The 136888-nt window shown below is 53.5% G+C and overlaps 5 protein-coding genes across 8 annotated transcripts in view; 3 read left to right on the forward strand and 2 right to left on the reverse strand.

Annotated features, from left to right (window-relative positions):
* Positions 1 to 519: 519 nt before the first annotated feature.
* On the forward strand, positions 520 to 12816 carry ANP32E (acidic nuclear phosphoprotein 32 family member E). Of its 2 annotated transcripts, none has more exons than XM_032204397.1 (7): positions 520 to 765; positions 2631 to 2780; positions 3142 to 3264; positions 4639 to 4804; positions 6342 to 6502; positions 8097 to 8151; positions 9973 to 12816. In XM_032204397.1, exons 1-7 carry the CDS (start codon positions 712 to 714, stop codon positions 10035 to 10037), a joined length of 774 nt encoding a protein of 257 aa, XP_032060288.1. In that variant the 5' UTR covers positions 520 to 711; the 3' UTR covers positions 10038 to 12816. The 2 variants fall into 2 exon arrangements, with proteins under 2 accessions (XP_032060288.1, XP_032060287.1); XM_032204396.1 differs by having other exon boundaries at positions 522 to 765; positions 9970 to 12816.
* A 26553-nt stretch (positions 12817 to 39369) lies between these two features.
* PLEKHO1 (pleckstrin homology domain containing O1) lies at positions 39370 to 56262 on the reverse strand. Of its 3 annotated transcripts, none has more exons than XM_032204467.1 (7): positions 55912 to 56262; positions 54955 to 55101; positions 47978 to 48118; positions 47329 to 47433; positions 46479 to 46580; positions 45244 to 46010; positions 39370 to 41483 (listed from the first exon to the last, which is right to left on the reverse strand). In XM_032204467.1, exons 1-6 carry the CDS (start codon positions 55939 to 55941, stop codon positions 45246 to 45248), a joined length of 1290 nt encoding a protein of 429 aa, XP_032060358.1. In that variant the 5' UTR covers positions 55942 to 56262; the 3' UTR covers positions 39370 to 41483; positions 45244 to 45245. The 3 variants fall into 3 exon arrangements, with proteins under 3 accessions (XP_032060358.1, XP_032060359.1, XP_032060357.1); XM_032204468.1 differs by lacking the exon at positions 39370 to 41483 and adding an exon at positions 44292 to 44967 and having other exon boundaries at positions 54955 to 55092; XM_032204466.1 differs by lacking the exon at positions 39370 to 41483 and adding an exon at positions 44292 to 44967.
* A 5844-nt stretch (positions 56263 to 62106) lies between these two features.
* Positions 62107 to 82782, reverse strand: VPS45 (vacuolar protein sorting 45 homolog). The gene is made up of 15 exons (XM_032204584.1): positions 82626 to 82782; positions 82022 to 82156; positions 81781 to 81841; positions 80648 to 80727; positions 80200 to 80268; positions 79789 to 79926; positions 79270 to 79380; positions 78458 to 78592; positions 78010 to 78123; positions 77324 to 77491; positions 73802 to 73960; positions 73045 to 73152; positions 72607 to 72728; positions 68004 to 68135; positions 62107 to 62479 (listed from the first exon to the last, which is right to left on the reverse strand). The coding sequence occupies exons 1-15, from the start codon at positions 82716 to 82718 to the stop codon at positions 62392 to 62394; spliced, it is 1713 nt and encodes a 570-aa protein (XP_032060475.1). The 5' UTR covers positions 82719 to 82782; the 3' UTR covers positions 62107 to 62391.
* A 25315-nt stretch (positions 82783 to 108097) lies between these two features.
* OTUD7B (OTU deubiquitinase 7B) lies at positions 108098 to 126490 on the forward strand (the record flags this gene model as incomplete). The annotated part of the gene is made up of 11 exons (XM_032204660.1): positions 108098 to 108227; positions 111466 to 111636; positions 111847 to 112062; positions 117046 to 117147; positions 118152 to 118279; positions 120817 to 120929; positions 121708 to 121835; positions 122428 to 122577; positions 122945 to 123059; positions 124103 to 124187; positions 124991 to 126490. Coding segments are annotated over 11 exons (2646 nt in total), but the record flags the coding sequence as incomplete, so codon positions are not given.
* Positions 126491 to 132613: 6123 nt separating this feature from the next.
* MTMR11 (myotubularin related protein 11) overlaps positions 132614 to 136888 on the forward strand; it is a 6200-nt gene continuing 1925 nt past the window's right edge. Inside the window, exons 1-13 of the mRNA XM_032204316.1 lie at positions 132614 to 132773; positions 133030 to 133160; positions 133875 to 133947; positions 134047 to 134189; positions 134300 to 134562; positions 134659 to 134746; positions 134848 to 134936; positions 135063 to 135184; positions 135297 to 135360; positions 135619 to 135689; positions 135772 to 135944; positions 136022 to 136192; positions 136399 to 136593. Coding sequence (XP_032060207.1) covers positions 132614 to 132773; positions 133030 to 133160; positions 133875 to 133947; positions 134047 to 134189; positions 134300 to 134562; positions 134659 to 134746; positions 134848 to 134936; positions 135063 to 135184; positions 135297 to 135360; positions 135619 to 135689; positions 135772 to 135944; positions 136022 to 136192; positions 136399 to 136593 — 1743 coding nt within the window. The remainder of the gene's footprint in view (positions 132774 to 133029; positions 133161 to 133874; positions 133948 to 134046; positions 134190 to 134299; positions 134563 to 134658; positions 134747 to 134847; positions 134937 to 135062; positions 135185 to 135296; positions 135361 to 135618; positions 135690 to 135771; positions 135945 to 136021; positions 136193 to 136398; positions 136594 to 136888) is intronic.

Below are 136888 nucleotides of genomic sequence, written 5' to 3' on the forward strand. Positions count from 1 at the left end.
CCCCCAAACACCCTCGTGCCCGATGCAACGGGCCACGCAGCCCCCCGTTTGCAACCTCCCACGCGTGCAACGCTCCCCCGTAGGCAAACAAACCTTGCAAACCTCCCCCCCCACAACGTGCAACGCTCACCGCGCGCAAGCGGGCGAGCGAACAGCCACGTGCACGAGGCGGCTTGCAGCGCGGCCCCTCGGTAGGCCGCTCCTCCACGGGACACGCGTGAAAAACGTGCAAAACCCCCCAAAACGCCACGATCACGCGTGGAAAACCCCGCGTGCAACCGCCCCGCGCGTGCAAACCCCGCGGCGCGCGCGCCGTTCCCGCGCGCGCGCTCGCCCGCCGCTCCCCCCCCCCCCGCCCCTTTAAAGCGCCGCGCCGCCAGACGGACAGCTCCCCCAGCCAATCGCGCGCCGCTCCCCCGCGGCGGCGGCGCGGGGCCAATGAGAGAGGCGGGAGCCCCTCGGAAGCCCCGCCCCTGGGCGGGGGCGCCGTGCGCCATGTCATGGAGGCTCAGTGTGCGAGCGGCCATTGAAGGGCTCGGAGCTGCGCGCGGAGCGGGCCGGCGGCGGCGGCTGCCCGCGGCCTTCCCCTGCCCACACGCGGCTCCCTCGTAGGCGGCGGCCGCAGCAGCAGCGCCGGGGACACCCTTCCCTCACCGCCGCGGGGCCGCTAGGAGGAGAAGGAGGAGGAGGGCGAGGAGTAGGAGGAGGGCGATGGAGATGAAGAAGCGCATCAACCTGGAGTTGAGGAACCAGGCGCCGGAGGAGGTGAGCGGCCGGCCAAGGGGGGGCGGGGGGCGGCCGCGCTGCCTTCCCCGGAGGCACCAGGCCGGGAGGGGCCCGGCCTCGCTTCCCCCTTGTTGCTGCCGAATCTGGGTCAGCCGTGGCGCAGGAGCCGGCCCCGGCTTGGGGGGGGGTTGGGGGTGGTGGCTGGGCCCCCCCCCCCGGACCCCGCTTCTCGCCCCCTGAAGTTTGCTGAGGGGGTTTGAGGGGGTTTGGGGGGGGGGTCGGGGCTCGCCGCCGCCTCCCCAACTTTCCCCCCAGTTGGTGCCCCGGGGGGGGGGGTTATTTCTTTATTAACGCTGTTTATTTATTTATTATTTTTGTTTTAAATGTTCCTCCCCCCCCCCCCCCATTCGCCTCGTCGGGCTGAACTTGCGTGTGCGCGGCTGTCGTAAACAGGGCACAGCCGCACCGAGTCCATCTTAAATGACATCCTTCCCCCCCTTGTTATTCCTATTAACGTTTATTTTTTTAAAAAAATTATTGTTCCCCCGCTGTTCTGTGGGTTTTTTGCCCTCCCTGGTAGCTCCCGGCCACCTCCTGCGACCCCCGGGCTCGGGGATGTTTTCCGGAGCTGTTTTTAGGGGGATTTTTTTTGGGGGTGGAGATTTTTTTGGGGTACTATTTTTGGGGTGTGGGGGGGTCCCAGCTGCGAGCCCCCATCGGGGCTTTGAGCCCCCTCCAGCTCCGCAGCGAGTTGCCGAAAGTCCCGAGCGGCGTCGCCGTGCTCTGCGCCCTCCCTCCAACTTCCCATTTCTAAGGAAACGTCTTTAAAAATAATAAAAAAACCCACAAATTTAAACCCCTCAGCGTTTGGGCCGAAGCCCTGGGCTGCTGCTCGGCTTCCCCAGCTGCTTTTTTTTTTTTCTTTGGGGCCGTGGGCCTGGGGGATGCCCCTGCGTGGAGGGCAGCGAGGACGCTGCGGAGCGGTGCAACGCGCTCGCCCCAGGAGTAAAGTCCAGAGCTGCAGGGAGAGCCCGACCAAACCTTGGGGGGGGGGGAAAAAAATCCACAAAAGTGCCTGCGAGCGTTGCTCAGGCTCGCCAGCACGTGCCTCGGTGGGTTTACTGGGGGCAGATATCGCTAAAGGCCTGGGTTTGCACCGCCGGAGGCATCGGGGGCTCCCCTCTGCCCTGCTGGAGGTTTTGGGAAGGGTGCACCCAAGGGTTCTGGGGTGCTGGTCCCGGAGGAAACCCAACATTGGTGCTGGGATCCGGGGTGCTGGGACTCCACGTGAAGTTGACAAATGCTCCTGCAGCACGAGGAGGCAGCCTTCAGGTTGCTGGAGTTGAAAGCGTGCAGGAGGAGGGGACGGTGGCCTTATTAATGTCCTTCCTAACGAGGGGTGTGCTCCACAAAGGATGAGATGATTTTAAATTAATTAGCTGCTCCTCGTTACTTCTTCTCGAAGCGTGCGACCTGCATTGATTATCTGGTTGTTTTAGCGGCATCGGCACGAGGAAGTTATTTAATTGGGCTTAATTAACCTGCGGAGCTCGCTGCTAAAATAATCCGGAGCCAGGAGGTTTTGGATCCCAAACGAAACCGAGCGCCTTTAACGATTCAAATCGCACAAATAAACGTGTGGAAGTCAGGAGCGAGCTGGTGGGCTGCTCGGGTGCGAAAGCAGCGACAGCTCCTGCCCCGATCGAGGGCAGGAACCGGGTGGTGGTGGCATTTTTGCCACCTTCCACGCCAGCAGCTGAAGCCCAGGTGCTCAAACACCGGGGCTGCTCCTCCCCTGCTGGTTTTTGGGGGCCGAGCTGGGGCTCTCGGGTCGCGGTTTGGGCGCGATGCGCGGCTCAGCGGCGCTCCTCCGGCTGCCGAGTGACTCGATATCCTGTTTGAAGGTGACGGAGTTGGTGCTCGATAACTGCCGGTCCAGCAACGGGGAAATCGAAGGCCTGAATGACTCGTTCAAAGAACTTGAGTTTCTTAGCATGGCCAACGTCCAGCTGACGTCGCTGGCCAAGCTTCCCACGTTGAGCAAGCTCCGAAAGGTAGGTGTTGGCCCTCACCTGCTGAGTGGGGAAGGAAAAGCCCTGGGCTGCTCCTCGTGGGGCTCGTGTACGGCCCAGGCTGCTTTATGAGGGTTCAATGAAAGTTTTTCTAGCTAATTATGGCCAAATTGGGCTTGGTCAACGACTTCTAGAGTGGTAAATGCTCAGCTGGGAAAGGGGTGGTCACGTCCCTGGGTGCTGAGGGAGTGCTGCGAGTTGCAGTGCTTTGTGCTCTGCCAGCCAAAAACTTGAGATTTCACAGGTTTGGGTATCTAAGGAGTACTTCTGTAATTATCAGCGTAAACTTCAAGACATTTTCAGGAGCCAGCCCTTTAATCACTTTGCTTTCCCTGTGCGCTAGCTGGAGCTGAGCGACAACATCATTTCAGGAGGCCTGGAGGTCCTTGCGGAAAGGTGTCCGAATCTCACATATCTAAATCTAAGTGGCAACAAAATCAAAGATCTCGGCACTGTGGAAGCTCTTGTAAGTATGAAGCGAGAGGGGGCAAACTGAGGATTTAAAAGTAATAAATGCTGGTTTTTAATCAATAAATGGCTGCAGTAGAGTGGTTGAAACAGCTGCAAGGGCTGCATGTGAGGCACCTTTATAAGTAGGAGAAATGAAACAGAAAACGGGGGGTAATGAAGTTTCCTTTCTTACCTGTCTGATGTTCTCTCCGTATTTTTCCCTTGCCGTCTCAGCTGAGAGGACCCTGGTATTTTAGGTTTGTCAGTATTCCAGCCAGTCCCGACTTGATTAACTCAATGTCATGCTTTTTAGAGACAGTCCTTGTAAACGTAGCGCTGTAAAATTCCTCCTCTGCTCGTAATGGGATGTACCGAGCAAGAGATTTTTGAGCTTCTGTTTTGTCTTTGATAGAAGAGTATCCAAGTTACACGTTGCTAATCCTCTTGTGTTCGTTTGGGAAGATATGGCAGTTGCTTATTAGACAAAATATAAGCTTTCATTAAACTGTGAAGTGATTAGGATGTGTGGCTGAGGCGGCTGGCTAGGAGCGTACCTGAACAGCGCAAGTAGTAGGTTACTGAAACGTGGGAGGGAGCTGCCGACGTCTGTCACTCCCCGATCTGTGCGCCCATTTTGGCAGCGTTCTGGTTTTTATTAGGATTTTGGTACAGCCTGCATACTTGTAAAACTTCTCCGAGGTTCTCTGCCTGCTTTCGCAGTGCTCTAACCTAGCGGTTAGGAGAGCAAGTAGCGTGGTTCCAGCGCTTTACAGAAGAAACGCTTTTATTTTGATCTTAGCTGCTTGCCAAGCCGTGCAGGTGGCTCGTTCTGTGTGTGTGTGTGTGTGAAGTCAGGAAGGTGAGAAGAATCATGATCGGTTGTCTAATTGTTCCTGCTCGGGAAGCAAATTTGGTAGTGTCATTATAAATCCTACCAAGTGCCTCTTGCTTGCTCCTCGCAAGATGCCTGTAATTAAATTACTCAAACTGTTTACTGAAAGGCTGCTGGAGCTAAGTTTTTGCCCATGGCTGCATGAACAAAAGCAGGCTATGGAAAAAAAACAAACAACCAACAAAAACCAACCCCAAATATGTGCTGCACAGTGTGTGCGTGGTGGTCTGGTGCTCCATGGATGTGTAGGGCATGCTGTGGAGTTGAATTCCTCGTGAGAATGCTTTTGCAGATCTGGCTACTGCAACCAATACGTTAAACTGAAATTTGTACCAAATGGAGAGCAAAATCCTGAATAGGAAGGGATGGGGATAAAATAAATCCTGTACCTGGCTGTGGGTAACTGCATTTGGGGTACGGCAGCGCTAATAACTTGAGGTACCATGTGGTTGTATCAAGAAGAGGAGGGGAAAAAAAACACTTTTCATTTATTTTCAGCAAAACCTTAAAAACTTGAAGAGCCTTGACCTGTTCAGCTGTGAGATTACAAACCTTGAGGATTACAGAGACAGCATTTTTGATCTGCTTCAGCAAATCACGTACCTAGACGGATTTGATCAGGAAGATAATGAGGCGCCAGACTCAGAAGATGAGGATGATGAGGGTAACTTCATGAAATCAACTGTGGATAGCAATAGCTTACTGTAATAAAGATGTAAATCTGGCACGGGGTATCGGGACTTTGGGAATGCTTGAGCATCATCCTGTGCTCTTCTTCTTGAGGCATGCTTCTGGAATGTGTTTGGTGTTAACCCACTTAAGGGAAGGAAAACTGATGTCAAAGGTTTGAGTGCTCTTTCGGAAGCCTCTTAAGTGTAAGGAAACATGAGTAAAGATATTGTTGCAAAGATAGAAACGTTCTCAAAATACATTATTGCTGGTAGTAACTCACTTTAGCACCACTGTTACAAAGCCAAGGGACAAATACGTTATTTTGTATGAAAAACTTGGTTTTACTGTTTCTGCCCACGGAAGAAGTGTAAGATGAAGGCCATGGTTTCAGTCCCATCCCACAGTAGAGGTTTTTGTATGAAAACCCTAGGGTTCCTTTTGATCTGACCTCAGTCCTAATCACTGATGGGGCTATTCCTGTGTTTTTCCCCGTTGTTCGATTCCAAGTGAAAGCCTTAGGTACAGGTCTGTCAGCGCCTGGCTGCGAGTCCCGCGTTGATACGATCGCAGGGATGGGGCACGTGTGCTCCTCTGTGAACGTCCTTGGCTCAGCAGATGACTGACACAGTCGAAGCTGTAAGGAGAAAATAGCTAAAACGTGTCTAAATGCTGCTAGCAAATAGGACAGGGCTGCTGTTACGGTGCAGTGTCGCACACCCATCCAGATACACAGAGGAAAAACTAGCCAGATTTGGGTCGTACCTGTTTATGACGGATTTCTCAGTGTTTTTTCCTGCCCTTAAGTTGTTAGCCAGTAGCTGCTGCTGCCAAGTAGTAGTCACCCATCAAAGTTTGGAAGTCTGCGCTTAAAACAGCCTGGTGAAAGCCAAGCGTCTGTACCTGGAATGTGAAAATAAACCCAGTAGTGGAAAATTGATTAATAGGCTCTTAACTGGAAACTGAATTGAAGTGTTCAGTCACCTTGTCACTTCTTCTAATTCACATCGCTGCAACTGTGAATGTGATTGTGCTCCAGACAGAAAAGAAATGAGAGATCAGCTCTTTGCAACCGTAGGTGCTTCATAGTTACTAGTGAGTGATTAAAAACCAGATAAATGTAATATGTTGTGCTGGTTTTGCCTTTAAATATTTGTAGGGTTTGATTCTACAGACAAGCTTCTCTTCCATCGACTAAATTTCAGCTCCCTTGCAGGAGTTTGCATACGCAGCTGCTTCAGGCATCGAGAATGTTGCCTGAAGCTCGTGATGTAAAAAAGTTGGTAGCCTTTCTTCAAGGGCGAAAAAAATTACAAAGATTAACTTTATTTAAATCATACTCGTTTCCCACATTACCTGCATTTAAAAAAAAAAAACCCTGTGGAAAAAAAAAGTTACAGCTAGCTTGGCCTGGCATATATTAACTTGCATAAAGAGGAGTTAATGAAATTTAATTTTTAGCATATATATATATATATATATATATATATATATATATATATATATATATATGAGCGTGTATTTCATTTCAGAAGGAGATGAAGACGACAATGATGAAGATGAGGATGAAGCTGGTCCTCCAGGAGAGTATGAAGAGGAAGATGATGAAGATGATGGAGGTTCAGATTTGGGGGAAGGCGAGGAGGAGGAGGAGGAAGTTGGTCTTTCCTACCTGATGAAAGAGGAGATTCAGGTAAAGTTAGTCGACTCTTCCAAATGCAAGAAATGAAGAGAAACTGCACACAGACTTCTGTGTTAATTTAAACGTGCAGGCACTGAGTGTGGTGTAGATGCAGGGAGATATTTTAGGGAGAATGTTGCTGAAATAGGAGGCGTTGGCTTGGACGTGAGCGGTGGCTGTCAGGTACGAAGGTGCTTCTGGCTGACTTCCCAAACGTGCCTCACTTCTATCCACCCCTTAGGGCTGCAGGATGCCAGAGCCTCTTTATTCTCTGTAAACTAAAGCATCGTCTTTCTCTAATGTTTTGGAACTATGTGCTACCACCAATTAAACTGTCAAAATAGCAATATAAAGTAGAATAAATTAACTTATTTTGGAAAACTGAAGCTATGTTAGTCTGGTAAAAGAAGAGAATGCAGCAACAACATGGAATCATGCAGAAAGGTTGAGGTTGGATCACATCACCAATACTTCAAGTAAGATGAAATGAAGGAAAAGTCATTATTTTTTTCTGTAATAAATACTGTTGTGTTTTTTTTTCCTATGTACTCGCTTGAAAACTTTCCTAGCGGTAGCGTTGAAAAGCTGTGAAAAATATCACTTAAAAAATCCTAGGGGATACTGTGCTTCAAAGTAAATGCAGGAATATTAAGCTAGGATAAGAAAACAAACACGCTTAATAAGAAAACAAACAGCCTAGGTTATGGATGGGTTCTTGTAGAAATAAGCTGGTCATGTAGAAATGGTTGCTTCACAGAAGCAAAACCCAGGAGCCCCGATTCAGTCCTCTTCGTGGTTCCAAGGGTTTCAGTTGGAGAATGCATCCGGCGTGGATTTGGCTTGCAAGTCTCCAATTTCAGATCAAAAACCGGGCATCACATCCTTTTCTCTTACTTTTGATAACAGTTTACATCACAGCAGCTGCGTTTGCAGCGGATGTGCAGAAAATCTCAATGCTAACTTTTCTTTGGTGTTCCTTGTTTGGCTCTTTTAATGATTTGCTGTCTCCTGTAGTGTTCGGAGGCTGTAACGCAATTCGTGGAGCTAAAACTAAGTCTGTTTTGAAGCTGAGCCCTTGGGATGTTCTTGTGAACACGAACAGTGTGTGATGAAGGAATACTGGGAATTATTTACACGGCCTATAGTGTATGTGCTCCGTGTGGTAGGTGGCTAGGAATAATCACGGGGAGCTGTGAAGGTGTTAGAAGTGCCACGGCTCTCAACTCCTCTGATGATGGCGCAACAAAACCAGATGCTGAGTTTGAATTTTGTGTTTATTTAGAGAAGAAACACTTGGCGGTCAAGGGGCTGTATGAAGAGCTGAAAGAAAAGAGTTGTCTCTAGACCAAAGATCTTGCACCACTGTTTAATGCTGGGGGATTCTGCTGGTCAATTGTTTTATGTTTTTTTTTCAGCAATGACCTTAAAAATAATAATAATAATAAAATACAACCCACCCCACCTACTTACATCATTTGGCATAGAAACCATGATTTCCTGAAGATATTCACTGTTCTGCTGGTTTTTGAATTTCTGCTCAGGATCAGCATTTCAGCCAAACCTCTGTACACTGCAATTTTAAAAGTATTTCACCATTTTCTTAAAGGATGAAGATGATGATGACGACTATGTTGAAGAAGGAGGTGATGAGGAGGAAGAAGGTAAGTCCTCTAGTAATTTGCGAGTGTCACATCCATTCAAAATACATTAAAATACCTTGTTTAACGCAACGGAGGCTTCCCTGGCGAAGCCCTAGCAGCAGCAGTAGCTGGATCTTTTCCCTTTATCAAACTAAGAGTGGCTTCCTCAGTGAAACCCTCAATTTAGAGGCAGCTCCTAGGATGCAAGCTCAATCCAGTACACCGTCTGGTGGCTTATACATTCAGCCTCGTATTTTTTTCTATCTAGTCTTTTTATCCGTGGTTGTAACTTCTTGATTTCACTGTGTTCAGTCCCTGTGTCAGACGTGAAATAGTTGAAAGCTTGCAAAAAAAAAAAAAAAAAAAAAAGCCAGTGTGTGGCATCCTGCTTTAAGAAGATATCATGTAGAAAGCTGATGTTGAAAAAGCGGCGTTCTTGTGGGCTGGTGCAGTTCCTTTGCTAGTTTTCAGATGTTCTGTTTGCAAGAAGTGGGTTACCTGAGTCCTTTTTTTCATACAATAACTAATTTTATCGTTTAATACTTAAAAAGGAGCTGTGAGAAAATAAACAGGACAAACACGTTACTCGCTCTGTGTTTCCACGTGGTTTGAGGTTTGGAAGCCTTTCAGGGTCAGGCCCAGCCTTACGTTTGAAGCTCCTAGTCTGCTCTGGCGGACTGGAGCAGGAATTGCTGTATTGCAGAAGGTTTAATCTCAAATCTTGCTCAGATACCAGGGTATTCTGCGTAGCGGGCGGCAGGAGGGGTTACCCTCCTGTGTGCATCTGTGTTACCAGTGGTGAGGTTGGCACTGGTTAGGACTGCCGTGCTATTACTGCTTGCTGAAGTCCTTTCAAAACTAAAAGTATCAAGCTTCATCTTAAAATCAGCTGGCTTTTCCCTTTTTTTTCTTTTTGGTCCTAGAAGACTGTTCCAGAACTGCACTTTTTTAATGGTTAGCAGCTATGTTCTAATCTCCCAGCTATCCATAGCTGTGGAGTTGTGTGTTGCCTTGTAGTCCTGAAGCCCTCTTCCGTGGCTGTGTAAAATGCAGATGAATCCTGGGATTTTTAAAGTTTCTCGCTAGGCTAGTCCCCACCTGATTTGTATGCTCTGCTTAATGGAGCAGTTTGGGGAGATGCATCTTGTGCTTGAAAAACTGAAATTCTGCAGCAGCGATGCGAAGTTCCTCACTTTGTACAAATGCAGCGTTCAGATCTATTAAGACAACAAAGTAGGCGCTCAGGATGGCTAATTAGCCAGGAAATGACTGCTGGAAAATAAATCTATTAGATTTGACGAAATTGCATTTCATGATTTCACCACAAGAGCGCACAGTCCACTGACTGAATTAGGCATATTTCTAAGAATAAGCTGAAAGATTTTTATGCAAGATGCTCGGAGCACTTGATCAACTGGAGAGAGAGAACAGAGCGGTTTCCATTTGGTATGGACAGGAGCTGATGGGTTTTGGGTGGAGTTTATGCACCTTTGAAAACTGAAAGTCAGGGAAATGTTTTTAAAAAAAAACTAAAATGGAAATTTATTTTTTTTTTAATATATGTTAACAAGCATTTACCAATATGAAGTGTATTTATAATTCCTTATGGAACATCACGTGCTTAGCTTGTATTTAGTTGAATATGGCCTGCATGAATTATTCAGGGTAATGTAAACTGATCTTTTTTGAGAGCCATAAGCAACTCAGGGATGTTGCAGTGGTGAATGCATTAACTGCAAACAGCAATCTGTTTCCATTGCCTTTTTCTAAATGCTTTAACGTTGTTTGTGATGTCTGAAGAGAACCTAATGAGATCTATGCCATACCTCTTTTCCTTAGCAGAGGGTATTCGAGGGGAGAAGAGGAAACGAGACCCTGAAGATGAAGGCGAGGAAGAGGATGATTAATTTGTTATAGACACGAGTAGGACCAGACTCTTAAGTTACAGAATACGCAATAGTGATTATGCAGATCTGTATGTCTCCATGTACCATAGATGTCCCTACAGAAGATATGTTAACTTTTTATAGGAGAGGTGTGGTTTTACTATTCTTGCCCTTTTTATCATTCCAAATAAGATACAATAAATAGCCTGGTAGTGAGCCTATATGTAGAAAACAATTTTCAGCCCTATAGACACTGAAGCCATTGTCAGGTTTTCCCCCTAGAGTTTTGTTTGGAGCTCTTTAATTTTATACAAGCTTGCTGTGTTGGTTATCATTTCCCCAGAGTTAAAACACCCATCTCCCATGGATTTAATATCATGTATTTCCTTCAAGGTTTTAAAGTTTTTATACTTAAAAAGCTGAACTCAGAAATGCTACCTGGCAAGTTCAGGTCTGATTCTGTTGAGGAGTTGACTAGAGTCTGAGTTCGCCAGGGATTTAACTATTGGAAACCAACAACTAGATTACAACTGATTTCAGCTTTTTAAAAGGTGACTCCTGTAACTTTTAAAGTCTTCTACCCTGTTTTGCATGTTAGCATTGCAAAGCCTAAGTGGGTTTCAGAAGATCTTTTTTTTTCCTGCTTGTTCAGAAGTTCAGTGTTTGCCAGGGATACCTTCAAGAATGTATCTTGGCAAACGGAGAGGGTTGTAATCCTTAAACTTTTCTCCAAAATACATGGTCGCTGCAGATATTAACAGAAGCAAATAATCCATAGCTTGAAACCATTTTTGCAGAAAGCGTTGGTTAAACTTTCACTCACTTAGCTCTTGCATTGTCACTTCAGGAATTCTGCAACAATCCTTGTGCTTGGCTATAAAATATATGCATTTCTAATGCAGAAGTTAACGGGTAACTCCTTCAAGCACACTTTTCCAACAACCCCCCTTACCCTTTTCTAGAATCATTGAAGGGGGAAAGGTGCACATAAGTTAGTCTTTCTTTGCAGGTCACCTTTTAAATTTTTTAATCTGGTTGTAGCCAAAACATTCAAGTCCATGTATAATACTAATTAATAGATTAGTTGTTTTTTTTTTTTTTTTTTTTTTAATATATATATGTAGAACGGCTGCAGAAACTTGTTCCATTGCAAGTTGGTGGCAAGTGCAGGAGACATGCAGACAAGCTCTTTTCTGGCAGCCTGGTTCTGACCAACAGGTCGTAATAATTCTGCCCCAAGGGATTCATGTTTTCTATTTGAGCCACTGCGAAACAATTTCAAACATACAGCATTCCTCTTTCAGTCGTGATTTGGATTTAAAACAGTAGTCTTGATATAAAACTAATTTACATTGTTTCACGTAGGTACTGAACCAAATATCACACACAGCTTTATTCAAGAGACTTATTTTTGTATCTGTCTTGGCTGACAATAGCTGTCATTAAACTGGGGAAGACACCAAGGGTGGGGAAGAGGGAGATTTCCTGGACCTAAGTAAGAGTCAGTCACCCATAGATCGGTTACTTGTGAATATTTAATAAGGTATTTCACACACTAGCAGACTTTAAATGTGACTTCCAGCTCTTAAATCAAGTTTAGATACTGCAGGGTTGAAGTTCTGCGAAGCCCAATTTCTTGTGTGTGTGTTTTTTTTCCCCCCAAATAGAGCCTTAAATCATAGTTTCTCATGTAGCTGTAAAGCATAGCCAGCCATTAAAGGCATCTGAATGAAATGAGTCAGGCAGATGGCAATATGCTTGGGAATAAACTGACTAAATGAGTTTTGCATTTTTTTTAATGAATATCTGTAAAGACACTAGAGAAGTAGTGGTAAAACTACATTTGCAACCACAATCTAAGTTCCTGTGTTTGTGTATGAATACTGAATGAATAGAAACCTTAGGTAAGTGCACATCCTATCTTGTCATGGAGGCTCTGTGTTCAAGGCAGTTGCTTTGTGTTCAGCTTTGAGATAGAGAAGTGTTTTCCCATCCTTTTTGCTATATTTTTTTAGCCTCAGCGAATGATTGAAAACTTATTTATAAGCGTGTACTTTTAAAGGACTTCGTTATCAGGGTTTTCCTTAACTATCTCTTACTGATGCATATAGAATTAGTTTTAAATGGAAACATTTACTATTTTGATGAATTAAAACTATTTCAGAACTGGTCTTGTTTCAGTAAACAAGTCCAATTTTAACGTTGAATGAGCTAATGTGACAAAAACAAAATGAACTTAGAAGGGGTTAGCAGACTTTCCCTAAGATATGCAAACTTACCGCTTCCTAAAGCCAACTTGCAGTGTAGTGCGTCGGCTGCTACATCTCAGAAACTGAGCCTCACACAAAACTTACTTCCTAAGTAATTTTGTCTTTTCCTCAGCGTTACCATCTAAGTATAGTTTCATATTTGTCAGCTTGGCATGCAATTAAACAGCATAGCATTTTTTAAGAATAAATAATACAGAGCCTCCAGATAACTTTTGAAACTTTTTTGCTTGGTGGGTGGTCTTTTCATGCAAATATGTAAGGGTGGGTTTTATATTTTGTAGAGGTTTTGTCCTATTTTAATGCTCTTTGTATGGCAGTATGTATATAGTGTGTTTTGGTTCCTTATCAAACTCTTTCCTTAAACTTTGGAGTAACAGATTTTGTGCAACTGTGTTTTGAATAAAGCCATGACAGTGTTAAATTAAAGAAAACAACCCTGCAGCACTCTTCTGATAACTTTTAGTTGTAACAAAACATGTTTCCTCCCCACGTGTGCTGTAAATTTTAAATTAAAAAGTTTTCAAACTGAATTATTTCAAATAAATTGAGACTATTGTATTGGATTACTTCTTTTAGTATGTACAGCTGTGAAGAGGAGAATACCGTCCGTCTTCAGGAACGGAGTAAGAGGTAATCATTCATTCCTGTTGTCTTTTTAGTTGCTGAAAAGCCTCCAGAACTGTGTGTCGTGGGGTTAGAGATGGTACTTAATGGTATTGGAGATCTTGGTAACATTGCCGTGGTCGAGGAAGGACGCAATGTACAACCCATGGTGATGTTTGCATGGCTCACTTAGTGTTTCCAGATGAGTTTAGTACAGAAATGAGTGCTGGAGCTGACAGGGCTTTTGCATACTCTATAAATGCATACTATTTGAGTGTAGTTTAGTTATACGAGTCTGGCGAGTCTTAAGAAACAAAACTGAAAATCTAGAGACTGCATTTTGCTCTTCAGAAATGGTGACTTGATGTGTCTGGCAGCCTGAGCCGCAAGCTTAACGCTGTTCCCTCAAAGTAGCTGCCTTGGTGTGTATAAATTACTTCTCATTCAAGAACAATGTTTAAAAAAAAAAAAAAATAAGGGGGGGAAGAGCTGCTTCTCCTATACAGCTAGACATAGCATTGTTTTTATTTTGGGATTAGTCCAGCATTCTTGGCAAAAATCCCCTGGACGCACTTGAGAAAGCTAGTAACTAAACAGGCTTTTCTTCTACCAGATGAGTGATTAGCCAAGAAATGGGTGGTTTTCTGTGTGTGCATTTTTTTTTTTTTTTAAAGGGGGGTGGGAAGGGTAAGCAGTTGTCTTTCCATCAGCGCTTGCTCCCTACGGAGCAATTTGCCCACTGGAGCAAGGGCAAACGGGCAAAGCGAGGCTTTAGGATTGTTTTTAACAGTGGAAGTTTAGCCTACTTTGGGGGGATACGGGTGGCTTTATGCAAACTAAACCCGAGTTACATCATTCTGGCACACGCACGACAAGGGAGCTTGAGAGGAAACTTGGTGCTGTGTAGGCATGCCTTCAAAATAGGCAAAAACTCGAGGCAAGGGGTGGGTGTGGGCTCGCTTTGGTGGAGGCGAGCGGCTTGCCGTGACCTGCACCAAACCACCTTCCTCCCTGCCTCAGCTCCCAAATGCGGGACGGTCCCTGCGGCCACCTCCCTGAGGGGAAGCCTTCCCCACGGCTGGCCGAGGGGCTGTTCCTGAGGGCTGGCAGCGCACCAGCCCGCACCCAGCTCCGGCGGAGCCCCAGGGGGACTCTGTCCTCCATTTTGTCGCAGTGAAGGCGAGTCCTGCTGGAGGCCGGCTGAGCGGCTTCCTCATCTTTTGTTGCCCCTTTTATCGCTTTTCCAGCCCCCTTACACCACCCCTGTGGGCTCTTATCTCCTTATTTCCACTATTATCGCTTCCCTCCGGGGCAGGGACGCTGTAAGCGGCTTCCCCCTCACGAGCTCTCCCCTCCCCCCCAAGGACTCTCCCTCAGCCCCGCCTGAGGCCGCGCGGGGCCCCCCGAGAGCGGGAAACCGGCAGCCACGGGGTTCCCCGGCTCCGGGCAGCAGGGGCCGAGCCGCGCGTCCCTGCCGCTGATTGGCTGAGATTTGCCGCAGTTCCGCCCCTCCGTGCGAGCCCGCCCAGTCCCGCGCAAGCCTGGGGGCGCTTTGAAGCGATACCCCGCCCCCTCTCCCCGCCCACCCCCAACGGTGGCTCCATAATGGCGGCTGCCCGCGCCCCTGGCTTGTCCCTGCTGAGGGAGGCTGGGTCCCCGTCCCCTCGCAGAGGCTTGTCCTGTCCGTCTGTCTGGTCACAAAGCACGTGGTGTTTTGGTGTGAAAAGCAGAATTTAGTACCGAGTCCGACCCCCACCCCCCCAATTAAAAAAACCAACAAAAAAAAAAACCAAGATTAAACACGAACCCCAGAGTAGTTCCCAATGTTATGCATGAGGGAGGATGAGTGTAGCTGGGCTTTGCTACCTCGAAGGAAAAAAACAAATAAGCTAGCTATAGATAATTTTTTTTTTTTTTTAAAGAGTATGTTTTCATGTAGCTCATGCTCCAGGTGCATCTTATGTGCCTGTTGCCCATATTTGAGCTAGAAGCATGGTGGATGTGGGGTTACCTGATGGCTTCCCCAGTCCTCACCGCCCTCCTCCTGTGGCTCTGCCTGATTTCATGTAGACCTCGCTGTTGTGGGGTCTGTGGCCTCTTAAACCATGCACCTTCCCTTAACTAGCTGTTTGAGCCCTGGTCCAGGGCAGAGAGGCTGCTTGTTGGTGTGTGGTGGAACCACAAGCTCATCTAAAACCATCCCCATCTGCTCCTGGACTGCTAATTATCCTTCTCCCCCAAGTGAAACTTAGCTCAAAAAGCCATATTGCTGAGAACACACCACCACGAGGGTCCTTCACCCCCTAGCCTTCAGGGAGCGTGCTTTCGAGCTTCTTTGTGTGTACTGTGTGATAAAGGGGAAGTGGATGGACATAGATTCAGGAATGCAGGCTTGGAAAACAGTGAAAAATACCCTGCGTTGTATGACGGAGTAGTGTGAATTATCCAAAAGAACATTTTGCCCCGTTCAACTGTAAACGAAATACTGCGTGTGTTGATTTTGGCAGCAATAGAGTTGCTGTGCACTAAAAATGTGCATACCAGTTTCACCAATCATAAACATTGCAGATGTCCGAACCAAAAGAATGAGGTCAGTTTAGAAGTTATAAGAATATTTTTTCCCTTTTCTGCTTTCTGAGTCTCTCAGTTTTGCTTGGGTTTGCTGCCTGAGTTGTAAGTATGCGCTCACGCTCGCCATTTGCTGTTCGCCGATCAGCAGGACTGGCAAGCGAGCAGCTGCCCATGGGTTGCAAAATGCACGGGATGGCAGCAAAAAAAGTCAGCGAAAGCAGCTGCTCGGAGCAGGATGGCAGCAAATTTGTTTCTGCAGGGCATAGCCTGCGGCAGTGAAAATTCTGGTGCTACTCCTCTTGGCAGATTTTTCACTGGAGTTATAGCTTATTCTTTTGGAGAATGCTTTTTTATAAAAATTTTAATTTTAAAGTTTATAGCATGCTTCGGTTTCTGCTTTGAGTGTCTCTTTTAAAAACAAACAAAATGCCCCCCAAAACAATTGAGGAAACCCTTCGGTCATGCTTCAAATTTAACTGCCAGAACTGAGGGAGAATCCAAAAATAAATGTATGGCCGCAACAACAAACCAAAAGAAAACCACATTGTACATAAAAGCTGGGAACTCGTTGCACTGAGGAAAAGCATTCTGTTCCAGAAAAAAAAATGACCACAGACTTCATGTTTGGTTTTGTGTTGGAAAAGAAGAGGTATTTTTCCTATATTAATATGTTAAAATGGTGCGTTTGATGTGCACGTCCTGCAGTAAAGCTAATTCAAATAAAATAATTGTATCGATGAGTGTGGGGGAGCAAATGAGAGTTCCTCATCGCCTCCTAGTTGAAGATTAATAGTTTCTGTCCGTTAAAACAGTTGCGCAAATAATCTTATTTGAGGTTCCTGGAAGTGTCTTCGGGAACTGTGCACCCCGGGGTGGCTTTGCCCCGATGTGCTGAGCAGGGTCCAGCACTGGCTCTGCCCCACGGGTGCTCACCGCATCCCTTTGTCATCCCCAGGGACCCCCACAGTGGGAGGAAGCACACGAGACAGGGGTGTAACACACATCATGCATCCCGAGGGTGGTGAGAAAAGGGAAAATGAAAGGAAAAAAGAAAACGGGCCTGGGGTAGATGAAAAAGAAGCTCTGCACGAGGTGCTCCTCCAGGCAGAGCCAGTGCTGGGTGCAGGGGCTCTCAGCTGCAGCCTGGTAGAGCTGCAGGTCTGGAGGGACAACCTCACGAAGTACTGCTTCGAAGGGGCTGTTTATGTATTAAGATTCGTTTTTTTGATGATTTTCAGTGTGGTATTTAAGAATAAAACTCTGTTTTGCTATTCTTTCTCAGCTTGCTTGGTATTTTTTGTTAGTTAGAACATAAGGAACATAGACTACAGGAAAACAAAACATTAATGTACTTTCTACGCAAGTAGATTTATATAAAAAGATAGAATTCTCCAAAATATAAATCTCCAAGTAATCTATCTCAAGATATTATTTGAGGGTGGAGGGGTTTTGTTTTAAATAAATTCTCTTAACAGGTTTTTTTTTTTTTGTTGTTTTTTTTTTTTTTTGTTTTTTTGTTTTTTTAATCCTGACTTTGGCAGAAGACTTGCTGGCATCATGTACCCTTCAGAACCACCAGGAAGCAAAACCTCTGCGGTGTGCAGTGGGCTTTAGGAAGGTGCCTGGTACCATTCCCACATTCCCAACCCCAGAGACCTCTTGGTCTCTTCTTGTGGAGGAGCATCCTTCGGGTGTTTTAGCTCAGGGACATTGGGAGCTTAAGGAAAACTGAATATCTCTCTATTTTTAAAATTATTATTATTATTATTTTATATATATTTTCTTTCCCCCAGGATGGAGGAGTCTGTTAGTTAGACCACTATCAGTTGACAAAGTTTGATTTCATTTGTTTATTTGCTTAAAGCTGTGTGGTAACTGTGTGATAAACTTGGGTGACGGTGTGTTTCCCCTGATACGCTCCTGCAAGGGCCTCAGAGCAAAGCTTGAAGGAAAACCTAGTTGAAAACCTGGGTGATGCAATGAAAATGGGATAATTTTGCCACGTCCTTCTCCCTTGGGAATCTATCTTTTGTGGTAGTACTGGGGACATGCAGAAATAATGTTTAATTAAGAGCCTAATGCTGGGAGAGAGCTCCTGATGATAACGATGCTGATACTAGCATGTCTTTGTAGCAAGTGCCTTTCTCAATACATTCTAGAACCGCATTTTTTTTTCCCTTAGCTTCATCACAGCGATGACTCATAATTGTTCTTCTGCCGAAAAGTACACTGTGGTATTTCTCCTCTGCTGCTGTTTGTTACTAATGAGCTCCCCTATTACAGTAAAAACTTATTAATACTGAAATACATAAATTCGGAATGCATGAAGTACCGAATACATGCCTTTGATAATTTGTGGTTCTGAAAACTAATAATATTTTCTTCTCTCTGTTCCTTCATCACTGTCAGATGATCTCCTCAAAAAATAGGATCAGCCTTGAAAATTAAACTAATTCATGTCTTTGTGCTGCCCTGTTTTGTACTAGAAATCATAAAAGTAATGCCGTATTTAAAAATGCCACAAAAACAGCTAATCCTTTTGCTTTTAAAAAGAAAGAAAACCTTATTAACATAAATGTATGTATATACACACGGTCTCATAGGTAGCATGATGAGCTGATAGCTCATCACAAAATATCTATGAAGACGGAAACGGGATTGAGCCAGTGAAAAAACATCCTGTATGTATTTTTAAATCAAATATATATTTTTAATTACACATAAATTAAGACACTCTAAAAACATGAAGTTGAAAGAAATTCTCATTCTTCAAACTTGCAGGAAAAAATGTTATGCTTTACAAAGATACCTTCATCTCCATTTCAGCTGCTAGCAGAGAAGAAAAGGAATCTTACTGCCTAATTTCCAGGAAACTAAATCATTAGTTTGTTTAATAAGAATTGCTATTTTGCCGACTAAGGTTGTTCATCCAAGTGAAATCAAGTTACACACCATTAAAATCAAGTATTTGAACTTTCCTACTGTTTAATGTACTTTTAGTATTACTGAAATACAGTTTTGTTTCCTGATTTTTACCGTTATATATATAGTTTCCACCTTCCCTGAATTCATTCTTATGGACTTACTAACAACACATTTTACAATTGTTGCTTGCATAAACTGACCCCAAATCAATTTTAAAATGCTGTTAAGACCACGTTCTCAAAAGATTCCTCGCTCTCCAGACTCAATTTCAGTCTTTAACAGACGGACGTACCTTTGGTCTGCTTTACAGCTCTGTAATTTTTATATGGCTTTCTGGCTCAGACTTAAAGATACTGGAAAATAAACACTGGTGATGAGAACAAAAGGGTGAAACTTCCTTTTTGGTTATGAACTCCTTGTCGTGGCGGAAGTTGTATTTGGTATGATCGGTTAGTCGGGGTGGTTTGGCTGTGTACGTACAGCCCTTGTTCGCTGGTGTAACGGTGTCTGCCCAGCCTATTGTCCGAAATACTGTACAAAGAGCAGCATTTAACAAAAAAGAGTGGTGGTGAGGGGCAGCCAGAATGTAGGGGTATCTCAGTGCTGAACTTTAAAGGGAAAAAAATGAAGCATTACACGATTACATTACATATTAACATGAGCAATATTCTATCATACTTTCTCCCTGGGATTATATTAATTGGAACTTGATTTTCATCAGTCGCCTTATCAACGTTTTGGCCATAAAGCCAAGTGTCACATATCTAAATGAGGCCTTGTGTCCAAGAAGCAGCCAGTGGGTTTTTGTTTATGCAAAGCCAGAGTCCTGCAGGCAAGTTAAGTGCTCTGCAGCATAACGTGTGAATTGGAAACGCTTCCCATGGCCACAATTCAAAATTCTTAATCTACGTAACGTGTAGGTTACTAAATGTTTTAAAGCGTGTCTTCAAGAAGAGGAATGTCAAGTGGACTTGCCTAATCGGATGAGACCACAGAAGAAATAATTGCCAGGAAGGAATTGGTAATCAGGAAGCTGTTAAACCACAATGCATTGTCAACTACCTTGCTTTTATTACTCTCAATCATGATTTTTTTCACTTGAGGAAAAATAATATGAAAAGATAAATTGAGTTTTACCCTACCGCAAAATAGTTTTCTTTATAGAACACACCATTAAACAAGAACTAAACATCAACAAGATGTTTTCATTCCTCAAAAGCAGAGCTCAAATTACATGAAATCAGCTTCAATATCAGCATTCTTGTTTCAAGACAGTGATTTACAGTTTAGTACTTTTAATTATTTTTAATTGCATATTGCAAAGTCTTTTTCTCCAATTACAAGAAAGCAATTTGCATGTCTACTACCTTTCACTTTGCGTTTAAAACTCAGCAGTGTCTTATGAAAGTCCTGGCTGATTCTTGACTTGGTGAATAAGTGTAGCTCCTTAAAAATATACACACAGAGGTCGTATTTTTTTATTTTTTTTTTACACCGGTGTGTAATCACACCTCCTGTGCACTCCCACCCAGTGCTCCTGCTGAAGTTAACACAGCTTTGTGGGCTGAGATCGTACCTCTCAAAATGCTTGAAGCTTTTGGTGTTAAAGATAAACGCATGCGTTTGGGGCTTTCTTTGAAGCACGGACTTGTTGAGATTAAAGTATTTTATCTTACGATATAATGAGGGGTATTTCCATCTTAATTGATGCATATTGCCAGGGGTAGGAAGGTTGGTTGTTACTGAGATCTCCTACATTAACATGTTACACAAATTAATGAGAGGCTTTTCCTGAGAGAGACTCTTAATTTTTTTTCTTACCAAGACATCTAGAGTTACTCCTCATTCAAATCACAGGTCTGAACAGACTAGTTGTACCTTTGTTAAGAATGAGGAGGGATAGAAGGAGGAAGAATATTAATCTCTCTCTGCTCTGGATTTCTGAATAGCTGTAGGCTTAAATTTCTGCATAATTTCTACATTAAGGTTAAGCATTTTCACTACAAAGAAAATTCCAGGAACATCATCCTATTGAAAAGCAAAAATATTTCTTAGAACAAAGGGAGGAATCATGAAGAAGATAGTAATATGAACCGCCCACTGAGACAACCATTTAAATTTGGAAATTCCTGCTGTGTGCCTTTCGCTGCAGGTCTTCTAAGGTGCTCTATTTGCAACTTTTGCAAATTCCCCGATAGATTTCTTTCTCCTTTCTCTAGTACACCCTAATTTCTAATGGCATAGGAAATGTTCTTTCACTAGGAATCAAACACCAGCTCTATCTGCAAGGTTACTGCAAATATTGGTGGCTGCAAAGACGCATGTGTCTTAGAATAGAACTTAGACCAGTATTATAGAAGAAGTTGTATTTTAAAGAGAGGGAAGAGTAGATGAGGGAGAAGTGGAAAGAAACAGGATTTCTCTTTGACCTCTGCAAGGGAGAAGCAGCAGCAGCCTACCTGTGTGGAGCAAGGCTTGGCCAGATCTGGAGAGGGAGGAGAAGCGAGCAGTGGGGCTGTGCTATGGGCACTGCTCCTCACTGAGCCATGGGCTTGGGGATCTAAGAGCCTGCTAAATCATTTGCTGAACTTGCCTCTGAGTGTTAGAAATCACTCAGTGCTTGGTAGTATTACGAGCAATAGTACTCCTAGCTATCTGGCTTTAATCTGTGTAAGAGTTGGCCAGGCACTTGAAGTGATGGAATTACTCATGGGCAAATCATGATACTTCTGAAACAGCTGAGCATAGTTAAGAAAAGTGACATCGTTAAGAAAGTGAAAGCAAATGCAGTTATTAAAACTCAATTTGTTTTTACAAGCAATTATGTTTACATGGATTTCTCATTTACAAGATACTTATTCTGGAAGGTATGTGAAAGCTGCGGTCTCTCAGATGCTTCCAATATGGCATAACTTAAAAAGAAGAAAGTTAAAAGAACACACAAGGGACAATCGCTCAGCTGCAGAACTTTTGGCTTATTTTCCCCAGCTCTTCACGACGACTGTTAGCAGCTCCACAAATACAGGGGGCAAGTTTTGGGGGTCTGACAGCAGCAGCACCCAGAGCCGGGCAGTTTTCTTCTGACCAGAGCACAGAAGCAAAGCTGGTAGAGATGTGCGAGAACACAGAGCAAGTCCAGTTGCCTGGCATCGTTGCGGTGATGGAAAGCAGCAATAAAACTGACAGAGCTGGGAGCACTCAAACCAACACCAAGAGCTGCATATTACAAGTTCCCGAGTCAGATGCTGTTATGTGCTGTGCTGATCATACGCTCAGTAGTCGGTGCCACTTACGCATCGTGCTCTTGGGGAAATAATGGCCATCAAAAAACGTCAGCTGCTGTGCTCTGGAAGGGCAGAACGAAACTGTATTTATTTATTTATCTAGTGCTGAGACACTTGAGGCTCTACGGAGAAATTTGTTAGTGAAAAGGCGAGGGAAGGCACAAGGGGGAGAATCTTCTGTATCTTGTTCTGGAGTGACCTCGTCTGGCAGCTGCCTGTAACGGTGGTGGTGGAGGTGAGGGTGCTGGTTATAGTGGTGCTGGTTATAGTGGTGCTGGTTATAGTGGTGCTGGTTATAGTGGTGCTGGTTATAGTGGTACTGGTGATGCTGGTGCTGAGGAGCCTCATCTGGGCTGCACCCACCGATTGCAGCGGGCACCAGACAGGGCTGGGGCTGCCAACTGCGACCCTCCCGTCATTTTGTGCTTTTGCTGCTCTTAGGGGCATTTTCTTCTGTTGGTGTGTGCCTGCACACCTCCGTCCAGGGCAGGGGAAAAGGAGACCACTCCTGGGGGCACCTGATGGCCTGTGCAGGATTCTCCTCTCCTTTGCTGCTCAGGGAGGGCAACGGAGGAGAGAGGAAGGGAGCATCATTAAAACCAAAAGCAATCAATCAAGCAAGCAAACAAAACCAGCTCCGTGCGTGTCTCCCGATGGGGATGCGGATTTCTTTCAGTACTTATTTTCGCGATCCTGCTCGGCCACCTGGAGGTGCCCAGGCCCCGCGGTCAGGATCTGGCCCCCGGCTGTGCAGGGACGAGCACCAGAGGGCACCACGCGCACGGGAAGGAGCCCGGGTGGCTCTTGGAAATGCCACTTTTTGCAGGGCTCTGGGCTCTTCAGCTGCATTCATCTCATTAAACTTGATCTTCCGGGGATGAGCATGCAGCAGAAGGAACTGCGTGCACGTCTGTCTGTAAGGAAGAACTCGGGGGAGTCTAAGAAACAATTTGGTTTAACGTGAAATATTCCTCCTTGCTCCAATTCTTCATCGCTAACCCTGCCTTTACAGCGTCCAGGAGTGACTTGCAGCAGGAATTATTTTGCCCTTCATTAAGGAGCTAGGACAGAAGGCTGCCTTCTGAAAATGCTTATTGCTGCCCGATTCACTTCGGGAGCGTTCATCCAGGATGAGGAGAAGTTACAGACCGACTTCTCGGCGTGTTGTGGGTTTAGGACACCCGAAGTGCGAGAGATTCCAGAAATTTGGGGTGCTTAGAGCTGACTTTTAGGGGATCCTGCCAGCTGAGCCCGTCAACCTCCGAGGTTTTTAATTTTGCAGAATATCTTGCGGCTTCATCCCCAGTGTCAGACGCAGCCCAAGTGCGTGGTAGGAGGTGCGGAAAGGAGCAGCTGGGAGGGCGCTTCCACTTTTCTTTTTTTCAGCTCCCAGACAAATGGCACCGGGTCCAGCGTCCTCTGCCCGTGCCAGCTGAGAGGTCAGCGACCAGAAAGCACTACTTCAGGGAACAAGCGCGGCAGTGTGCAGCGCATGAAAGACCTTATTCATGTAGCAGCCTGGAGGGGCTTGTACTGCATTGTCTGGTATGCATTAGCTTTGTGAAATTAGTCCTCCAAATTTTTTACAAAAGGAAAGAAAGAAAGTTTGCCTTCTCTTCTGCGTTCGCCCTTCCAAATGAGCCGTCCAAAAGATTTATTTGTCGGTCTCCTGTTTAGGAGTCCACTGGCAAAATATTTGGGGGGGAGTGTGCTGTGGATAGCCCTGTAAAAATGTAGCAGTCCATCAGAATTCACCTCTGAGGCAAGGAAAATTCAGCCTACACAAAAGGGAGAGGGAAGAATCTTCGGTCAAAAACATCATTCTTTCTGTTCTCCCATGTGTGCCTAACATTTTGAAGATGACCATATTAGATATCATTGAATGTTGCCTGAGCAGAAAAAAAAAAGACCACAGGATCCCCTGATCGTCGCACTGCTGTTTAATTTAACTTGCCCTTGAAAGGACAGAAGCTCTTTTTTGGCATCCTGCATGTCATTACTCACGTGCTAATGGTTTGGGGATGCTTTATGTGTAGCACAGTCCTGTTCTGAGTTAAAGGGGACCCCTTCAAATGCCCAGGTGTGCTTCGTGATAAAAATCCCCTCTTGGGTTAGAACCAGGCCAACCCTGTGGGGTCTTCCTTCCATAAATGCTTCCGTACCCTGCCTGCAAAGCACACGCTGCCCACTGAAATGACCGTAAAAGCAGCAAAATCCGATACCCTTTTCACAGGTATCATTTGAGTTCCTTGTAAACCTTCTATAGGTAGAATTTCCTTTTACCAGTCCAAAAGCTCCACAGCAGGAGGTTTTTCTGGTAGAAAAATAGGTCTGGTCATGTGGGAATTGGTCTCATACCTAGGATTCTTGGGTTTTGGGGTTCGTTGCATTCTTTTCTAAGGCCAAAGCTGGCCTTAGAGCTGTTTATAGTTTGTTTACAGTGAGGTTCTGTACCTTACCATGTTTTCTGGCCAACACACTTTGTATCCTATTACGTTTACTAAATTTAGAGGCTGATTTCCTAAATATACAAGTAATGATAGTAATTAATTGCATCCTTTGGGCCAGAATAACCTCAGTAAGTTGCAGTGGACGATCTGGTCCTATAGCTAACTGCTTTATGCCTCTCTAATTACATGAAGCAGCTGTAGTCTCAACAGATTCGGTCAGTGGGGGATTTCTACCTGCCGTGGAGTCTCCCCAAGCCACGTATAGCCACTTCCCTATCATCTTCTCTCTGAGTTTTCTGGTGCAGAGGCTAATTGGGAAATGGAGCTGTGGCTGGAGCAGCATTGTGGCACAGTAATTGTACCAATTCCTGATCTGCCGTTGCTCCAAATTAGACAGGAGCCAGTCCCCGCGGCACAACACAGCTGCAGCTCAAAATCTGGGCCATAATGCGCATGCTAAAATAAGATAATCAAATCTTGTGCTTAGGAACTGCTGGTTTCTAGGAGGTATTTCTGCTCTCCAGTGTCTGTGGACAGCATTACAAAAAAATAATGCATCTAGTGAGCCGCGTGTTAATTTGGAGCAGTGAGCAACAGCGGTTGCAGCAAGAAGGATGCTAGACTAGATGCTGAACGATAACCAAATGCCACAATGAGAATTTTTCTTTTTATTAAGCAGGACAGCATGTACTGACCTCTAATACAACTAAAGCGATCAGGTTAATTATTGGCCTCTGCTGAGCAGTGCCACACGCTGAGCTATCAATCTGTCTTTCTAGGTAGCTGGGGATTCGAGCGTCAGTGCCATTTCCTCTCTCATACCTGGGAGATCCTTGGCAGCTCCTTGTTCCCCTTCCAGTTAGGACCAGTGAAGCTGATTTCATAAACTGCAACGAGATCCCAGTTTAGGGTTGTGTGGCTGCAGGCCGTCGCTAATTTTCTTCTCTTTTCTTCTGTTAATGAATTTCCTTACTCTCGCACAAAGTCCTGAGTCAAGGACAGTGGCATTTATACAAGAAAAACAACTTTTATTTATTTATTTATTTGTTTGTTTGTTTATTTTTAGTAATGGAGCATGCAAGCAGAATCCCAGCCACTGGGTGAAAAGGGGGTTGGTTCAGTGGATGCGATGACCTTCTTGGAATCCCAGTGTTTCGGTACATTTGGGTTTCCTTTCTACGGTGTGGTTTTGACACTTAATGTTATTACACCGATGTCTGTATAGGGTTCATGTGCATGGGTTTGGTGGCTGGGGGCTGTGGGGCAGAACTGTGTCCCATAGGAGGGACCCACACTGGAGCAGGGCGAGGGGGGAGGCTTCTGGACAGCACTGAAAACTTGCACGGCCCTGGGCAGTGCCAAAGATCACGCAGACATAACTGAGGACTGCCATTCCAGCAACAGCATCTCCTCTTTCCACTCACCCCCCAGCCCTTTTATTGCATTAGATGCATGTCTTTGCTGTGTCTGGGGGTGTTTCTTCTGGGTGCAGCAGCAGAGGCAGTTTGGCACTTTTTAACATCCATCACTCAATCAAACGGGTTCTGGATTTCGAGGCACTGCCTTCACTCCGTTATTTAAGAATGTGAAATCTGCTGAATGCTTTCCAGCCAGCTAGGAAAGCTTGCTCCTGTCAGCAGGAGCTCCCGATATTAAGAATATAATCTCTTTTGCAAACGCACTTTCCTGTTCTTCCTGCTTCTGGCTGTCAGGAAATGCAGCTGGAGCCAGCTCCTGCACACGGGGGTCACGTCAAGGAGTGCTTGGGCCCCACAAGCCCCAGAGTGTGCTCACACCGGTGGATGGGTAACATACATCATGGGCAAACATATAAAAAAAATGAGAAATAGAAAGGAGGGTGGGAAATGGGAACAGGTGAAGAAAGCTTTTGGCTCTCTAAGCACGGCGCGATGTTTTTGGTGGTGGTGCGGGGATTATTTCCTTTTGGGAACATTGGGTAAAGGTTGAGTGCAGATGTGTTTAACTGATATGTTGCATGCATTTCAGATGGACACGAGCACCCCAGCATCCCCGGAGTATTTCCACGGATCTGATAAGAGAGCCCTAGAAAACACCTGGAAGTGCTGGAGCGTGGTTCAAAACTTGAGATACTGACTGCTGAGTTAATCAGGGAAATGATAGGTTAAAAGCAGTGAGTGGGAACAACAATTGCAACGCAAGTGTTGCCACACGCATCCATGTCCACTCCTTTGTGTCTCCCGTGAATAGGCTCGCCATTTCGCTTAATGCACTTAGGCATTTTCATAATAAGATTCCAGGGCTGAAGTCATGCTGCAACCATTTCCTTTGGTCCCCAGTGTCTTTACACAATGGGCTTGTATTCCTGTGGAAGGACAATGAAAAATGGACCACCTTGGGCTGCGAGTTCAGTGCTGCAACCTCATCAGTGTCTTCTGCAAGCTCTCTGGTGAGCACACAAACACTAGCTAGCAGCATGAATCACGCTTTTTATTCATTTTGAAACAGAGGAGTGTAAGTGCTGGCCACGAGTTCTGCACATGCTGTTTAATGCAATGTAATGTAAAGGATGAATAGGGGCCATGCCAGAAGTTGCAGAGTTTCTCTTCATTATTTCATCATTTGCGAAGATTTTTAGCCTCCTTTTGTTCTCCAGAGGCTGATGCTAGAGAGTTTTGTTTGTAAGAACAACACGTATGATTTAATTCATCTAATCCCGGCTTGTCTGCAACTCTTTGCAATCAAACTTTGTGCATGCCCTGCAGGGAGAGGGGGCTGCCTTGCTCTGCACCAGGCTAACACCGGGACTGGGTGGAAAACCCTAGGGGATTTGGCTCCAGGCTTGAGCTAACGCGGCCTCTGCTCTGCTGGGTGGGCTCCCCTGGCTCAGTCTCACTTGGAATATGACTTTTTTTTTTTTTTTTCGGTGCAGAAATGCTGTTATAAACCATTCAAATAATTTGTTAAGAGGAGGATTAAAGAAGGAGAATAAACAAGTGGGCAGTACAGGGACGTGTGCATCAATGCCTGAAGTCAACCCTGTTAAATACAGTCACTTAGACCTTAGCATCCACGCACATATCTTAGGTTTTAACGTGACAGCCTCTTAGCTGCAGCCAGGACATGGTTCATAAAAAACAGCTGGAGATGCGATACCATCATAAGAGGGCAGAGCAAGACAACTTTTCGTTCCCCTTCTGATAAGCTTCGCGCAGGAAGGGCAGTGTGAAGCCGAGGTAGCGCCCGCACGTTCCTCACGTGAACATCTCACTCGCCGGGAGCTTCGAAGCTCTGAAAACATGCAAAGCACAAGGAGGCGTGCTACAAAGTGAGATGTCCCAACAAAAATCTCTCCCCCTTTAGCCTTGGCTGCCTCCTGTGCTGACCAGCCCGTGGTCAGTGGCTGCAGCAAGCTCAGGTCGTTTGGGAACTGCGACCAAGCCAGAGCAGGCAGAGGCAGGACCAAACAAATGTCTTCTGGTGCGAGAGGAGGTGATGCCCAGAGGCAGACATGTCATCAGCAGCAGGAAATTGTAAAGAAATACTGAGATCGGCTCGCTAACCAGGACTGTCAGTACCTCATGGGCTTAGCCATGAGCAACGTCCTTGGAGGCATCGTAGCACAAGAGGCTGATTTTACTGTGATATCACCTAATTCCACCTGGTATTTCTCGTGGGAGAGATGGTACCAAAAGCCATCAGCTGGACTCCAAGATTGGGCGAACAAGGAACGAATCAAATGAAATGTAGAAAGAAAAAGATTTTGGCAAACGAAGAATGAATCAAATGAAAAGTTGAAAGAAAAGGATTTTATTTATTTATTATTATTTTTTGTAAATGAGTCAAAAAGATCAGGTCAAAATTAAGGAAATGAAACAGCTTTGGCTCAGCATATCTGGCAACATCCCATAAAAGACCAAAAAAAAAAGAGAGAAGTCAAACTTGCCAGAAGACAAGAAAGGAACTGTAATGGAAAGGGGGGCTGGGGGGGGGACACACACACACAAAAAAATACATCCATGCTGCAACACCCAAGACCTTATGCAAACTATCCAAAAAATAAAAGAAATGTATAAAAAGGAAAGAAATGCATTTTGAAAAATGTATTTAAAGAAGAAATCTGGCATAAATGGCTATAATGACAAGGATATAATGACTGGGAGGCAGAAAATGCTGTATAGAAGTTACGGCTCACTAGGAACACGAAGAGCACGTGGGCAGGAAAGTGAAAAGCAATTTTATTAAGTGTAGTGAGAAATCAAAGACGGAAAATGCAAGAAATCCGTGGTCGGAAGCTGACAGAACACGGTGTTCATTATGTCTGCTCTCACACGAGGTACCACAGAAACCTTCCCGATGACAAGCACGCCGAAGCCTTGGTTTGACATCTCACTCAAAACATTTGAACGCGAAGCTCCGTTGTTTTCCTGCCAGAGGAGATGACTTTCTTCCCTAGCCTCACCGCGCCGTCCTCAGACCTGTTCCTCCCCATCAGAGCTGCTGAGCTCTATTTAGCTAATGCTCGTCTTTTCTTTCTGTGCTGGGTATTGGATCCTGATTTAATTCTTGTTTCTGTGGTGCTCGTTTACAAACGGCTGCAGCCACTGTCCTGCTCAGCCCAGGGAGCTGCATTTCAGGGAGCAAAAGCAGAAGCCTTCTGAGGTGAGCTCCCGTGGCAATACCCGTGCTGCTTTGTAGCACACAGGGCTACAGGTGAGGTGTGCTCAAACCACTACGGAGAAAGAAAAATACAGATTTTACAGAGGATGTGACGGATACTTTGGTATCTGCTGTGGTACGTGAGCAACCACAAATGTCAAATTTTAATCCAGAACCTTACTTCTTACCAGGCCAGAACAAATAATTTGTCATTAGAGTCCAGTTCCCAGCTGAACGAGACTGAGACCAGGCAGCCCATGCTGCTTAGCTCCTGGTAGAAGAATAAAATAAAGGGCTGATTTGGGTACTTGCTGTGATCGGTTAATACCCTGAAGCATGAAATTTGATTACCCTTCTCTTAAAAGGCGGAACAGCAGATGTTATTAGTGGTCATAAAATTATTCAGCCTTTAAAAATATCACACCACGGTGTTTGACTTTATGGTATCTCCCAGATCAAAAAGAAGAGGAAAACATACTCAAGATTTCACATGAAATGACTGCTTTTTCCTACTCGCTCCTGTCAGGCGAAGGGACGTCCTGTAATTGCAACCCAAGAATTGCACTGCTGCCTGCATTTCTGCAGAGTGGCTTAAAACTAAAACTCTCCCAGGTGGGAGAGGCCAGTTTCATTCTAAGGAAGGAGCTGAGCTGCAAGCTCGTACCCACATCCTCCCAGCTGGACAGTGATAAAAACAACAAAAGAAGTCAAAACCATCAATTCACAGAAAGAAAGCACAACAAAGCGAAGCAATTTAAAGATAACACAACTGACTGGCGATTCCAGACATTCAATAATCATCGGTAAGGCCAATAAAAGCATAATAGTGGTGCTTAAAAAACATAAACTTTAATTTTCCTTGTTACTTTGTGAGTAAGCAGCGTGACATCGTTTTCAAATGTTTCCTCTGTAGTTGCAAAACCTGGGATTTTTTCCCTAAATAACACGATTCCAGGTGTTGCAGCAAGAAACTAGAAACTACAAGACTTCAGATGATGCTAACAACGTGTCAGTGGAAGAGCTGAGAAGGAATCAAGCTTTCCTGATTCTTTCCCAATTCCTGATGCTGCCTCCCAAGAAACTGCTTCTTTTCTTTCCTGTGACTTGATTTTTAGAAACCTGGAAGGAAAACTCCAGAAGGAGTAGCCCTTCCATGTCCTTCTGCTATCATTTTCCTACATCTCCAGTAATATAAATAATCTTGTAAGTGATATAAAACATTTCCAAAAAACATACGTTGAAAGCATGAAGCACTCAAGATCCTCTGCCCAAACAAACTCCTTCCTTCCCTCACTCTCCACATTTTGGTGAGCACTCAGGCAGCTTCGTCATTTGGATAATTAGAGGGTGCCAGATGGCTGTAAATATGTTCACAATCCTTCGTACCCAGTTCCCTTCTCTCTGGCACCCTCCTTGCTCTACCCCTAGCGAGCACCTGGCCTGTTCCGATCTGAAGGATCTCCCTCTATGCTCTTGATCTAAATTGGCACCTCTAGTTTTTATTTTGCTTTTAAAGGAAATGGGACTTTCTTCAGGCCTGTCCAGTGCTCCTTCACAATCACATTCACCACGTGCTAATTAGCAGCGTGCCCCCTCCAGATCGCCCGCAGCAACCCACGAGGGCACAGCGGCTTCTTCCTCATCAGAGAGCTCAGGATGAGGCGATTCATCCCCTCGTGCACCAGGGAACGGGCAGAGTCAGCACCCAAGCAGCAGTTCCAGGCCCCCTTCCTCCTCCTCCTCCTCCTCCTCCTCTTCCTCCTCCTCCTCCTCGTGGGCACTGCGTTGCAGCCCCGTGTTGGAAGGAGCCCCCTACTCCACACGCTGCTGTGAGCAGATATTTGGTAAGGTGCAGCTGAAATAAAATTTCTGCGTGGTGAAAGTTTTGTATGACCAAATATCCTCTTTTTTTTTTTTTTTTTCCCTCTGAATCCATGAATATTGCCCCTAGAAACAAACAGATTGTGATTTTGAGGCAATTTTGCTTTGTAATGGAAACATTTCTAAACTGCTAAGCAGTAAGAAAAGGATGGAAAACTGTATAGAAGGCACTAAAAAGGGGAAGTCGCTTTTAAGACATCTCAAAATATAGACAGTGACATTTCAAAACTAAAGGAAGAGGAATAAGCAGGTCACAAGCTGTCTGAGAGTGAGGAAAGCTATGCCAGCAAAAATTTTGGGTCACTACAATGGTGAGGGGATTGTCAGAGGAAAACCACTGGGAGATGATACCCATTTTTACAGGTTTTTGAATGCATCCAGCTGAGCATCACCCCCGTTCTGTATAACGAGGCATTATCAGCTCTGTTACATGCAGCAGGTGCTCCCGTTTGCTGAAGAGTGGCAGGCTCTGGCCCTTGCACCCCGATCTCTTGCTGCCACCTTTTGCGTGCAGGATTTTGCTCGGCTGCTTTGAAGCACCTGAGTCCAACCCTTGGAGCAGGAGCTTGCGACCGTGTCCGTGAATGGTGCTCGTGGTGCTCACGCTGCCCCAGCTTTGCTACGTAATGCTGACACACGTCCCCCAGGACTACAGACCAGTCCCCCCCATAATAAAAAGCAATCTTTTCCACTCTTTTGCTCGTGAAAGAGTCAGTGTTTAACCAAATAACTCATATGAAAATCCTACAAATAAATACAACATCTTATTATGCTGAAATCATGCTAGCAATGAGACTGGGTCGTCCACATTTGTCCACAGCAGGAGGGGCTGCAATCCGTTCAGGGATCAATAAGCTCTCCTGGATGACAGATATCTGCTCAAGGCTAAACTTCCAGAGAAATTAGCCTTGCTATCACGTAACAGATGAGGCGGCTGCTGCTACAGACCATTATTTCCCCAGTCACATAGTCAGATTGCTCTGTGACTGTGCCTCTTGATGACTAGATGGTGAGTTAGGGTTAGGACCTTCACTGGAAGCAGGGAGGAAACAGATGGCAGAGGGCACATTTGCTTAGCTTTCCTGAAAAGGGAGACAGATAAACTGATTTTGGTAACAATACACTTGACACGCAAAGGCCAAATGTTATTCTTATGAGCCCATAAAATAAAGAGAAGCATCTTGTTTACAGAACTTCACAATTTTGCTTTCCTGCCAACAGCTACAAACCTTAAAAAATGACCCCGTGGCCTATCAGAAGGATCAGAAAGCAAGCAACCAAGAATACCAGGCTCTCTGCAAGCACCGTCGTGATTTCGGGTGCCGTCTCATGATTTCTGGGAAGCATGACTCCCAGATTGGGCTGCAGAAAAGGTAGACAGCGCGGAGATTATATATAGCAGCACGTGGGCTGGAAGGAAGAGCACAGGCTCGGAGGAAGCGGGAGGCTGTTTTGAAGAAATCAAGTGACTTGCTTCTGCTACAGCACCAAGAGAATGAAACCAGGCTCCTCTGCTGGCTCTGACCTCTCAGCACTGCTGCTTCTCCATCACGTGCGTTCAGCATGGCCACGACCATCCTCCCTGCTTGCTCAGGGCTTCGGTTCCTTGCTCTCTGCCCTGTCCCCTTCCTCAGTCATCCCCTGGGCAGGGACCCACGGCATCCCCAAGGGACAGAGCTGGTGCCAAGCCCCCTCCCCACCCGCCTGCCCTCCCTCTCGGCACAGGGTGATGTCTGAGGCCAGGGAACTGGAGGCAGCCACGACTGCAACGTGCTCAAGGAGCAACATCTTAGAGGAGAGGAGAGGAAGGGTTTTTTTTCTGGGTTACGGAGCGGTCCTTCCTTTTTGTCATTAGCCGCAGGACTTCAGCTGGCTCCCTTCTAGGGCATTTGCATTTTTGCTCTTTAGATAGCTGGGCTGTGTGTTTGCCATGACTAAGTCCATCTGTTGAGAGTTGGTCCTTTAGATAATTATGTCCACATCTCCGCTGGGTAGTTCCAATTAATGCCAGTCCTTTGCATACTGCTCAGTATCATACTGTAAAGCCACCAATTCTTACAGCTCTGAATAATACCCTCTGTCTGCCTATCAGGCATGTATGAACTCTTTATTCTAACCACACAGCTCTGAAATGTCTCCTTTCTATCAGCCTGAAGGGAAGGATTTCCAGAACTATACGACTCTTTTGGGAAGAAGCAGTAATCATCTATATGCAGAACTCCCCAGCCACTGTGTCATGGTGCTCTGATCTCCGGCACTTTGAACTCTGGCTTGTCTGACCCCTCCCAGACATTGAGGGAATTTATAAAGAGAGGAAAAAAAAAAGGAAAAGAAAGAAAGAAAGAAAGAAAGAAAGAAAGAAAGAAAGAAAGAAAGAAAGAAAGAAAGAAAGAAAGAAAGAAAGAGAGAGAGAGAGAGAAAGAATACTCTCTTTCCTCTGAGGAGGAATTTTTTTTTCAAAAATTTAGAAATTATCACAGTGGAAGGCTCAGGATGGTATTCTCAGGGCCATTTTATGAAGTCAAACAAAACAGGTATGCCTGAAAACACAGCAGTGACACAAACATTTCCACAGAAATCCAACTCGCAGCAACTCAGTCTCTCCCACGCCAGCTGCTGTGCTCACCTGCTTGGCCATCACTTTGCTTTCCTTACTAGTGTCTTTTATCCCAGCTTTTTATCCAAGCCCAAAACACATCCCAGGAGCTGCTTGTAGATGCCTTCAGCTCTCCGTGGCCCTCTGTGTCCACCCAGACTTGTGGGACACATCTGACCTGGAGATGGCCAAAGGTGACATTAGCAAGGGCTGTCCTGCCTCCTGGCCACCCCAAATTCTGCCTTCCTGAAGGTGAAGGGAGCTGGTGGGCTGCATGGATCTCACATGGGAAGGCACAAATTAAGGTGGCTGAGCTTTTAAAAAGACTGCGTTAAGCCACCAAAGAGCTGTAATTCCTCGCTCAAGAGAGTCCATCTGGCACAGACGCGGTGGCAAAGGCAGCAATTAGAACAAAAAAGCAATACGTGACAAATGGAAACGAGGAGATGGAGGGATTGAGAGTAATTAATACAGATTAGTTTCATGAAGTGTGTGTAATACAGAAGGAACAAAGGCGACTTAAGGCAGAAATTCCTGGCTGTCAGTTTTAGGGACAAAATAAGGTATTTTTAAAATCGTGTTTAGAGAAAAGCAATCCTAATAATAGTCCGGGACTTTTACTAGATGGAAACACTAATGCTACTCATAATTACGCAGAAAAAGCCAGAAATGTTTAATAAATATTTCTCATCAGAGTTTGGAAAGAACCAAGGAAGATGTGCCAGAATCACCCGATGATGATGCACTGTTTTCCAGTTCATTAGTAACCGATAGCGGCGAGTAGGAAAAATTGCTTAAAAGAGCCATTCCATAAAACTTACACAAAGTGTCCTCAAAGAGCTAACTGGGGAGACCCTCAGCCAGCTGATATTAACCGTTGTGTATGCGGATAGGCTTTTAGGAGTTAGAAGGAAAAATTCTGGTCCTGCCTCAGAAAGGAGGCACGACGGAGCGGTGCCATGCGGAGAGCGGCTCCCATGCCGAGGACCTGGGCAGAAGCAGCACCGAGGATGCTCTGGGCAAACACTATGTAAAAAGAAGTAGGGCTGAGCAGCATCTTTCCTAGCTGGAGAAATGAACCTGCCTCTGTTTGCACGTGAAAATATTGATAAACATGCCGCACCTAGCCCAGCCACTCTCAATTGTCCGTGGTTCAATGAAACACCCAAGCTCGACACCAAAACCTGAGGCTAATAATGGCAAAATGCTCAGGAGATGATATAGTTCTGCTTTGGGTAGCTACCGTTCCCGTCTTGGTATCCCTAATTTGGGAAAACACGTAAACCCATGATGAAAATGGATGAAAAATGGACATCTGCTGAAGTGTTGTGCTGAGCAGGGACATTTCCCTGAATCTGTAAGCATGGCATCTTTTTCTTGAGGTGAAAGATTAGGGATGGAGACATCTGTCCAAAGCCAGTGTTTAGGCCTAGAAGTGCTCTATATATTGATTAATCGGGATTATTATTAAAGTCAGTTACAATTAGTTGCTTAGAGATCAAACAAAATTAGGAACTGGCCATAATAAACCATCCGATCCATCTGCCCGTCCCAGGGCAGGATCAGACCCAGCACCAGCAGCCGTTTGTGGCACAGTCCCATGTCTTGGTTTGGGATCGGGTAGAGCTTTGGGAGTCAGAAGGAGCCTTAACGAGGCGATGCCTTCAGAACAGTGACTTCTGCAGACTCGGGACACTAACAGAGATGTCGATGTCGCCAAGATCTTCCAGTAGGATGGAGGATATAGAATATAGGAAAGAGCTCCCAGAGCACAAATGTTAATTGATATTTTTTTTCATCTTTTCCTTGCTACTTTCTTTTATCTCCCGTCCCACGTATTGCTATTTGAGGGCCTGTCCTTTCGCAGTCCTTTATCCCAGGGACAAGAAGCGGTTCCGAAGCCACTTGGGTTGGGGCATAATCCCCAAACTCTTGATCCTGCCTCCTGCTGGTCCATGGGGTCATGGGAGGGGTCCTAAATGAGCCCTTTGCTGTCCATTTCCATGGCTCACGGTTGTTTTCCTGCCATTGCTCACATAGGTTCCAAATAAATGATTTTTTTTTGTGGGTTTGTTGTTGTTTGTTTGTTTTGGGGCAAGTGAGCCAGCTCTTGCTGGGCTTTAATTTGGAAAACTGGTTGGAACTTGCTAACTCAAGAACTCTTCCTGTGAATGTAGGTCAAATTATTTTCTATTTTTTCCCCCCTCTCTCTCGGGACTCGGAAGAGGATTTCAATACTCCAGTTCTCCAAGGAGGAATTGTCTACGGAAAGCAACGCCGTGCTTTCGTTTTGTGAGGAACTATCAACAGCAAGCAGAAAGACTTGAAGGATGCCCGATGCTGTGCGTGAGTCGGGTTTCCTACAGAGCAAAGCCCCTCCAGGGAGATTTGCAGAAAGCAGAACCGAAGACGCTCAGCACTTCCTCGGGGTGCTGGGACAAGCACCCAGAAGAGAATTTGCTCAGCTCCCTGTGCATGGAGCGCTCGGATCCCATTGATTTTATTCCCAGCACATTCTGAACGCGTTATTCAACCAGATTTTACCACCGCGGCTGGGATACCAGGGGGCGTGCAGCTTTCCACCTCCTGCAGACCTCCCGAAATAGCTCTTCGGGCCTTATCTTCGCAAGGCATTTGCCTTCGGGGGGGAAACACAAATAAATCTCTGCAGTTCCCTACACCAGCACCTCCGGGAATCGCTCTGGGCATCCATCCACCCACCTGAGCATCCCCTGGCACGAGGCACCAGGGGCTTCAGGGGTTTTCTGTTTAATTTTTTCTAATCCAAATATCCTATTTATTTTTTCTATTCTTAATATTCTCTTTTTTAAATTATTTTTATTGTTTTTTATTATATTTTTTTAACGCATCTTGCAAGAAACCGCCGAGGAAGACGCGTTTATCCCTCCCCCCCCATGGCGTTGAATTAACGGGAATTGCTTTTGCGTTGGTGGACAAAGGCCCCGAGTTTGGGGTGGTTTTACATCAATTTGAGGTTGGGAAAAAAGCTGGGAACGGGGATTTTTGGCGTCGGGTTCAGGACCCGGGAGGAGGATGCTGGGGGGGTGGTGGGGGGGACTCGGGGGGGGGGGAGGCTCGGCGCCGCTCCTTATATGGCCGGGAGCCGGAGCGCGCCGCTGATTGGCTGCGGGAGAGGCAGAGGCCGGGGAGGGGCGGGGCCAGGGGGGAGGCTGGGGAGGCCGGGGGGAGGCTGGGGGGGGGGGAGGCCGGGGGAGGGAGGGTGGAGGCTGGGGAGGTGGAGGCTGGGGGGGGGGGTGGAGGCTGGGGGGGGTGGAGGCTGGGGGGGGTGGAGGATGGGGCAGGGGGAGGCTGGGGCAGGAGGAGGTGAAGGTCGGAGCAGGTGGAGGTCAGAGGAGGTGGGGGTGAAGGATGGGGCAGGTGGAGGCTGGAGCATGTGGAGGGTGGAGCAGGTGGAGGTGAAGGTCGGAGCAGGTAAAGGCTGGAGCAGGTGAAGGCTGGGGCAGGAGGAGGCTGGGGCAGGAGGAGGCTGGGGCAGGAGGAGGTGAAGGCTGGAGCAGGTGGAGGCTGGAGTAGGTGGAGGTGAAGGAGCAGGTTGAGGTGAAGGCTGGAGCAGGTAGAGGCTGGGGCAGATGGAGGTGAAGGCTGGAAATCGGAGAAGAGCCGTTGCAACAACCCTCCAGTTCACCCCAACCTTAATTTTTTTGGCATTCTTCTTAACTCTTCCAGCTCCCAGAGCCACGCCACCGCGATTCCCCCAGCGGTAGAGGCAGCACCAGGCTGAGATCAAAACCACAGGAGTGGGTTTGTGAAGCGGGTCCGGCACGGCACGGCCTCACTGCCCAAGCAGAACGTGTGGGTTTATAAATCGGGGCTTTTCCTTTGGTGCAGATTGGGGCGATTTGTGCATCTCTAACAGGATTTGTGGAGCCACGGCAGGGTTAATAAAAACGAGGCTGAGATTTATAAACTGAGAGCAGGGTTTGCAAATCCATCAGTGGGGGTGGAAATCCTACAGGCCAACTCCTACAGCTGCTGAAGGTTTTTAGTCTCCATCTGATTTTTAAGAGTGATTTCTTGAAGCCAGTCTGCAAGAGCTGCCATGTGTAGGTGAGGTTGTTGAAATGTGAACCAAGAAATAGGACATTTCTTGGGGTTTAAGAGCAAGCCTAGAAAGGATGGAAACTGGAAGAGTTTAAATGCATTTTTTTTGTGCATCTTAAATCTAGTTTTCCAACCTGTTTTTCCTATCTTAGCCTGGATCACTGCAGCACTAGCCTGAACGCTTGCTTCCTGCAGACCACCAGTTACTGCTGAGGAGGTTGCAGGGAGCCAAGGTTGGATTTCTGTTGCCAACAGCTAGCACTAGAGTGATTTTGTAGGCACTGGTACAGAGCCTGTCCTTCCACAGGGTTATGCAAAGGCATGATGTTCAGATTTAATCCCCAAGGATGGGATGGGATGGGATGGACAGGATAGGATAGGACAGGACAGGATAGGATGGGATGGGATGGAGCGGTTCATTTGGAAAGGACCTACAAAGACCACCAAGTCCAGGTGCCTTAAGCAGGAATCATCTGGTATCCAGCCAGGGACCTGTAAGCAGGGAAAGAACCCAAATCTTGGCCGTTGCATCCTGCGGGGTGTTACTGTATATTTAGAGGACGTGTAGGAGGGAGCTGTGCGATTCCAGGAGCTGCAGAGCATCCACGCCGCGAGCTTGGGCAGTGCGTGTGCGATGAGCTGCTGGGGTGGCAATAAGCTCTGCTGCTGCGGACCTCGCCGTGGCAAAGGGTGCTGCTTCCTCCAGGCAGCAGGTCCTGAGCCTCCCCTCCCTGCTGGCCTCCGGGGAGGAGGCTTTGGTGGGAGCCTGGGAGGGAAAGGAGCTCACTGCCCTCTTCCAGCCCAGCCCAGCTCTCCATCGATGGTTTGGGGAGGAAATGCTGGGAGTCCCAGCCCGCTGGCAGCCTCCCTTGTCCCCATCACAGCGTTGTGGGATGTTGTGGGATGTTGGCAGCGTTGTTGGCAGGGAGCTCAAAACCCACCTGGTTCCTGCCCCCAGCCCCATGCAGCCTGGCCTTGGCCCCCCCCCCCCAGGGAAGGGGCACCTCCAGCTCCTCTGGGCAGCCTGCGGCGGGGCCTCACCACCCTCCTGGGGAAAGATTTCTTCCTGATACCTGACCCAAACCTGCCTCTGGGGGTACCTGGCTGGGGATGCTGGCAGTGGCAGCAGGTCGTGGCCAAGGGCTGCTGTGGGGCTGACAGGGTCTGAGTGCTGCCCTCGCCCTGTATGAGCAGCACCCGATGCTTCGTGCCAGCACCACCCATCCCAGCAGGTCACTGGCACGGCACCTCCATCGAGAAAAGAGCTCTTCGTGGGGCAATCTGGTTCATCAGCATGAAAATGTGCTCAGTATTAGTCCTGGAAACACCACGTGGTGGTTCTGGTTATGCAAAATCGATTAAGAAAGAGTTCTTTTTTTTTATAGTTTTCCTTTAATTTAAAAAAATTCTTTTCATCACAGCCTTAAAATCAATCAAAGTAAACAGAGCTGCAGCAGACTGGAACAAAGTCCCAGAGTCTGTACATATGGAAGGTTTAATTGACATAAAAATCAGTGCAGATTGGTTCCAAAAGCAACAACCCATTCCACTCCCCCCCTCCCAAATCCCCTTTGTAAGAAGAGGAAAGGAGAAACCGAAATACAAGTCAGAGAGGAAAAGAATTGATAGATCAAGCAACAACAAAATCAGGTCTGTAAATATTCTATTGAGCAGTTGCAGCAAAAAAAATAGCACCTTCAAAGCCCCTTTGTACAATAGACGTGGAAAGCAAGGCTTTCCAAGGAGTTTGACGAGTTAGAGGCAGGACATGGCGTTTTGCTTATGGGCAGGAATCAGCTCCGCCAACTTCAGCTGCTTGGGCTTGTGTGCAGCTAATGGGAGGAAATCAATACCCCTGGAAGGTGATTTATCCATCCCAAGATGAGCGTCTGCGATAGTTTAGATTTACTGGTGATACCGTTTCTGGGTAAGGATGTGAACTGACTGATGGCAGGGAAAACGAATCCCGTCCCTTTTGGTGGCATTTCTGTTCCCAAACCACCAACACGCTCTCAGAGGTGGTGGGGGACCCAAGCCCTTAAATTCCCCCCCTTTTTTTTTTTTTCCTGGAAACTTGTTTTCCTCTGGGCTGTGCCTAGTTGGGGGATGAAGCCACACGGTTTGTTAGGCATGAGGATTCGTTATTCCGGGGTTTTCCTTCGCTCCCTTGGTTTGCAGACGATTTGACCCCTTTGGGTGGTGGAAGAAGAGCGGTGGAAGAGGAGCGCGCCCCGGTACCACACAACAAAGCCAACTTTGGGCAGGTCTGACCGGGTGGGTGTTGAAACGTGCTCCCGATAACTACGTTCCCCTGTGCTCAGCCGCTGCCGGAGCTGGGTGATGGATGGAAGCTAAGCGCAGAGGAACTTTGGGTGTCCGAGCAAAGCAGGAGACAGAAAAAGGGGGTGGCCGCAGCCTCGTGCCGCAGCCAGGAGAGCTCCTTGGCGAGGGCTGCCCTCATCGTGGCGGTCTTCAGACGTCTCCTGCAACCCATGGCAGTGGCATCCCTGCAAACTGCGTGGCTGCTGTGAGGAGAAGCCGCTTGCAGGATGTCCGTGCAACCCAGAGCCTTTGGTGGGTGCCAAGCACCCGGACCCGCTGGCGGCTCCTCGCGGGCTGGAGCTCGTGATGTCCAGAAGAGGAAGGGGCTGGCCACCACCACCTCCCTGCTCTGCCCACGCCGCTGTCCTTTAAGGCCAAACCAACCTTCCAGCAAATAACTAAAACCCGTGAGTCCCTGAGATCATTTGCCAGAAGGCCGGGAGTTGGCTCTGGGCTGGGCTGGGGCGCAGCGCCCCGGTCCTCCAGCAGCACCGGGACCAAAAGCAGGGCCTGCCGGGGGGGACACCGGGCTCAGGCCGATGGCCGGGTGCCCACCCAGCTCTGTCGAGGCCATGGAGGAGCCCGGAGGCCGGGCAAGGGTCAGGGGCAGCCTTCCTCCTGCTGCTTCCTTCCGCCAGCACAGCGCGGCCTCCAAGAGCACGCTTCTCCAGGCCTCGGCCTCCTCGTGTTTTACAGCCCCCTTACCGGTCCCTAAAATCTCCCCTTTTCTTGCCCCCAGCTCTGCAAAGTCCCCGCTCCCTTCTTCCTGGTGCCTTTTGTCGGCTGTGGGCTCTTGGAGCTCGGGTGCAAACAGCTCCCAGCCCTCTGGAAACCATTCAGGGGTTGTTCCGGGGGGAGGACAGGAGGTTGGGGGCTTCTGGCCAGCCCCTTCTGCTCTCAGGACAGGCAGACGAGGGAGAAAATCCCAGAAGTGCATAGCCTTCAAGTTTTCTGGGAGGCTGCAGCCAGGGCAAGGAGACAGAGCCCCCAGGGTGGTCCCCACGGGTGTGCAAGGAGGGTTGGGGGGGGGCTGGTGCCATTTATTGGAGCCCCCCAAGCCCGACCAAACTGGGAAGGGGCCGGGGTCCCCGTTCCTTTAGAGAGCCCGTGCATGAAGCATGGAGAGCTGGGGGAGATGGAGCAGGGGGCAGTTTTTCTCTAAGTTTTCTCTTCCTGCCTTTTTTTTTGGTGTGTTTGGAGGGACAGGAGCACACGTAAGAGGAGAGCTGGGGGGAGTTTCCCTACAAAAGAGCCAAGGAAAGCTGTTTCCTATTGAAAAAGCCAGTAAGTAGGTGCAAGCTTCTTTAACAGGAGCCCGCAGCAGGCTCGGGGCAGGTTCCTCGGCACGCTGCAGCTGTGCAGGAAGAAGGGAAGGCAGATTCGGGGAAGGGGATTTGGCAAAAAGTCTTAAATAACGCTCAAAGTTTTAACACCTGAGAAACAAGCGTGTGGCTGGGAGCCTCGGGGACACCGCGCCGCTGTGTGTGCCACGCAAGCGGGACCCCGAGGTGCGGTCCCGGGGGGGATTTCAACAAAATCGGACCTCGGTGGGCACCTTGCACCCTGGTGGGCACCACAGCCCCTGCCCTGCGTTGCCCTCTGAGTGGGGAGTGAGGCTGGAGGAGCTCTGGAGGCTGGGCTGCAGAAGGGAAGGGAGGCAGAGGTGATGGGGGAGCAGGCGGGCGGTTTTCTTGCTTTCCCCAAGAGTCCCGGGTCCCTCTGAGAGCCCCCACCGGGATGAGGAGGAGGAAGGAGGCCGTGCTGAGAGCGCCGAACCCTCGGATCCACCACTTTGTTGGCAATGCTTTCCCTTGCAAACGCTTGCATAATGCTGGGGATGACAGCTGAAAGGGAAGAAAGTCAGAAATCAAAACGAAAGGCCTTTGGAAATGTCCCTGAAGGAGAAGTCGGGAGTGATTTTCCAGAATAAAGCCAGCCTGGAAATTTCCTTTTTGAAAGGGCGTTTCACAGCTCAACACCTCAATCCCTGACTTGGGCACGCATCGGAGTCAAACCGTGGTCAGCACTTGCACGGCACCAGCTCCTGTTTGCACCTACAGCTGCTCCTGCACCATCTCTTTCAGGTATTTGTCTTTCAGGTATTTTCAGCAGCTCTGGGCTGCTCACCAGCCCTTCAGCAGGCAGGGACCTGGGGCTCTTCCCTGCCTTCTTCGGTGACACCAGGCATGGTGCTGCAAGCGGACATGAGGCCGAGCCTGGAGGACGGGCTCCAAATGCTGAGGTTCCCCCAGCTTGGGCACACGAAGGGATCTTGCTCTTGGCATTCTTGAGCTGCTGCCTTAAAAATATTCCATTTGCCTCCAACACCATTTGTTCCCCTTGCAAGTTTTCCCTGCCTGTGCAGCATCCCGGGGGACACGTCCCCCTTTGGTGAGCACCAAAGCAAAATGCCAAAACTCTCGGCTCCCCGGTGGGCTCTGCCGTTCGTCCTGCTGGCTGGGGACCAGGCTCAGAGAAACTCTTCATTCATGATTTCATTCACCTGGGGACATCTGGGCTCCCTGAAAAAAAATCACTGCCCAATGCTCAGAACAACTCCAAGGGGCTTTTTGGAAGGGGCAGTGATGCTGCGGGGAGCTGGGGACAACAGGGAGCTTCTTGGGGTGCGACCCCAGTGTCCCGTGCTTCAGGTGGGCTCCAAACCATCCTGACTCCAGAACACCCTCTGGAAGCCTTTGCAGAAGTTTATAGCAGCATGAAGGCTCTTTGTTATTAGTATTATTGATAAAAAGCAAAATTTCTACCCCTTCTGGGTCTGCTCGCTGGGGGCTGCGCTCAAGGTGCAGCAGCATGGAGTGGCTGGCATGTTTTCCATGCACGTGCCATTCTTGCTCGTAATTGGCTTTTTGTCTCTAATCCCACAAGTCGGGTTGACAGGGGAGAACTTTGAAAATTTTAAAATAATTGAAAAAAAAAAAAAAAAAGAATAAAAAGGGCGCAGAATTACAGCCCATTTGGGAGAAGGGGTGGGGGATCTTTCTACCCTTTCTCTTTGTAGTGGGAGGCGCTTGGTAAAACAAAATGTTTTATTTTGACTTGGAGCAATTATTAAGGGAAAACTATTTTTTTTTTTATAATACAAAAATATTCCCAAGTGAAAAATAGAGGTTTTATACTCTGAAAAGTCTTTTTTCTTTTTTTTTTTTTTTCTTTTCCTTCATAAGATGCTCCCTTTCCCTGGGCCCTGCCAGAAATGATGCTTCCCAACAGGAGCAAATTCTGAAAGAAAGTTCAGCTTTGGCAACAACGAACCTTCCCTAAATCAGCCCCATCATCTCCTCCAAACCTCATTTTAGTTACAAGGAAAAAGGCTTGCACGGGCTGGGCCAAAAAGCTGCTGTCATCCCATCGCTCTGCCCCCATGCAATGCCTCCTGTGGGGAGCAGGGTGCAGGGGACAGCCAGGAGGATCCAGCCCCAAAACTTTGTCAAGGCAGAACCGAAACACACGTGTTGACTTCACAAAACAGGGACGTGTTTTGGGTGACCTCAGTGCCTCTGGAACTGCTCAGGCCCTGTTAATCGGCCGATTTCTGTATTAACGTGGCGCTGAAAAAAGACCAGGGGTGTTCCCATCCTCGCTCGTGGCACCTGCGCATCCCTGCGCAATTCACACCGCCGGGCTTTTGGAATAGCTTTCCTACTTTGAAAACAAGGCTAGCGTTAATGCTGAGTGTCACACCTGGAAATTATTTGCATATTTTTCTTGTTCTCTTGATCAAAGAGCTGAATGGGAAGGGTTTTATCGGAGTGGCTCACGTGTGTTCCCTTTTAGTCTCTTCTAGGGATTATGCTTTTTCCTCTGACGCAACCAGACAGATCCTTCGAGTGATACCAAAGGTGAGGAAAGATGCTAGAACAGAAGTGCTGAATGGGTGAGATGTGTTCCCCCGGCCTGCAGCAGCGTGGGCTCAGCAGCAGAGCATGACCATGCCAGTGTTGCCATCCCAAAACCATCCTTCGGTGGCGGGCCAAGAGCTGTGCCAGAGCCGGGAGCGAGCAAGAGCTTGGCGCGAGGCTGGGTTTGAAGCCTGTCCGTAATGAGACCTTCAGGAACCCGGTGCCAGGAGTAACGATTCTGATGGGAAGGTGGGAGGAGGAGCAATGGAAACCAAGCAGAAATGCTTTCCTCGCAGCGCTGGCGTCTGCTTCAGCAGCACGGCCCTGGGGAGCGGAGCACAAGTGACGGGAGCCGGCCTCCTGTCCCAGGGAGCCCGGGGTTAAAAGAAAATAGACAACACCGACTGCAGCCAGGAAATAACTCTCTTGGTTTTAATATTTTCAGGGGTTATTCGCAATGTAGGCAAGGGGATTGGATTTCTTTTAAAAAAAAAAAAAAATAAAATAACGATTGGATGTTATCACATTGGTGTACTTTGAGCCCTGCGAGACATCCTGACATCCACCTCGTGCCCTTCTGCGTAACGGCATGCGAGCTGAGCCCCGTGGAGCAAAGCTCTCGCCTCGGTGGGCCTGATCCTGACCCCAGGGAGCAGCAGGGATGACCCGCTGCCACCCCACCGAGCAAGATTCAAACCCACCAAAACTCCCTTTGGCTCTCGGTTTCCGGCTGCCGCTTGCACGCAACCCTGATTTTTCCATTTCCCCTCAGCTCAAAGAAAAGAGGAAAAATAAAAATAAAAATAAAAAAAAAAGAAGAAATGAAAATGAAAAAGCCAGCAAACAACCCCGCCAAACAACCCGCACGGGCTGTCGGGTAGATTCAAGGCTTTCATCCTCTATTTGCACGGAAAGGAAGACGTGGAGCCGCTCACTCCCATCGCGCGGGGCTGGGGGGGGGTCTGTAAAGCATCGCCGGAGCCAGGGCTGGTTTGGGCACGGATTGCATACCTGCTGCCCTCCCTTTGGAGGGCTGAAAAATGTACCACGAGACGAGCAGCCGCCGACCCCGGAGTTCACAGCGGGACCGTGCCCGGACGGGAGCCTCGCGGCTTCAGTCCAGCCCGCGCCGCCGCCGCCGGCTCGCGGGAAACCTGAGGTCAGCCGGAGCTTCCGAGCATCTCCGAGACAGTTCCTGGGTGATGGGGGACTTGCAAGCATTGGCTGGGACGGACACCTTTTGTTTGTCATTTATTTCCGAGAGGACAGTGAGGGAGCAAGACAAGACTCCTGGTCAAGGAGCTGCGGTGCAGGATACAGCTCGGATTGGAGAGCAGCAAAGCCAGGGCTCGTACAGCGCAAGAGCATCCGTCCCCATCGTTACGCACGTGCTGCTCCAGGCATGCAGGGGCATTTTGTAGGAGCTGGTGCTTTCTGCCGTCCTCCAAGCATGACAGAAGCTGGGGGCCTGCGGTGCAAAGGGTGCTTTTTAAAATAGGAGGTATAAACTGCAACTGAATTTATTGGAGCACGGGGTCGTTTCACCGGGGGGGGGGGTGGGGTGGGTGGAGGGGTGATGGAGGAGAGGAAAGGTTCGAGCTTTGAGAAGCAAACTCAGGTGAGAACAGGCACCTTTTCACTCTTTCAAACACTGAAAATAATAATAATTAAAAAAAAAAAAGAAAAAGAAAAAAGACCAAACGGCCGCCCTCCCGTGTCCCTCCCTCCCCATCCCAAGGCTTGCCTTCACATCATGCTCTTCCTGTAGTGGGCCTGTGAGCTCTGTTTGGGCTTTGAGTCCGACTGCTGCAGTTCGAACTGTTTGTACAGGTCCCTCAGCTCCCGGATCTCCTGCAGCACCCTCTTGGCCTGGCTCCAGGTGGAGGAAGCCTCCCCCAGCAGCCTCTCGGATTCCTGCAGGATCCTCTCAGAGTCCGACTTGGAAGACGAGGAGGAGGAAGAGGTGGTGGTGCTGGTGCTGGTGTTGGAGTCCTTGGCCTTCCTCTTGCCCTCCCCGTAGCCCTTCACCTCCGTCAGCAGTTCCTGAGTTTTTTCCAGTTTCAGTGCAACCAGTTCTTGTATCCGGGACAGCTGCTCCGGCTCCGCGGAGGCAAACTGCGCCTCCAGCCCCCTCCTCAGCACCGCCCGGTGCGCGGAGGAGTCCCGCCGGGACAGGATTTCTTCCATGGAGGCACATTTATTCTTTTCCGAGTGCGAGAGCTTTTTGGGGACCTGCGGGGTGTACATGGTCCCTTTGTCAAAGGAGTCATTGCGCGGCGCGGACCTGTCCCACGAGGTCACCTCCCGCCTCGGGAGGCTCCCAGTCCGGCCCTTCTCCGGCGCTTTGACGTTCTCCGAATCCGAGCGGCGCCGGCCGGCGGCGAGATGTGCCACCGACTTGTCCAGGTCCACCCGAAAACTCTCTTCGCAGGTGCCGTGGTCCTCCGGGGAGGCGTCCTCCTCCTGGATCAGGTCGAGGGTCAGCATGCCGTCAGAGGTTGAGGTAGATGCCTGGAGGGGCAGAGAGGTGTGGGTTAGGCTCGTGTTATCTGGAGAGGCACCGAAACCTCAGGCGTGCGTCCCCTGGGTGTGCCATGATGGAGCAGGGACAACAGCGAGCGTGGGCGAGCGGCAGAGCCCCTGCGTGTGCCGGGTCCCTGCTCCTAGACAGGGCACGGGGTGGACAAACAGTGGGATGTGCCAACGTGGGGACACGGCCCCTAGCCCCAGGGACGCCCCCCAGCAGGACCCCAAAGGAGCATTTCGGTTCCAGCCCTGGTGACACGGGTGTTGGTGACTCCGCCAGACCTACACAACGCGATGGAGAGCGCTGCAGGACCGGAGGGCTGCTCCTGGCACCCAAGGGGAGCCCCGAGGCTCGTGGCAAGTCGCAGCTCGGGCCAGAGCTCCAGCACCCGCTTATAAATGAAATAACCACAGGGAATTTTACCTAGCCGGCCTGGGGGTTGCCGTACGTACCACAGCCATCAAATGTCCCCGTGTCGGGGGGCGTCGGGAGTGCTGGATTTTTGCTCTGTCGCGCGTCGGGTGGGCGAGGTAGCTGTCCTCTTCGACAGTGACCTAGAGGGGTGGCAAAGCCCAGTGAGTACCTGGGTTTTCGGGAAACCCAACGCTTCCGACGAGGGGTCAGGTTTGTTGGGGTCCCCACATCCACCCCCTCTGTGCCTGGAGTCATTCCTGGCAATTCCCAGCTGCAGTGATCGATCGCCTCTCCTCACAGCCAGCCATCCCACTGCCTTGCCATCCCGATCCCTGCTCCGAAGCTTTTCCTGTGCTATGCCCTAAGTTCCCCTTCTCTACAGGGGTTTGTGTCACCATCAGCGCAGCCCTGAGTGTGGATGGGAGAGTATGGGGGCTAAAATCATTGGCACGGAGCATTAAAATGCAAGACGGGGCTGAAACGCGGCGAGGGGCACGGCCCCGGCACCGGAGGGCTCGGCAGGATGGAGAGGGGCCGAGGTGGGGTGGCAGATGGTGCCCGTGGGCTGCTCTCAGCAGGGGACCGTGTTGGTTTTCAGCTAATTCCTTAATTCAGTGCCACTGCTTAAAGCTCCTTTGCAAACCCAAATGCACAGCAAAGACAGGAAGGAAGCTCTGGGAAGCCCTGAAAAGCTCTGGAAAGCTCTGGGAAGCCCTAGGAAGCCCTCCCCTCCACAATCCCAATCCCTGTGCAAGGCATGAGGGTTCGCACGGGAATTCTGAGGCTAGGTGGGGTCAAACCACCGGCAGCTCCAGCAGAGCCCACCCTACAGGCAGCCAAAAAGCATCGCCCGAAATATTAAAGCTGAGGCGTCGGCGTCCCGCTCACCTCATCCAAGATGCGGTTCTTAGCACGAGTGATGGCGGAGTTGAGGGCGTTAATCCAGGACTCCTTCTCTTCCGGACTCACAGCCAGGAAGATGAGATTTGGAGCCTAGAAAAGAAGGGACTCGGGTCAGAGCCTAAAGCCCTCCAGGGATGCTCACTTCTGGCCTCTGCAGCGTTTTGTTCAATTGTCCCATTGCTCATGTCGCTTGGGGACGGCGCGGCCGCTTCCCATTTTCCCCCTTCTCCTCCCCGTCTGCCTTGCAGGGTGTTACCCAACTCCTCCCAAAGCCAGGGACGGCTCAGGACAGAGGCTGCCTCCGTCTGCAGAGGAGCTGAGACCTCTGGGGTCCTGCTCCCAGGCAGCCGTGCCCTCATCCTGGCACTTTTTAGCTTTTTAGGCAGCACTCATGGGACAAATCCCCCTGCGGCTCTGATGCTCCCCTTGGCCACCTTCTCTGTGCGACCCCACAGCAGAGCCCCCGCTCCTCCCCGCAGCTCTCCCAGTGCCACCAGCCCCGCGGTGCAGATCTGTGGGTTTTTAACCTCATTTTGTTCTCCTGCAGAGCTCAGGCTGCTTGGCATCACCCCCAAAACTGCATCGAGCCCCCCAGAGCTCACGGCTTTCCGGGGCTGACCGCGTGCTTGCGTACCGTGTTTCCAGGCTGCCTGGAGTGGGCGAGGGTAAATTTGCTGTGGTTCTTTTTGCTTCTGCTTTTGGACTTCCTGAGCTCTTCACATTTCTCATAATCGCTCAGGTCAAACATTTCCTGCACGTTTTTTTCATCTTTTACCTGCAAAACAAAACAGAAACGGCCGCCGGGTGGGTGTCAGCTGGAGCAGGTGCCGACGGACGGGGGGTGCGCGACCTGGGGTGAGCATCGCCCACCCAGGGCACGAGTGCAGCACTGCTAGCTGATGCTACGCTCAGTTTTGGGGGAGAAACAGAGCTTTTCAGCATGGTATCATTAACTCGAGTCGGGAGACGTATTTAGAAGGATGACTTGAAAATCAGTCTCCTGGGTTAGCTCCTGCTTTGCTCCAGGATTCCTCCGGGAACCCCAAGCACGTCGCGGTCACTGCGCCACCCCAAAAGTCCCTGCGGGGTGGGCAGGCTCTGCCCGGTGCTTGCGGACCCCCCAACCGAGCAGGATCGGTGCCAGCAGCGTGGAGAGGACCCTGCCTGCGGGAGGAGGTGGCTACGAGGGGCGATCACGTTGGTGCTCGCTGCTTTTCCCGAGACAGCACCACACCAGCCGGAGGGATGAAGCTTAGCGCTTCCTATTTTTAACCCGGTGGCATTAGCGCAGCCTGACAGCTGATTCGGGGGGTGGGTGAAGCACACCCAGCCCCGGCCCACGGCCACCGGGAGCGTGCTGCTCCCCGACGAGGGGCTCAGGGCTCATCGAGGCACCGCCGGGGGCTCGGCCTGGGGTCCCGTGGGACATCCGAGGGGGAAGCGAGCGCCGGGGCCGAGGCTTGAGGCCACAAGCATTTCTCAGTTCTCGTTGCGAAGCCACCAGCCGGCCACCTCGCAGCTGCTGCAAGATGTCTCTGCTTCCACATCCATTCCCCTAGCAGCCGTGGGGTGCAGCCTTCCCTTCCGCTGCTGTCCTTAGCAAAAGTTGGACCCCCAAGCTTGGCCCCAGGCTCTAGGGCGCAGCCCCAAAAGTGCCTGATTTCTGCCCAAAGCATCCTCCGCTGCCTACAGGCTGACGTGACCAGATAGGGAAATCTCTGGCACGTCGTGCCCGCTCGTATTCCCTCCCCGTGCGTTTCTAATCCTGAATCCACCTCTTTCCAAGAATCTTGGCTGAACTCAGCCCGAGCCGTCTGCAGCAGGAGGAGCCGATCCCCCCGAGCCCCGGCTGCGGCAGAAGTCCTTGCTCCAGATGTTTGCTCATGTAGGTCACTGGGACTTCCCCAGCCCTCCCCTCGCGTCTCAGACACCCAGAGCCTGCGTGGTGGAGGCAGGCGAGCCAGACACCTTCCCTCCAGGAGCCCAAACCCTTGCCTCTAGCCTGCCTCACCCCTAGGACCACCTACAGGGGTCTGCAGAGCATTCAGGCTTGTAGGTGGTGGGGGCAAACACCCTTCAGGTGCCACCAGACCGGGGCTGACGTGTGCCGGGGCTGCGGCACCGCGCTCGTCCCCAGTGCCCTGCGTGTGCACAGACCTGTGACAAACCCTAAAGGGCTGAGCCCCATCCGTGGGCACTAAAGGGATGGCTTTGGGGTCCAGAACTTTAGTTTTGGGCCAGGTGGGCACGTTCAGCCCCCTGCGGGGGTTTTTGGCTCTGTGCAAGTGAAAAAAATCCTTTGGGTCCATGCTGGCTCTGCGCTGACCGAGCCAAGGCGCTTCTCTGCGTGCTGTGCGTGATGTTCCCCTGCTGCTGCTGCTGCAAATATCGCAGCAATCCCACGGCAAACTGGGCAGCATCTGAGCTGCGAGGGGGCTCTCCTCGTTTTCACCAGCAGGGCTTTGGGCTTGGTGCAGCCGTGCAGCACGTGGGGCTCTGGGGGACGTTTTGGAGGAAGGAGGCGTGGGCTGGAAGGAGCCGCCGGTGCCCGTCCCCGGCAGCAGGGATGTGGGGCGATTTCTCCTTCACCCTGTGGGGTTTTGCAGGGGTTGGAGGAGGTGGCAGAGCAGCGCTGGGCTCTGCTCTTGTCAGGGTGACCCAGCGCCGTGTGGCTCCATCCCAGTTGGTCCCGCAGCCGGAGGATCGCTGTGGCTGTCCCCAGGGCTCCTTCGTTTTCCTCTCCTCTGCTGAGTGCGGGTCGAGCGCAGGTGTTTGAAGGAGGGGTGATTTCCAGTCTCGGATGCCGAATTCGAAACTCTTAGAGGAAAGGTTTGAGCTCTGGGAAGGGCTGAGCATCTCCTGCCCACAGCTCCCATCCCTGTTTGTGCCTGGCTCTCCGGGCTGCAGGGGTGGTGGCTCCCCAGGGCCCACCAGCCCTCCTGCGGGGTGTCAGGCCCTATCCTGCCCACCACCCAGCTTTGCACCCCGCAGGAAAACCTTTGGGGCTCCTGCAGCTTCCACGGGGCTGCCTTGAGGTCTCTCCCACCAGAGTTTTGAGGCTGAGAGCAACCAGGGAGCGCTTGGCTCGGGATGCTGGGTGGGTCTGGGTGGGTTTGGGTCTTTTCTCCCCCATGGGTGCGATGTGGGGCAAGCAGACGGGTCTCAAACCTCCCCGACGGGCAGCTCCTGCCCTCTGCTCTGCAGCAAGAGGTTCCCCTCGTGATCCTTTGGTGGGATTCACCCGAACAGCTCCCCGCTGCGCCGCGGCAGGCTCGGCGCAAATACAGAAGGCTGCAGAAAATCACGAGGCACCGAGCAGAACGTATCCACCAGATATTCATGAGGGGCTCGGGGCATAGCAAGAAACCTGCCAAGCCCGGCAGCCCAACGCTGGCAGCCCGGGGGCTGGCACCGGCCAGCCTGCACTCCCCGAGCGGAGACGAAAGTTTCACTTCAGCTCTGCCACCCAGCAGAGGGACCGAAATTTCTGCACAGTTCAGCTGAAATCAGGCTATCGCTCGGCTGCCACCTGCTCCATCCCTTGCTCCCCCATCTTCAGCCTGCGAGAAATTCAGCTCTCGGAGCACCCTGCACCCATGGTCCCGTTCCCTGTGCTGTGCCACCCCGACCCACAGCCACCCCGGCACGGGACTGGGAGCGCTGGTGCCGCCTGTGCCATCGTGTGGGACGGGGCCACCGAGACCTTGTGCCAAAAGTGTCCGAAGTGCAAAGTGTGGAACCGAGCTTGGCCGAGCAGGAGGAGGAGGAAGGTGGGGAGGGAGGAAGGAAGCTTTCAAGGTGCAAGAGGCGAGGAGGGAAGGGGCAGCAGGTCCCAGCTGGCCAAAATCCCAAGCCTCCCTGTGGGCACGAGCGGCACCGGCACGGGAGCAGCACTGGGGCAGCACCGGCGCTTCGCAGCCGTGGTGTGCACAGGGAACATGCACAGGAACCCCAGGCACTGCTCTGCACACACACGCACGCCCTTGCACACCCACGTGTGTGCACAAATCCCTGCCAGGCGCCGGGCGTTTGGTGGTGCCGTAGCGAGCGGGGAGCGAGAGCAGCTGACTTTTCAAGTGCTCTCGTGCTAATTGAGTCGCCGCCGTTGGTAGCAAACAAGAAAAAGCTGAAGGAAGCCCCGAGAAGCATTTCCTCATTAACATCTCATCATCGCGGGGCCGTTTCATGCTGTCTGGACAGCCCTGGGCTTCCTGGCAGGAAGTGGCAGGAGCCCAGCTGTGTCTGTGGCGGTCTGGCTGCAATTCCCAAGCGCGGAGCAGTAACAAAGCCGCGCTACAAACAGGAGAACAATTACCAGAAATTTGGGGGGCTGGGGGGGGAGGCGAAGGGAGCCGGTGTGGAGGGGGAAGAACGCAGAAATAGTTTGAAGGAGGTTTTGCTTCGCAGAGAGCCGCTCGCTTCAGCACATCTTGCCGCGCATGTTGCTGCCCTGAATGGTGTTTTTTTGTTTGTTTTTTTTTTTTTGGCTGATGACCAAATGCTAAATAATGAAGGGATTTTTTGCCTAAGTTCACCGAGTTCGGCTGGCGGAGCCGAGCGCAGGCTCCCGGCCATGACCGCGGGCTGCAAGCCCCAGCTCCCATTTCGGTGCGTGCTTGGAAGGGCGAAAGGCCGGGGCTGGGAGGGCAGGTTCACAGCCTCCAGCTGATGCCCGAATGCGAGAGCACAGCTCAGAGCCCTGCCCGCCTTTTCCAGGTGTATCAGCTGGTTAATAAAGCTCGGTTCCTCTCCTTCCAGACCTGGTTTCCACCAGAGACAAAGCCCAGGCTTTTATCAGCCGTTCCCAGCACCTCCTAACCAAAATTAATAAACCACAGCCAGCCGCCAAGCACGGGTCCCAGGCAGGCCCCTGGAAAGGCACAGGGATTCCCAGCAGGTTCCCATGAACAGAGCTGAGGGCAGCATTTGACCCCCTTCTGCCTGTACCACGAGCAACGCGCCCGCTGGTCCACAGCAGCTGCTGAGCTTAAGAGGAGCTGACAAGAAACACCGAGGTTAATGCGGGAGTTAGCTCCTGCGCTCCAGCCACCAGATCCACCTTGCTCCGGTGGCTTTGATGGAGCAAAAATAATTTAGAGCAGAGGGCTTTGATCTTTTGCTGAAGCAGGCAATGGAGCTTCCTCGCTGAGTTTCCAGCTGCCTAGGGGCCGTTCCCACCAGAGCTTTCTGCCCGTGTCTCCTCGGGGTTCCCAATGGGTGATTTCCCCCTTGGCTGTGGCCGAAGCCCCCCCAGCAGCGATTCCCAAGCACAGAGGCTGCCTCCGGAGCGGAGCCTCCCGCACCGCTCACCAGCACAACCCAGCAGTGGCTCCATTTTCTCCACTGGGCATAATCTGGCGTGTGAAAACCCCAAAGAGGCTCCATCCTGTTCCACTTAAGTCCCAATTTGTTAAACCACTGGCAGGAGCCTCGGGCACCTGCTGCCAGGGAAGGGGGCGCGGAGGGAGCCTGAGCACCGAGGGACGCGTGGCTCCGCGGACAGGGCAGTGCAGGCACCACGGCGGGTCCCAGAGCGGGTTGGTGTGCAGAGGCCTGGCTCTGCCGAGGGTTTTGGGGTTAAAAGTCCCAGCTGCATGGAGCAGGAAGTCTTGGAAATGAAGAGCAGTGGGCAGCCACCGCAGGCGTGTCCATGCGCACACCAGACATATCCATGCACAAACCTGACGTATCCACGCACACGCACAGTATCTGTGCACACACACACACCTGACACATCCATGCACGCACACACCGGACACCTCCCCGTACACACACACACATCCATGTGCAAACCTGAGACGTCCACGCACACACACCCCAAACCAGCACCACATGCCAGCAGCCGGAGCCACCTCAGACCCTGAGATCCCCGGAGCAGGGACACGGGTGGGTTTTTCATTCCCACAGGCACACACTTGGGTGCACGTGCACGCAGCCAGATGTTACCTCTGCAACCACATCGCTACACCACCGCGGATTCTTCCATATAAAGACATAGGCAGTCACTGCTGCGCGTTATTTATGGCCTTTCACACACATACCCGCATGCACACAGCTACAGCACTGCTTCAGCTGCACACACACGCTAGGTTTTTTTCCCCGTGAAGAAATTAATGCACTCGCCCTGAAGCAACCTCAGGTGCACCCCGTGGCCACTCAGGCACCCCGTGCCCGCCGCAACGTGGAGCTCAGGGCCGTTAATGAGACGCGGATGGGAGGGACGGACGGACAGACAGACAGCTTCTTCCTGCACATGTTCCCTGGTGGTGATTCCCGTATGAGTGCAGCCTCGCTTGCCCAGGCTTCCCTGCTGCTCAGCCAAGCAGAGCCTTTTGCTCATGCTTTATTCTCTGCCGTTCAAAGACTCGGGGCACTGGCGAGCGACAACGCCACCCACCCCGGCACAGCCCGTGGCAGCGCAGCTGGGCCTTCGGGGTGGCCGGGGCTCTGGAAAATGCTCTCATCTTCCCAGGCACGACCCTGTGTGCTCCCCATCCCGGGGAGGGCCCTTTGGACTCGCTGGTGGGGACTCCTCTCCCCTTTAAGCACAAGCTCCATGTGGCCAGCCCATAACCAGGCTTCCTTCTGCCCAAACATCTGCCTCCACGCCACCTCGGAGCAGGGCCCTGGCACAGCAAAACGTTCCCCCAGGCCGGTGCAGCAGCATGCTGTGGGTGAATCCTTCCCCCTCCTGCTCATCGCCGTGTCCAGCAGGTCCCAAGCTCGGACCCCTGGCCCCAGAGGTTACGAGAACTGCCTGGGGAGAGCCACGCGAGGTGACTGGGCCTGCTGCTGAAAACACGTCCTATCCAGCCCGTGTTACTTCTGGAGATGTGCAGGACTGAAGGATTCCTGGCCACAACTCCTGCCTCCCGAACCTGTCTCTCCGCCCGACTTTTCCCAAACCTACACACTCGGTTTGGGTGCCTCCAGTCGCTGCTCCTTCCCTTGTTTGGGCCCTTTGCCCTGCAGCGTTTATCCCCACCTGCGCTTTGCCGTGCCCCGTGACTCAATTTGCCTCTAAATCAAATTATGCATCATGCTCAGGACCCCGTTATCTCTCCAGATCCTAAATTGGTCCTAAATTGATCAGGCTGGGCCAGGCGGCGTGCCTCGGAGCAGCCCCCAGCCCTGAACAACAGCCAGACACCAGAGGCAGGGACCCACCAGGCCCTGACCCAAATGGGGTGTTTTCACCCCAATTTCCCCACCCTCTCGTCCCTCACAGTGAGTTTTTAAGGAGGGCTCAGAGGGAGGAGAGCTCTTGCCTGGGGGGTCCCTTCCTGATAAATTGATCGAGACAAAACTAAGGGGGGGCAGCTGTGCGAGGACAGCCAGGGCCCAGCTGCGAGTCACATCCCATTAAATCTCACGTAAACCCCACAGCAAGCCCCAGGCCCCAGCCTGGAGCAGGGGCACGCTTCCAGCTGCTGGTGAACCCCTTGAATTTCCCCATTCTTGGGGACAGCAAGCATGAGGACATGGAGAGGTCTTGTAAGGGGGGGTCCGGTCCCAGCCCCTGGGGGCTGTGGGGGGCTTGGGGCTCGCGGCGCTTTTCATGTGCAAAGGGAAGAAGGGGGGGAAGGGAGAGGAAAACGAAACCGAGCCTACCTCCTTCTCCGAGATGTAAAGCTGATCTCCCTTCAAAACCACATAACGGTTCTTCCAGATTTCCCTAAAAATGCCTTTCCCGCAAAATTTCCGCACCCAGCCGACCTTCTCGGGCTGCGCAGACTGCTGGTTTCCATCCTGGTGGCCCTAACACAAAGGGAGTGGGAAGGAAACAGGGAGGAAAAACGGTGTTAATTCGTGCTTTCCCGATCCCCTTCTCCCCCTCCCTCCTCGCCCAACTTTGCTCCCCGGTCCCTGGCCCCCCACCGCCTCTTGGCCCCGTCCCCTCCGTGTGGATTTTCCGGGGCAGCGACAGCGCCGGGGGGCGACGCGAGCCCCACGGGCAGGGTTTCACCCCTGCATTATATAAGAAAGGCGCCTGGGTTGCATTTGCCTCCCCCAACGTGCATCTGCTGCCGGAAAGAGGAACGAGGAGATTTGCAACTAATTATTTTTATTTTTATTTTTATTTTTACTGCAGTGGAAATCGCGTTTTTTGAGCCTTTTATCAACATTTAGTCCCAGAGGCGAAATCCATGCTCGGGTTTCTGCTCGAGATTTCTGCCCAGGGGCAGATAAGATCTGTGGGCACGGCAGGCACACGCAGGCGGCACCGAGCAAAGCGACAGATAGATGGTGTCTGGATTTTATCGTTTCCTTGCGAGCAGAAATGAAAACTGCCTGCCCACATCGCTCTGCCCTGAGCGGCGAATTGCATCTCCGGGCAAATCCGAGAGGAAGGAGAGGCGCTGGGCAGCAGAGGAGAGGGAGACGGCGCTGGGTTTGGTTTTGTTTTGATCCGGTTGGGCTTGCTTTTTTTTTTTTTTTTTTTCTTCTCGCAAAGCGAGGGGCTGTGGTGGGGAGAGGCGGCAGGAGGCGACGAGCTCCCCCTCCCCAAACCATCCGGGAGCCTCCCCCACCCCACCGTGCCCCGGAGCAGAAGCGATCCGAACTCACCCTTTTGGCAGAATTGTTTTTTTTCATCATTCCTCGGTGCGCCGAGCCGGAGGGAGATGGGGAGGGGGTGGGGGGGGGGGGTCGGAGAGAGGGGCTCCCGGCGGCCTCCTCTTGGGGAGAGCGAGGCTGGGAAATACACAGGGCACCTCCGCTCCCTCCCGCTCCGTCCTCGCCCTCTGTAGATTACAGACGCTCTCCAGTTACATGAGGACCAGCCCGCCTCTGTAACACATCCTTAGCCGCACAGACACCGCGTCCCCCCCCGGCAGCCAGCTCCACCACCACCATCACTGAGCTCTCGTGGGCTTGCACTGGGCTGGCCTGGGCTCCCGAGCTCCATCTATAGCCGTGCGCGTGTGACGTCTGGGGTTCACAATAAAGGGCGAATCGCAGCCCACGAGGGTTTTCTTCTTTGTTTCTGACTCGCTGCTGATGGGCGGGGGGCACCCCGGCAGACGGGTGCCCGGACGAGGTCGCGGCAAAACTTCCCGGGATGTGGCAAAGCGGCCAGGAGGCACGGGCAGGGGGCTCTGCCCCGACAGCAGCCGAGATTTCGGATGTGTAACCACGGTTTGGGAAAAGAGGCAGCCCCTGGGGGGCTCGGAGAAGGGCCCACTGCCCGGCACCGATACCTGCAGGCAGGGACCTACGTGGTGAGATGTGGGGCACGGCCTCCCAGATCTAAGGAAATGCTTGGCTTTAAAAAAAAAAAAAAAAAAAAAAAAAAAAAAAAGCCCCTTTTTCTGCTTATTTGTTCTTCCCTGTTTTATTTCAGCAGGTGTTGCAAGTTGAGAACTCCCAGTGGGGGATCACAGACAGGGTTAGAGAGAGGCACATAAAAAAGAACAAAAAAGAGAAAGGGAGAAACGGTTCTGTTCAGAACGAGGCAGATAAGGAGAAAGAGATAGATCGATCAATCACTGATCCATTGATCAATCGCTGATCCATTGATCAATTGCTGATCGATCGATCCGCTGGTTGCTTCACGGTGAAAATTTTCCATCCGAGCCGTCAGTCTGGCACACGCCCACACTTCGCCGATTGCAGACTGGATTTTAACCTGAGTGCGCTGGAATTAATGCGTGGAGAATCCTGATGGTGTACTCGAGAGGGGCCGCTTGGGGCTTTTAAGGTGTCGGATGGTGAGCCCGAATAGCAGAGTGTTTTGGGGGCTTGTGAGCAAGGAGCCTGCTCTCCACCCAAAAGGTGACCACCTACGGCCCCCGGTGCCTGGGGGGGAGGCTCTGTCCACTGGGAGAGCTTCATCATGCCCTTGAAATCAAGCGCCGTGCTGGGGGGCTGCTTCCTTCCAGTGCCCTCCCTCGGGATGCTCAGCACAGCCCGGCGTTGGTGGCTGTGGATTTATGGATATATGGATATATGAGTGGGTTTTGACTTTTTGAACCAATGCGCAGCGCTGGGTGCACCCGGGTGCCTTCCTACCCCTCTGAGCCCAACTACCTCTTGTTAATTAGAGGGTCCCAACGATTCCCAACCCACTCCCCCATCGATCAAAGCAGTGGAAAAGGGGCTTTGACAAAACATGGAAGGCGTTGGGCAGTGCAAACGGCCACGTCTCGTCGCCCACCCGGCACAACCGGGCTCTGATGCGGTGCCGATGGCTGTCCCTGTGCCGGGAAGTCACCGAGCGTCCACCCATGGCCAAGAACCAGCATGCGTGGCCCAAGGAGGAGGAATTGAGCTGGAGCTGAAATCCTCGGGCTGCTTCGGAAGAGCCGAGGGGCGTAGCTGGCTGCAGCAGCCCTGTGGCAGTGACTCACGGTGGGAGAGGATGCGACCGCTGATTCAGGGCTGGAAACACCAGCGGCTTGCACGGAAGGAAGGGAGATAGGAGGGAGTCCAGCTCACGTTTCCGTGCCTGAAATGGGCGGCCCCGCTGCTGGCAGCGACCCGGCCGGTGCTGATGCAGGGTTCGGAGGGCTGGGGATGGGGTGGTTGTGGCCTCCCTGAGCCACCTCGGAGCCAGGGTGGCACATGGAAAGAGGGTGATTCTGCTCGTCCCCGTGTCCCCATCCCCGTCCCCATCCTGCCTGCAGCGAGCCTGGGCTGTCCTGCGATGCGCGCTCACAGCACGGATGGCCTCGTGCCCAGACACGCAGGCAACCAGCCCCCAGTGAAATCCCCGCATCTCACATACCGGAACAGCTAATGGAAGAATTTAGTCCTTTATTAGCTGCTAATGAACTCGACCCATAGTTTAACAGCCTCTGTGTAGACTGGATGCTGGGACCGTTTGTTTTCCCAGCTTGGCTTTCCACTAGCGGCGTATTTTATTATTTTTTTTTTGTGGTGGAGGCAGGATATATCAAAAGCACCCGATAAACGTCGATGCAGGAAAAAGCAGCGTTTGGCCCCAAGCTGGAGCGGCCCCTTGGGTGCGAGCAGGCCAGGCAGGAGCAGAAGGGTTCAGATCTCCTGTTAAAAACTGACGATGACCACTTCTGTAGCACCTGGGTGCTCCAAAGGGTCCGTGCAGTGATCAGGGTCCCACTGAAGGTGCTGTCTCTCCAGCACCCCCGACTCCTCACTGCTCCAAAAACTGACCCCAAACCCTCACTTTTTGCTTTCTTTTGCATGAGATGAGGCCGTGGTCCGAGAAACAGCTCCGCAGCAGCTCGCGGCACTGCCCTGCAGCTTTGGGTTTGGTGGCACGGGGCACAAAAACCCCGCTGCGTTCTGCTGGACCTGGAAGGGCAGCTGAAATTAAAACCTTTCCGCCCTCGTGGCTACGTCCTTCTTGCTGTCCTCAGTCACCCTCTTCGCTCCTCTCAGCCCTGATGTTGCAGCTTTCCCCCCCGACGATGTGTTGATTCATAACAAACAGCTACCAAAATATCCTCTTGCTGCAAAAGCAGAACAACAAACACCCTCGGTTTATTTATGCACTTTAACACCCCCACCTCACGCCCCCCCCCTGCATCATTTTGCCTCTGGATATCAAGTGTGAAACTGCAGCTCAGGAAGACGAAGAGAGTTTAATTAGGGCACGCGTTTTTCCTCGTTTCTGAGGACAATTACAGCAGTGCTTTTTGGACAGGGTCAGCTCAGGGGGGACGTCGGATTTTGCAGGGTTTGGGGCTCAGGGTGGCAGCGAGGTGGCTCCCGCAGGGGGCTCCTGGCTCTGCCCACCCCCGGCAGGAGGGTGGGCAAAGCTGGAGACCCCCGGCATGGACAGCACCAGGGCTTGGGCTGGATGAGAGCGAGACATTTGGGGACCTGGGGGCGAGGCAGGTCCGCAGCCAGCCCCTCCAGCCCGTGGAAGGGCCAGGAGCATCCCAAAAACCTGCAGAGATGCATCCCGGAGCGATGCCCAGCAGCATTTCCAGCACCTTTCTTCCCAACCTCACCTCACCTCCGGATCGAGCTGGAGCAGGTGTCAGCCCCGTGCTCCTCCTGCAATATTTTCCCTTTCAGCCACAATTTTCCCCCCGGAGGCCCGGTTTTATTTCACATCTCTCATTAACGGTGTGTGAGGGGGGAGGAGATCAGCCTGCCGGTGAAACTCGTGGTGTGCCAGCGGAGGGGGCAGCTCAGGACCAAAAATTCGAGGGGCAGGCGAGGTGGGAAACTGCGGCCTGATGATCCCAGGGTGGTTAGGGGCTGGAGGGAGCAGTGGGATGGGAAACGGGGACCTGGGGGGGCTGGAAACCACTCGCTGATGGCCAGGGATTTCGGAGCTGGCTTCAATTCCCCCGGTGCAGCTGGGTCCCGGCACCCATGGGTGCCACCGCTCAGGGTCAGAGGCGCTGGGTGCAGGGGCAGACCCCAGCAGAGCCCAGCGCCAGGCAGATAAAGAACCATGCATGGAGCAAAATGCTTCGCTCCCGAGGTGTCTAAAGTCCTTCTGTTACAAAGAAAGGCTGAGTTGGGAAGAAAAGGGAACTTAATTTTATTCCAGGGGGCCCAAACTAGTTTGACATTTGCCAAATGAAGTTTCTCCACAGTTTTGATTCTGAAAAAAAACAAAAACAACAAACCAACACCCTCCCAACAGTTCAGCCGAACGCGTGAGCAAAGCGGTTCAATGCCACATTTGCATTTTGCGCTGAAAAAAAAAAAAAAAAAAAGAAAAAAGGGGGCAGCAAAAATTTCACCCGGGCTCAGCATCCTGCGGAGGCATCGCCTCCCTTTCTTCCCAAACCACGGCTTTGCCCTTCGCCTTCCAGCACCTGGGGATGGAGAAGCTCAAGGGGCGTCCTCCCGGCTCCTTCAGGTCCCTGCTCCTTGGGCAGACGCCGGCTGCGGTTCCAGGGCTCGTCCCTTTAGCCCGGAGCCTGCAGGAGCCGTGGTGAGGAGCGGGGCTTTGAATGGCCGAGGCTCCCCCACGTCGCCCCCGCCAGCGCGGAACAATGCGAGCCGAGCCACAGAAAGCCCAGAGCCTCCCACCTCCTACCCAGGGCCCTGCTGGTTCCTTTTCAGCTCGGCGGTTTCTCCATGAGAAAATGCCCTGGGAAAGCGAGTCTTCGGGGCGGGGGGGCTTTTGTTCGCGATGCCCTAGACCCGAGCCGCAGCTTTTCCTTCCCAAGACGTCAGAGGAAGGCCCCTGGGAGCTGCTTCTCCCCCCCATCCGGTGTTGTATGGCCACCAGGAGGCAAATGAATAACCCCACAAAACGATCTCGGGCATCTGTCGGCACGGTGGAAAGCCCCAAAAGAGATGGGGGCAAAGCCCAGGGGCTAAGAACCAAGGCGGGGTCGTTGTCACTCCAGTGCTGACCCCCAAAGAGACCCAGGGAGGACGGGCAGCCTGGGGATGGGTGTTTTGGGATGGATGGGGTGCGTGGCTCCAGCAGGTGCCATAAGGATGTAGGAACACCGCTGTGGGGTCCCCGGTTCATAGCGTGCAGCCTGGGGCAGGGGCAGGAGAAAAACCCCCTCCCCAGCTGCTGCCTGCTCATTTTGTACAGAATTTGTGAGCTCGGTGGGGCAGAAAACTGTGGATGGCCGAGGGGAACGCCAAACCCTAGCGCTTCTCCGCGATGTGAGCCTCTGGTTTGGAAAGCCCCAAGGGTTTTGTGTCGGGTTTGGGCCAAACCTGCGCTCGCCAGGAAGCCAAAACCGGGGAGATGGTGAAGGGAAAGGCTGAGGAGCAGGATTGACTTGGGAGATGCCAGTGGAGTCCCAGCCACCGCGGTACCAGGAGCAAAACTTCCACGGCTGGTGGGAGACGGAGCTGCCCGACGGGAACATCGGAGCCCGCTGGCTAAATAACAGCCAGGTCTGGGCACCCGGCTCCTGTCCCCTGCCTCCAGCAGCCCCAGCTTCGAGGACTGCAGCGCTGCGGGGTGTGAATCCTACAGGGAGAGCAGCAAAACGTGTCAGCTTCCGAGAGGCGCGGATGCAGGAGATGGGCTGGAAGCTCTGCCAGCACCTGGCCCGTCGCAAACAAAGCCCCATGGCCCCGAGCGAGGAAGGAAGCGGTCCCTAAGGGTGTGCGTGGGAACCCTGCCCCGTGCCCTGACCCCGTTGCTGTCACACCACAGCCCTGGTGAGGCTCCCGCACGGAGCATCAAGCCTTCAGCACCACGGGGTTGGTTTTGGGTGGATGGGTGCCCGAGCTCAGAGCGATGACCTTGCTTCAGGGAATGAAGCCAGAGAAATGAGTGCGAGTTCAAGCATTTTCCGTCCGTGGCAGCTCTGCAGAGCTCGCAGGGAACGGGAGGTTCAGTCCTGTCCGCTTACGGGAAGGCAGGAGATAAGGGAGAGCCCAGCTCCTTGGCAGCAGACGCTCGCAGGAGCCAGGCATCCAGGCTGCTGACGTCTGTTCTGCCTCTTAACCTGTGCTGCTCTCGCAGTTCCCGGACCTAAAATAAAAGGAAATTTGGAAAGAAAAAAAAAAAAAAAAACAACCAACAAATCCTCCTTGCCTCTCCTGGCTGCACCCCAGGAGCCCATGCTGGTCCAGATCCGCACTCGTGATGACAGCACCTCTGCTCCCAGCACTGCTCCAGAAGTGCAATGCTCTGCTTCTTTTCAAACCCACCTTGTTTTTGTACTGCTAGAGTCACTTTTACAAGGGAATCACAACGCTTTTTCAGCTCACAACACGGGAGCAAGAAAAGGGGCAGGTTTGTGCTGGTTTAAGGTAACCAGAAGTGAGCAGAGAGCACTGAGGACGTCGTTCTGCCCCCGTGGCACTCGGAGAAACATCGAGAACCATTCACCAGATGAGAGGTTTGGTAAAACGGATCGTTTAATAGGACTCAAAATATACAGACAACGGAGCAGAGCAAAGGTCCTGCAGTGCCCATCACCTTCCAGAGATGCACCGGCCAGCGCCGTGCAGGGCCTCCGGGCTGCTGCAGGGACTTCTCCTGTGGGCCACAACTTGGAGAGGTCCCGAGAGCTGCGGCAGTGAGAGGGCAGCGAGGGGGCTGCAGCTTGGGGCACGCCCCGGTGCGTCACCTCGGATGCCAACGGCAGCATTCGGCAGGGTTCGGGACGGGAATTCCTCCGAGATTCATCGTCTGCTGCTTGGCCTCGGCGGCGCCTGGGAGCTCTCGGTGCTTCGGCCACGGAACCCTGCAGCCGTAACCTCCTCCAGGAAGCTGCCAAGAGAAGTTCAGGTGAGCGGAGGCAACGTTTCGCTCCCGGAGAGCACGGAGAGCAAAGCGCAAAGGAACAGGACGGCAGCACCCTGCCCTGGGCACCCAAAGGTGGGCAGCCCAGCACAGGTCACCAGGCCAGCACTGGCCCTGGGGGGACCCTGAAAGGCTCGGGGAGGTTTCCCCCAAGGCCAGGGCCAACGAGGCTCCCAGGAGGGCTCCCAGGAGGGCTCCCAGGAGGGATCCGTGTGGGCTCAGCCCGACCCTGCTCACCTCTGGTAACAAAGCCAGGAAGGCCGGGCTCGGCTTTCTGCCAGCTCTCAGCCTTCCTGCGGGGTGATAAGGCAGGAAGGGGCAGGGTGGAAGCCTCCTGCTGAGGCATCTTTGGCATTTTGCAGCCAGGGCTCTCCGGAAAGCAGCCCCCGGAGCAGGCTGGGTCACGCTGCGTGCCTCATCACCGGGCTCAGCCCCGCAGCAGGGCCCTGCCTCCAATTTCTGCCCTACAGACCGCAGGGTTTTAAGGATTGACATCTGAATCTGATAATGGAAACCTCTGAGGCACCCACCATTCATTCGGGCAGGTCTCAAGGAAGTTTCAGCTCAGTAAAACGCTTAAACACACGCTCAGCTTCACGCCAGGCTCCCAGTGATTTCCCAAGGGACCCCAACAACCATGTCCCAGAGCAACGGTCCCGTCGGAAAGCCAAACCCAACACATTTGGGCTTCTCAGCAACCCCTTGGTTCGTGGAGATCAGCTGCTGGGGGCAGCTGCAGAGGGAAAAAAAAGGCTGGGGCAGGCGGGGGGCAGGCGGCAGCTGGCGAAGACGTCCGTGGGTCTGGGCGGTGGGTTCCAGATCCTGCCCAAATTTGATACCAAGACACCAAAATGGGAATTTGTGAGCCCGTCCAGAAGCAGCGAGGTTGGAAGAGACCTCCAGGACCACTAAGCCTTGGGAACAAGTTGGCTGACGAGGTCTGGAAGCGGGTTAGGGTCCGAGGCTAACTCAGTGCTTTCAGAAGGAAAGCCCCTCGCAGCCCCGCAGCCCCCACGGAGGCTCTGCTGAGGACGCAGCCCAGCGGCGTTTGGCACCCGAGCTCCGGGTAAGTGGGTAAGTGGGTCAGGGTAAATATCCCCTGGGGTTAATCCCTGCAGGTTTGTGCTCAACCTGCGCTCCGGATGAGGCGGCCCCAGGCGCCAGATGTTCCTCCGTCGTCACCCTTCGTTTTCGGAGCTCTTCGCGCCCTGCGCCTTGCTGCGAGCGCTCACAGCTCCCAAAAATGCAACTTGGGGTCTTGAAATCCTCTTGGAAAGCTACCGAGAACCCGTGGGTTTCACTCCAGCACGGTTCTGCCCAAATTTACCTGGTTCCTGCACGAAATTGGAGGCTGCTATGGTCCAGAAGTGGCATTTTGGCCCTCCAGCACGGGGCACAGCTCTGCATTGAGCCTTCCCTCGGCTCCTCACGCAGGAAAACGCGGCCAGGAAGGTTTCCTTACCTTCCTGAGAAGCCCTAACAGAAGTATTTTCAGGAGGGCTGCCAAAGTTTCACGAGTAACAGCGGCAGCCAGTCTGGCCCGATCAGCAAAACCCTGAAAATTCCTTGACAACACCAGATTTTTTCCACCCCGTCGGCGTTTCTCAAAGGATCTCCAAGCGCTTCCAAACGCGGCTCTGTGTGTCCTCCGGGCACTGCAGCGAGAGGGCTGCCTGGTAGTGGGCACGGAGGTAAAAATAAATGAGAAATTAAGTGAACTGAAAGGGGACAGAACGATGTGCAGCAAACCTGAGCGTGCGCAGTGCTGGACGAGGCTCAGAAATCGTCTCATCTTTGCATTTCTGCATTGCTCTGAGTTTCACCTGATTTTTCAGCACTCTGGATGCTTTAAGGTGTTTGTTTGTTGTTTCTTTTTGCTCCCAGCTCCTGGTTGCAGCCCCCTGGACAGGACGAGAAGACCCAGGGCACGCTCTGAGCCTTGTCACTGACTGGGCTGCCCCAGGTGATGCCAGGAAAGAGCCCGTGGAGCGGGAGCACCGCGCGGATTTCCCTGCTAGAGGCAGAGGGGGAAGAGAAGAAACACCAATTTTCTCATCTCCTGTAAATCCACGGGGATTTTTTTCCACCAGAGGAATAAACTCCACCACCAGAGCCCGTTGGCTTCCGTAGCCTGACTTCTTTCCAAGGAATCCCTTTGCCTACGTGCCTCATTTCAACGTGTGAGCACTGTTACGAGATTCCTGCCCTTATTTTGCGTTCCCAGACACGAATCCAGAACGATCAGCAGCGACAGATTCCCCTTGACATCGCTGCTGAGTGGAAGGGAACTTTAACCGGGTACTTTGAGACCTCTCTGCCAGCACAGAGGGTTGTGTAAGAGCATTTTCAGCCTGGTTTTAAGCCTCTGGGTGCAGCGCAGCCACTGGACGAGGCAGGGTCCCTTACACAAGGGACCTCTCACAACCTCACAGCTCCAACACCACGACCAGCTCCTGAGGCTCGCCCGTCTCCCACTTCATCCAAACGCTGGCTGCAGAGCCCTTAAGCCACCCCACACCCCCCCAGACACAGATGTTGATCACAGTTTGAGTTGGACTGGTCCGAACAATGAAAGCAGGGGATTAGCGTGCTTACACGGGCTGCTCAGCGCATTAATAGAGAAATCTCCTTGTTTATTGTGACATATCAGCCCTAATCCCGCAGCCGTAAGCAACGGCTCGTTAAAGGGAGGCCAAAGGATTACCGCAGGAGTTAGGGCGCAATAAAATCTAGGTTTCCTCGCATCAGACACCTCGGTGTGCTGCTGGAACACCCGGGAGCCTCACACTGCTTGAATCGCTGTGTTTCGTGACGGGGAGCTTCTTTTCTCAGCTCGTCCTGCACACAGGAGGCCCTCGAAAAGTGCTCGAGATCCCTGCCAAAGTGCTAGCTGTTTTGTTACCCCCACCGTGGCCTTTCAGCATTAAGGAAATGTGATTCAAGCCACGAGGGAAAAGGAACTCACCTGAGGCAGGGCTGCTGTCACTACAGGACCCTCAGCAGTCCTCATCCCGCAGCTCCCGGGCAGGACCGTGTAGTGATCAGCCCTTACCAAGCAACAGCCCGTTTTTCCTCTTTTTTTTTTTTTTTTTTTCTCCCCAGCTTCATTCTTTGAAATGCAAATTCTGATACAGCACCCTCCTTTTCCTGTAAATAATTCAGCGACTGCGCCAAAACGCCGTCACGGGAGAAGCCCTGGCTAGCTAACGTTACTCCTCCCAGCACCGACCGACGCCGGGGAGCCCAGCAGGCAGCTGCAAATCTGGAATTTCATCCAGCCAGGAGCCGCTCAGAGACCTGCTGCTGCCAACAGACCACGAGGAGAGCTGCCCAACATCACCTCCGGGGTCAGCAGCAGAGCTGGGATGGGAACCCGGAGCCGATCCCCTCCTTCCTCACCCCCCTGCCTCCTTCTCCTAGGTTTTCCCTGTCCCAGTGACAGTTTTTGCTGACTCTGCTACACCGAGACGCTTTCGGGGCAGGTCTCAACCTCCAATCTGGCGTGAAAAAGCTACTCTGCCATCAGCAGCTTCGCAGCGCTTACTCTGTTGGGTTTTGTTGGCGTTGTGCTCAGCGTGGCGCGACGACGGCGCCATCCAGGTTCTCAGCACAGATGCTGGTGAAAAAGTTTGATGCGGGCCTGTTGGTAAATGTCAAAATCAGCCTCAAAAGGCATCGGTTACCGCGGACGGAAGGCTGAACACAAACCAGGTTTTATTTTGCATCCTTGCAAGGTTTAAGCTGACTTAATTCACTTCTTTTCCTAAGTCGAAGAGCAGCTAGTACGTCTGCTGGTCTCTTTTTGTGACTATTTCCAGGCCTGGCTAAAACAGGATTTAGTTCAGAGGCTACTTTGTAAAGCAGAAGGTTGAGGAAGCTGGGTAATTTGGGCAGGAATCGGGCGAGATGTGGGCTAATACAGACTTGCCTTCGTAACCCAATTCGTAAAAGCAATTTGCTGCTGGGCCAGCACCAGCTCAGGAGCTTTCCAATCATCTGCTAAACCAAAGAAAGGCCCAATTTTGGAGCAGGCGCTGGGAATTTGCAGGGTTTGGGCATTTTTTCCTTAGCAAATGATCGGTCACTGAATTGCCTTGCAGAAGAATTGTTGCTGCATCTGTGCAGGCAGCTTTGGAGCCTGGAGATCCCTTCCAGGCACGGAAGGGAAGGGCAAAAGTGCAGGGGGTGTTATAAATAAGACCCAGAACTCTAATACAGCAGCAGTGCACACACATGGCCCAAACCCAAGCCGTTTTTTAGCCTACACACCACGCTTGGGTCCACCTGTCAGTAACTGAGATCAAGGAGGTGCCTGGCAAACGCCTGCCTGCCCCCCAGAGCCGTGGTGCTGGCGGCATGCATCCCCAGGGCACACTGTGGAGGCTCCCGAAGCTGTCAGCTTGGAGACTTCATCCTAAATGCTGTGAAGAGTGACTTTCCCCTCTTCTTTAGGACTCTTTTTGCCTGTTTCCACTCGGGGACGGTGAAGCTGTGCTTCCCTCCCAGCCCAGAGCTCCTTTCAGGCTCAGAGCAGCTGCCGGACAACTCGAGGGGCTCGCCCCAGGCTTGGATTCCACCAGGCTTCCTGCTGCAACACATGGGGGAGCCGGGGGTCACCTGTCACATTCCCGACGTTCCCCTCCTGCTGATAACAGCCCCGCAACGTCAGCACGAGAGGGACGGAGCGGTGCAGCAGGAGGGAGCAGGGCACGTACTAAAAGAATTCGTGGTTCTCTCCTTGGCTAGCAACAAGCTGCGCTGAAAAAAAAAAACCCAAGCGGGCTCAATTTTCACCCGTGGTCTCATAGTCAGATGAATAATTTGGGTTTGGGATTTCCCCAAAAGACCCTGAGATTCCCTTGGGAGCGGCTCGCTCGGTGAAATGGCATCGATGCTGCCCGACACGAGCCCTCCCAGCTGCCCAAACGTTCCGGGGATGGTGACCCAGGAAATCAGCGAAGCTCAGCGCGGGCAGGGATTAAGCCCTCACAACGTCTGGCCTCCCAAGAAGGCAACCCGGAGCGTAAAGCGAACCGAGAAGGAAAGCTCCTTTCTCTGGGGAGAAATGGAGAAGGCACAGCCAATGCTCTGCAGGCTCGTGGGTGGCAGAGAGGCAGTGCAGTCGCAGAGCCCGCTTCTAATCATAGGCACAGCAGCTTCGCTGCTATCGCACGCAGTCGCTCCAGACTTCCAGCAGAGGCAACGAGACCACAGCCGGGTCTGAATCCCTGTGTGCTGCGCTGCCTTCTCATTCCTCCTGGGGTGCCTGGTGAATTCTAAGCAGGAGGAACTACACACGTCTACCTCCCTGCCCTCGGATCCAGTCAGGCACACGTTAAACCCTCAGCTTGGTAACATAACACACAGAAGCAGGGCTCGGACCGTTCCCACACGTTTCTGCCTCTTACTGTGTCGTAAAGATCCCTCAGGAAGCACAAACCCAGGCCCACGTCGGCAGCTCTGGGTGCCCGGTGAGGCCTGAGGCCGTTACCTTTTGGTGTTGTGGATGGTGGTGCCCCCCAGGACGATGCGCACCCCCGGGTTGGTGCGGTTCAGGTTGTAGACGGCCAGCGCCTCCTCGTAGGTCGCCCCTCCGATGATGAAGACGATGATGTCCTGGGGCCTGCAATGAAGGCACGAGGGTCAAGGAGAAATCCTGCAGCAGCCAGGGGCGCCGAGGCCCTGCTCCTGCTGCCTGCTCTCCCCAGGCCGTGCCTCGTTTCTGCGGTGCGTCCCCGAGCGGAGCACAGAACGGGACCCGCACCCTGCACCTTCTGCTCTCACACGAAGGCTGCGCCTTCCCCGCACCATCCTCCCTCACTGCTCCAGTTTTCTGCTCTCAGAAACCTCAGAGGGGATGATTTCTGCCGAATCTACGGTGAAAAGGCCTGGGTGGCATCCTGGCTGCGAGGTACCATCCACCACTCGAGCTGGAGCATCTCGCTGCAGAGGACAAAGTCTCGACACGATTTCCTGCCCGCTGCAGCCTCCAAAGTGCTCCCTGCTCTCCAAATAGGTGCTTTTATTAGGGTACAGCCACTTGCTGCAGCAACCAAGGCATCAGGCACCCCTCTGCCCTGGGCAAACTCTGGATCAGTGACAAAGCAACCGGAGCACGAGGCAGGGATGGCCCCGGAGAGCACCTGGGCTCCGTGGCTTCGCTTGCTCCCTGCTGAGCCAGCTCCCGTGAGGCGCAGGGGAGCAGCTCGGAGAGGGAACATCGGGGATTTGGGTCTCAGAAAAAAGGGCTACAAAGAGCAGAGCTGCCATCGGCGTCCCCTGCACAGGATCAGGCTGTGAAATCTCCTGCAGCCTGCAGAGAAGCGGGGTTATATTTAGCAGCCACGCAGGTTCGAGCAGCTCGCGAAGGCAGACGGAGGGTTTCGCACCGCAGCGCCCGTCACCGAGCTGTCCCCAGGGCCCTGCCTCCTCCTTTGAGCTTTGGGAAACCAGACACAAACGTGCCCAAATCTCTGGGGAATGGGACTCCAAGGGAAGGGGAGGCATGGTGAGGAAGCGATCCCACAATTTCGGTTGTCAGAAGTAGACCGAAAATCCTCACGAGCCCAATTTTGTCAGCTCGTGCAGTCCCCAGCGCCATCACTTACAAATTTCGGGTCAAAAGTGTTAAAGACCCGAGGAATTTAGGGGCAGAAGTGGCTGCCACACACTCCTCTGCCATGTCTCAGCACGCCCCAGTCTGGACGTTTGCTGTCACCTTTCAGTGCCACCACATCCACCCTGCAAATCCTTCCCACTCTGTGGTCCCTGAAGCCTGTGCAGGGCTGGTCGCAGCCTTCTGCTAGGGGTCAGGGTCACGTTAATTAGCCTAACGAGATGTCGGAGCGCCACAGGTGAGGGTGAGGCTGTATGTTACCGTCAGTGCCCGGGGTTACATCTTGTGCACGGCTTCGTCACCGCGGAGCACTCAGGCGCTTTGGAGGGGAGGACAAAGCAACCCTCCTCGAGCAAACAGCGACCCAAGCAGAGCTCTGCCTTAAAAAACAACCACAAAACCACCCCGAGCACCAGGCAACGTGTAGGATTAACGGGAGCACCGCTTCCCCTCGTCCTTAGGGCAGCGCTGTGTGAGCTCAGACACAAAGGCAGCCGGGCACACAGCGCGGGCTGCGAGCTGAGGGCTCCAAAAAAGGAGATTTTGTGCTCGCTGCCCCAGGAGCTGCCTCTGGCCGCGTGTCAGCTGCAGGCACTTCCAAGGGGTCAGCCGGTTCCAAATTCTTCCCCTCAGTCACAAATTCTTCCCCTCCTCGAGCGGGCAAAGAGGAACTTGCCCTTCCAACTGACCCAGCAGGGGCAGGAGCCTGGCTTGAGGGCGCAGAACGCCCTGAACGGGATGAGAGCGGCGAGTCCTCGCGTCCCGCACCTGAATTCTGAGGGGGTTTTCGGAGCAGGGCTCGCAAGAAGCAGGTGGCTGATGGCAGGACCTTAACGGCAGGACCTTCAGGGCTCTCCGAGGAGTGCCCCAGAGGCTGCTGCGGGTCCTTGTTTGGTTTTTCTAAACGTGGCAGTGACAGTGACAGAGCTGCCCCGCGGGCCGATCGCTCGGCTACGAGCTGGGCTCCGGCCATCTTAGGTAAGCAGGATCGGGGCCAGCTGCTGTGATCCCAAATGCCCCTATTAAGAGAAATTCCCAGGCCGAGGCGTGAACGGAGCAAAAGCTCCACCCCAAGGGGAGGCCTGGGCAGAGTCTCACACAGCTCACGAGGCGTTTGGAGGCTTCTCCCCTGGCCCCTGCCCCTCGCTGTGAAGGGGAGAAGCTTTAGGAGCTTTTCCAGCCAGCAATCTCCAGCAGCAAGGCAGAGGGGGACTGCAGGCTTGTGGCACACCAGGAAGGCTGATATTTAACGCAGCGGGAAGGAAAGGAGGAGCAGAAGCCAGCAGAATTGCTTCTTGCTCTCTCCTAGGAGCTCGGTGCTTTGCAGATTCCCTCTCCTTCGCTGCTGCCAGTTTTCACAGCTGAATTTGGGCCACGAGCTCTTCCTCCCTCGCAGGAGCGTCGCGTTCGACGCAGAAAGAAATAGTTAAAAAGAATCCGTTTGCATTCTTTGCTGCTCGAGCCACTGCCTCCCTCGGATCAAAAAACACAAAGCCTTTTGCCCTGCCCTTGGGCTGAACCCCTGCCAGTCGCTGTCACGCCGTCCCCTGCCTGCAGAAAGCCAGAAGGACAGCCCGGCTCACCTCGGGCTCTGATTCAATGCACTGAGTTTGGGGAAATTATTAAATGTAAATCCCTTCCTCAACTCCTTTGGCACAAGGGCAAAGCCATAAAGTGGCCCTTTCTCTTCCAACCCTTATAGCTCAACCCCTTTTTTTAATTGAGACCCCGTTTTTAGGATGTTACCGTTTGGCAGCTCCTTCTCTTTGGGATTTTGTTTTACCAAAGCCACGGGACCCACATCAGTCAGCTACGGGACAAGGCTGCAGCTGCTGCGGGAAGGGAGCGAGGTGGAAACTTCATTTCCCTTCTTCGTCCGACTTCTGCTTTGCTTTAGTTCTAGGTAGGAAGCGAACCTTTCCCACGCGCCCCCCCAGACGAATTATTTGGGTGCTCTTCGTGGCGGGATTCTCAGGGGTGGGTTCCTGTGCCTTCTTACAAAAACATTTTAGAGGGGAAATCCGAGTGAGATGCAGCTCAGCAGAGCGTAACCGAGCACTGACAGCCAGAAGATAAAGGTCAGAAGACCACTTCCAGCTTAGCTCAGCACCAGCCCAGGTCAGGGATGCCTGGGTGCAGCTTCTGCTGTTCCACCTGCTCCATGTCAGACCCCATCCCTCAATCCTTTCTGCCGGGCTGAAATCCATCTCAGTCAAGAGCTGGTTTCAAGGAGAGACGACAGCATTCCTGCTGCCCTCGCTATCACACACTCATTGTAAACTGCCCAGCCACCCCGTCCCAAATCCACCATTTCAGTTTTAAAGGTAAAACGTGGAGCGAGGCGGATACCTTCCGGCCTCCCAAGGACATACCCAAACAATTTGTCTCTTCTATGACGAGAATTCATTTTTTTAATTCATGAAGGAGGCGATTTATATCCCCTGCTGTCAGCCTGGCAGGGAATTTGGAAGCTCCCCTGTTACAAAACAGATTTTCCCTTTTATCAGAGGGAGGCAAATGTCCCAAGGCAGGGGTAGGGAGGAAGAGCAGCGTGTGTGTGCCTCGGGGAGCCGGCCACGAATGCTCGCTCCCTGACAAGCCCTGACCCTCTCACCCCCTCAACACGGCTGGATCTTGGTCCCCAAACCCATTTCTCTCCCCTTCCAAACGAATCTGCAGTTTTAATTCAGCCCAAACCGCCCTGCAGCAGCCACCTCTCATCACAGATCACCCAGAGGAAGCCACGTAGCAGCGGGCTCGTCCCCTCAGAGGAGATTACCACGAGCTGGAGTAAGAAACCCCCACCCAGCACGCTACAGAAGCTTCACAGGATCCACAGAAAGGAAAGCGAGGCACCAAACAAAGCAGTGGTTTGGCCGGAAAGCTGCTAGAGAGCTTGGGGTCTTCCCTCTGCCCACTCGGTGCCCTCATCCGAGGCCCGTATTTACCCGTAACGACTTCACAACAGCTGAGCTGAGCTCCAGCAAAGTCAGCTCGAAGCAGGCAGCCAGGGCCCTTTTCAATTTCAGTTATTAGCCACGTTCAGCAAGATCCCATTCCGCTCAGAAATAGTAACTGGCTCAGAAGGGAGAGCTAGCAGTTGGGCTATTTTTGGGACTCTGCAAATAAACGCCAGATGGTATGGAGTGAAGTTAGGGGGCATGCTGAAATCCATCATGTGAACATCCCGGCAGCGTGGTGCAGTGGCATTATCCCTTACCTAAGCTCTTACAAGAGGAATGTCAGGTCTTGATGACTCGGCCAGCGCTGAACACCAAGAAAGGAAGCCTTCTGTCTGTCTTTACAGCCCTCCCCAGCACCTACCTGAGAGCACAGCCACCACCTACACCACCAGGACATTTCTTTGACAAGCCCGAGGTGGTTTTTTCACCCAGGGACAAACCACAGAGCAGGTGGCAGCAGCAGGAGGAGCAGGCGTGCTCCAGTTCCCAGCTCTGCCCTACAAGACCCCACGTACCTGTCCCGGAGAGTGTTGGGCCCCAGGTAGGGGAACTGGCTGTCCTTGAGTTTCCCTTTGATGAGCTGGTCTAGCGTTTCTTGCAGGAGAGGCTGGTGCTGGGTATACACATTCTCAACGCCCTGCAGTGCAGAAGAAGCTCTTGTTAGGAATTCACACAGCGAGGCAGCAGGCTGAGATGCTCAGCAAAGCCACGTTCAAAAAGCCCCAGCATTTATTTGACGGATACAGCAAGTGTTAGCCGTTGAGTCGAGGTTTAGGGGGGCTTTTCTGCAACCAACTCCCATCATCTACATGAGAATTCTGCCCTAATGCTCCCTGCACTTACTATTAAACTCTGAAAGCCACACCACGTGGCACTGCAGCACATGAGAGTCCTGCCCTGTGGCTGTGACTCTGACTACAGCTGTTGTTATCTCACCCGTGGCAGAGCCGTACCTTCAGACCTTTGAGGAACTGCTTGGTGATGGCCACAGCGTCCTTGGGACTGAACAGGTCGCTGCCCCGCACCCGTTTCCCTCCGTACTCCACAACAGCAGACACCAGCTGTGCAGAGAGAGGCAAAACCAGAATCTTTTTAACACAGGGAAGCTGTTTCCAGGCAGTTACTGTCCACTCAGCACTCAGAAGAGACGCGTTCCTCCTCTCCAACAAGAGCCCCAGCGCCGTGACGCTGCCTGCACGAGGAGAGGGGCTGTCGTTCCCGCAGCCTTTTGCAGGGCGAGCAGATCCTCCACGCGGGGTGACATCATTCTGCTTCTCCACCTCCTCTCCAGCTGCTCTCCGCATTTGCCAGGCGCTGCCACCCTCTCCCTCCCAGCCTGGCTCCTGCTGCGGGCTCAGCACATCCCTGCAGCCACTGCCTCGCCAGCAGGAGCTGGGGGCAGGCGAAAGGAGCACGCACCGGGCCCCGTGTCCGTGCCCCACGCCGGTTGTAGCAGCCTCCTGGCACGCAGGCCACCTCTGCTTCACCAAAATCCTTCGTAACATCACTGCTTTTGGAATTGGGAATCAGGGAATCAGCTGTGAAGCAGCACCCGCAGCCCCCAGCTGACCTCCGGGCTCTCTTTGGGGTGGAAAAGCAACAAAAAAGAGCGCCGTGCTACGCCGAGGCCCCACCACCAGGCGCCTTCCCCCGAGGAACACATCCCAAATCTCCCTCCTGCCCCAGCAGAAGGGGAAACGTGGCAGCTACCTTGCGGTATTTGTCTGACACCCCTCTGTTCCTCAGGTCTGTCAGCAGCCCCGGCAGGCTGTTGCTGCTGTGGCGCTCATAGTGCAGGGCGTAGAGCATCACCAGCCGGGCGGCGTCGAGCTCCGTCACCTTGGGGTTCTGCAGCAGGCGCCGCACGTTCTGCAAGAGAGGGAGAGAGGAGGTGAGGGAAGAGGCCTTTGAAGGACGTTAAATGGGACCGAGAGCGAGCCCACTGCCTAGCAACAACACTGCACGGAGGAGGGCCGCGAGGGAATTAAATTGGGAGGAAGGAAGGAACGGAGCCGAGCTTCTGGAGGGCTCTGCGGTCAGGGCGAGCGGAGCACGAGCTGCTTTTGTGGGCCTGGGGATTCGGAACCCGGTCCTGCTGGGTTATTAACTCCCCAAAATGTGCTGCAGGGAGAGCTCAGCTTGGTGTGTGCCTCCCCTGCAGCAGACACACGTAGGAATTTCTCATCTCTTCTCCTTCCCAACCTCGGTGAAGCAAAGGCTGGCCCGCAGGTTGACTGCCAAGAGCACAACTGCAAGGATCTTGGTTTCTTTCGGAAGCTGTGGAGGAGCAGCATCACACTCACACAGTCTTTGGGTGTGGGAAGCAGAGGGACGAGCACGAAGACACTTGGAAGCGAAGGAAGGAAGGAATTAAAGCAGGGAAAGGCAAAGAAAAACGACAGCAGCGGAGAGGGAAATACAAAACCCACGGGTATTCCCTTCCAGCACGGAGATTGTTACTTTTCCTGCTGAAGGGAACACGGTGCCATGTTAAATACGAAGGGTGCACGCCCCAAAAAGCTGCCTGTTGAACCACAGACCACTCCCAGGGAAGATGTGGAACCCCCACAGGGACCGTGGGCAGGATAGAAAGGCTCGTGTAAGCCGGCAGCTGGCCACAGAAGCACTGGGGCCTCCTCGTTCCAAGAAAAAAGGACTTAATTCCTCTCTGCACCCTCTCAGTCACTGGGTAGAGCCTTGGAGCTAAGAGAACACACACGAGAGCCAGGCTGGGAGCTTGGGGGAGCAGTGGGAGTGAGAAGCTTCTCAGCTCTGAGCTCGGAGGTGGCTCTGGCAGAAGAGGCGCCGACTGCTGGAGGTGCTCGCGGGCATCTGGTCGGGGCTGGGCAGATGCTCGAGTACACCCCAGAGCCTGAAATTCTCCCCGTGAAAGCAAAACAATCCGCCTGCCCTAGCTCCAACGCAGGGAATTAGAGGAGCTGCCAGTTGTACAGCTGCGTTAGCGGCAGCAGTTCCAAGCGAGGGACGGAACCAGCTAGGATTGTTTCCACCCTAAGCAAACGTGACCTTGAAACGCTCCGAAAAGCCCAGCGTATCTCTGCAGGGCTCTCCCAGCCTCCCAGGACAGATAGGCAGCGCGGAAACATCCTGCAAACAGCTGTGAAACAATGTTGGGAAAGCGTTGCCGTTTTTTCCCCAGCTGATTCAGCTCCGCTTGCCGTTATCTGCCAAAAATAGGGGGTGAAATCCTGGCTTGGGGGAGGATCCCCGAGGCGAAGGGTAAAAACCTTGTTGAGGGCAGGAATTCACCTGTACGGGGAAGGACAGAGCCGTCCCGTGGAGATGTTGGCTTGTGAGCTTTTTGGCAGCACAGCAGCACTGCCCGTGCCCGCGGGGAGCTCGGGGAACAGAAAAGCTCTTGTCCAGCCCGGGAGGTGGGATCCCAAACCTCCCCTTAAGGCTCCCGTACGACGTGGGGATTAATGAGAGCGGGGAAAGAGTAACCAAAACGTCCTGTGCTCGGGGGCCCCGGCCGCCAGAGAAATTAACAATTGCTGAAGTTACGTCAGGGGCAGAACAATCCTGCCTTTATTTCGTGCTCTGCCTTGTTCATTGTGCCCGTGGCCTTGGCCCGGCGCTGCCGTTAGGAGACTGCGACAGGGAACGGGGCAGCTCCAGAGATGCTGACCTCTGTCTCGTGCAGAAAGATCCCAGATCATTTTTTTTGCAACTTTGCAGTTATTTTCTAGCCTCTACACGGCTTTCAGTCCCTCTCAGTTGCCAGAAGCACACCAGAGCTCCTCCGGCGTGGGGCTGGGAACAAACTTGGGCGCTGTGAGAAGGGCAGAAGCACCCATTTAGGGCAGAGCAGGACCCAAACGAGCACCTGGGTGAGCTCCAGCAACCACCCTGCAGCTCTTGGTGGGGCTCAGCTCCCTGCCTGCCCCTCTGCTCACCTCCCAGCACGGCCACGTTAACCACAGCGCGGCTGCTGCAGCTGCCTCAGCACCACGAGGTCGTCTCATCCCTACAAATCCAACATCACTTCAGAAAAGCAGACCAAAAAGGGTCTGCAACGCCAAGCACCCAAACCTCAGCATCAACGCTGTCACTGTGTTAGTTCCTCAGCAGCAAACCTGCTTGGAACAGCAGGAACAGCAGCTCCCAGCACAGGCACGGTGTGTTGAAGGATCACAAGCCAAGTATTTGACTTTTAACCTGCACAAGCTTGACCCAGAAGCTGTGAAACAACAAGAGAACCTCAGAGGAGGCCTTCAGGAAATGCATTTTATGGCTACAACCTCATTTCAGCACTTGGTCCTCTAAATCCTATGAACCAAAAGCCATCGGATCGCATCTCTGTGCTCCCAAATCTGGGTGGCTTCAGGGATTTCGACAGGCCTGTCCTGCTTCACACCTGCTCAGGACCTGGCAGTGCCTGAAGAACTGATCTTATCGCTCAGCCACCCACCTGGAGCACGGCGTAACAGCCCGAGAAGACGGGTATCTCACACCCGTTGGAGATGCTCAGCCTTATTTTCCTGTCCAAGTGTTGCTGTGCTGCATAAAGGAGCCCGTTACGCAGCGTATCATCTACCCTAGCCACAAAAAAATCAAGGAATCTCTTTTTAACACTGAAGCAGTGGCTGAACTCTGCTCTAACACAGCCCCTCTCGACAATGCTGCTATTTTCCCTGACCAGGCAGCAGCCCCGACCTGTCGCTACCGACGTGCTGTCAGATGGGAGGTCAGGTCGTGGAATCCAGCAAGCCAGCACGGGGTCAGACCTCCAGTCTATACCCAGCTATAACAGAAGCCTCTTTTAGGCTTTTGCAGTCCTCTTTGCCAACGAAATCTTTTCTCTAGGAGGCTTTTCACCATTTTTTTTTTTTTTTTTAAATAAAACCCGCCACCTCAAGGAGCAGCCTGGTTTAGGCCACTTTTTGGTTTCCATTTTTCACCCAGTGCTGCTCGGGGGCCAAGCTTTGATTTAGCGGTGCCTGCAGGCAGCCTGCCAGGAGCCAGCTGACTGCATCTAACGCAGGAACGCGGCGTGTGAAATGCAAAGACAATCTGCAGAGATGCTTCTCCAGCCAGTTATTAACTATGATTCATCCTCATCTGAACCGAACGGGGAGGAGAGGAGCAATCCCAACCCCCAGAGCCCCAGCCCTGTGGGATATCTGCACGCACCACTCCCCCTGGTTTTCGGTACCAAACCTCCCTCAACCGGGGGGGGCAACGGGATCAAAGCAGGAAGATTTAAGGTACCTGCAGGGCGCTGGAGTGGTCGTTTTGGCAGGCCAGCTCCTGCTCCACCTCCGACACCTCCAGCAGGTTGCGCTCGGCCACCAGGCGGGAGAGCTCGCCCACCACCGTCACGTGCTTCGACACCGTGCCGGACATCTTCTTGAACTGCGGGTAGTTCTCCACAAACGCCTGCAGAGGGGAAAGCAAAGCAACCAATTCTCCAAATAACAGCAAAAAGCATCCAGCTCGTCCCTGGGTTGCACACAGGCACTTATTTGCCTCACCGTAAGCGAGCCTGGTGCCGGTATATGGATGCTCACACCCCTCAAATCCAGAAGCCCCGAAGATTTCTTCAATTACAAAATGTTTGGCCGCACTTTTGGTTTATTCTTTAAACACAAGGATATGGAAAGTATCTCCAGAGACATTGCCAGGATTCTTTAAATCTTCAGTGGTGACTAAATGAATCAGCCTGTGCTCGGAGCAGCTGCCAGGTGAGCCAGCTCAGCTCTAACCTCTGCACAGCCGTGCTGGGTTAAGCCAGGCACTTAAATGAGGGCTTAGAGGCTCAGCTGGGGGGCTGCTGGGTTCCAGCAAGCTCTGAGCAGCAGCTTAGAGAGCAGGCAGAAGGAGGAAGCTTGTAGATCACACTGCAGAACGGCCTGGAGAAGTGTCTGGCCTCCAGAGAGACACCACGTTGTTGTTACCTTCATATCCGCGATGGATTCCAGCTTCTGCTGCTCCTTGGGTTTCCTCTTCTGGAAATCCTCCATGAGGTTCTTGATGTTGCTGCCGATCTCGGCGAAGTTCAGGTACATGTTCTGCAGGGAACAACAAGGGGACGTGAGAGAAAGCCACTCGGGCAGGAGCCTTGGTGCACCGATGTGCCACCACGCATCATCTGCCCGAGACCCAACCCAGCAAGCAGCTTTGAGGCAGGCCCAGGTTTTATTTAAAACCCTGAACCAGCCGCGTTATTTCTCATCAGATGTCGCTTGCATCACACCTTGATTCCACCCTACGTAAGCCATACATCTCCACCCTTATGCCTGAAGCAATTGGGAAGATCCTTTTGCACGGCAAAACCAAGCATGGGACCCAATTCCCAAACCCATCCCCTCACCAGGATCCCACCCAGCAGACAGCAGCACCTACGTTGGCGTAGAACTCGTCGTTCTCAGCAGACAGGACCACCTCCCGGAGATCCTTGCTTATGCCTGGCACGCGAGAGAGGTCGATGCGGTTGTTGTTGATCCCCAGCAGCTCGTGAACCATGGCCTGGTACGTCCACTGCCAAGGATGGGGGCAGAGAGAGGCAAGTGGTGCTTCAGCAGGACAAACAGCACCAAAAAGCAGAGCTCAGGCTGAATTCCAAGCCACTCTGCTGCAGCAGCACACCACTGTTTGAAGCGTGCACTTCTCAAACTTTTGCCACCAGAATAAATTCTGTGGTGCTCAGACCGGCTCCTCGCTGGCGCAGACATGGGAAAACCACCCCAAAAAGGTGCTTGGGACTGATTGTTCTGCTCAGCTAGCTCTATTTCCTCCTCCGCCTGCAAAGGGCCACGTATTTTTGGCTGCAGAGCTTCCACATTTACAAACTGCTTAATTTCCTACGTGCCTCTGCGCTCCTGAGGCAGCAGGAGGGGTGTTCCTGCACACCAGCGAGTCACTACATTTACCCGAGGAAGAAGAATACTAATGGAAAGAGAAAACTGAAAGCTGATGGGAGCCCTGACGCTCGATCCGTGCAGGATCTGTGCTCGGCAGCTTGAAAAAAAATCAAGCCAGGAGACAAAAGAGGGATTTGAAAAAGAGCAGGGGCAACGCTCGTCTCCTTTTTTTACCTTCTGAACACAAACCCTGCCCTGGCAGGCTGCGAACTCCACCTCGCTGCTGCTGCACAGGGCTCTGTGCACTCTGAGGACTCCTGCTCCTCTCCCTCAGCCCCTCGATGATTGATTCACCTGGTTCAGCAGCGGGGTGATGGCGTCGTCGGAGCGGTCCAGGATGAGGAGCAGGGGAGGAACCTCCGTGCGCCGAAAGTCAAAGAGCTCGTATTCCTTAGTGATCACTTGCTGGTGAGAAAAGGAGAAAAAAAAAAGCCATCTGAGCATAGGTTTACCTGGAAGAAGTTCCCTCTTGCTTTGGGCATGGGTGAACAAAAAGTTGTGGTGCTGCCTCAGGCTGCGGAGCTGCTGATAAAGCACGACCTGTTCCCAAAAGGCGCCAGGAAACCCCCTGTGAATTGTAAGAAGTGAGGGTGCAAACTGTGAGACGTGTAAGAAATGAGGGTCTTCACCTTGTGTACAGGCTTTTCAGAGACAAGGGACGTGCCCTGCCCAAAGCCACACCAAGGAAAGGGCAACGTCTCCAAGAATCAGCTGAAGAAGGGTATTTCCTCCAAACACATCGACTTCTCAACAAGTTAAAATCAAGCCAAGCTGACAAACTCATCTGACATCGTGGCCAAGCTCTCACCACACCTTCACGCACTCAGCAAGCCTCTTCGCCGGCTCGGAAGAGAGCTGGTAGCGAATCATGGGGCATTTCTTCAGGGACAGCAGCAGAGCAGTCAGCCCTTGGGTCGTCCTGGCCAGCTGGGCTGGATCCCAGTTGCGGCCCTGGAAGGAAAGGTTCAATCTGACACAGAAACACCACCCCCACGTGTTTATTTGGAAGCAGAGAAAGATTTTGGCTGAAAGAGGGGGAAATAGCAAAGGCCCCGACCCCAATCTCCCGTTATTCTTCTCCTTGCCAGCCCCTTTGAAGGACCAGCTGCCCCTTCACGGACTGCACCCCGCCATCAGCCCACCACTGCGCCCAGTTTGCCACAGCTACTGGTCCCTCTAACCACAGAACAAGGCCCCGGAGAGGAGCAGGGGCTTCTTCCATACCTGGCAGCAGCCCAAGAGGTTGAGAGAAAAGACGTGGGGGTTCACAGCGATGTAATCTCCGTAGAACTCCTGCCAACAAGGGGAAGCAAACGCAGTCAGGTGTCTCGCCAGCCCTTATTCAGCCCACAAAGGGACGTGATCTAGCACCAACAGCACTAAAACCTAAGCACTGCCCAAACTCTGATCGTTTCTCCTCCCTGAAAAGCCACTTGCTGGTGTGTTTCTGTGCAGGGAGCTCTTTGTCGATGTCGCAGACATTTGGCAGCCTGGGGACAGGCAGATGACAGCAGTGGCTCTGACAGCGGAGGGCAGGGAGGAAAAGGACACACATGGGGTATTTTTTTTGTGCAGTGCTGCTGCGTGCTGTTCAAGAGTCCTCAAGCTTCCACCTTCACCTTCCCAGGGCTTCTGGATTGAGAAATCTACTTAAAAACATTCAAAAATTCACCTGGACTTCTGCCACGACTTCCTGCTCATCAGCCTCAGCTAAGGACTTGATGTCACTCTTGCTGATCACGTTGCTGAAATCTGAAAGAGAACAACAGCACGAGCACGGTCAGGTGCTGTGAGCGGTGCACAGCGCAGGAAAACTGCCTGACCTCATTCCCCACACGAGCAGATTGCCACAGAGCTCGTCTGACTTGACACCCGCAATTATCACGCGGGCATTTCAGGCTGGAAGGGAGCTCACGCAGCCACTGTGAGCCCTGCACCAGCTTTCTGCTGCTGGTGCCAGCACCCCGTGTGTGACTACTGCACTGAATGGAGATGCAGCAGGATGAGATGGCTCTGGGAAGGCAGGGCTGGCTCCCTTCTCCCCTCCTTGCTCCACCAGGCAGCCCCACAGCCGGTAGATTTCCCCGGGTAAGAGACAAACAAGGTGAAACGGCTTGGGACAAGCATCTGGCATTGCTGTGAGGCAGGAGCTTTGTCCTGCGGAGCGACGCTGACATCTAGAGGCTGCTTCAGCTCCTTCCCCAGAACCTCATGAAGGGAGATGCTTCTGTGAGGCCTGGCCTTCAGCAGCTGTTCTGGATAATTTCCAAAACCCCCTGAATATTGTACAGCATGAGCGAGAAACGCCTGCCTGATGCAGCAGGCATTACAAGATGCCTGCTACAAGTTTAGCCCTAAGCTGGGCTGAGAGGCCTAACGCTGCCTCTAAATGATTTACCTTCAGGATTTGGGCCAGCCTCTCACCCTGTGCACTTGTTTCCCTTAGAATTAAGGCACTTTGCTGCCAGCATTAGCCTTCCCTCACATTTCTGAAGCAACACAAAGTTATAAAACCCCAGAATTTTTCAGAAGTAACCCATAACAGAGCAATACAAACCTAAGGTGTTGCTTTGCAAAGATATTTTGTGAGTAGTTTCAGTTTAACTGTTTTATTTCACACACACACAACCTTTGCTAAAATAATTTGGTGATTGAAGTAACATAAGAACTAGAACTCAGACACTTTCAGCATTTTGTAAGTGTCTGAGGGTGGTTGTAGTGTCTTGCATCAGCGTTTTCTACTGAGCATCAGGTCGGGCTCTGGCTGCAAAGCCTGACTTACCCGTCAGAACGGAATGCACTTACAGATAAAATAGATGCTGTACTTCGGCCTCCGCAGCTCCTGAATGAGATATTCCACGTTCTCCTGAACAAAAACAGGACGGGGGAGAGATTTAAAACCGCTGCTGCTGTGTCAGAGAGGATGAGACGCGTCCACGCCTCCTGCTCATCCCATCGGGGTCCCTCATTACAGCCTGTGGAGCCCAGGCTGCCCAAAGCCCCTCCAGCACCTCGGGCCCAACGCTGCGCTCGGGGAGCTCTTTACCTTGGTGGGGCGCAGGAAGCAAATGGCCTTCAGGTGCTTCATCGGCTCCCTGTTGAAGGAGTCGATGCGCTCGAAGAGGTACACCTCCTTCTGCAGGATCTCCGACTGCGTGTACACCATGCTCACCACGCCGGTCTGCGGGACAGGCCGGCCCCACACGTCACCCCGGGGCCCCACACATAGCTCCCAGCCCCACACATCACCCTGGGCCCCATATGTCCCCCCTCCAAGGCCCTGGGCACCTTCCCCAGCCCCAGACATCTCCCTGGACCCCACACATCACCTCCAGCCCCACACATCCACCCCCCTCGGCCCCAAAAGTCCCCCCAGGCCCCAAACGCCCCCTCAGACCTCACACATCGCCCCCAGCCCCACATATCCCCCTCCCCAGCCCCACACACCTTCCCCTGGCCCCACACGCCTCCCCCCAAACCCCACAGCCCCACACACTGCCCCGGGCCCCACACATCCCTCCAGATCGGCCCCACAGCCCCCCTTAGGCCTCACACATCGCCCCCAGCCCCACATATCCACCCCCCCGGCCCCACACACCACACACACACCCCCCAAACCCCACACACGCCCCCAACAGCCCCCTTCTCACCGTCTCACGGTCCATCAGCAGCACCTTCATGCCCGGCCCGCTGTCCTCGATCATTTTCGCCACGTACTGCTTCACCGCCAGCACCGCGTTCATCTTGGCCCGGCTCCGTCCTACCCGGCCCGGCTCGGCTCGGCTCTGTCAGGCCCGGCCCCGCCGCCTCCCGCCGGCCCCCTGGGACTTGTAGTCCTCCAGCCGCAGGTACCTACAGGGCGCAGCGCGGCGCCGGACTACAACTCCCGGCATGCCCCGCGGCACGGCCTCACCTCCTCTCCACCCCCCCCCCCCGCCGGCAGGCCCGGTAACGGCGGATCCCCGCTGTGGGGCCGGGCGTTGGGCGCGGAGGGTGCGGGGCCGGGGCTGGGGCCGTCAGTCCTGAGCCTCCTGTGGGGCTGGGTCCCCTCTGTGGGGCTGGGTCCCTGCTGTAGGGCTGGGTCCTGTCAGTCCTGAGCCCCTTGTGAGGCTGGGGTCCCACTCTGGGGTTGGGGTCCCATCAGTCCTGAGCTCCCTGTGGGGTTGGGGGTCCTCTGTGGGGCTGGGTCCTGTCAGTCCCGAGCCCTCTGTGGGGCTGGGGTCCCACTGTGGGTTGGGATCCCACTGTGGGGTTGGGGTCCCTTCAGTCCTGAGCTCCCTGTGGGGTTGGGGGTCCTCTATGGGGCTGGGGTCCCACTCTGGGGTTGGGGTCCCATCAGTCCTGAGCCCCCTGTAGGGCTGGGGTCCCCGCTGTGGGGCTGGATGCTGTCAGTCCTGAGCTCCCTGTGGGGTTGGGGGTCCTCTGTGGGGCTGGGGTCCCACTGTGGGGTTGGGGTCCCATCAGTCCTGAGCCTGCTGTGGGGCTGGGGTCCTGCCCTGGGGCTGTCCCATCCCCCCCATGCTCCTGAATAAAGTCCCGCACCCACCTGTGGTCCCGTCCCTTCCCTCCTCACCTGACCAAGTCCCCGTTCCCCCTCATCACGGGGCTGAAGGGGACTCAACCTCAGTAAGGGAAGGGACCGGGCACTAAACCGAGCCCTCCTCCTGTTCCTAGGGCTCCTCCTGAACATGCCGCTGTGTGAAGGCCGAGGTAGGTACCCAGCAGCACTGCCACGAGGCATCTTCCAGCACGTGGAAGGTAAAAGGGACGTGTCGAGACATCTTCTGGGTATTGTGTGCAATTAACTAACCACCTCAGTTCTTTTGGACCCATAATTTATCCCTAACACCATCCACCAAGCCTGGCATGACTGGCGCCGGTGCCTGTTCCGCTAACCTTTAGCTCTGTGCTATTTATTCTGCTGCTGTTCTTATTCCCGAGCGTGACAATTTTGGGAAAGGGCTCTGATGTTCATAAAAATGTAATCACACAACGTGCGTGTTTCATACAGGAGGCGGTGAGCAGGTGCTGCTGAAAAATGAAAGCTATTTGCCAATCTTGTAAGTACCTTCGCCTAAAAGCTGACACGCAGGAACTCCTTCACGCTCCCAGCTCATCTTTTGTTCTGCCTGATTTACATTTAATATACATCCAAATACATCACGGAAATGCGGCTACAGCTGAAAATCGTTGTATTTTATAGGAAAAATAAAGACCAGAGGAAGAGGCTTGTCCATGAAATCTGCTCCTTTCTAGACAGCAGTCAGTCCGTGAGTAACAGTTCCAAAAGCACTCTTGGGGACGGTCACAACGCATTAGTGACAGGCTGACTGTTGAAGCTTGGGGACGGGGACGAGACGCGAAGTTTGCTCATGCAGCAGCGTGACCGAGCTGTTCAAAAGCATCACGTTTCTCCTGGCTGCATTAAGAATGAATCTTTTTCTCTCCTTGCAAGCTGTGCTCTTTTACCTTTCTAGTGAGTAAACGTAAATTTACTAAAATTTAAAAATCCCAATTCCTGCAGGCAAAAAGCAGTTGTAGTGCCTTCTGCAAGTCCAGGGACAATCTCTGCACTCTAGTGAGTTGAGGAAGTTTGGCTTATAAACACATAAAAGTGTGTGAGTGTGATTTAGTGAGCGTAATATCGTCCCTCTGCAGTGTGCAGGTTGTGCACCTCATGGCTGCTGTCGTTTCTGCAGAGAGGGAGCTGGCACATCGCAGGGTGTGTTGCATTTAGAGAAAAGCCATCCTTAATTCTGGAAGAATTGGGTGTTTTTGCATTCTTGTCTGCATCTGAAACATCGTAAGCATTGCAACAGCAGAAACACAAGCGGTGCAAGCAGAATGTTTGTTAATTTAAAGAAATTATATTGGTTTGGCATCGATTTCGTGTTGTTTTCCAGAACAGCCTGCATCATAAAGACTAAAAGGCAGTTATAGATGTTCTAAAGTCAAAGACGCTTGTTCAGCCCTACAGAAAGCTGACGTTAAGGATGTACCACTCTGATACTGATCTCAGTGCTCAAAACACGATGTTTGTTTCCTATCCCAGGTCCAGGAAATTGATGCTTTGAGGACAGAGAATAGGAAGCTTAAAAACGCGGTATGTGTTTTACTTCTCTGTGTTGGTGGGCAGCTTGCTGTAGCACAGCTTTTTGCAATTGCACACGCAGCAGTTTAACACCTTTGGTTTTTTTATTAGACATAGATTTCACTGTTAATGTTTCTGTGTTTGTGCTCAGTGCTGCTTCCATTCTGTTTTCTCTTCTGCAGAACTCCAGGCTGCGATATAAAACAAAAGGTAAATTGTCCACGGCGTGCCTCAGCATCTCCCAAAAGGCAAATCTTTCTCATTAAGATTTCATAAATTAGGCACTGAATCCAGGAAGCTATGGGTGGGATAACCTGTCCCCATCCTTCTGAGCCATCTGGTTCCACCATGGGTAGGAAACGGTGGTGATTCCTGCTGCGTTTGGGAAAGGGAGCTTCACCTTTTAGTTTGGGCAGCAAAAGTAACGTGCCATTCCTTTTTCTTCCTAGATTGGGCGATAAGGAGAGAAGAATATAAAAAGTAAGGATGAGGATTATCTTGCATTGGGTTAAAAATGATCTACAGCTGAGCTAAACGGATGTGGCTTTGTGGCTTTGCCCCTTTGAGAAGGGCAGAGCAAATTTCACCCGCAATTAATAAATCTTCCCAATTTCTGGTGCCTAAAGTTCTGTGACAAATTGATGCCTTTATCAGCTTTGTACCTGAGAATGGTTCTGTCGAGTAACGCAGCTATTTGCATTTTGCTTTCTTTTCCAAGTGAGATCGAGAGACTTTCTGGCGAGATCTCCAACTACTTAAATGTCACCAACTTCTGGGTAAATATGTCAGTGCCTTGACAAATTCTGGGAGGGCTCTGATGAGATTACGGGTCCTCTGAAGCATACAGCTGTGCTGCTGTGACATGAAAAATAGTCAGAGGAAGGGAAGGAAGCCCTGGAGACATTAATTGTAAAAATGATGGGAGCTTGTGCCCTTTTTTGTGGAGAAGAGGCAAGCGTCGGGAACAGTTTTAAAGAAAACAACAACAAAACCTTTGTATCCCAAAAGGGAGCAAAGGAAGAGCAGCTATAAACTGGCCCCTATCTCCTTTACCTGCAGTAGAGAAACGTTTGTTTGTGGGGCATATGAGAAGCTCAAATGAAATTCTGAAAGTGGGCTTCCTAAGATTTGTAAAAAAAAAAGCAAAAACTTGCTTTTTTTTCGACTGCTTCTAAACTGAATTGTCTCTCCTGTGTAGGATGAAGAGTCTGAGCAACTTAACGGCCCAGGTACGTTGTCTATAAGCAGTGAGAGGACAGCTGAGAGTGTTTTCCTTTCCTGTGTCACCCTGGTAGAGCTGTGCTTGGAGGCTCAGCTCCATGCTGTGTTGGTGCACGTCCCACCTGCTCGTAGCCACCACGAGCTTAAGTGATGGAGAAAACATTTGTGCAGTACTAGGAGCCTTCCTGGTGCTGTTACAGCTGAAACGAAATTATAAGAAAAATATTTGGCATTCCTAGTCGTATCTGGGATGTGAAGCATGCAGGGAAGTTGGAACGTTACAAGGATTGTGCCTCTGTTTTTAACCTAGCAGATAAGAGAACGCCACGGGACCAGACCAAACATGCGAGGTGAGCGAGGGGAAAGGTCTGCTTAACCAATGCCTCTTGAAGTAATAACAGGAGATCGTGTATTGTGTCATCACTTGAAAAATGGCTTTATTTTTTTCTATCTGAATTGATTAGGTATATTAGTAAGAGGAACAACTCTGCTTTTCAGAGTCCTAAGGTGATCCGTCTACCAGATGTTTCACGGAAGTTTTGGGTGCTTTCCAAGGTGTTTTCACAAATCTAGTGGCTACATAAATGTATTTATTTATTTATTTATTTGAAATGCTTAGATTTGAGTTGTAAAACGTTTCTTTAATTTGTTTTGTTCTGTAAAAAAAAAAAAAAAATAATAATTGAAAAGCACTGACACCCTATTTCAGTATTATTTCTCTATCAGCTTTAATTAAAGCCCTGGAGTTTAAGTGGGAGCTGGCAGCAGCTTAGATTAAATAACTAATTAAGCATAAATAGCCCCAAAATGCAACTGCTGGAGAACACTACGGAAGATCAGGGCGTTTTGAAATGATTTTGATTGTGCTTGAATTCCTGCAGCACTCAGACAGAGGGCGCCTGCGGAGCGGAGGAGAGGTAAGGGCTGGGAAAGAGGTGCTGGAGCGGGGCTGCCGTGGCGCTGTCCTGGCCCTACAAAACTCAGCAGCTTCTTGGTCATAAGCCCTACATCTCTTGGGACATGACTCACCTGCCTTTAAAATTGCTAGGTCCTGTAGTGAAATCTGTCTGTCTTGCCAAAGAGAGAGGTCTGGAAAAAAGGAACCTGCTCATGAAAGCCAGGTGGTGGGAAAGTTCTGACATTGTAGGTTTTTATTTGGGACACCTAAAGATGGCATCGGAGCCTTTTTTCCCTTCGTGTCAACCACTCAGACACTTCTGCAAATCATGTATTTTGAGAGGTTTTGTCACCCCCTCTCTTCTTTTCCCCTGGTTCCCATCTCTCCCTCTCCCAGCACTAGCCCTTCTCCTCCTTCTGCCCAAAATTGCACGTTTTTTCTCCAATTCCTGTTAAAGTAGCTTCATGCTTTTGCTGCGAGGCTGATTTCAAACCCAGGTGAGCAGCTTGCTCTGTAAGACAGAAGCATTTCAGCACTGCACGCCCTCTGCCACGGGCTTTCAGAGCTGTCTGTGCTCTGGTGCTGATGGCTATGCAGGGTGGGAGAGCTCGGTAAGTCCAAAAAGTGTGCTTCCAGGCTCAAAGGACAAGGAAGTTACCTAGTTCTGCTGAGAATTAGGTAATGCTCCTTTTTAAGAACACCAGTTCAGGTTCGGTAACGTTGGAGCACCCGGAACAGCCTCTGGTCCCGTTAATCTCACAAGAACAGCAGCTGGGATTAGGTGCTATTTCCAGAGTGCTGGAGCTAAAACAGAGCTAAACAAAACAGAGCTCGAACTGTCACCTCCCTATTTATAGCAAAATGGATAAAGGACTAAACCCTGCCTTTCGCTTCCAATTAAGCAACTCCCCTTTTCTTCGTCAGGTGAGCTCCTTGTGTGTTGCCTGCTAAGCATGCACTTAATTACCACCCGAGGTCCCGTTTTAAATTTAATTTTGCTGTTGGAAATGCTCAGGGTCGCATCCTGCAGAGTGCTTAGAGCAGGTAGTCCACGTCCCTACGATGCTTTGTCCAAAAAAAAAAAAAAGATTTTGGTGTTTTAGCTGCAAACTGAAAGCGTCGGTATTTAATTGCATCCTATTGTTTTCTGGCCTTGTTTAGATTTTAAATGATTCGGTGTCTGGGAAGTACTTATCATTTAATTATTTGTCCGGTTTCCTTGGAAATGCTTTTGTGACGATGTCAGCGATGATTTTTCTTTCAACTAAATAAGCCGAGAGTGTTGTCTCCTCCTTAAGCACATCCCTTAATTGGCCTTAGAGGAAAACAAATGCCTTTTTTTATGCTTTTGCCATTTTCTTTAGTGATAGATTTGACTTAATGAATTAAGAAATCAAAAATATAATGTGAGAATTATGTCGTTATTTTAACATTTAATATTTTACTCTAAGAATTCAAAATTTGTGTAATTACTGGGGGTGGAATATTCTTTCATTGCAGGACTGTTGCAACTCAGACAGGTGAAGAAAGCTGAAGGTAACGTATTACAGAGTGAATGCAGTGGGTTTGGTTGAAAAATCTGCTCTGTGGGCTGTAAATTATGTTCACATTCAACATGTAAAGTACGTACAGAAATACACCAAGCTCTATTTTTATTGTCGAAACCTCTCGTTACATCAAAAGCTGTAACAGCAGCTCCGTTCCAGTGCTGAGTGTCGATGTTGAGACATCAGGTACTGATTTTTGGACATATTCAGGTAGCATCAGACCCATCTGAAAAGAAAGTCTGATGCTCGTGAGACATCCAGCCGTAGAAAAATACCCAAATTGCCTTACGCTGCTGGATGCTGGCTTTAAATTGCCAGCAGAGGGATTGCGTTTGAAACGTCTTCTCAAAATCCCTCTGAGTCAGGGACTGTTTGTTCTGCTGTAGGGCAGAGCCAAGCAGCTGGGCTGGCACCGAGCTCCCCCAGGTTTCCCTGAATCAGACGTAGAAAATAATTGGAAGATCCCAGCAGCTTCTTGCAAAGGACAACCAGGCAGTAATAGTGAGCAAAATTAGAGGCACGCTAAGCTAGCAACACAGAGCTTTGGTTAATTCATCCAGTTAATTTATTTCAAAAGACAAAGTGGGTCTCGATGCAGATTTTACCTTTTTTACCTCTCTTTATTTGCCTTCTAAACTTGGCCAGATGGTTGGAGAGTCGCCGGCCCAAGTAATGCAGCTATCTTGGCTTCACGTGGATGCAGCAAATTGTGCTCAGGCGCTGCTCATTTTTGATCTCTTTTTGTTTTCCCCCTGCCACGCCTGAGCTTTGAGCAATAGATGAGCAAATAATGGGGGTGGCAAAACTTCCTGCCGCTAACAAAAGAAATATTCCACGGTAAAAATGGTTCCCGTGATTATTTTATCAGCTACTGAGAGTGAAAATGTCCATCTCGCTTTTAAGGTGTTTAAGCTTTATTTGCAGAAAAGATGTTTAAAGCGAACTTGTTTTTATTTTTTTTTATTTTCCTCTCCTGCAGGATGACTTCGGATTGTGGAAGCATTTAATGTCAACATGAATTGTTGCAGGCCAACAAAATGTTTGACATCGGTTTTAACTTAACTCTTACTTAAGAATTTATTCAAATAGCTATGCAAATAAAGTTCTGCTTATCTCATTAATGATTATTCTAGTCCAATTACTATTTAAACAGCGTAACAGACTTGGGACAGGTTTGGGTGCCTCAGTTTAGTCAATAGGATTGTCCCAGGATTACGGGGGTGCCTATTTTAAGAGAACCATTTTTATCTCGATTAATTAAAAAGGAGAAGGTTTTCCTTTTCTCGTTTCCAAGGGGAAGTAGGCCAGGGTCTGCTGCGGTGGCTGGGACGTCACGCGCTGCCGTGTCACGGTCGTCCTCCTCTCTGCAGCCTCTGATCCCCGCGCCGGTGTCACGCATCGTGAAAGCAGTGCTGCTCCTTTCTTCATGTAGGAAAAAAGGAATCACCGCCTGTGCTGTGGCAGATAAGACCGGCTCTTCTGCCAAATCCGAGTAGCTGTCCCCGCTACCTAAAGGATTTCAGGGTAGCTAATCAGAGGAATCGCTCCGTAGGGATGTGAAACAGCAAAAACTGGGGGCTGGTTTGGGCAGAATTCCTTGTGTTTGGAGAAACTGCAGACTTGTGCTTTGCATAGCTCGTACTCCATGTTTTATCCCACTATTTTCTGTTTGAGCCACGTGTCTGACCAGCAACATCACTGGCTTGGGCTGTGCCTTCTTTCTTCCTTCCCACTCCAAACCAGAGGCACGGTTTCGTGCACGTAACCGCTCAGATCAGCCGTCTGGCTGGACACGAGCGCCTGCGTGAAATCCTGGAGGCTCGGGCTGAAAAACAGGCAGCCTCAGGGAGAGCTGAAACCATCCTGAGTCAAACAACGCCGTGGAATAGCTCCTGCCTTTTGTGTTCTTGGTGCCCGGCAGGGTCTGCTCTCCGCTCATGCCGCGTGTTCCTGCCGAGGTAACCTCTCTGCCAGGGCCTTACACTGCATGGAGCTTCAATGCTCATCTCTTTAAAGGCCCTGAACACCTCAAGGCAGCAGCCTTTTAGCCAGAGAAGTGCCACGAGCATCTCTCTCGAGTCCCCTTGCTCCCAGCCCGGAGGCTTTGTCACTGCCGACACCGGGACCGGGTCAGTCCGCAGCGAGCACAGCTCAAGAACTCAGGCTTTGTGCCCGTAAATTAATGTCTTCAGCAATGTTATTTTCCTATCGCGTCAATAAAAGGGTAAAAAATAACATCAGGCACAGGAGAGGAAAAGCAGATCGCTGGCAAAGCTTAACCGCTGCCAGCAGAGCGGAGCTGGAATTCTTGCAGACTTGGAAAAATGGCATAGGTGCTCGGAAACGATTGTGCCCGCGTGTCTCATCACGTTTTTCTTCCCCTGGTTTTCATCGGTATGAAATAATTTTCTTTCTCTCTCTCCCATGTGCAAGAGAGGCTGCGTAGCTCGCGGCACGGCAGCCCCAGGCCTGGCTCCGGGGCTGGTTTCTGGTGGCTTGGGAGAGCCTCGGGGCCCTTCTCTGGGTCAGCCCCTTACCCGGGGAGCGATGCTCGGGTCTGAGACGTCTCCTGCCGTAGCGCTTGGGTCTCCTGAGGAAACATGCTGCAAGAAGAAGCTCTCGGCAAATAAAACAGGGTTTGGATGAGGCTCTGTTTTTGAAGAGCTTCAGGCCTCCGAAGCCCAAACTGAGTTTGTTTTCCTGCTGGCTTTACGCGTCGGCTGCTGTTTAACCCTCTGCTCTTCCGAGCAAAAAGAAAAAGTCATCGCCCCACGAGGAGGCATGGCTTTCTTCCTCCTCAATTATCTCTCATTAGTAAGTACAAGCAACTCCATTTAACTGCCTTGGGAACAATTTCTGCATCTATTGAGCTGGCCTACAGTAAGTCTTGTGGTTTCCTGTTGGCCCTGGAAACTGAGCACACTTCATTATGGGCAATGCTTTACTGCACCTCATTATTTTTTCATAATCTTATTGTACTTCTCCTTTTAACAGCGATGGAGGGGGGGGGAATGGGGGAAGGGAGTAAACAAGCTGAGGTCCTTTTGGGTCCCGAACCTCCCCAACCAGCTTTTGGAATCTGCAACCACGCATCGGCGACGTTGAGTTAATTGGCCACTCCAGCAGCTTTTTGGAAAAAAAGTCAGTGGGTTTTAAGGTAAGGAAAGCTCCTTCATCACCCTGCGAGCTCAGGCCTTTAAGAATCCTCTTCACAAACGGGTCCAGAGCTCAGTGGTCGGGTCCAGGAGGAGGCGAAACGGCGCCGGCACGAACCTCAGCAGCGGCAGCCCCGCTCTCACAGGTGCCTCGCCTCCCTTCGCCGGTGTCTTGGCAGCGCTCGCCATCTGTTCCCGTCCTTATCCTCGCCGCCTCCAACCCCTTATCCTCTTTATGGCACTCTTCTGCTTTATCCTGCTGTCCCCTGGCAAATCCTGGCGAGGCGCCGCGCTCAGCCACGGCTGTGCTTTAATCTTTTCCACATCCTCAGCGGAGAGGTGCTGCCGTGTCCTGCTGTTAGGTTGTGCTGTAGGGACAGGGGGGGGCCGTGCTGTTGTCTGGCATCTCCCCCGTGGGGTTTGGCCGTTCCTTGTGCCCACCACCAACGCCCGAAGCTCCAGAAGAGGTGGAGGAGTTTTGGGGAGATGAGGGGCACTGGTGCAGAGTTTGGAGACCAAGTCCGTGCCACCAAGCCTCGGGCAGGCGGGCATTTAACCTCCCTGTTCTCCGTGGAAGGGGCACAAGTAATAGAGCGAGATAAACGTGGCTCGGGGCTTGAGTTTGCCTCTGCCTTAAGGAGTTTTGAATCAGTTTTAGGATGTGATTTTAATTTCCGAGGCGTTCAAACCCAGACGGCCCGCCCCAGCTGTCACAGGGGTGTGCCGAGGATGTCGCACCAGGCCCGGAGCTCTCTCAGATTTTTGTCCTTGCGATTTGGGGTTTTCCAAAGGAAAGTTCAGGCCCCGGGGCACGCCTATGGCAGCAGAGCCAGATGTGGGTTTCCCCTGGAGCTCCACCTCTGGCTCTGCCCAGCGCTGCCTCACCCCAACATTTTTCCTGTGTCCTCTTCTCTCTCTCACACGATTTCTGACACCGAGCCAGCCGAAACAACCCGAGCACTTTCCTCACAAAGCAACTGAGTGAGAACAGGGTTTTTCAGCTCAGGCGTTTGACGCTTTCCTCCTCAATTCCCCCTCCTGATGTTGGCGCTCGCATCTTCTCCCCCTGCGCCCGCTCCTTCCTCCTGCTCCCGGGAGGATGAATGCGGGGGGCGATGCTCAGGATGTGCAGTTCGGCAGCAGCAGCTGGCAGCGGGCTGCCCAGGCTTGGAAAAATCCGAGTTTTTTTTTTTTTTTTCCACTTTCCGCCGTTGCCAATTAGGGCTGGATGCGGGGAACGCTGCTCTCCTTCGCCAGCCTCGCAGCTGACACGCTGGGAACGCAGACGAGTCCATTAACCTCCCCGAGCCGAGGGCTGCCTCCCACGTCTGTGAAGTGAATGGAATAAAACCGGGGCCTGGCGGAAGGGTTAAGGCATTACCATATGTGAAGTCCTCAGAAATCCGCAGATGAAAGGCTCTTTAGAAGTGCAAAGCGCTATTATTGGGCTGGCATCTGCGGAGCAACTTGCGCAGGAGCCCGCCGCCGCTGCGAGGTTTCCAGCTAGGAAGTTCTGAGGCAGCTTTCATCCAAGGGGGATAAAAAATATTAAAAAAGGGAAAAAAATCCAATCCAGAAACAGATTCTGGAGGGTTAGAGGGACCGGATCGGGGCTGAGGTAGATGGGGGAGATCCCACACGGCCTGCAGCAGGGCCTTGGGTCCCTACGGGGCTGTCCCGGTGTTTTGGGGCCTGGTGTTTTGAGTTTGTTCCCCCTGCTCGTGATGTCCCCGTGGTCCCGTAGCAGCGGGTTCAGCTGATCCCACACCCAACCTGACCCGTCCCTCCTCCTGGGGGTGCTCCCTGCCTCCCTAAAGGGCAGAATTGGGGCAGGTTGTGTTAGCACCCTGGGGCCCCAAAGGCATTCGGCACTTGGCCGGGCGCCCCTCAGCACCGTGTCCCCGTACTGAGCCCCGTTCCCCACCGAGGGGCCAAGCGTAGCCTGGGGGAACATCCACCAACGGGATGGTTGTGGGACATCCAGCAGGACCCCGGGACGGGGCTGGAAAACCCCAAAGAAGCCATTTGGGCGCTGTCATTTGGAGTCATGGGGTGAGAGAGGAGCCGCTCGGGGGCCAACCCCGAGGTTTCGCCGGCAGCCTGGTGGGGTCGGCTGCGTGAGCAGGGCTCTGAATGGGGACGCGGAGGTGGTTTGAGACACCACAAGAGGGTTTTTTGGCAGGTTTGGCCTCTAGGGCTCTGCTCGGACCCGGCATGATGGAGAGGAGCTGCCCTATACCGCGTCTGTACCCCATGGGCACCAGCGCGACCCCAACGCGCTCTGCCCATGGGGGACACCCTCGTGCACCCCGTCCCTCACAAACCCCACAACGACGCCCGGTTGTGGTGACAGGAAAAGGTTGAAATTAGGCCAGGCAGCAAAGAGGCGAGATTTTAGCTTTATTTCACACCCCGCTGACCCCTGACGAGGGAGGACGGGGGCACCAAGCCCGGACCTCGGGGGCGCTCAGCACCATCCCTCCTCCGACCCAACGCTGCGCTGAGGGGGGTGAAAAACCCCAAAAAAAGCCTCTCCCGAGGCCGGGACCCCGCGGCACAGACGGTTCTTTCTTCGCCGGGTTTTTCTGCGCCCCGGCCCCGTAAACAATCCTATTGTGCGAGGCACAAACAGGGCGAGGGCGAGCGGGGAACAAAGGCGGCCGTTGAGCGGCCGGAGCAGCGCGTGACGGCCCCGCGCCGCTCGGGGCCGTGGGGGGATCGCCCTGGACCCGGCACCGCCGGCCCCGCTCCCGGGGGAGCGTCCCGAGGGGTTTTTTTCCCCCCTGTGAAGAGGCCTCGGGGTCAGTCGGGTCCCGCCAGGTGGCCGGGGTGCTGCTGTGTAAGGTGTGCGGGCCCCATGTAGATCCCATAAAGGGTACAGGCCCTGCACAGACCCCACACAGCGGCTCAGACCCCATAGAGGGGTGCGGGTCCCATTAAGGCCCCGTAACAGGTACAGGCTTCATACAATGCCCATAACAGGGTCTGGACCCTATTAAGGCCCCACACAGGGGTACGGGCCCTATAGAGGGCCACAGACCCCACAGAAACCCCATAGAGGGGCCCAGGCCCCATGCAGGCCCCATACAGGGGTGCAGACCCCATAAAGATCCTATAAAGGCCCCATAGAGGGGTCCAGACCCCATAAAGGCCCAATGAAGACCCTATAAAGGCCCCATACAGGGGTGCAGACCCCATTGAGGCCCCATAAAGGCCCCATACAGGAGTCCAGACCCCAAAAAGGCCCAATGAAGACCCCATAAAGGCCCCATACAAGGGTGCAGACCCCATAAAGGCCCTATAAGGGCCCCCTACAGGGGCGCAGACCCCACTCACACCCCCCTAAGCCCCCATCCCTGCCCTATAGAGAGGCCCCGCCCCCAGCCCTGAAGCCCCGCCCCTCCCTCCCCCTCCCTCCCCTCCTCCCACTCCGCGCATGCGCCACGCGCCGCCGCCGGGGCGGGGCCTCACCCGCGCCGCCATTGGCTCTGCCCAGGACGGGGGGGGGGGGAGACGGGGGAGGAGGGGGCGGGGCGGAGGAGGCCGCGTGCTCCCGCGAAAGCGCTCCGGGCGGCCGCGGGGGCGGCGTCACCGTTCCGGGCGGGCACGGGGGCGGTGCAAGGCGTTCCGCCCCCCTCCGCCGCCCCCCCCCCCCCCCTCCCGGTCCCGGTCCCGGTCCCCTCCGCTTCCTCCGGGAGCGCGGCCTCGGCCTCGGCGGCGGCAGCGGCCCCGGGTGCGGCATGGAGCCGCTCGCAGGTAACGATCCCAGCGGCTCGGGGCGCTCTCCGGGTCCCACCGGGCCGTAGGGGCTGGGAGTGGGGGGGGGGTGCCCGGTACCGGGGCCCCGCCGCCGGTTCCCGGTGGAGCCGGGGTCGGTGTCGGGGTTGGGCCCGGAGGGGTCCGCGCTGCCCTTTGGGCCCCCAACTACCGGGCCCGGGGGGTCCCGGTGAGGCCGGGGCCGTGCCCGGTGCCCGGTACCGAGGGCTCCGGGGGCTCCGGGGGGGTCCCAAGACCCCCGGTGAGGCCCGGCCGCCCCCCCGGGCTCCCCCTGGGCAGCCCCGGCTCCGGGAGGGTCCCGGACACGGCCCCGTGGGGGCCTCGCTGCCGTCGCCGGGCCCCGTGCGCGGCCGCGCCCCGGGGCCCTGGGGTCCCGTGAGGAGCCCCCCGAGGAGCCCCCCCCGGACACCCCCCGGCCCGGTTCAGCCCCGTGAGGGTGCCCCCGGTCCCGGTTGTCCCCGTGGGGAGACCCCCAAGGAGCCCCCTGTCCCCGTTTGTCCCCCCCCGGCCCCGTTTGTCCCCCCCCCGTCCCCGTTTGTCCCCCCCCGGCCCCGTTTGTCCCCCCCCCGTCCCCGTTTGTCCCCCCCCGACCCCGGTTGTCCCCCTGGGGCACGCCCCGAGGCGCCCCCATCCCCTTGAGGAGCCCCCCAAGGGTCCCCCCCATCCCCATTTGTCCCCCCGAGGATCCCCCTGTCCCCGTTTTTCCCCCTGAGGAGCTCTTGAGGACACCCCCCCGTCCCCGAGGAGCCCCCCCAGGGTGCCCCTGTCCCTGTTTGTCCCCCGACGAGCCCCCCATTCCTCTTCAGCCCCATAAGGAGCCCCCATCTCTGTTCTTCCCCCCCCCGAGGATACCCTTTTCCTCATTTGACCCCTTGAGGAGCCCCCCTGAGGACACCCCTGTCCCTGTTTGTCCCTGTGAGGAGCCCCCCAGGACCCCCCTGTCCCCATTCATCCCCTCGAGGACTCCCGTGTCCCTGTTCCTCTCCATGAGGAGCCCCCATCCCTGTGAGGAGCCCCCCAGCACCCCCCTGTCCCAGATCATCCCCCTGAGGTCCCCCCCGTCCCTGTCTCTCCCCATGAGGAGCCCCCGAGGAGCCCCCATCTCCCTGAGGAGCCCCTGAGGTGCCCCCATCCCCGTGAGGAACCCCCCAGCACCCCCCTGGCCCCATTCATCCCCCTGAGACCCCCCCCCCCAGCCCTGTTTCTCCCCATGAGGAGCCTCCAGCCCCGTTCTGCCCCGCGAGGATCCCTCGAGCAGCCTCTCCTCCGCTCAGGTGCCTCTCCCCCGACGTGCAGGTATCCGTGCAGGTATCCGTGTCCGTATCCATGTCTTGTGTCCGTGGCTCCTGGCGTTGCGGAGCTGGACCTGAATAATTCAGGCTCGAGCAGCGCCCTGGGGAGGACGAAACCCGGCCTGGCCGCGCCGCTTACGGTGCCAGAGCCAAAAGCGCGTGGCCGCCCAAATAACCGGCTGGGAGACAACCGGGCAGGGCCTTTACACGCCCAAAATACACGGGATGGAGGTGGAGAGGGGTGCAGCGTGGTGCTGGGCTGTTCAAATTCCCTCACCCGCAGCGATTTCGTGTCAAAATCTCGCTTTCCTCTGGCGTCGCCCAGAGCTGGGGGGGGATTAGCGCTCTGGAAATCCACGTGGCTTCGAAGCGCCGCGGTTGTGCTCAAACCGGAGCGAACCCTGCGGGTCCTCCTGCTCCTGCCGAGGGTTTGGAGCTGTGGCAAAGCTGTTGGTTTCTTTATAGGCTGGTTTTTGGGTGCTGAGCTCCCTGGGCACCGTCGGGAGCTGTGGCCCTGCTCGGATGCCGCACATCCCGCTCAGAGCACGGTTTGCAGCTTGGAGTCGCGGGGCCGAGCACGAATCAAGCTGCTGCCCTATAAGTGGCAGAGCAGGAGGAGTGAAAGCTTGAAAAACTTGGTGGCTGGGATTATTGACATCGGGTTGCTGCTGAAGTTGAATTTCTCCCTTTTAGGAGCCGGGGTTTGTTTTCTGCCTCGCCGTTCTCGCTGCCCCCCGGAGCAGCGGCGGCGCTCGGGGTGTGAAAACTTTTGCGAGCTGCTTTGGAGGAGGAAAAAAAAAAAGGCAACGAGACCAAAAAAATAAAAAGAAAACCGCCTTGTGGTGCTAATTGTAAGGCCAGGCTCGGAGTTAAGGGTTTCAGCTTAACAAAAGCTGACATTTCAAGTGGGTGCGAGGGAAGCAGTTGGCAGGGTGAGGCGCAGCGTCAAAGTTGGGACGGGAGCGCGGGCAGCCGGCTCCTCTCTGCCCCTCGCGAGTCATCCCCACAGCACAGTGAGGAAAAAGCTCCTCGCTCGGGAGATGAGAGGGGTGTTGGTGATGGAAAACGCACTGGCGGAGCTGCTCTTTGGGGAAATTTGGTGTTTAAAACACACGAGCGCACGTTGTGGGTTTGTTTTTTGCCTGCTGCAGAAGCTGAGGGATCGCGGGGGGAGGTGGCGAGGAGCTGTGTGCCCAAATATTTGCAAAAATTGGGCTGAAATCCTCCTAGAGCCTCAATTTTGTGTCCTGGTGCCAGGAGTTCGCCGTCCTCCTGGCTCTCGCCCCGCCGATGTCTCCGCCGGCCTCTCTGGGTGAAATTTCCACCAAGGCTTCAGTGGAGGCTCGGAGGAGGGAGCAAAACATTTGGCTTTAGGATTTCTCCTGAAAAAGCCTCGGGGAAGAGGAGTTGCTGAAGAACAGCGCCCGGTGGGGCAGGGGGGCAGCGGGGCTGCTCCGCCTGCCTTTGAAGCCGGCTTTTCCCTGGCTTTGCGGCTCTGTTCCCGTGCTGCTGCGGGCATGGGTTTCAATCCGAGCTGGAGAATCGGCTGGAAGTCGAAATTAGCGCAGCTGAATTTAGAGCAAAGGCGAGCAGGTGGCTGCAGCCCGTGGAAATAGGCCGGGGCGTGCTCTTCAGGGAAGCCGCGCGCGCGTGAAAACCGTCGCAGGGATCCCGGAGAAAGTTTACAAAAGGCGACCCTCCCCTCGCTGCTGCCTCTCCTGCGCCCTGGCCTTCTGGAGGGGCAGCGTTTTGGGAAAGCTGCTCCCCATCGTGGAGGTCCCATGGAGGTTTTTTTTGTTGCAAAAATCCCGTTTCGAAGCCTTTTGCACCCAGCACGAAGCGCCGTAGCCCCACGAGCTCAGTGCCCCGTCCTCAGCCCGCCCATCACTTCTATTTAGGAACAAACATTTCTGTCTTAACTTTGCCTCGTGGGCTGGGTCCCTCTCGTGCCCGTGACCCCACACCTGCCTTGGCACCGGGAATAATTAATTCTTTTGCTGCTGTCAGGGGCTCGGTGACGATCAGCCCCTTGAAGTTTCACCTTGGTGGTGCCGTGCGGGCTGCAGGATCTCTTCTCGGAGCTGAGCGACCACGAGAAAAGTCATAAAGGGGGCTCCTCGCACCGCATTCGGGCACCCCGCTGTGCGTGGGGTGACCCGAGTCACAGCGGGGGCTCCTCAGGGACTTGGGGGCAGGAGGCAGCAGCGAGGAGCCTCCCTCGAGGCCCACGCGCTTCCCGTCCGGCTCATTTGGAGCGGAGCCACGCGAGGAGCTTATTTTGGAGGAGCTCTCCTGATAAGGCTTATTAAGTCAAGAGCAGGGCTCGGGCAGCACGGACGGGGGGCTGCTCGGGGCGCTGCATCTCTGGGTTGCATCGCGAAGCTTTCATCAGGCGCGAGGCAGGGCCACGCGGGCAAGCTCTGCTTTGCAGGTAAGCGCCCTTCGGCGCCGCTTTTGGGGTTGTTTTCTTTGAATTTAGGAGCAACAAGCAACAGAAGCTTCGCATCGAGGTCTGCTGCTCGCTTCGGCTGCTGGGACCTCGCGGGGGAGCCCTGCAGGGCAGGAGAGCAGCAGCTGGGGGATTCCTCCCGGGACATCGTGGCAGCGAGCTGCTGCTGGGCTTCGGGTCCTGAGCCGGCAGCGATAGCTCAGCAGCACCTTCTGCAGCGTAGAGATCCAGAAAAAATCTGTTTCCTTGTGATTTTTTAGCTTTTACGGGACTTGAGCCAGCTTTGAAAACACCTCAGGTGCGCGGTGAGGGCTTTTTTTTGCTCGTGTGGTTGTTAAAAACCAAAAGAGCCGTGCGTTGGCTCTCAGCAAAGGTCCCCGAGTGCTCTGGAGGGCCCCGCTCCGAGGTTTGCTGCCTCCTCGTCCCAGAGTTAGGTGGAGGCATCCCGGCGGTGGCTGCCCAGCTTTCACTCTCTGTTTCTATGGGTGTGGTGACCGAGCAAGAAATCCTGTTTGAGGATCAAGCTCATTACGGCGCCGAGCCGCGTGTGACTCACGGCCGCTGGGTGTAATCTCTGCCTCGCTCCGCTGGGTCCCGGTGCGCGGCGAGGGGGCAGGAGCACGGCGAGACCTTGCTGAAAAGGAGCACGGAGCAGCCCAGAGGTAACGTGAGAAAATCTCGGTGCCGTCTCTAGGTGGGGAGCTAGCAGAGCGCGGAGTGTCCCGGTGCGAGGCTTCTACCCGTGCCTCGCGAATTAAAGCGATCAGTGATGTGAGCCTAGCCATGGATCGGGCAAATTCTGCTTCCCAAAGCCTTTGTTGTGGTCTTGTTCGCCCCCACGTAGCCCACGGCCTCGCTGTTCTTCGTTCTGCTCCTCGTTAGCTGATGCTCGTTGACTCAGAGGCTCCCTGCGACCCCGCGCGCTCGCCGTTGGCATCCCCAATCGTAAGGAAACAGCTTTCAGCACCCAGCCCGGGAAACGCGCCCGATCCAACCCCAATCCGGCTTAAAATCAAAATGCTGGCAGTGCAGAGGAGGAATTCAAATCTTTGGTGGCTGATACCTTTCAAGATGTTGACTTAAAAGCCGGAGTTTAAAAGTGAAAGGCAAAGCGAAGTGTCTTTTCACGCAGAAGGAAGCGTTTTCCTTGGGCTGAAGCCGTGGAGTTTCCTTACGTGGTTTTGGTTGCTGTGTCCTGCTGCCTCGGGTGAATGGGAAACGGACGCCCAAGCCCTGAAGGCAGACACCTTTATCTTACTTTCGTTTTATTTTAGGACCCAAACATATGTGGGGCACCTCCGAGAGCCCTCTCCCGTGCTGGTGGTTGGGTTTGGACCTCGGGAGCTGGGGCTCGTGGGTTTGCCACCCTCCGACCCCTCCCTCAGCATCAGCCTGACAGGCAGCGTGGTGAGACCGGCTAAAAAAATAAATACTGCTCCATTTCTGCTTCTATTCACCCCGCTTTTGTGCTGGGACTGACGATTTCATGCTGCTGGTCTTGGTAAGATTGGCCTTCAAGGAACAGGGCAGAGCTGTTGCCCAGGCAAGTCAAGTTACAACGGCTCCTAAATGTCTGCAATTTGGGAGGTTTTTAGCAGCGGAGCTGTGTCCAGGTGTAAGTTTGTGTCCCTGTGCTTCCCTCCCTTCTGTGTTTGCACAGAGCTGATAAAGCGGCTGGCGGGTCCTGCCCGGGGTGGTTCGGTGCCAAGCAGAGCCCTGGGAACAGTTTCTGGAAGCTCTCAGTGCGTCACTGTGAGGTGCTGGGGAGATTTAATCCTCTCTGGAGGTTGCGGGGATGAAACCTCTGGTCTTGGCTGGGGGGAGAAGGTTTTCTCATGCAGGAATCATCTCTGGCATGAGCTAACGCTGGCGGCTCGTTCCCTTCCGAGGCTGGTAGAGGACCCATGCTTGTGAAGTATGACGGCGTGTTCAGACACGACAGCAAAACAGGGTGAAATATTTCCAGTAGCAATGAACTCAGTCATCCTTTCTGGACAGGACAATGAAAAAACAGTGAATCAGGCTGAAACCATTCGCTGGCAGTTCTGTGAAACGCCTCCGAGCCCGATGGGGGATCTCGGTGCGGCGGCCTGAAGTACCCACGCGTACCAGGAGGGGTGCTGGGTGGTTTGCTAACCTTTCCTCTTCTCTTTTCCTTCCTTTTGTTGATTTAAGCAACACCCTGCGGCTTTGGCATTTTAGAAACAGCTCATGTTTGGGGGGATAATTTGGTAATAGCCTTTTAGCTTTGTTTTGAGTCTGCGCTGCTGAAGCCCAGCGCAATAAGAATGGCATGAGCAAACAAGAGAGCACAATATAATGCCAATCTTTTAAAACAAGCCCAAACCCCATTGAAACTGAATTAATACACTTCCGAATACGGTCTTCAGAGATGCGAGCGACTAATTCTGCTGTTCCTAAACCCGGGCCTCTTTGGGAGCTCGCCTGCACAGAGGAACTTCGCACCGCGGCGTTCGTGGCAGGCTCGGGGCAGAAGCTCAGCCTGCGCCCGTCTGTGCAGATGAAGGACTCTTGGTCCTGGTGCCAGGGGCTGTGATTTCTGCAGATCCTCCTGGAGGATCCTGCTGGGAGCTCTCCCTTCCCCTGCTTTGGTTAGAAGTGGTCCCCGAGCGGAGGATGGTGACATTACGGGCACAGCGAGCGCGTCCGTGTAGGGCAGCAGCACGGGGCGCTTAGCACCTTGCCAGCTCCTGCCTTATCTGCTCCCTGCGAGCAGTTATTGTGGCAGCACCGAACGCACACGCTTTGCCCTCATGTAAGCAGGTCGTAAAGGGCTTTTTATATGCTTTGGAAGCAGAAGTCGGGGAGGCTCGTGGCGGCGGCGGCTCTTCAGTCGTGCAGCTGGTGCTCGGTCACGTCAGGATCCATCCCTGCGCGTGGTTAGGTTGTTGTTTGTTAGATCAGATCCTTGGGCTCTTTTGCAGGTGAACATTTAAAATGCTGACCGGGATCCTTGCCTCTGACTGCGAGGTGAATGCTCTTAATGCTTTTTTGGGGGTTTTTCCCCAAGATTATTTCTGAAAAGTAGACGCTTCCTGGGCTCATGCCCGTGCTGCGCGGTGCTGGCTGCTGCCTGTGCAACAAGCCTGAGAGTCCTTCCAGTGTCTCATAAGGGCGAGGCTTAATTAAGCTTTTTATAGCATTTTACAAGCATTAGCTAACGCAATATTGTGACATCCCTGTGGGGTAGGTGTTTTGCACTCGTCCTAATAAAGCTGTTTCTGTCTGCGGGGGCACTCGGAGAATTGCTGGAAAGGGGACGCCGCTGAAGCGAGGGGGCTGGCGATGGCCCTTCGGTGAGTCCAAAGTCATGCCAGGCTGCTCTAAAAATGTGTGAATTCCCAGAGGTTTGGGTTTCCTAACGTTATTGCATGCCCACGTGCAGCATCCCGTGGTAGGTGATGTTGGGAAGAGGCTCTTGGAGATGTTCACAGCCTCAAAAAGGAGCCAGTTTTGGGACAGCGCTTCCTTCCCTCCAGGTTATGGCAGCCTCCAACATCACCTGTCCATCCAGGCCTGGCCTGTCACCTGTTTGGGGCAGAATCTGAATATTTTGGCTCTGCCTCAAGGGACGCCGTGCTGAAGATGAGGAGCCGCAGCCCGCAGACCTGCCGAAGGTGCTGCTGGTTGCCTGCTTGGGGGTTGGCTGGACAAAGCATTGAAAAGCTGCACTTTTCTGAAGAAAAAGGAGAATAGAAAGTTAGGTGAACGTGCGCCACGTGGGCTCCGTGTGAGCAGCGCTGAGCTTTTAGCTGATTCCTTATCTTTATGGCCCTCGGAGAGAGATTGTGGGGTATGAAAGGAGCACGGAGGTTACGGGTGCTGGTGTTTGGGCTGAGGGAGAGGAAAGGTCAGCTCGCCGAAACACCCGGTCTGGTTTTATCTGGCTAGCAAGACGGCAAATTGTGAGGAAAACTGCAACCCTGAGGCCTGAAAGATGCCAGTGTTCGCCTCGGACGTAGGCTTCTCCTCGTCGTGAGGGGCGAGCAGCGCGACGCCGCATAGTTCCGAGCTGGCGTCACGGCAGCAGAGGCGGTGAACTCCAGGAATTCCTAACAGCCCAGGACATTGTGGTTTCTACAATGAGGTGGGCAGGCTTTCACGAAAATATTGACACCGGTGTCAGTGGGCTGGGGCTCGGTTGTCGCGTCCTTCGTGGGAGCCCTCGCCTGAGCTGTGTGGCGCCGCTGAGGCGAGGAGGAGGTTGGCTGGCTCTTGGGCTTTTCAGGCCCTTCTGCCTTGGTGGTTTTGTTTTTTGTTTTTTTTTGTTCCTTTTGGTTGGTTTTCAGTTTAGCTTTGTCGCGTTGTTTCTTGCTTTGGGTCTCCCTGTGTTCCCCCGGGGTCTGTCGCGTTGCTTCGCCGACGTGCCAGAGGAGCAGGGCCGAAGGCCGCACGCGGCAGGGAAGGAGGGCAGCAGCCAGGCCGGTCGCCAACGTGGCCTTAAAATATTTGATAAGAGAAATTGGGATTAAAGCCTTCTGTAAAGTCAGTGCTTTTACAGCTTCTAGTGGGGGGCAGCTTCTTGTGGTGGGCTGTTGTGAGGTGAATAATCCCCGGCTCTGGTGTTTCATCAAAGCGCTTTGAGGAGATGCGGACCGTGGAAGAGGAAAATGTGAAGGAAACGCAAGCAGCTTTGCTGCCTGCCAGACGGGAGCCTGCTCATGTAGCTTTGAGAAGGGTGTTAGTGCAAAATAAAGAATGCTTTCTTATAAAATAACAAAAAAGCCTCTCAATAATAACCCTTCACAAGTTGACTTCTTGCGCGGGCCGCGGCTCGCTGGGCAGAGGCGGCGGGGCAGGCGCGAGAGCAAAGCCCCCAAAACCCACTTTCTGTGGTGACCAAGCTGTGTTACGGTCAAATTATTCCCGTGGAAGTGAATTTCCACACTTTGAAGGCGGAGCTGACTGTGAGGGAAAGGGAATAAGGCACTGCACCCATTGCTCCACCACCCCTCCATCTCGCTGCTGCTGTTTGTGTGCTGGGACATGGCCCAGAGGCCAGCAGATTGCAGAAATGGGTAACTCCTATCCCCTGGGAGTCTGGAAATCCGGCTGGGTGTAGATTTTGCAGTGTTCCCCCTAAATACGCTGGCTGCTGGGCGAATACACTGGCTCCCGGTGCCCCGTTCCAGGCGGTTTTACCGACGGGGTGCCAACAACAATGTGCAATTGTGAGCTTTACAGGAGGGTGTTTATTCAAACAGAAATCTTCCTGAGGATTTCAGTTGCGAATGAGGCACTCTTCTTCCCCGGAGATCTATTCTGGGCCTCGATGCAAGTTTTTTGGGAAGGATGTGAAGTCTCGTTGATGCGAGGCCAGCCCTGTAGATGTAAATCCTTCCCGGGCAGAGCTGCCTCCACATCCCAGCTCCCACGGTGTGGTAGAGGTGGTGTCACCGATACCCCATCTGCAAAGAAACGGAGTTTTGTGAAGTTTTGAAGGCCTCAGCGAGGTGAGCGTGATGGCCACCCCGTTGCTGTTCTTCCTTAGATAAATCGTTGCACGTAAATGTGTCTGCTGCTTCCCAGCGCGCTGCCAAGATACCGCAGGTACATAGCCCATGGGGCTGCGTGTAATAGGCGATGGCTTTGGGCCCGGAAAGCTGTTTACAAAGCATTTACCCCAAGGTGCCTGCCTGCCTGGCACTTGTGCTTGCTTTATCCGAGCACCGATCCTGCGCCGTTCGGGCTGCAGCGCCGTGCCGGTGCCAAAAGCGGTGAGAAAGCCTCTTGCTTCTCGCCAAAAAGCAATTTGGAGGAGATGATAGGGCCTTATCACAACAGGGGGATGACTGGGAAGCGCTCCTGCCTGGTGTTTAAATGTGATGACTGTTTTGAAACTCCGAAGAGCGTGGTTGGATTTGGAGCCTCGCTGGTCCCGGGCTGCGCGAGCTCCCCGAACGCCAGGAGCTGGTTGTGCTCCATGCCGTCATTTTCCCCCCAAAACAAGACTTTTATTGGTTTGAAGGGCTCAGAGTTCCTTACTCTCAACTCCTTCTCATGCCTGAAAATGCAATTAAGGAGAACACGTTGGCTTTCCACAGTCTTAAATTAGCGCCTTGCTGCTCTGCAGCCCCACGGTGAAATTAAATGAGAAAAACTTTGGAGGGTGCGCAAGGCTTGGAAATGCCTCGGAGTCACATAGGGGCTGGGGGCTGTCTGCTGGGAGGGAAATAGAAAGATTTTGGGGACAGTGGCTTGTCCCAAAGCACCCTTTGTGAGTGCCTCTGGGTATTGGGAGCTCCCCTTCCACTCGGCATGGGTGAGGAGGGGACCTCCAGGGGACGGGTCCGACCCCGTCTTTGCCTTCGGCAGGGAAGCGTCTCCCAAATTCCTCCCTTCCCTCCCATGGGCGGGCAGTGTGCGGGGAATCGTTCTAATTTAAGCCTCTGCGAATTAAGGCAATTTGGTTTTGGCTCTTCACCAGTGGAAAAGGGGAGGTTTGGACGCCCTCCTTGTGACGGGAGCGCCGTGGATAGCAGCGGGAGACAGGGCTTGGGACATTCAGCTGGTGCTTTGCACAACGCCTTAAACAGCCAAAGCGTCGGGTGTGCAGAGCACTGCTTCTGGTGGCATTTTTTTTTTTTCCTGGAATAGCTTAAAATGTAAATATTTGGAAAATAGCGTTTCCTCGCTGAGCGCTGATTATGAGGTGTTTCTGGGATGGCTTAAAGAAATGGACTTTATAATAATGAAAAAAAAAAAATAGATGATTTCCAAGGTCATTTTGGGATTGTGTGCCAGGGGTTATATGATACCTGTGGGGTCAGGAGTGACGTCTGTGTGGTGGGGATGCTGTCCTGGACCTGCCTGGCTCCCTGAAGAAGATCAAAGCGTGAATATTCATGAGTTAATTTGCTTAATTCCTGCGTCCTGCAAGTAACGGTGGAACCGCCTGCCTCTCGGGCCCGTGGGCTCCTGCCGTTGCAGCCCGGTGTCCGTAACGTGGCGAGGAAGCTGCTGGGGGATTACAGCCAGTGCTGGAAGCTGCCCTAATCGCATCGTAAACGCCTACGTGCGCTCACACGCACGCATGTACGGGGGGATTTTGGCCTGCTTGACACCTGTGGGACTGACCCTGCCTGCTCCAGCCGTACCCAGAGCGATGCCAGCAACGCGTGGAGCTGCCTGGTGTGTAAAAAGAAGCATTTACTCCTAAAAAGGATCCCATTCAGCAAGGAACGTGGGATTTGAGGATTGCCTTGGGATGACAACAGCCCCGAGATCGCTCCGGTGATAAACGACATCAAGGAGCTTTTCTGTGTAAGGAGTGTATGATTAGAGAGCGTGGATTTAACCAACAAAGCCAGGGAATTCCAGATTAAAGCTCCTGTTTCACTTGCTGGGCTTGGTTTGGGAGTCGGTGCCGTTAGGGACTTCGGCCCATCTTTAGGAATAATCCTCACAAGGGGTGGTTTTGAGGCGCCAGCAGAGAAAACGGGTTTGCTCGTCTGTGCAATGCTGAAATTCCCTCTGCTGCTCTCAGGATGGCAACGCCGCTGTCAACCAGCCTTACGTGGTTTTTCCCCTCTTACTCACGTGCCAGATTTCAGCTTAGGAGGAGTTTTTTCCAGCAGGTCATGCTCCTTGACAGTCGATTTCTCTTTTTTTCCACCATAACCCTTTAACTGCAGGATCCTGCCGAGCGTTAGCCCGGTCCCGGCCTCGGCCGAGCGTGCTGCTCTCCATCTGTGCCGCGAGGAATGCAGTAAATCAGGATCTGAACGCGAGGCACAGCACACACCTACGTGTGGCTTTCTGGATCTTAGGACCTGCTAAAAAGGAAGGTTTACAGCGTGCACCTTGGCGCTGGCTGGTTTTGTTCCCTTCCGGGAAGGAGATCGGCTCTCGGAAGGATTTCTGGGGGGCTGCCTTTGGAAACCTTTTGGTGGAGACTTTGGGGGCAGCAGGGTCTTGCAGCCGGGGCTGCCCACTGACTCGCATTTCCCCCGTCGTGTCCTTGCTGCCTTTGCCAGGTGGATCTGAAGGGCTCTCAAAGCTGCGAAAGGCAAAGGAAGCTTGAGGAAACAGCCCTGCAGGTCCGCGGCACCGGGGCTGGTTAAAATCAAGCACGGGAGAAACCGAGACGTTTCCCCTTCCTGGAGAGCTGGGCTGGGGCGTTCCTGTTCCTCTGCAAGAAGAGGAGGTTGCCCTGTGTGCCTGAAAGGCTTCTGGGTTTTATTTTCCGTAGGCGACTTCTGCTAATTGCGGCGCTTCCTTGGCACCGTTGCAGGGCTGCCTGCCCCTGGAGGGGTTGGGTGGTGCGGGCAGGTGGGCAGAGGTGAAAACCTTTCTGCCCCCAAACAACCTCATTTCTCCTCCTGGGTGTTCCTCTGTGATTTTATGAAGAGGGGCTCCCCCGAGTCGCTTTGAAACGAGAATTATTCCTCCCCAAAGCTGCCGAGCCTTTGGTGTGCCTGCGTCTGCAGCATCTCTCCGGCTCTGCCCTACAGAGGGCGAAGCCCAGGGAGGCCAGCAGCAGTCCTACAGCACGGTTATTTGGGGTTATTTAGGGGGTGGGAGGCATTCCCCCTTCCTCTGGGGGCACCTGCCATCGGATAGTTCGCAGCCAGCTCCGAGGCTGCTTCCCCGGGTTAATTATTTTGTGCCCTGTAACGCGAGCCGCGTGCGGTGTTGCTCTCTCGTTCCTAGATTGAGGCCGAGGTGCTGATCCGGGCGCCGTCGACCCCAGCTGCCGGGAGGAATCCATGAGCACACGGCCTTGGATATGGACATCGTCCTGTCGGATTTTGTTCGCTCAACGGGGGCAGAGCCGGGACTGGCCAGAGACCTGCTGGAAGGTAAATAAAGCCGGGGATAAAAGCAGGGAGGAGGCTGCTGGGGGTGACGGGGCTCCAAAAAGGGGCAGGGAGGCTGCTGGAGGGACCCGCGGGGCTGGAGGTGTCGAAGTGGCGCCGTCAGCAGCGTGGTTGGTGAAATTCTGCCCTGGTTTCTCGTTACACGTCCAGCAGCTAATGAATTTCACGTTTGGAAGGAGAACATGTCAAAGAGAGCCACGAAATCCCTCTGCTCATCCTCTGTTTGCTGCCAGCAGCGGTCCAGAACGGTGGCAAAACCTGGGGCTTTCTCCTGTGCCTTCTGCAGGATTGAAGGCACAGCACTAGGTGAAGGCTGCCTGTACTTTCCGAGCTGCAGAGGAGTAATTATATAGGCAAAACCGTGCTTTTACTGGTAGATCTTGTTCTGCTTGTGAAGGTGGTTTGATTATGCCCGTATAAATTGCTGTTTTGGTGGTATCTCTCCCTCCGCACCGCGAGCGGCGTGCTGCCGAGCCGCTGACCTCTCCTGGCAGCGTCCCTTTGTAGCCCGACGGACGTGGAGCCACGTCCAGCACCCGTCACGGGACGCTCCCAACAAACACGAAGATGCTGAAGAATCACAGACAAGGCTCAAAAATCCATCATCATCATCATCATCACCACCACCTGCGCTCAGTCCGTTCGCTTTTAAGCAGGCAAGGCAGCCCCCGGGAGGCTCAGCACCCCACGCTGGCAGCATTCCAGTGCTCTGCCTACCTGCAGAAGATTTGTGCTTGCCCTAAAACACAGCCTGATGTCAAATCTCTGTCCCCCAACCTGCACGAGATCGAGAACTTGCTCGTTAGTGGTCGTGTTGAGCGTAGAGGCTGGGGGTGATCTGTTTGGTCACTGGGAGCTGCGGGAAGGGGGAGAGGAGAGAGGCTGCCAGGCCCGAATTTTGGGACCGGGAGCTTCCTTGCAAGCGTTGCCTTTGGGTTCATGTTGACAAAAGGCTGGTGAGTAAATATTGCTGTAATGCTGGAGGACGGAAACGTTGCATGTGAAGCAGAGAGGGCTATGCTTGGCAGTTAATTAACCAATATGCAATTAGACGACACAAGACCATGCTTGCTGTGATACCTCGGCTATAGAATCATCCTCTCGTCTTCGGAACAAAGGTGAGCCTGCGAGTTTGACTTCGCTGCAGAAGCTGCTGCAGGTTGCTGCTGAAGAACAAACTCCCACCTGTTTTTTGACCTCGTTTTGGGGGTGTTTCTGCCTCCCATCCCTTTTCTTGTGTACCTCGAGCCCAGGGCTCGCTCCTGAAGCATCCGCACCATCTCCTCCGCTTGCTGCCTCTTGGTGCTGTGACAGCGAGGCGCTCAAAGCCCTGAAATCATTGCTCTAATCCGTGTCTTCAGGCAGTTTGCTCCAGCTCAGGGCCAGCAGGTGGAGGATGCCTTTCCTCGCCCGGCTCCCGTGAGCCGTGTGCTGGCTGCAGGACTTCACCCGCTCAGCGTGCGGCCGCGGCGTCGCAGCGGAAGCCTGGCAAGCTGTGGCTTTTGTGGCGTGTTTCTGGCTTCTGGTTTTAGGTTTCTTTGTTTCACGTCGGGATTTCTAATGGTATCTTTCAGAATTAACACTGACGCTTGCGATGGAAAAAAGTTAAAGCAGGTATTCCTCCAAATTTTCTCTCTCTCTCCCGCTCTGGCACACCGGTTGATTTATTCTGACAGCAGTTGTTTTGCCTCGTTTTCACGATGCGCTGCTGAGCACTGCTGTTTTTCCTGTAGTCTCTGTGGAATTGACAACTCCACGTGTGGAAATGAGGCGAGACAGATTTGTCTTTCCTTTTTTTTTTGGTGTGTCTTAGTAAGGCTGTAGTGTGCAGTCAAACAAAAGAGCTGTACGAAGCGAACTAGTCAGACAGGGAGTTTGAGGGCGAGCTGAGGAACTTGTGAGCTGTGGTTTTCTGCTCGTGCTTGGAGTTTCGTGCACGTTTCGATGCTGATTCTTTGGTTTTTCATTTAAAAAATAAGAAGGCTCAAAAGGTGAACCTTAAAATAACTTTCTACTTGGAGACAGTCGCTAAATGTTGCGGATTACATCTCTCAAAAGGATTTAAATACTTGAAAAATGTATTTCCTTTTGGGAATTAGGCATAACGATTTCTTTTATTGTCTGTGAGCTATCACATAAACCAACTGACAGTTTATATCTCTCTTCTGTAGTGGAGTTACTATATATAAAGCTGGCTTGCTTTCTACGCTGTCTGCTAACTTGCAAATTTAAGAGCTTAGATTAACAGTGTTCATAAAAATCACAATTTTTGCAAATGTAAGCCATATGGTAGACTTTTTTTTGCTATATATTCTTGCTTTTGGAAGACAGTGGCTTCTAAAAGGTCAATTTATTACATACATGAGAGGCTCGAGTGGAGTACCATTTATTCTTCCAGCCCGCTGGGTAGTGTTAGCAGGAAGTGGAACTGCTCTCAGGATTCACCCGACTCCGCTAAGTTCAAGCTGAATAAGTTTTACTGAATAATTCATCTGCCTTGTAATGGCTTGAGCCTGCTGAAAAGTGTTGCAGCTACTGCCCAGCCTGGCTGGCACCTTGCTTGCTCTTTTATTCTGGGTGTCAGCTGGAAGAGAGGTGGGTGGCTGCCTCCTAAAAACCCCGGACAGGCGCTGGAGAAGTTAGGAACCCTCAGCTGCTGAGGTCGTGCTTGCTCCAGCGTTATCCTGCAATAACGTGGGGGAGCAGAGAGCTGTCGGCTGCTCGACTTGGTCAGCAAAGGAGCGGCATCAGCATCACGGCGGATTATCTTCACTGCAGCTTACGAAACACCGCTCGGCGTGACCTGGAGCAGGGGGCTGCTTGCCTGGCACCGCTGGACACGGCACAGCCCGACCTGCCATTTTATGTTGACCCTGCCCTTCGTTTCGCAGCCAGAAGGCTAATTCGGGCAGAACCCAGGGTCTTGGGGGCTTTGTGGAGGTTTGGTGGACGTCCAGCCCCGGGAGCAGCAGCTCCCTCCGAGCTCAGCGCGCTCGAGGCACGCGTAAGCCACCCCGTGGCACTGGTGGCAGCACACCCAACGTCTTCTGGGTGCTTCACGTTGAGTTATAGTTCTTTCAGAAACCCAGATCCTGGTTAAATACATCTTCAAATTCAACGGGTAAATAAAAAGCTATTACTAGCTTTTAGCGTGGGTGGTTAGGAGCTGACTTGATTTCTCTCCCGTGATGGTGACCGCTGGTGATTCCTCCCAATCCAGGTAAAAACTGGGACCTGAGCGCAGCCCTGAGCGACTTCGAACAGCTACGGCAGGTGCATGCGGGGAACCTACCGCCCTCCTTCAACGAAGGACGCAGCTACAAACCCCCCGAGAAGGAGGCAGCCCGCGCGGGGCGACCGCCGCTGCAGCGGCAGGATGACATCGTGCAAGGTAAGCGCGTCTCGCTGCCCCGTAGCCCAGTCCCAAAGCTGCTAGGGAGTGGTTTGGTCTTCTCCTGGTGGCTGAAATATTTGTCAGAGCAATTCAGCTTCTGGCGACCAAAAAACGCGAGCTGAAGGCAGCGATTTTAATAACAGCTTCTGCGGAGTTTGCTGCTTCTGCACCGTTCAGGTGGTTTTTTCATCTTCCTTTCCCTCTCAGAAAAACGTCTGTCTCGAGGCATTTCCCACGCCAGCTCTACCATCGTCTCTCTGGCCCGTTCCCACGTCTCCAGCAACGGCAGCAGCGAGCACCTGCTGGAGATGCCCATTTCCACCTTCCAGTTGCCTGATCTCACGGTGTACACCGAGGAGTTCCGCAGCTTCATCGAGCGAGACCTCATCGAGCAGTCGATGCTGGTGGCGCTGGAGCAGGCTGGTGAGCATTTACACCCCGAATTCTTCTTTTTTTTTTTAATGCTAATGCAGCCAGTGGTGGCAATTTGCAGCGGCACCGACTGGAGTGTGCTGGCACACAAGCCTTAGGCGGTGGAGAACCGAGCAAGGGCGCGTATCTGTGCTAGATATTATTTCATCCCTTTTTATAGCGTGGTGCAAGAGTTGAGCAAGAGGCTGCTTCGCTTCGCCTGCAGACACCAAATGTAAATTGTGTGAGCCTGTCGTCATCGCTCATGCAGCTGAATGGTAATGCTCAGGATAAAAAAAAAAAAAGCTGCATTATCTCACCACCTAAGCTTCCCCGTGCCCTGCGCTATCCCAGCGGCTTTACTGTGAGAAAATGGAGGGGGGGAGAAATCATTGCATAACACCACCAGCAGCTAATCATCACGGACAAATATCAGCAGTGATTACAGACGTTTCAGATCGATGATGCATTTTATACGCTTGCTGCTTCAATGCAGGGAAACTCGTCGGCTGGCTTTGTGTGTGTGCCCGGAGAGGAACCACGTCGGGAGCTCAGACGGGTTTGTTTTCCAACAAGCTGGGTTTCCTCCTGAATAGTTGCTAGGTGATCTGTAAATAAGATTGAGCTGGTGAATGAAGGGGACCTCCGTGCTGGCGGGGAACAACCTAATCCGTGTTACCAGGACAGCGTGCAGTTGGGACAGGGTGGGGAAAGAGGCAAACCAGGCGAGATCCGGGGAGCCCTTGCACCTCTCCTTTATTTCTGTCCACATACCTAGAAAACTGTTCCTTCAAGGAGAACGTGTGTTCTTCATGTCAAATTTTAGTCCCATCCCGCTCCAGTGTTCCTGTAATAAATATTCTCATGTTTTGGGAATGAACACTTGATCCAAGCGATCTCGTTACAGCGGCGTTGCTCTTCGTTGACTGTCAAGCTGTCGTGTCTAATGCAAATTCAAATGCACTTATCTGCATCTCTGCATCCAAGCAGGGCCCGGGCTGGGCATTGGATTGCTGCGTTTCAGCACAAACTCCAGCCCAGAGAACTCCGGTGCTTTCAAGCAGTTAGCAGCTAGTTTTCAGCATAGAACTCTCAAGCTGTAATTCACCCGAATCCTTTCTGTGAACACAAAACACGTTGGAGGCATGTCTGTGACCCCGGACGAGGAGGCACGAGCTGTCAGCAGGGCAAGCAAGAGATTCCTGTGGCCTCAGAGGGAGCTGGATGAGGCCTCTTGGCTGTGCTTTTTCATCCGAGTGCTGGCGACACTTCCCAGTGTTAATGTTTAGTAATTGATTTTTTCGAAAGCGCCATCTGAAGGCAAAGTGTGCCTGCGTTGTGTATTTGGGTTCGTTTATAAATGAATGTTTATCTTTAAGAAAGGGCTGCGCTGCACATACGAAATCGTCCAGGCTTGATTTGAAGTAGGGTTTTGAGCACGGTGCTGTGATCTGCACCGATATCCTTTATTAATTTAGTATGTGCTGTCCTTAGGGGATTAAGCAGATATTTTATAGACCAATAAACGCGAAGATAACTCTTCGTGCTCTATCCAGAGCTCCCTTTACGCCCATGTGGCAGAGCAAGCACGCTTTCAAGTGGCTGTAAATCGTAACGCCGTCCTCTGGGGAAGCTGTTAACGTGCTCAGTGTTCTACGAAAAGGCCTTGGTGGAGCTGAAAATTTGGCCCTCGCTCCAACCTCAGCGCTTTTTGTTCGAGCCCTGCATGGTTTAAGCCTTGCCCCGTGTTCTGCAGGTGAAGTGTTTTCCTCGCCGCGCACCCGGGGGAGCAGCAGGCAGCGCCTTGCCCTGGGCTGTCCTAAAAATCAGCAAGAGTTGGAAGAAACCCCAGGCTGAGTTGCTGAGCCTTTGCTCCAAGGTCGGGCTTTCTCCCTGGGGTCAGGGAAGCAGCACCAAGCGCTTCTCCAAAATTCCCCCAGCGCATTGGCAAGGAGACTTCTGCTTCGCTCTCCAGGCTGATGCTGCAGTAAACATCTGTAGGTGGACTGTTAAAAACTGCTGAGTGAAGGGTTCGGCTCCTCTCCTCCCCGCCTGCTTGCTTCACTGCCGGAACGGTGGCAGAGGACTGGCGAGAGCAGGTTCCTCGTTCCTGGAATGCAAATCCCCTGCGTCTCGGAGCGAGCCATCAAAGCCACCGGCGCACGTCTGTCCCTTGGGAATGCATCACCCGGCTCCCGAGAAGCTTCTCAGCTGGGTTTAGCCCGTGCGTGGTCACAGGCACGTGTGTGCACGTCCCCCCCTCTGCCTTACGCACTAGCATCACACTTGCAAAGCTGCAAATATTTTAGCCCGTCAGTCACTGGCCAGCCTGGCTTCCCCGACAGGAGAGACGAGCTCACGGCTGGGGCCACCTGGCTCTGAAAGGCAGCTGAAATTCTCTTCCTTCGGCAGAGCAGCAGCGCAGCTGGTCGTAACACACCACAAACCTTCACTTCTCGTCCCTCCTGACCCGTGGAAGAGGCTCAGCATTGAGGGAGAAAACAGCTGGGGATGGGTCAACGCGTTAGGAGCAGCTTTTGTTGTTGCCAGATCCCGAAACAAAGGATTTTTTCCTGCAGGTTTCATTTAAAGGAAAATTCGGATCAATTAGAAGAGGGAGGTTACAGGTGTATTATCGAACTTCAGATGCAATAAAGCAGCTTGCCACTTCCAGCTGCTCTTCTTTTTTTTTATCAGTAACCTAGTCCCAGGTTGTAGCCCCACTCCTCCATCTCCAGCTTCAGCAAGGGAAGAAAAATCTTCTGCAGCAGCCTCCCAAGCACGGCGGCGGGCGGTGGCGTCAGCCCGGGGAGCCCGAGGACAGCTCATCCCGGGAACGCCACCTCCGTCACGCAGGGAGCACGGCCGTGTCAGCACGGCTCCGGAGTCCCTGGGTAGCCCCAGGGAAGCCGTTTGGTTTCTCCGTGAGTCAGGGCACGGCGCAGGGCGAGGAGGAGCATCAGGGCTGCTCCTTCCTCTTGGCGTGCCCCATTTCCGTGGTTCCTGTTGGAAGCACGTGCGGCGTTCCACAAAGCAGCGTTTGCGCGCAGGTTCCTGGTCCCTGCTGGAGCAAAGAAATGTTCTCCCCGTGCCACGAAACGTCCCAAAACATCCCCAAACCAGCTGTGTGGCGGGGCTGCGTCCCGTGGGAGCGGTGGTCCTGGTGTCCCCTGCAGAGGGGAGCTCCTGATCCTGGCTTCAGACGCGCAGAAAAGCTGTCGCTGACCTCCCGGGCTTCAATTCTGGAGCTGTGTCAGCTCTCGGCAGGGCTTTTCTGCCAGCCAGCGGGGACAGCGGGGTGACAGCCTGGAGCTGAAAAGCAAAAGGGCAAACGAGAGGCAGCCGGGAGCTGGGGACGCTGCTGCGAGCGAGCTGGAAGCCAGCAAGAGCAAACGGCTTGGCGCTCGTCTGGGTTTGTCCTGCTCCTTGCAGCGGCATTTCTCGTGCTGCCGCGGAAGCGCTGATGGCAGGAAGATCCATTGTGCTCCTAAACGCAATTGTTTTCCCTTCTGCCTGCACGCAGAGCTGCCCAGCCCCTCTGCTAATAGCTGCGTGCAGAGAAATTTGGTTTTTAAACACTCGTAGGGGACCTCGTGGCCTTTTTACTGCCTGGACACAAGCGAAACGCCCGGGGAGCGGCGACGTCCCTGAGCTCCGCGGTCGAGTCCGGAAAAAGAGCAGCCAAAATCCTCCAGGAAAAAAACGTGCAGGGGCTCAAAAAGCTCGGTTCTGAGCGCGGTAGCCCCGCGTTTTTGTTTAGCAGTTGGGAGATGCTGGTTTTGCTTCTCGCTCTGCTCGCCTGGCGCCGCGCCACTTGGCGCGGGTTTGCGCCTCGGCCGTGCCAGGAGCTGTGCCGAGCGAGCCCAGCCCGCTTCTCCGAGCGGAGCTATTGTCTCCGGGCTGTGCACTGAACCCTTTTTTCAACTCCAACAGGTTCCTTCCCTGATGCCGGGATGAGAAATGAGCAGCATCACGCCGCAGTTAGCCCTGCGTGCTGCGTTTTCCTGCCTTTATCTCCCGGCGGTGTTGGAAAGCAGCTTTCTGTCAGTGGCCCCCGCTTCTGCTGCACAATTTCGATAAATCCTCTGCTCCCCTGAGAGCCGGGGTGGCTGCCAGGGGCCGTGCTCGGGAACAGGGATATTTGTTAGAAATATACGGCCGGGCGAGGCGCAGCCTAGCTGGAGTTGTGAGCCTGAGGTGGTAATTTCGTGCAGTTTTGTTTCCTGGATAAATGTTTAACTTCTAGCATTGAGTTTAACTGCAGTGGATTTGTTAATTTTTCCGAGCTTCTATTTTTAGACGCTCTGAAAACCTTCTCTCTTGACTCGTAGTAATTCAAGTGCCTGGTATTACCCAAAAGTTGCTATTTTTAAACCCGGTAAAGCGCCGTCAGTTTGCATTTTCGTTGGTGAAGCTGCTTAGCTGCTTGGCTCAGCAAAAGTTCCTGATGATTGTACCGAAACCAGTGAGCAGGGAAAAAATGACCGATGCGTTAAATAGGAGGGATCTGGTTGCTAAAAGCAACCCCAAGCAGCCTCGTTATTAGCTGGAGAAACTGGAAAAGTTGTTGGGCACCATTTGGGACCAGTGCCCTGGATGTGTTCTCAGCAGGATGTTTTTTGGGGTTGGGGGGAACTGGATAGAAGGAGAATGCTGCTCTGGGTTAAAGCCCTGGCTGGATTTGCTCCTGTTTTCAGCTTTCTCTCTAATTTGTGTGACCTTAACTAAGGATTTTGCGTTTTCCTGCCTGTCCTTGCAGCCCAGCCACCTCCCCATGTCCCCACACTCTGCCCTTTTTGTTGCATTTCCGTGGCTCCTTTCTTCCAGGCACAGACCGGGCACACAGCTCACATCCGCGGGCCTCCCCATCACAAACCAAGCAGGCTGCACTCCTCATCTTTCTATTTTCTTTTCCTTTCTTTTTGAGCAGATGAACCCAACGGCCCCGCGGCGCATTAACGGGCCCCGTTTTCACGCTCTCCAATATCTCCCCAGGTCGCCTGAACTGGTGGGCGAACGTGGACCCCAGCTGCCAGCGGCTGCTCCCCCTGGCCACCACGGGCGACGGGAACTGCCTGCTGCACGCCGCCTCCCTGGGTAAGAGCCTTGTAGGGTGCAGGACTGCAAAAATAACCAAGTGGTTCCCTCCGGCCCTGGTAAGGAGCTCTGTGCGGGGAGATGTGCGGCTGCAGCTCCCCTTCCCCTCACTGGCTGCTTTGTGCCATCAGCCCGGGGAAGCTGACGCTGCTGGAGGAGGTGTGGGGAGAGCCCAGGACCCCGACCTGCCTCGGGGACAGGCTGTGCCCGTGGTGGCACCGAGCATTTCTCTCCTGCCCTGCAGGGAGCCATGGGCCCGCTGCTCGTCCCGGGTGAGCCTCAGTAGGTGCCCTCCTGGGGCTCAGCGGGAGAGGCTGAGCTGAAGGCAACGGGCTGCCAACCGCCTCTGTACTCCCCAAATTATTCTTTTTGGGGTTCAGCTTCTCCCCCTTCCCTTGGGCAAGTTTCCCCGTGGTTCTGAAGGAAATGGGAGATAGCAGAGGGCCCGTTCACACTGCAGAGTGGCCCCGCAGAGCGGGGAAGTTTCCAGGGCCTGGGTTTGCCTCCTGTGACTTCACCTTGTCAAACACGACAACCTTTTTGGAGGTTTCTACACTTCTAAATCACCCGGGTTGGGCATTTCCTTCGTGTGGCCGGCTCTGCTCAGACGCAGCAAAACCACAGCCTTGTTTCACCTGGTCTAAATTTGCCCTCGACAGATCAGCCCAGCGGAAAGCACCGTATGATTTCATGAGCAAATATTTTGCTTCATCTGGGACATTCCTTAGAGCTGAAGGCAGCAGCTGCTGCTTTTAGCTGCGTAGAAACTCGCTGCGGGTGGGAAAGGGAGGCTTTGGACAGGGGGCTGGGGGCTGTTGAATTTTTTCCTCGGTTTGGCCCTGCTCACCTCACATTTCTCTGCCCTTGTTTCCCAGTTTACCACTTCCCTTGGTTTTGTGGCAGGTTGTAGGAGTTCAGCCGTGAGATAGCAGAAGAAGATGGGGAAACGCCAGCTCTCGCTAATCCTCTGCTGCTTTTTCCTCCCCCCCCACCTCTCTGTGCAGGTATGTGGGGTTTCCACGATAGAGATCTCATGCTTCGCAAATCCCTTTATACCTTAATGGATAAAGGTGTGGAAAGGGAAGCCCTGAAGCGGAGGTGGCGCTGGCAGCAAACGCAGCAGAACAAGGAGGTAGGAACTGAACGCGGTCCTGGGAGCAGAGGGGAAAATCCTGAGAAAACATCCCGTAGGGAGGAAAAACAAAACAAAAAAAAAGGTCCTGAATTTTGGGCAAGTCTGTGGCTTGCAGTACTCGGCCATGCCGTGATGAGAAATATCCTCCCCTCTAAATTATGGCTGTGAAGCTTTGGTGAAATGCTCTTTATTACAAGGGAGGAAAATCACTTTATTGGCTCAGTGTTACGTCCACTGCTGATGGAAAACAAACGTCACCGCTCCCCGAAGCTCCAGCCTCGTCCAGGCTGCGAGGGTGTTGTTGGCAGCGCCAGGACACGATCGCTGCTGTGTTTTTAGGAGAAAAGAAGAGCTGTCGTGTAGGGCTCTCCTGCGATAAGATCACAAAGCTGCGCCTCTGTCGAGGCGTGGAGCTGCCTCCGCCACTAAAAAAGGAAACGGCGAGCTCGCCACATGAAAGGCTCCTCAAAGCTGCGACGTGCTCTCCCCCCGACAGCGGGGCCGTGGCTTTGTCAAGGCGGAAAGTTACCAGATGTCCCCGAATCGCGCCGTGGTGTTGTGAGCAGAGTAAACTTTTGTTTCCACCTGACACTGAAGGATGTTGTTTACTTTCCAACTTCCTTTTTATTTTTGGAAGGGCACGGAGATTAGCATCTCAGGCTGAAAAAAAAAAAAAAAAAAACAAAACAGAGCTATTTCCCTGTTTGAAACAAAGTCGTCGATAAATAATTGGAGGTTTGACTGCTATTAAAAGCAGGCTTTTGTTGCATCTCCTTAAACTGCGTGCTCAGGGCTATCTCCAGAACTAGCCACCAGCAAAGCACTGGGACTTGCAGACCTTAAAGGGCTTGAAAATACTCGGCGTGAGGGCTCATTTGTGTCCTTCCCTTCTCATAACCCTCGGCAGAAGCTTCTCGGAGGCAGGCGGGTGTAGGTGGTGCCTGCAGTCAGGTGCAGCAGCCCAGCTTCAGCCGGTGTGGCAGGTACTGTGTAAGGGGTTGGCTGGAAGTCGGGGATTAGGAGCTCTTCCTTTCCAAATAAGCTCGGAAAGAGGCAGCCCAGGGTGATGGAAGCTGCTCTGGCTTGCCTAACCCACTCTGGGTACAATTCTCCTCCCTCTCTTTGCTTTACGCTCAGATCGATGATGAAAGAAGTCCCACTGGAGGCTTAACCAGGAGCAGGGAAACTTAATTAATGCCTCACTGAACGAGCAGGGAGCCGGCTGGGCTGTCAGCTGCTTCTGGTTCGTGGCTTGAAGGCTTTCTTGGCAGCTTCGTGGACTGAGGATGTTGTGTTTGGATGCTGGGGCTCTGATCACTGAGCCCAGGAAGAGAGGAGGAGGGCAGGGCTGCCTGCTCTTCCTCGTGCCAGTTTCAGCAGCTTGCCTCACGGCCTTAACGCGGCAGGCTCAAGTGTAGCTTTGTGTTTTAAGGTATTTCTCCCCTCATTTGGGATTAATAAGGCTTAACGAGCCCTTTAACTCCTTGGGACCATATTGGAAAGCTTCTCCATCGAGCAGAAGAGCAGCTTTTCGAGGAAAGGGCAGTGCTTTGCAGGGGCTTCCCTTGCACTGATTTTGGGGGTCTCGTGGTTCACGTGGTGCGACTGCAGAGTTAATGTTTGCATGCTCAGGAAATGTGAGTAAAACGTCGGTTTGAGTGCATGGACAAACAAGAAAGGACTGAAGGGATAAACAACTCAGCTTGACTGCAGCTCATAAAAGAATCTGCAGCGGCAGAAAAAATCCATCCCACTCTTATAATTAGCCATCGGGTCTTGCCTGTGCCATGGGCCTTGTGCCTCTTTGGAGAGCTAAAAAAGGATCGAGTGTGTTAAAATACCTCAGCGAGCCTTGTGTTGGATCCTTCTGGGCGTTACGGTGTCTTTCTTTTGTTTTCATAGCTCAGTAAGGAAGGAAAATAACTTCTAAAGGCAAACTTTAGCTGGTCCAGTCCTCATCCTCCCACTGGCGCTTGGCTGTAGGTTATGTCAGCTGTAATATTGGAGTGGTTAGAGTAAGAGGAAAGCTTTCCTCTCGTTCTGGGGGTTGAAATGTTTACTTCCACCCCACAAGGCTGAAAACTCTTCATTTTAGGCAGATTATCTCCCTGCTGGCTTGAAACTGCTGACTGGGAAATGTGTGCTTTTTTTCACAGGATCAGAGAATGTGAGGGATGTGTGCTTTTTTTTCACAGAATCGCAGAATATTTGGCGTTGGGAGGGGCCCTGGAAGATCCCCCAGCCCAATCCCCTACTCCATTCCCTCATCCGAGTCATGGATGAATACAATGAACAGCGCTCGTCCCAGTACCAACCCTCTGGCTTTTTTCCTTCAGCCAATTCACAGCCCACCTCCCACCCTGATTGTCCAGACCACACTCCCTCAGTTTAGCATTTTTTTTTGCGTAAAATACTGATTATTTTTGCATAAATCCATAGAGAGATGTCGTGGCTGCGTGTACAAAGCATTGCTACAGAATTTGGGGGGGAAAAAAACTCACCTTGAGGACTCTGTTCTGTCGTTCCTTTCCCAGTCTGGTCTCGTTTACACCGAAGAGGAGTGGCAGAAGGAGTGGAACGAGCTGATCAAGCTGGCCTCCAGCGAGCCCCGCGTGCACTACGGCACCAACGGAGGCAACTGCGGGGGGTACGTGGAGCATGCGAGCGCGCCGATGGGGCGTGCAAAGTGGCTGGGAGGCTTTCCAGCCTCCTGGCTGGGGTGTCCAGGGCTTAGGTGGCCATAATGAAGATGGGACAGGGGGAAAAAAAAAACGAAGAGAATATCTTCCTTAAATGTACAGCTTGGAATAATTTTCCCGAGGGCAGGTCCAGGGACCTGGCTGGGAGCAGCGGAGGGGTTTGCTGCTTTGGTCCCGCTTGTACGGGAGGGTTTTAAGGGGAGGGTTGAAGGATTGTGAAAAACAAGGAAAACATCCATTAAAATGTTATGGAAAGCCATCTCTCTAAATGCTGCCTGACCCCTTTTGTGGGGTAAAAGCTCTTTTTCCAGAATTGAACAAAAACCTAATCTTTTCTCACGTTTCATCATGTTGTTGGCTCCAAAATGAGAGCGATAAACAAAAGCTGAGAATTTCTGCAGTGTTCTCTCTCCCTCGGTGTTTCAAGGGCACTTTATCGCTGCAGCCATCCCAAACAAACACAACTTTTGAGGCTCTTTAGATAAGAGCCTCCAAGAAGTGCCAAGTAGCAATGTGGTATTTCCTGGAAACAAACCCTTGCCTCAGAATAGGACATTTTTTGGATCTGTCTCTGGGTCTAAAATACGAAATTAGAGGAAAGATGAAACTTAATGCCATTAATATGATCCAAGTCCATGCTGTTGCCTGTAAAGAACGCTTCCTGTCTTTAAAAGCAATGATTAAGTGCACAGAGGATGAAAAATTGATTTATTTCTGGTTTCCCAGCGTTGAAAGCTCCGAGGAACCTGTGTACGAGAGCCTGGAGGAGTTTCATGTCTTTGTCCTGGCCCACGTGCTGAAGAGACCCATAGTAGTGGTGGCAGACACGATGCTGCGGGACTCGGGGGGAGAAGGTAAGAATTGCACTCGTTTGTCTTTATTAATTGTGCGTGCTCAGGCTGTTTATTGCCTGTACACTGCTGCCACGGGCTCTTTCTGCTCCGTGGAGCCTGATTTTCGATGAGCATGGGGCTGGGTGTGACTGTGCTGGAGGCTATGAGCCGTAGAGCTGAGCATCACCGGCTGATCTGCTGCCTTTTCACACTGACTTTTCATCTTCTTGTGCCCCTACGCGTGTGTACAGATGGGAAATTCCGTTCCCTGCATGTAGTATTTTCCACTAGCAGACTTAATTTCCTGTCAGAAAAGATTCATCAATTACCATCACTCTGTGTGCAAATTTAAGTTGTTTTTGTGTGTGTGTGTGTGGAGGAGGGCTTTTGTAGAACCTACAGATTCATCCTGCAACTGTGTTCCTCCTGGTATAAAACGGATGTCTGGTTGGGGTTTGTTTTTGTTTTGTTTTTCTTTTTTTGCCCCTCAAGTTGATAGCTAATTGCAGGTAAAACCTTGAAGTGAAACAGCCTGTCCTGGAGCAGTTTCAGGATAAACAAGTCTTAACTCTCCAACCTATTATGAAAACTAATCAGCCCGATTTCTTTCCAGCCTTTGCCCCTATTCCCTTTGGAGGCATCTATCTTCCCCTGGAAGTTCCAGCCAACAAATGCCATCGCTCCCCTCTGGTTCTGGCGTACGACCAAGCCCATTTCTCTGCCCTGGTATCCATGGAGCAGAAGGAACCCACGAAAGATCAAGGTAGGTGATGAACAAGCCCAGTGATTTACGTCCCGAGCCTGGCAGTCACAGCAGCACTCGTGCACGTTTTGGCGCGCCACCAGCGGCCGGCAGAACCGACACCGTTCTTGGGGAGCGCCCCGAGCTCGGCTGCTGATGCTGTGAAAAGTTGCCTTCTCATGGGGTTTAGACAGGCTGGAGGAAGAGGGTGACGTGAAGAAAGCTTAATTTATGTGGGGAGCATGCTGGAGATCGACGTCAGGCTTCTGTGTCGACTGCAGTTCGAGAGATGTGGCGCAGAAGTGACAGGCGCTGTCGCCTGGGCGCAGCGTGCCAAACCTCGTCAATTCGGGCAGTGAGTGGGCTTTCTGTTCTCCTCCTCCTGCAGCTGTGATCCCCCTGACAGACTCCGAGCATAAGCTGCTCCCCGTGCACTTCGCCGTGGATCCCGGGAAGGATTGGCAGTGGGGGAAAGACGACAGTGACAACGTCAAGCTGGCCAGGTCGGTTGTCTGCAAGCTGGAGCGGTCGCAGCCGCGCGGTTCGGTCTTTATCCCCAGCTGCTCACAAGCACTGGGGGGTTTCTTGTGTCTGGGTGGAAGTTGTGCTGGGATATGAACCTATTCAGTGCAGACAGAGCAGCTTTTTCTTTTTTTTTCCTTTTTTTTTTTTTCTGATGTCCTGAGTGTTTTGGTATATTTTGGGAAGGGTGGTGACATCTTATCAGCTTCGATAAGGAGGGTCAGGTATTGTAGCCTGTGTTCTCCGGCACAAAAAGGTGCATTTTTCCCTTCCTGCATCCTTAGAGAGAACAAATACCTTTGCCCATGAGCCCCAGGAGCCGGAGGGATGCTTGCAGGCAGACACCCGTCCTGGTTTGGGCTCAGACCACGGGCGAGCTGCGGCACGGTTTGGTAGCAGCGAGTTTCCTGTTATTGAGCCAGGAGTCACCAACAGTGGGCGTCGTGGTCGGGGAGCTGGAAGCATGACTTGTCCATCATATGACTTCGGGTTAGGAAACGTAAAAACCTCCAAGATCAGCACGTTTATTAAAGCTCAGGGCAGGTTTTAGCGACACGGTATTACGTGGTACAGATACTTTGTTTTGAGTTTGTTTTTTGTTTTTTTTTTAAACTGATAGGAAGTACTGTGTGTTTTTGATGGAAACAAAATGACAAATGGAAATTGTTGAGAAAACATCTTTGCTTTTTTTTTTTTCTGAAGTTGTTTTTGTGGAGAGGAAAATCATTTTGAAACTAGCTCTGTTTAGATCTGTGACATCTGCTTTTTTGTTACTCGTTTCGTGTACCTGTAAGATTATTTGCCAGGTTGGTATTAATTTGTAGCAAACCCGATTCTGACGTACAGGAATCTTCTAACTTATTCATTTCCTTTTTAATTAAAAGGCTTCAAAAACGTTACCTTTTGTATTGCTGCTGCCTTGATGGTTTTTACCTGTTAAAACATGCATTTTAACATAAATACAACAGGCAAATGCCTTGGTAAAGACTTGACTCTGACTTCTTGTGCTTGTTTCAAATTTTAGTGTGACGCTATCGTTGGAAGCCAAGCTGCACCTGCTGCACAGCTACATGAATGTTAAATGGATCACACTGCCTTGTGACACGCAGGTAAGGAGACGAGGGGGGTTTTCTTTAATTATTTAAGCCCCCCTTCTGCAGAGCCCGGCGGGAGCGAAGTCGTCATCAGCCCAGCCCTCCTTCACGTGAGGTTGTCTGTGCTTCCATTGGAAAAGGCAGCTAGCGCAGCTCCGAGCAGACAAACAGCTCGTGTTTTTGTGCCTGCGCGTTTCTCTCGAGCTTTTCCTGCCTGTTTTTGTCCTTCCTGTGAAGCTGAAGCGCAGCCCTCGCACGTCCTGCTGAGCGGCGCAGCCTGCTGTGTAGGTGTCTGGCAGCGAGGCCGGCTGCTGCCTATTCCAAGACAAACACAAACTGTTGGTTTGTGGCCACCAGAAGCTGACTTGCGGCTTGACTGTAATTTTCCTGGGACCTTTCGTTGTCGGGACTGACTCGTGGAGCTCTGGGAACTTCTGCCTGCTTCCAACATCCCCGTGGCAGCTGCCTTAGCAGTGCGGGTGTCACCGGGCTGCCAGGCGTGAAGGATTTCTTTGTTTGTTAGCTTTTTATTGTTTGTGTAGCTTTTTTCTCCTCCTCTCTTTTGGAGAAAACTCCCCAAACTTACACGTGAGCTGCTCTGATCTGTCTGAAACCAGCACAAGGCCAGGGCGTGTGCTGAATTCTGCGGGTTGCTCTTTGGCTGCAGCGCTGACATGAAATAACTCCGGATCTGAGAGCCACCACTTGTCCCCTCTTTTCTCCTAGCGAGTGCTTGCCTCCATTTATTTCACCTTCAGCCTGAAAAGGCTTATCTGAGGAACTTATCTGACTTTGATACGTGTTTTCTTTCTCCCTAGGCGCCTCTGGCCCAGCCAGAATCCCCCACAGCCTCTGCAGGAGACGACGCTCGATCAGCTGCGGAGTCAGGGGAGTCCGACAAGGAGTCGGTCTGCAGCAGCTCGGCAAGCAACGGTGGCAGCAGGGGTTGCAAGGACAAAGAGAAACCAAAGAAAGACCGAGAAAAGGACAAGGAAAAGGATAAAAAACGAGCAGACTCGGTTGCTAACAAGCTGGGCAGCTTTGGCAAGACTTTGGGAAGCAAGCTAAAAAAGAACATGGGAGGGTTGATGCACAGCAAAAGTATGAAGGGAGGCGTGAGCAACGGGCAGGGAGATACCTTGGAGAAGAAAAAGAAGGGATCCTTGAAGTCAAGGAAAGGAAGCAAAGAGGAATCTTCCCAAGGAGACTTGTCGGCTCCCGTGGAGAAAACCTGCCCGGGGAAAGCAGCCCCCGAGAAGCCGTCGGACCCCTACAAGTACAGCAACGACGTGAGGCTGAGCCTCAGCATCCTCCGGGCTGCCATGCAGGGAGAGCGCAAGTTCATCTTCGCCGGCCACCTCAAGACCAGCAACAGGCTCCAGTACCAGGAGGAGATGATCCAGCAGTACCTGCTGGACGCCGAGGAGCGCTTTTTGGCCGAGCAGAAGCAAAAAGAGGCAGAAAAGAAGGCGCTGGCGAGCGCTGCCCCCGCCAAGAGGCTGGAGCCGGAGCTGAACGCCCACAAGGGCGAGGAGGCGATGCTCAGCCCCGCGTACCCCCAGCCTCCTCCTGCTTACGCCATCCAGACCCCGGATTTGGCCCTCGGCGCGAAGGTGGCAGCTTTTCCCTCCAGCTACTCGGGCGTCTTCACCTTCCCCCGGCCCTCGGTGGCCAGCAGCACGGAAGGAGGATCTCACCCCCCCGGCTTCCCCGACGGCCGGCGCCAGGTCGCGGGGGGGCCCTGCAGCAGCCTCCCCCCTTACGCCACCCTCCCCAGGCACTGCGGCCAGCCCCGGCCGAGCCCCCACGCCTCCAGCCCATCCCACGCCGGGCGATTTTCCCCCACGGACACGGATTCTCAGCCCGGCTTCCCGGCGGCGGAGCGCGAGGGTCCTGGAGGTTCGGCCCCGCACAGCAACGGCTGCCGGGAGCAGGCGGAGCAGGACGGCTCGCAGAAAGGAGCGGACAAAACCAGGGGCCGGGCTCTTTATAACGTCCAGCAGACCAAATGCAAGCAGCCCAACTGCAGCTTCTACGGGCACCCAGAAACCGGGAACTTCTGCTCCTGCTGCTACAGGGAGGAGCTGAAGCGCAAGGAGCGGGAGGCTCTGGTGCACAGGTTCTGAGCGCTCTGTGCCCGCGCTGCTCTTCGGACCCGTGGCACGTGGGGGGGCTGCAATAACGCCCGGAGTTTTCCCCCTCCCCTCCCCACGCTCCTCTCCCTGTCCGTGGAAGGAGGGAGGCGGCGGGCGCCTGGCCGGGCTGAGGAGCGCGATGCCCTCCTCCCCGCGGCCTCGCCACGAGCACGGGCGCCTTGGACGGGCTCTGGTTAGCCAGGGGGGGCTCGGGTTAGCCGGGGGGGGGCTCGGTAGCCAGCCGGGCTCGGGTTAGCCAGGGGGGCTCGGGTTAGCCAGCCGCCGTGGAGGGCGAGCTGAGGTCGGAGCACGAGGTGCGGGGGCTCCTCGCCGCCGATCCAGACCAAAGCTTCGGGGGCAGCGAGCGCCCCACGGGTCCTCCGGCCGGGCTCCACCCTCACTTCTCGTAGCGCTTCTCCCGAATCGAGCGAAAAATGCCCCAGCAATTTCAGTTAGAAAGCCTCAGACCTTTGAATTGAGAGGTTTTTAATTTCTTTTTTTCTTTCTTTTTTTTTTTTTTTTTAACACCGTTTTTATTTTATGTGATGTTTTCTGGTACCGAGAGGAGCTTAGTCGGAAGAGGACGTTATTTTATTTTATTTTATTTTGTTTTTGTTTTCGGTTTGAACTCGTTCTGAGCCCAGCGGACGTCTCCCAGCGCCCCGCAGCAGCGGGCTCGGGGCGCTGCCCTTCCGAGGGGCTCGGCTCTTTGTTTTTAAACGTTACTTTCAAATTCTTCTTGGGGTGGGAGGGGGACGGGGTGGTCACAGCGCTGAGTGGCTTTGAGTTTTCCTGCAGAAGTGCTGTGCGGAACCGTTACCGGTACAGTCGAAGCGACTTAGAATCGACGGAGAAACGAGGTCAGTGTCTCCACCCAGCAATAACCGACGGCGTGGAGAAGCAGGGAGGACAAAGAGAGCCCCGCGGCACCGGGAGGTAAATCTGCACCGGGCTGCCCTTAGCTTACAGCTGTGCGTGGACACACACACACGATAACTCTTTCTACTTGAGCAAGCTACTTCCATACTACCTCTGTTCTGCTGAATAGAATTAACTCGGCTCCATTTTGCTGAGCCACGTTAACTGACCTTAGGCTGAGTAATATTAAAGATATTTTTGATAATAGGGCTAAAGAGTGAAATGTAAGAATAACGAACCCGCTCCTGCGTTCCTCCCACACTCGCTGTGGTCCATCCACTACGTCCCCTTCTCCCCGGCCGAGCCCCGCGGCGCGGCACGAGCGCTGCCCTGAGCTCCCCGTTTTTCGGGGCGGGTGTAACTTTAGCACTGCAATGTTTGCACAGATCTTTTTTTTTTGTAACTGTAGATCCCGAACTGGACTCGATCCTCGTTCCAGTCCTGTAGAGAGCAAAGGTTCAGCATTTGACCGCGTGGAAATAAAACGTGAATTACGCTGATGAGTCAAAGCTTTACAACATTCCCTCGTTTTTTTGTTTTTTGTTTTTGTTTTTTCCCAAAAGGCACCAAACTATGCAATCCCTTCCCGCGCTGATCCCCCACCGCCCGCCACAGGGAGAAGGGAAAAGAGAAAAGGGGCAGAGAGGGTGAAAGTGTGCTTAACACTGGGGACTCACCTGAAGCCTTATTCTCACAAATACACTAAGGCTTTCTTCTAACGTACAAGTTTTAAAGGTTTAATGTACGTCTAAAAAAACAACAACCCAGCCCCAAAATAAGGCTTTTCCTGTCGGAGATGGCTGCTTTTGGCTTTTTTAAAGCAGGAAAGGCCCTGCAGGTGCTCCCACCGGGGCAGCTCGGCCCCGCTGGGGCTGGGTTTGGGCTGTCGCGCTCGAAGCCAACAGCCTGGAAATATCCCAGCTCCTTCACCCCTCTAACTCAAGCTGTTCTTTTGGGTTTTGTTAAATCGCTGCTACTCGGAGCGTAGATAAGCCTTGCCCGGCTGCCAAAGGGGCACTGAAGTAAGGTCGATGCAGGTGGGGGTTTTCCTTAGGGTCCCTTTGCCCGGCGGCGTGGGGTCCTGGGGCTGGCATGCGGTCGGGGAGGCGTGCAGGGTGAGTGCTGCGGGCGTGCTGTGATCCTGGAGTGATGCAAGGAGGCGAATTTCTCCCTGGGGTTGGGTTCAGGTGCGTTGGATTCACTGCAGGGGCGAGAGCGCGCGCGGTCGGTTCCGTGCCGGCGGCTCTCCCCCCGGTCACCCCGCATCAATCCGTTGGTGTAACCCAAATATCAAACCCAAGTGGTTTTCTTTTTAAAAAATGAAACAAAACCCAACTTGGTGTGCGGGGATCGCTTTCTGCCTCTTCTTTTTCCTGTGCCCCAGAGCAGCAGAATCCTTTGGGGGCTGCCGAGAGCACGAGGAGCGGGGCCGCTCCGTGCCCCCCACCCAAAACCACAGGCAGGGGAGGACAGCAGGCACAAATCGCTGCTCCACCAGCTCACTGCCCCTCTCCTGCTTTTTTTGGGGAGAATTGTCCCCGTTTCGGCCAACCCCAACCCACCCGAGGGGGCCGTGCGGAGCAGCCGGTGTCGGCCAGCTGCTGGAGCTGCTGCTGCTGTTCCTCCTTCTGAGGGTTTTTGGGGGAGAAAAGGGGATTTTGGATGAGTGCTTTGTGCCCGCCGCTGATGCCGTGGCCCTGCCGGTGAGGTTTGGCCGCGGATCCCCGACGGCCGCAGCCCCGGGACCCTGGGGGTGGAGGTGAGGGGCGAAGTTCCCCCCAAATTAATTCCCCAATTCCCCATTTCGGGGTCGGTTTTGAAGCCCAGCCCCATGGTTTGTGCTCAATCTGCCGTTTTTATCGCCGTCACTACAGCTCGTAGCTTTTTTAAAGTCAAAACGGGGGAAAAAAACACAACTTCAGGCAAAATTAGGTTTCCAATGAAAAGAGTAAAATAGCGAAGAGTATTTTTTCTACGAAGTGCAGAATCTCAGCTGTTCCCTGAGCATCCCTGAGCCCAAACCTTCCTGCCTTACTCACTGAATCGAGGGAATCGGCCGCGTTTCTTCAGTACTGCTAAGGATTTTTTCAGGTCATTTTTGTTTCCTTTATGGTGAAACTAATGATTATTATTTTTTTTTTTTCTATGGGACTATTAAATACAACTTATATTTATTGGAAGACATTTCCCAACCACCCGTTCCTTTCCCTAACCACGCTAAAGCCCCTGCCCACGCCGTATTTTAGGGTTTTGATATATATTTTAGGGGCTCGATATATTTTTGGTACCTTTTTTTTTGTTTTTTAAGGGGGGGGTGGGAGAGCGAGAGCAGCTCGTGCTCCACAGCACCTCGCACGGGGGCACCAAAACACCCGAGGGTTTTTTCTCCCGTATCTGCCCCACCGACGTGCGAAGGAGATGGGGAAGGGGAGGCTGCGCCTCGATCCCAAGGTCTCGAAACAAGTGCCCTTAGCGGTGTAACGGGAAGAAATTTTGCTGCCATCGGGACCTTGGGGGGTTCTGCGCAGCCTGGCCCTCCTGCAGTAAATATCCACGACTCTTTTGGGCCGTTTTCGTTTTGTCTTAGCCCCGGCTCCCATCCTGCAGCTTGGGTTTTGACCCCATATTGTCCCCATCTCACCCGGGCTCCCCAAACGAGCTCCGTAACGTCCCCCGTGCCCCTCCTGGGAGGTGTTGGGGGGGATGCTCCGGTCTTCACCCATCGCACAAGAGGTGACCTGAATTAATTCTGCAACCGTTTATCCGCAAAATCCTTTTTTTTTTTTTTTTTTTTTTTTTTTTTTAAATTAATATCGGGTTGGCGATTTCTACTCCTCGTTCGAGCACTGCTGTACTGAGCACTAGATGGCGCGTTGTAATCGGGCTGTTCACGGCACCCTTCATTTATGCTACCCTAGATTCACTGACAATAAACGACGTTCAACTAATTACCACCGCCGCCGGCCGTGCCTCCTTCCTGCGCCTTGGGACGAGCGTCGCCCCCACTCCAGGCCCTTCCACCACATCCCCACCCCAACTGTATTGCGGGGACGTGTTGGGTTTCTTGGCTTTTCCCATCAATCCGGGAGGTTCAGGGAGAATTTCTTCTCTTTGGGTGCTCCCTGGGGGGCTGCTTTTAAAGGGGACCCCTCCCCAGCTGCTGCTCCAGCCCCGGTCACGTCCCTCGTTCCCCTTCTGGAGGGGCCTTCCCCCGGTGTTTTGGGGCTGTCAGGCGAAGGATTTAAAACCCACCCAAAGGCTTAGCACGGCGGGGTGACAAAATCCAGCTCCTTGCCAACGCCGGCTGCTTCGGCGGGTTCAGAAATTAGGAAACCCCACGGAGCTGCAGCCGGCTCCCTCCAGCCCCAGGGCCGTGCACGCCTGCACCCTCTTCCTCCCCGTAGCGCTATTTTGGGGGTGAAACGGGGTTTCTGGGTGCAGGTTTGGGTTCAGAAGGCATCAGCGGGGCGAAGAGCAAAGGTCTGGGTGCAGCCGAGCACTAAATCAGCTGGATTGATCCCTACATGAACTCGCAGGACTTTGGCCAACGCTCGGAGGCTTCGCCCCGGCTCCGGGTGCAGCACCCCTGGATTTTAGCCATGGGGCGTTACGGGAGCGCCCCGGGCTGGGTGGGACAGCTCCGCTCCCTCCTGGAGCAGAACAAAATGCCAACTATTGCAGCTTTTGCTCCATCCACCTGCCCCCACGCTGCAGCCAGGCCTGGCTGGGAGCCCAAGGAAGGGTTCTGCTGATGGCCCCCAGCCCCGCGCCTCCCTCCCGGGGACGTCCCGGGGGTGTCCCGGTGCCATCGAGCTCCCCACATTTTGGAGCTGCTTCCAAACCCCAAAGCAGGCTGCTCCCCCCCTTTGTGCCCTTAATAATGCAAATTTGGGGGTAAGGGGTGTTTGCTAGCTGGGGGACGCGGGGTGAGGTTTTGGGGCCGGTTGGAAACATGCCGCGGTGCTACCGGGCGCTGAGAGCCCCTGTGGGGTCAGGGGAGCTCAGAGCAGGTTCCTGCGGGGTTTCTTTGCCTCCCCCCAGCCCCTAGAGCAGTGGGATTTTTTTTTATTCTTGCCCTCAGCGCTTTCCCTTCCTCCCAGGGCCATGCTCAGCGCCACGTCGGTGCCGGCTCGCCAATTTTCCTGCAGCTTTCGGGGCAGCCCCATGGCCCGGGCTGACCCCGAGCTGGCGCAGAGGCTGCCCCAACGCCGATCCCTGGCCCCAAGCCCCGCAGGAAATTCTTCTCATCCGCAAGGTGCTGGGGCTGGGGACCCATCCAAGCCTTCCCCCCCCGGGGGGCCCTGGGGCTGCGCTGCCGGCTGATTTTCCTACAGGTGGAAAATGGGGGTGCACGACGCTGAGGCTCCCCCAAAAAGCTGGAGGCGAAAAGGGCCCCAAATAGGATTTTAGTGCTCCGACGCCTTCCCAAGGTTTAGCCGGTGCCAGTTCTTGGATCTCGGCCACCCCAATCCTGCCCTAGCCAGGGGGGCTGAGCCAGCGGGGTTGGCTTTTGGGGTCCCCGGGGGTTCCACCTGCTGCCGGGAGTGGGGTCAGGACCCCCGGATCCCCCCGAGGGGGGCCCACGCGGTGCCGCTTGGCACGGCCCGGCCAGCGGCGGCTTTTCCGGGGTTGGGAGGAGATGGCGATGCCTCAGCGATGAGTCACGGAGCGCCTCGATCCTCCCCGGCACCGCCGCTTGGCCTCAATGGGGAGCCCGCGGGAGCCTCGGGGTGCCCCCGGGGGAAGGTGCGGGGATGGGACGGGGGCACCCGAACAGGACCGGGTGAATCCCGGCTGTGCACGGGTCCCCCGTGGGGTTCGGGGAGCTGAGCGCCCTTCCTCCGGCTCCTTATGGGGTGTGGGGAGCTGAGCATCCCCTGCCGGCACCAGGCGGCCCTAATAGGGTTTAGGGAGCTGCGTGTCCTCCCCCCAGCACTGTGAGCCCCTTGTGGGGTGCCAGGAGCTGGGCACCCCCCTCTGCACCCCCCTCTGGCACCAGTGATCCCTTTTGGGGTGCCGGGAGCTGCAGGTCCCCACATGCCCCCAGCACCCTGCATCCCTTTGGGGGTTCAGGGAGCCGCATACCCCCCCCCGGCACCCCGCATCCCTTTTGGGGTTCAGGGAGCCGTCACCCCCCCGTGCCCCCCAGCACCCCACATCCCTTTGGGGGTGCTGGAACCCGCTCAGAGCCCCCCCCTTATGCCCACGGGGGGCCCCCCCTGCCCTCCCCACCCCGTTCATTGAACACCTTCCCCCCCCCCCCCCTTTCCAATGCCGCGGGGGGAAACTGAGGCTGGCGGCGAGCCCCGCGCTGCCGCCGCCGCCTCCGCTCCGCCCTGGCCTCCCGCTGCCAGGAGCCGGCCTCGCTCGGGGAGCGGAGGCCGCGGGATGCCGGGGGGGCCGCGGGCGGCCGAAACGGGGCGGTTGCTGCCACCTCGGGCTCCCCGCTCTCCTTCCCGTCCCGTTCCCGTCCCGCCCGGGCGGGCAAAGTCCTCCGCCATGAACGGGGAGAGGGGAGGAAGCCGCTCGGCCTTCCCCGGCCTCCCAGGTAGGAGCCTCCGCCGCCGGCCGCGGGCAGGTGGCCGGATGCCGGGGGCCTCCGCGGTGCCGGAGCCTCGGGGGTCTCCGAGGGGGGCACGGGGAGGGGAGGCCGGGGACACGGGGACCGATGGCGAGGGGGGTGTTAGGGGGGGGTCACCTACAGCCTGCAGAGCCCCCCTGGGTGTGGGGGGCGTGGGGGGTGTGAGAGGGGCACCCCCCGTCAACCTCCTCCTCGCCGGAGGCCAACCGGCCCCGTCCCGCAGGGGAGGTGGTGCTGGAGGAGGCTGCGGGCGTGCGGCTGCGGTGCCGCGAAGGGGACGGCTCCGTGCCGGGCACCTTGGTCTGCACCAACCTCCGCGTCGCCTTCCTGGCCGCCCCCGGGCACGGCGTGCAGGTGGGGACCCCTTGCGACCCCCCCCAAAAAGACCCCTGAGAGCTCAGCCCGGCTGCATCCCCTCCTCGATCCCGACCTCGCTGCCTCCCGGTCCCAAACGCTCCCGGTTCTGACCCTCTGCTGGCTGCAGCCCCGTCCCCAGCCAGCCCCAACGCGGCTGTGTCCCGATCCCATCTCGGCTGCATCCCAGCCCCGGCCCCAGCACATCCTGACCCTGTCCTGCTTCGATCCCAGTGGAATCCCAGCCCCATCCCGACCCCAAACCCAGCCCCAGCCGCATCCTGACCCAAATCCATCCCAACCCCAAACCCAGCCCCATCCCGACCCCAACCCCAGCCCCATCCTGACCCAAACCCATCCTGACCCCAAACCCTGCCCCATCCTAACCCCAGCCCCATCCTGACCCCAGCCCCATCCTGACCCCACACTGATCCCATCCCGGCTGCACCCCTGCTTCATCCCATCCCCATCCCGGCCACGTTCCCAACCCCATCCCCGTCCCCCCCCCTCTCCCCTCAGACACAGAACAGCGATCCCCATTCCCCCCCCAACCCGGGGAACTCCTCGCTGCAGGACCGAGGGGGGGGGCACAGGGGCTGCTGTGGGTCACAGCACCGGCTGGACAGAGGCCATGGGGTCCCGGCTGCAGCCCCGCTGCCTTTTTGGGGTATGGGGGCAGCTCCCCAAATCCCCAAATCCCCAAATCCCCTGCAGCCTCCCGGCTCCGTCGCCCCGCTGCAGAGCGAGCACAACGTGGCGCTGCCCTGCATCCGCAAGCTGGTGGCAGGTAAAGGACTGGGAGGGGGGAAACAACACCCAGGTGGGACAAATGGGGTCGGGGGGGGGGGCTCGGTGGGCGCTGACGGCCGCCCCCATCCCACTGCAGGCAGCAGCTTCACCAAGGCCAAGGTGCTGACAGCCGCCTCCAGCCTCAAGTTCATCCCCGAGGAGCTGCTGATTTTCTGCCGGGATTTCCGCCTGCTGCGCTTCCACTTCCACGAGAACGGGCTGGCCCCACAGGCGTACCGGGTGAGCCGGGGGTGGGGGGGCTTTGTGCCTCGATCCGGGGTGACCCCGGGTTTAATTATTAAGGGTGGGGGGCTCACGCGCCATCCCCGTCCCCTCGCTCCTCTCCGCAGGTGGCCAACGCCATCGCCCAGGCGCGGGAGACGGCCACGTGGCCGTGGGACAGCGGGGACGGCAGCTCCTGGGCAGAAACCAAGCCGGAGGAGGAGGAGGAGGATGAAGAAGAGGAGGAGGAGGAGGAGGGTGATGATGAGGAAGGCTCGGCCCCCACGCTGCTCTTCGAGAGCCTCCCCGACTGGGAGAAGGAGCTGAAGCGCCAGGGCGCCGCGGGCTGGAGGGTGAGCGCCATCAACGAGCGCTTCGACATGGCCCCCAGGTAGGGCTCCAAGGGGCTGCCGGCCCCCACCCCGCTTTTTGGGGGTGGGGGGCACCCACCCCACACCCCCCCCCACACCCCCCAATTTGCCCACAGCCTGCCCCGCTACCTGTGGGTGCCCAGCGGGCTCCTGGACCACGACCTGAAGCGGACGTTCGCCCACTTCGAGGAGCGCCGCGTGCCCGTGAGTGCCGGGGCGGGAGGGAGGATTTGGGGTGCTGCCGAGGGAGGGGTGACCTGGGGGGTGTCCCCCTGTCCCCCCCCCCGTCCCCGTCTCGCCCGCAGCGGCTGTGCTGGCACCACCCGGGCGGCAGCGACCTGCTGAGATCCGCCGGCTTCCACGCGGCTTCGGAGCCGGGCAGCGAGGACGTGAGGTGAGCACCCCCCCCTTATCCTTGGCGAGGATTTTGGGGCCGGGTCGGGAGGTTTTGGGATTGCTGCCCAGCCCGAGGAGAGGCTGGGGGGGGTAAATTTTCCGTGTCTCCCCCCCCCTCGCCCAGGTGCCTGGAGGTGCTGCTGCGTGCCGGCCGCGGGCCGTGCGTGCTGGCCGACACCGCCGAGCTGCCCACCCTGGCCGACATCCAGCTCGCCCACCTCAAGCTGTGGGCGCTCTGCCTGCACGGTGAGAGGGGGACGGGGACATTGGGGGGGACCCCAGGGCTCATTCTGGGGTGGGGGGGTTGAGGGGGGGACACCCCAAGGCTCCTCGCCCTGCCCTGACCCCCCCCTTTCAGGCGCGGCGCCCGAGGAGAAGTGGCTGTCGGCGCTGGAGGCGACGCGCTGGCTGGACCACGTGCGGTGAGCCCGGGGCGATTTTGGGGTGCGGGGGAAAGCCCGACCCTCAAAATTCTCCCCCCCCTCCCTTTGGCCCCCCACCCCGTTTCGGGGTCCCCTCATCACCCCCAGCAGCCGCAGGGTGACGAGGCGCCGCGGCGGAGGGGTGGCTACCCCGATCCCACAGTTTGGATTGGGGGGGGGGGGGATGGAGACCCCCCAGGCAGGCGGGGGCAACATTTTGGGGTGCCCTGACCCCCCCTGCACCCCTCCTCACCCCAGCGCCTGCTTGAGGAAAGCCGTGGAGGTGGCATCGCTGCTGGCCGGGCGCCGCTGCTGCGTCCTCCTGCAAGGTAGCACCGGGCGGCGCGGCGAGATGGGGGGGGGGGGACACCCCAAAAACTGCCCCCACCCCTTAATTTTTCACCATTCCAGAACCTTCCGACCGCGACCTCAACTGCCTGCTGGCCTCCTTGGTGCAGCTCCTGGCCGACCCCCACGCCCGGACCCTCCCCGGTTTCCAGAGCCTGGTGCAGCGCGAGTGGGTTGCCGCCGGCCACCCCTTTCCCCGCCGCCTCGGGCTGCGGCGCGGCAGCCCCCGGGAGGAGGTGGGCGACCCCAAAACCCCTTAAATCCATCCTAAATCCCCTGGGTATGGGTTGTGACGGGTCGGGGACCCCCGCAGGCGCCGGTGTTCCCGTTGTTCCTGGACTGCACGTGGCAGCTGGTGCGCCAATTCCCGGCGGCTTTCGGCTTCACCGAGGCGTTCCTGCTGGCCCTACACGACGGCGCCTTCCAGCCCTACTGCGGCACCTTCCTCTTCACCTGCCAGCGCCAACGGGGCCGCGGCGGCCCGGTGAGCGGGGTCAGGAGCTCAGCGACCCCCCCCTGAAACCCCTCCATAAGGTTTAGGGGGGCTGAGGATCCTCCTCGCCCCCCCAAAGCAGCCGCATCCAGCTCGCGGTTGGCGCCGTGCCTCGGTTTCCCCGTCCGTGCCCTAAATTCCCCCCCCTTCCCTAAATTTTTTGGGGGTTCACCCCGTTATTTCTCCCCTCCCCGCAGCGGCAGCCCCGCAGCCAGACCTACACGCCGGTGAACGGCTGCTGGGACCCCCCCCCGGGCAGCCGCCTGCCCCCAGTTTGGGACTGGGCGCTGCGCTACAGCCCCCAGCAGCGGGCGAGATTTCGGAACCCGGCGGGGGGGGGCGGTGGCACCCTGAGCCCCCCCGACACCGAGAGCCCCCAAACCACGGCCACGGTGAGCCATTGGGGGGGGTTCTGGGGGGGGATGCGGGTGCTCGAGCCCCCCCTGCATTTTTTTCCCCATTTGCCCTAATCCCCATTTTTTCCACTCCCTTTTTACCCAACCCCTTTTTTTTTTCTCCCCGTTTTCCCTATCCATCACCTTTTCCACCCCCTTTTTACCCAAACCCCTATATTTTCCCCCATTTTCCCTAACCCCCGTCTCTTCCACCCCCTTTTTACCCTAACCACTGGATTTCCCCCCATTTTCCCTATCCACCACCTTTTCCACCCCCTTTTTACCCCAACCC

This window comes from Aythya fuligula, chromosome 28 (genome assembly GCF_009819795.1).
Source record: "Aythya fuligula isolate bAytFul2 chromosome 28, bAytFul2.pri, whole genome shotgun sequence".
NCBI classification, from domain to species: domain Eukaryota; kingdom Metazoa; phylum Chordata; class Aves; order Anseriformes; family Anatidae; genus Aythya; species Aythya fuligula.

What these genes read in the sequence shown, in the direction of transcription:
- PLEKHO1 (XM_032204467.1), bottom strand. Translation starts at nt 55,941, where the DNA reads ATGATGAAAAAAAACAATTCTGCCAAAAGG. An exon ending in TTTACATCTCGGAGAAGGAG is followed by an intron (nt 48,119 to 54,954) that starts GTAGGCTCGGTT and finishes TTTGTTTTGCAG; the next exon opens with GTAAAAGATGAAAAAAACGT. An exon ending in AGAACCGCATCTTGGATGAG is followed by an intron (nt 46,581 to 47,328) that starts GTGAGCGGGACG and finishes CCACCCCTCTAG; the next exon opens with GTCACTGTCGAAGAGGACAG.
- ANP32E (XM_032204396.1), top strand. Translation starts at nt 712, where the DNA reads ATGGAGATGAAGAAGCGCATCAACCTGGAGTTGAGGAACCAGGCGCCG. An exon ending in CGTTGAGCAAGCTCCGAAAG is followed by an intron (nt 2,781 to 3,141) that starts GTAGGTGTTGGC and finishes CCTGTGCGCTAG; the next exon opens with CTGGAGCTGAGCGACAACAT. An exon ending in TGATGAAAGAGGAGATTCAG is followed by an intron (nt 6,503 to 8,096) that starts GTAAAGTTAGTC and finishes ATTTTCTTAAAG; the next exon opens with GATGAAGATGATGATGACGA.
- VPS45 (XM_032204584.1), bottom strand. Translation starts at nt 82,718, where the DNA reads ATGAACGCGGTGCTGGCGGTGAAGCAGTACGTGGCGAAAATGATCGAG. An exon ending in ACCTCTTGGGCTGCTGCCAG is followed by an intron (nt 79,927 to 80,199) that starts GTATGGAAGAAG and finishes CTTTCCTTCCAG; the next exon opens with GGCCGCAACTGGGATCCAGC. An exon ending in AATCCATCGCGGATATGAAG is followed by an intron (nt 77,492 to 78,009) that starts GTAACAACAACG and finishes TCCCCTCTGCAG; the next exon opens with GCGTTTGTGGAGAACTACCC.